Source organism: Pristis pectinata, chromosome 34 (assembly GCF_009764475.1).
Source record: "Pristis pectinata isolate sPriPec2 chromosome 34, sPriPec2.1.pri, whole genome shotgun sequence".
Taxonomy (NCBI): domain Eukaryota; kingdom Metazoa; phylum Chordata; class Chondrichthyes; order Rhinopristiformes; family Pristidae; genus Pristis; species Pristis pectinata.
Window position 1 is genome coordinate 1,114,110 of NC_067438.1, and position 114,874 is coordinate 1,228,983.

General features: G+C 51.2%; 4 protein-coding genes across 5 annotated transcripts in view; 1 reads left to right on the top strand and 3 right to left on the bottom strand.

Annotated features, from left to right (window-relative positions):
* LOC127585922 (complement C2-like) overlaps positions 1–7,380 on the bottom strand; it is a 17,614-nt gene extending 10,234 nt beyond the window's left edge. Inside the window, exons 1-5 of the mRNA XM_052043671.1 lie at positions 7,218–7,380; positions 3,936–4,127; positions 3,247–3,429; positions 2,381–2,554; positions 1,467–1,568 (exon numbers count right to left, since the gene is read on the bottom strand). Of these exons, the coding sequence (XP_051899631.1) occupies positions 1,467–1,568; positions 2,381–2,554; positions 3,247–3,429; positions 3,936–4,127; positions 7,218–7,272 (706 nt within the window). The 5' untranslated portion in view covers positions 7,273–7,380. The remainder of the gene's footprint in view (positions 1–1,466; positions 1,569–2,380; positions 2,555–3,246; positions 3,430–3,935; positions 4,128–7,217) is intronic.
* A 7,898-nt stretch (positions 7,381–15,278) lies between these two features.
* Positions 15,279–28,258, bottom strand: LOC127585929 (zinc finger and BTB domain-containing protein 12-like). Of its 2 annotated transcripts, none has more exons than XM_052043680.1 (3): positions 28,136–28,258; positions 22,778–22,893; positions 15,279–17,328 (listed from the first exon to the last, which is right to left on the bottom strand). In XM_052043680.1, exon 3 carries the CDS (start codon positions 17,312–17,314, stop codon positions 16,025–16,027), a length of 1,290 nt encoding a protein of 429 aa, XP_051899640.1. In that variant the 5' UTR covers positions 17,315–17,328; positions 22,778–22,893; positions 28,136–28,258; the 3' UTR covers positions 15,279–16,024. The 2 variants fall into 2 exon arrangements, with proteins under 2 accessions (XP_051899640.1, XP_051899642.1); XM_052043682.1 differs by lacking the exon at positions 28,136–28,258 and adding an exon at positions 25,884–25,943.
* Positions 28,259–30,290: 2,032 nt separating this feature from the next.
* LOC127585794 (uncharacterized) lies at positions 30,291–45,914 on the bottom strand. The gene is made up of 7 exons (XM_052043493.1): positions 45,868–45,914; positions 44,657–44,813; positions 43,996–44,068; positions 41,795–42,693; positions 36,640–36,703; positions 34,054–34,269; positions 30,291–33,110 (listed from the first exon to the last, which is right to left on the bottom strand). The coding sequence occupies exons 4-7, from the start codon at positions 42,678–42,680 to the stop codon at positions 31,988–31,990; spliced, it is 2,289 nt and encodes a 762-aa protein (XP_051899453.1). The 5' UTR covers positions 42,681–42,693; positions 43,996–44,068; positions 44,657–44,813; positions 45,868–45,914; the 3' UTR covers positions 30,291–31,987.
* LOC127585915 (histone-lysine N-methyltransferase EHMT2-like) lies at positions 45,683–102,364 on the top strand. The gene is made up of 32 exons (XM_052043658.1): positions 45,683–45,714; positions 48,657–48,741; positions 50,506–50,814; positions 53,726–54,105; positions 55,132–55,284; positions 56,615–56,767; positions 57,434–57,568; positions 59,207–59,362; positions 61,813–61,933; positions 62,631–62,794; positions 64,420–64,647; positions 65,419–65,505; positions 67,665–67,782; positions 68,593–68,700; positions 70,355–70,500; positions 71,230–71,373; positions 72,588–72,814; positions 74,280–74,462; positions 75,671–75,753; positions 78,358–78,464; positions 79,743–79,865; positions 81,173–81,274; positions 81,820–81,924; positions 83,604–83,758; positions 86,195–86,362; positions 90,124–90,268; positions 92,884–92,961; positions 94,497–94,612; positions 96,814–96,900; positions 97,885–97,963; positions 98,663–98,838; positions 101,021–102,364. The coding sequence occupies exons 1-32, from the start codon at positions 45,694–45,696 to the stop codon at positions 101,199–101,201; spliced, it is 4,623 nt and encodes a 1,540-aa protein (XP_051899618.1). The 5' UTR covers positions 45,683–45,693; the 3' UTR covers positions 101,202–102,364.
* Positions 102,365–114,874: the final 12,510 nt, after the last annotated feature.

Below are 114,874 nucleotides of genomic sequence, written 5' to 3' on the forward strand. Positions count from 1 at the left end.
TGTATAAATTACTGTCTGCTCCTTTGTAGTGTGGAGACCTCGGATAGCGACTCTCAACGAGTGTTGACGAGACTTCTCCCTGGCGGTATGCTGCTAATAAACGCGTTTTTACTGAATCAATCTGTGGCACTGTGTGACCTTGCAGCAGGCAGGAGTGGGAACTTAAAATGGGAATAAGAGATAGGGAGGGTGTAGGGACTGGAAGGGGTTGGAGAGATGGGGAGTGTGTAGGAACTGGAGGGGTTTACAGAGATGGGGAGGGTAGGGACTGGAGGGGTTACAGAGGGGTAGTGTGTAGGAACTGGAGGGGTTTACAGAGATGGAGAGGGCGGCGGGGCCGGAGGGGTTAACAGAGGAGAAGGGTGTCGAGGCCGGAGGGGGTTACAGAGACGAGGAGGGGTGTCGGGGCCGAGGGGGTTACAGAGATGGGGAGGGGTACACAGGGATTCTACTCCACTCATAGTGGGGATAGAGGCTGGTGGGGTTGGTGAGATTGAGTGTGTGAGACTGTATGAACTCGCGAATTATGATTGGCATTTCACATGCGAGTTCTGAAAATGGGTATCTGGGAGGTCGGAGGGAATTCGGGGCGCAGAAAGAGCAGGACTTTGGGTGTCCACTGGTGAACCTACCACTGAGTGATTTGCTGGGTGAGTTACAAGGTGGAGAGGTCAATGTCATCAGAAGGGAGTTACTTTCACCTGACCCCTTGTGGCCGCACCCTTGTCTCAGATGAAAGTCCCTGACTGGACAAAATTCGGCAGGATGGACCCGCCGGGGTAAGAAACAGAAACAGTCCCCTCATGCCTGCACTACCACCCACTTGCATCACGGCTGATCTTGTTTTTAACCCCAGCGCCAATTTCCGGAACTAACGACATATCCCTTGATTCCCTTGGTAACCCGAACCATGGATCTGTCTCGAATATCCCCCTGGGTCAGGAATTCCAGGGATGAAACGGTCGGTGGATGAGAAAATCCTCATTGTCTGTCCTGATTGGCCGACCTCTTACCTTGAGACTGACACCAGGTTCCAGACTCCCCAAGTCGGGGGTTTAGGGGTGGGGGGAATAACTCGGCCATCACCCTGTCCATTCCTGAACGTGCCAATGAGGTGACCTCTCGTCCTTCCAACCTCGGGAGAACAGCCCCAGTCATCTGCCGTCCCAGCAATTAATCTGGCGATGCGCGCCTTTGCTAACTCACAGGTATCTCCTTCCTGAGGTCGGGAGATCAGACCTTTACACATTATAGGTCGCACCAGCTCCCCGTGTAATGGGAGCAGAATGGCTCAGCTTCTGTTCAAATGCCCCATCAATACAGGCCAGCATATCCTTTCCCGAATACTTACTGTCTGTGTATATTGGCTTTCCGTGATGGGTGCACAGGGAAGCCCCGTCCCTCCAAACACCAACCTCTTTCACCCTCATCGACCTATTTCCTCCCCCCACAGGGATGGCTCCTACCTGGAGTCTTCGAGTCGCCAGCGCGGCTCCTGCCCATGGTGCTGATGAGGGAGGCTGTGAAAGACTCTGCCACGTCTTCAACTATGTCGAAGGAGTTCGGGTCTGTGAAGCGAGGTGAGATCCGGTTCAGTGGGAGCAACATTCCCGTTCTCCGCCGGCTTTGGAAAACTGAGCACTTCACGCCCCCATTGACCCCGAATTATTTTACATGGATTTTCCCGGAACGTGGAACGTTCGTTGTCCATCCTGAACTGCCTTTGGACGGGGCAGGTTGAGAATCAGAGGCAAGACTGGCCAAAGATTTCATTCTCCGATGTTTTTGTCACAATCTGGACTCCGCGTTCTGTGACTGAGTGGATTGGATTTATTCCCTATTTATTGGATGACTGGGATTTAAATTCCAGTGGTGGGATTCGAACATTCAGCTCTTGATCAATGGTCCACAAGACCGGCTGCTGTTGCAAGGACCGAACTACAATGTGACCAAGGCAAGATATCACCTCATCGCCTCCCTCGGCGCCGCCCTTCCCGCAATGTGACGATCCCCCGGCGCCCACCTTCCCGCAACGTGGCGCTCCCTCGGCGCCGTCCCTCCCACAGCGCGACGCTCCCCCAGCGCCACCCTTCCCGCCGTTCAATGGGGACACCAGCCTACAGTTTCGCCCCGAATCCCCGAAGCTGGACTCGGAGCGACGGACCCGGCGAATGAGACGGAGCGGCGACTCGGTCGCTCCAAGTCTATGGAAGGCAAGGCCTGTGCGCCGGTGGAGGTTAGCAGAATTCCCCTTGGCTGAGTTCAGGCTCCAGGCGGCTGCCGCCTGCACCATTGGACGATGGCACCAACATCGGCCTATCAGAGGCCGCCCGCCTTCATGCAGCAAGCAGTGAAGCTCCCAAAGCGGGCGAACACTCACGCTGACAAGTGGGCGCCGCGCCGGTCCACTCCTCCGACTCCAGGCACCGTCTCTTGCTCGATCCCACCAACACTAGCCCGTCGTTGCAATAGTATTGCACGCTGTCTCCAATGTCATAGCTGGTCCCCGCTTTCCTGCCGCCAGCTGGGACCCCGGGGTGAGGACAATCTTGCACTTGAAAGGTACGGATAAGACATCAAAGGCGAGAACACACAGGAAAAGAAGTACACAGGACACTGGGGGGTGGGGGGGGAAGAGCAGGACACTCGGCCCTTCAAGCATTTTCTGCCCACCATTCAACATGATCATGGCTGATCTATGCAGGCTTCAACTCCTCTTCCCAATTCCTGGACGTTTCAGAGATGTATCTATCTGCACTTTATATACCTGATGATCCGGCCTCCACCACCCTCGGGGGCTGAGAACTCCAGAGAGAAGACATCTCCGTGCACCCCAGCTTTAAATGACCCGCCCCTTAATTTGAGGCTACGTCCCCTTGGTGACTCCTCAAGGAACATTGACACTTGTAAGATACTTTATCAAACAATGTGATATCCATGGAAACACCATCCAAAACTGGCCACTGGAAGTTGGACATTCTGATTCTGTACCCTTGGAACTACGCAGCAGAAGTTCATGTTAACTAAATCCTCAAAGAAATTGTTTCCGATTTAAGGAAAAATCGGTTTACGGGAGGATCAGGAACATCACCCAGGGACTGCCTGTAGGTTCTGCTTTCAGCTGAAACTTCTCGCTTCGCCATACTAAACTGCAGCTGCCACCTGACTCCCCGCTCGCTTAGCCCGTCTCTATCCTTTTGAAGACGGCGCTCCTCCAGGGCCGACCTTTGTGGCCGGTAAACTTACAGCCTGAGGTACAGATGGCGTTGCTCCCGTTCCAACGGCCGTTCTTCATGCACGTTCTGCTCTCCGAACCTTTGAGGGCGTATCCGTCGTAGCACTCGAATGAGACGGTCTCTCCGATCGCGTAGGATAAGTTGACTGGGGTGAAGATTCCTTCTTCGAGCACAGGAGCTGGGCATCGGAACTCTGGGGAAGGTGAAGGTCGTGTGAGATCGTGGCGTATTGTGACCAGCCTCAGTGCCCTCACCTGCACGTTGTAGGGAGCAATCCGTTGAAGTCTGATGGTGGGAGAGCGGGAGAAGGGAAGAGGGTGAGACGGGTGGGGGGGGGGGGGGAGCGTCGGAGTGGGATGAGAGAAGGGCTTGAGGGGGAGAGGCAAAAGATTTGGAGTGGGAGGGAGGGAGGAGGGAGCAGGACAGAGAGGGGGTGAGGATGAGGAGGAGGTGAGAGGAGGGTAAAGAGGGGGCAGAAGAGGGGAAAGCAAGATAAGCGAGCGGGAGGAGGGTTGGAGGGAGAGGAAAAAAAAGGGGATTGGTAGGGAATGAGGAAGAGTAATCTCGGGAGAAAGTAGAGAGAATGGGAGAGAGGGAGGGGTGTGGTTGAGGGAGTGAAGTTGAGCGAGGGACTGGGGTGACGGGAGGAGAGTGAGAGGAACAGATGTTCACTGCACCTTTTATAGACGTTAACCGTACCTTTACAGATGGGCTTGATTCTCCTTTGGGTGTGGCTCCACCTGCCGTTCTGACACTTGGATGAGGACACTGGCGAGGGATAGTGCGAATCCGGACACTCAAACTTCGCCACGCTCTTCGGCTCGTTGCCTTTGGACTTGGTGACCCAGCCTCCGACGATTTGAATGTCGGGGTCACATGTTTCCTCTTCTCCTGCAACAACACGTCAGTGCAACTCCCGGAACGTTGAACTGGGGGACTGGGGGTGGGGGAGTCAGAGGGCGAAGAATTGCTACAGCATAGGTGGACGCCACTCAGCCCATCTGATCTGTGCTACCATTCCCCTTCGCTTTCCCCCTGGAGCTTTGCATCTTGCCCATCAGCGTCACTTTGGAACTCCCGTTGCCTGCCTGCACTGGGGTGCAATTTATAGCAGCCAAATGCCCCGTCAGCACATCTTTGGGAAGTGGAAAGAACCCGGAGCACCTGGGGTCACGGTCAAAGCCGGGCTCCTGGGACAGCTCGGCAGCAGTATTACCTGCCGCGCCACCATGCGCTCTCCTGTACACCCCTCAGGACTCTGCCACTTGTCCTTAATGCTTCTTCCTGCTTGTTCCGGGCTTCTCAGTAATGAATCGCACCTGCCACTCGTCTGCTCATATGTTCCAGCAACCCTTCAGTGCCCTCCGTACACTGTGCTGCACTTCTAATCTTTGAGTTGTGTTCAGGTGGTGCAGACCATACCCAAGGCGTTAGGTGGTGGTGCCTCCAGTATGAAAACCTGCTATCTACCACTGCCGTCTGCTATCAGCACAATCTTTGCATCCATCCTGCCACAGACCCCTTTCGTTCCACGAGGCTCGATTTTGTTGACATGGTTTTCACGTGGAACGTCGTTAAACTCCTTATGAACTCAGTAAAGAGCTCCCACTGCATTCCTGTCTTTTAACAACCAAGAGGGTGAGAGAGGGTGCTATGGGAAGGGAGATTTTACCATGGAGAAGATCCCTGATTGGTACCCCGGATCTGTAGATTTCCATTACAACTAAATCCGGGAACTACCTCCACCACCGCACCTTGGGATGTGGGGGGCAAACGTGGGGAGTGAAAGGTTCAAGTCAACTTCTCAATCGGTAGTAAATGCTGGCCACACTCAGATCCCTAACTCCCAACCCTATCTGGGTGCATCACGGCTTGGTATGGCAACTGCTCTGCCCAGGACCGCAAGAAACTACAGAGAGTTGTGGACACAGCCCAGTGCATCGCGGAAACCAGCCTCCCCTCCTTGGACTCTGTCTTTACCTCTGGCTGTCTTGGTGAAGCAGCCAGCATAATCAAAGACCCCACCCACTTGGATCATTCTCTCTGCTCCCCTCTCCCATCGGAAAGAAGATACAGGAGCCTGAGGGCACATACCACAGGGTTCAAGGACAGCTTCTATCCCACTGTGATAAGACTATTGAACGGTTCCCTTATACGATGAGATGGATTCTTGACCTCACAATCTACCTTGTTATGACCTTGCACCTTATTGTATACCTGCACTGCACTTCCCTGTAGCTGTGAGACTGTACTCTGTATTTTGTTGTTGTTTTTACCCTGTACTACCTCAATGCACCGTGTAATGAATTGATCAGTACGAACGGTATGCAGGACAAGTTTTTCACTGTACCTCGGTACAAGTGACAATAACAAACAAATACCAATACCAATCCTAAAAAAACCCCACATCCTAAGTGATAAAACTTGATTAATTCCGCGCTACCTTTCTGCACCCGCCCATACTTCTGGCATCATTGAAGGCCCCAGTGAAGACACCAGCCGTCGTCTTTTCTTGGTCTAGTTCCTGCCCCAGCCCTGCTTCCAATCCAACTCTCCAGGACTGGAAGCTCCCTCGCCGAGACAAACACGTGGGTGCAAAGAAAGATTTACCAGGATGGGACCGGGACTGGAGGGCGGTTATAAGGAGAGGCTGGACAGGCTGGGACTTCCTTCCCTGCAGCGTAGGAGGCTGAGGGATGACATTATAGAGGTGTATTAAACCATGAGGGGCATAGATAAGGTGCACAGCCAATATCTTTTCCCCACTACCGGAGGGGCGGCGTTGAGGGAGGCTGCACTGTCGGACAGGTGGTGGTGAGGGAGTGCTGGATAGTCGGAGGTGCAATACTTCACTCTCCATCGCAATTACAAAAAAAATCAGTTCATCCTGATGTTGCAGTTACTGGGATCTTATTGTGTACTTACTGACTGTCATCAGCTGTTTGTTAAAAGTTTGGAACATTATGAAAGAAACGTGAGGGAGTTGCTTTGTCACCAAAACCAACCCAGCACCGTACCCGGCTCTCCCTCTGCAATTAACCAACAGACCTTTGCATCACTACCCCATCTTCCTCCAACCCATAGGACATCAAGTTTCAATGGGAACCGCACCCCCGCAGATGGATAAAAGTTATTTTAAAAGGGATTGAGATCGTCATAGAGTAATAGAGCTATACAGTACAGAAATAGGCCCTTAGGCCCAACTCGTCCGTCTCCACAAGTTGCCTAACCCAGCTAGTCCCACTTGCCAATATCCCTCAAAACCTTTCCTATCCACGTAACTGTCCAAATGCCTTCTAAATGTCCTAATTGCGCCCGCCCTCACTACTTCCTCTGGCAGCTCGTTCCATGTACTCACCACCCTCTGTGAACAACTGGTCCCTCGGGTTCCTTATACATCTTTCCCCTCTCACTTTGAACCTGCGCCCTCTAGTTTCAGACCCTCTGCCGCCTCTCTACCAGTGCAGCACTCCCACAACAGCTCCCCTCTGATAACGACCTGCTCTGATGGAATCACTTGCTGGGTATCCTCGGCGCACTTGCTGTACACTGAGCCCGGAGAGTGAGACTGAGGACATCCGAACCTCTCTGTCCACTGCCTTCCTCTCGCTTCAGACATGAAACCAAGCCCCCGTCTTCTCGCTCGGATGGACGCGAAAAGTTCTGGGCACCATTACAAGGGGACTTTCTCCTCCACTATCCTGGGGCCAACATGTCCCGGAGCCGACATCTGGGACAGAGCATCAGGCCACCTACTTCATGCTCTCTCTGTAAGTTTGATGTGTGCAGATTAGAACGGGCGAGTCCCGCAACACCGCACTCAATAATTGTACGTGTTTTCAAGAGACGGGCAGGGTTGATTATTTAAATTCTAATCAGAACCAACAAGAAGGAATTCTCCCTCCACCATCCCGGCACAGTCCGGGCGCAGAAAGACACCGCCCCCTCCCCACGCTGAGCTACAGCGCCTCCCTTATTTACCTTTAGATGTCAGAAAGAAAGCGAGACCCAGGCCGAGAACGTACAGCGGATTCATCCCGAGTTCCTGCACACGACTAATGCGGTCACCCTGAAGTCGGGGTTTCTTGGACTGAGGTGCAAGGTCGGACGAAAAGCAGAGGGAAGAGCAAGGGGCTGTGTACCTTTCGGTAGTTCATTAACTCCACTGTAAACAAAGGATCGCAAACAGAACTTCTCCTTTCGCGTAGTAGTTCAGGGAGTCTGGTGTGTGTGTGTGGGGTGGGGGGTGGGCGGTGGGAGTGGGGGGGGCGGTGATTGGCAGCGACTACGTCAGAGCCCCGGTTGGACGAGTGAGGTTGGGAAAGAGCCGGAGGTTTGGGGGGGGGGGGGTAGTGCTAAGGGGAGGAACATGGAACTCTCTCCACAAATGGCGATGGATGCCACAGCCAATTGTTAATTGTAAAACAGACTGATATATTCTGGTCAATGTGCTGAAAGGATACAGTGATGTACAGGTCAGCTGTGATCCCACTGAAGGGGCCCCTCTTTGTTTCTCTGCAAGAAACTAAACAAGTGGAGTGTGTGGAGATACAGATAATGATAAAACAAGTGAGACGTGTAGGGATAGTTCCTGGAAGGGCGGGGCCCTCTACGTGGGCCTAACGCAGGAAATTGGGACTAGCTGGGTGGCATGGACTGGTTGGGCCGAAGGGCCTGCATCCATGTTGTATTGTAGGACTCTATGAGTTGACATAATAGCGTGTCAATGCGGGAACGCAACACCAGGGAACGCGGTTAAAATAAAAAGTTGATTTTTACCCGAATGCTTGACCTGAGTTCTACAGATGCTGTCTGGCCTGTTGGATGTTTTTAGCATTTTCTGTTTCTGTTTCGGATCTGCAGGTTTGTTTAAAATCACAAACAAAGCTGCTGGAGGGAGAATGTCTTTTGAAGGATGGGTTTCAGAGTCAGGGTGGGGATAATAGTTTATCCTTTATGGGTCTGGCCAACGCATTCCATTCCTGAGCAACAAACAAGTCCCGTAACTTCACTCAACAGGAGTTAACTGTCAATTCTGCACGTTCAACGCTTCAGGAGTCAAAAGGCTGCCAGTTCACATAGGTCACGACTCCGTGATAAATCACTTGACTTACAGGAACCATTTTGTAACTTCCCGACTGTTGATTGCTCCAGAGCTGTGGTCGGTGCCAATCCTCGTTTAATATTAAACCCCAGGGAAAACATTTCAGATTCCCATCGCGCTACGAACTGGGCTGTTGGTCCGCAGAGTTTGGACATTTTCTAAAGTAGTTCAGCGATTGGCTGGTTGGCTGGTTGAGGACTCTGGGACGGGGAGGAGAGACTGCATGTCAGTGCCTGGGTTTCAGGAGTGAAGGTGGGAAACGCTTCAGAGAGATTAAGAACTCTTCACAAATGGCTATCGATTACAAATCAATTGTTAACTTTAATTTGAGATTGATAGATTATTGTAAATCAGAAGTACTGGGGATTTGTGAAAATAGAACACAGCTCACTGTGATCTCATAGAACGGACTTCCTGCCTGTTCCTCTTCAGGGAAGATTATGGAGATCTGGATAATGATAACGTATATGAGGCATTGAATAGCAAAGACTCTGGGCCCCGACAAATTTCTGGCAATAGCACTGAAGACTTGTGCTCCAGAACTTGCCGCGCCCTTGGCCAAGTTGTTCCAGTGCGGCTGCAACACTGGCATTTACCCGACAATGGGGAAAATTGCCCAGGTATGTCCTGTCCACAAGAAGCAGGGCAAATCCAACCCGGCCAATTGCCACCCATGAGTCCACTCTCGATCATCAGCAGAGTGATGGAAGGGACAATCGACAGTGCTATCGAGCGGCACCTGCCCAGCAACAACCTGCTCACAGAAGCTCAGTCTGGGTTCCGCCAAAGTCACTCAACTCCTGACCTTATTACAGCCTTGGTCCAAATGTGGACAAAGGAGCTGAACTCCAGAGGTGAAGTGAGAGTGACTGGCCTTGACACCAAGGCAGCACCTGATCGAGTGTGGCATCAAGGATCCCTGCTGCTGGAGTTACTGGGACGCAGGGGGAAACCCTCTGTTGGTTGGATTCATACCTCGCACAATGGTTGTGGTGGTCGGAGGTCAATAACCTCAGCCACAGGACACCTCTGCAGGAGTTCCTCAGGGTACTGTCCCAGGTCCTTCTGCTGCTTCATCAATGACCTTCCTTCACTTGTGAGGTCAGAAGTAGGGATGTCGGCTGATGGTCGCACAATGTTCAGCACCATTCACGGCACCTCAGGTAATGAAGCAGTCCACGTCCAAATGCAGCAAGTCCTGGTCAATATGCAGGCCTGGGCTGCTAGGGGGCACGTAACATTTGTGCCAAACACCTGCCAGGCAATGACCATATCCAACATGAAAAACCCCGCTATCACCCGACACTAATTGGCATGACCATCACTAAGTCTCTCACCATCAATATCCTGGGGGGGGGGGGGGGGGGGGGGGGTCGCCATGAACCAAAAACTGAACTGCAGTAGTCGAAGTGGCTACAAAACCAGGTCAGAGGCTAGGAACCCTGCGGTGAGTACCTCACCACCCAACTCCCCAACGCCTGTCCACAAATCTACAGGACTCTGGCCAGGAGTGTGATGGAACACTCTCCACTTGCCTGGATGACAACAGCTTCAACAACACTCAAGAAGCTCGACACTACTCCAACCACAACCATTCACTCACTCCACCGCCAATGCACGGCATCAGCAGTGTGTACCATTCACAGCATGCACTGCAACAACTCACCAAGGCCCCTGAGACAGCACCTACCGAACTCACCACCTTTACCAGCTAGAAGAACAAGGGCAGCAAGAGCAGGGGAACATCATCTGGAAGTTGCCCTCCAACCACACACCATCTTGACTTGGAAATATATCGTCACTGGGTCAAAGTCCTGGAACTCCCTCCCTGACAACATTCTGGGTACACCCCAGGACCTACAGCAGTTCAAGAAGGCAGCTCACCACCACCTTCTCAAGGGCAATTAAGGACAGGCAATTAAATTGGAAAATTAGTCAACTGGTAAATTCGTTTATGATTGTCATATGTACCAAGGTACAATGAAAAACCTTTTTTGCATACCGTCCATACAGATCAATTCATTACATCAATGCATTGAGGTAGTACAAGGGAAAACGATAACAGTATGCAGAATAAAGTGTTACAGTTACAGAGAATGTGCAGTGCAGGTAGACAATTAGGTGCAAGGCCATAATGAGGGAGATTATGAGGTCAAGGGTCTATCTTATTGAACTACCGAACGTTCAATAGTCATATAACAGCAGGATAGAAGCTGCCTTTGAGTCTGGTGGTACGTGCTTTCGGGGTTTTGCATCTTCCACCCGATAGGAGGGGGGAGAAGAGAGAATGTCCGGGGTGGGTGGGGTCTTTGATTATGTTGGCTGCTTTACCAAGGCAGTGAGACGTGTAGACAGAGTCCATGGAGGGGAGGCTGGTTTCTGTGATGTGCTGGGCTGTGTCCACAGCTCTCTGAAGTTTCTTGCGGTCCCGGGCAGAGCAGTTGCCGTACCAAGCCATGGTGCATGCGGATAGGATGCTTTCTATGGCGCATCGATGGAAGTTGGTGACGATCAAAGGGGACGTACTGAATTTCTTTAGTCTCCCGAGGATAGAGGTGCTGGTGAGCTTTCTTGGCCGTGGCAAAATGCTACTTCAGCCTGCGAAACACACAGCCACTAAATGAATAAAACAGAACTATAAGCAAGAGGGAATTGACAGGTAATAAATAGTGTGTCACTGAAGCATTTCAACATCCTGGAAAAGTGGTAAAAAAATTAACATCAAGGGAGTTTTATGCAAACGCACGAAGCATTCGTAACAACGCAGGTGAACCATTGGAACAAGTTATTATAAATGGGTTTGGTTTACAAAGATCAGCAAATTGACGGATGCATGTGCAGGGATGTTTCAGGCTGCAGTGTGGGAAGGAAGGGTAACCCGGGTAATGAGGCAGAGAGGCGGTAGTGAAGATTGACTTTGGTCCCAGAGAGCAGGAAGCAGAGTCAGTGAGGGGGGAGTTCAGAACCAGCGACAGGAGGGGATAATTGGGGGTAGTTTATGGGTCTCCTAACACAAAGAACAGAGTTTGACGGAAAGTTTATTTTTAAAACTGCAGATATATTACAAAAATCACCAGAGACTTTAACCTTCATGTAGACTGGGTATATTACATCACAAGCGTACTTTGGGAAATTGATCGGGGAAATTTCCAGCAGCAGTTCCTGAAATAAACCAACATCGGGATATTTCAGAACCTGTCTTGTGTAATGATTCAGGAATATTTAGCAACCTCTTGGCAAGGAGAATTCAAATAATGATCATAGAATCATATATTTATTTTGTGGTGAATATGATTCAGACAGAAACTAGAGTCATAGAGCAATACAGCACAGATACAACCCCTTTAGCCCAACGTCCATGCCGATGGTGCCCACCCAGCTAGTCCCAATTTCCTGTGTTCCCCCATATCCCTCCAAGCCCCACCCCTCCATGTACCTATCCAAGTGCTTCTTAAATGAAGCTATTGTACCTTCTCACCCACTTCCTCTGGCAGCTCGTTCCATACACTCACCACCCTCTGCGTGAGAAATTTGCCCCTCAGGTCCCTTTTAAATCTTTCCCCTCTCACCTTAAATCTATGCCCCCTAGTTTTGGACTCCCCTGCCCTGGGGGAAAGACTGTTACCGTCCACCTTATCTGTGCCTCTCATAATTTTAAACATTTCTTTTAGATCACCCCTCATTCTCCTATGTTCCAAGGAATAAAGACCGAGCCTGGCCAAGCTCTTCCTGTAACTCAGGCCCTCGAGTCCTGGCAACATCCTCGTAAATCTTCTCTGCGCTCTTTCCAGTTTAACCTCGTCTTTCCTAAAACAGGGTGACCCAGACTGCACACAGTGCTCCAAGTGCGGCCTCACCAACTGCAGAGAGTTGAACTTAATGAGATGCAGTTATATAAGCATGAGACACAAACTGATGGAGGTATTACGAAATTATATTACAACAGTGTAGATACATTAACAGAGTGTGTTGGAGGAATGTTCCTTCATTTACAACGAATGTGCCTCACATCATGGAAAACTCCATGGAAAAAGATTATCCGCCTGGTCGTAAGTAAGGACATGGTTTGCATTGAATTAATAGAAAATGCTTCCAGGAGCAATGCGCCCAAGAATCCACGGAGGACAGGCCCCAGAGTAAATTCACATTACACATACAGGTAGTTCTGCTATAGTGAAAAAACACGATGACGCTGGAGGAGCTCAGCAGGCCAGGCAGCATCCGCGGAGAAAAGCAGGCGGTCAACATTTCGGGTCGGGACCCTTCTTCGGGACTGAAGATAAGAAAAGGGGGAAGCCCAATATATCGGAGGGAAAAGCGCAGTGATAGGTGGGCAAAAGAGGGGAGGCGGGGTGAGCACAGGGTGGTGATAAGGAGATGCCGGTCAGAGGTAGTGATAGGCAGGCGTGGGGGACGAGGGGAGAGCAGATCCACCGGGGGATGGGGCAAAGGTGAGGAGGGAGAGGAAACAAAAAGAGAAGGGAAAAGAAGCCAGGAATGGGAAGAAGAGAAGCATGGTGTTGGGGGGTTGTGGGGAAGGGGGTGGGGATTACCTAAACTGGGAGAATTCGATGTTCATGCCGTTGGGTTGCAAGGTTCCAAGACGGGAACCTATAAGAACCGATTGATGAATTAGGGAACACTGTATCACGCAGAGCGAATTAGTTATAAAGCGATCTCGATCGGGAACTGGAGAACCACTTAAGAATTAATTTGGAAATTGACTGGTTGAAATAAAAAGGTGTCTTCGGGAAAAAAAAACTTGTTTCTATGTAACCTCCCCGCAGTGATCAGACACCACTGTCTCTTGGGGACACGGGCTGCCAGTTTCACCGTGAGAGGCCACTGAAGATTAACAAGCAATCGCTTCTATTGGCACATGCACCGATACTTTATTACACAACATAACATACAGCCTTTAATACTTCTTAGCTTGCAGTGACAGAATGAACTTATGGTTATTAAAAACAACTTTGTCCTGCGGGAAAATAACTTTGTAATTAAGAGTTTGAGACTCTGGAACTCCTCATCCGCTTTTTCCCATTGACACATTTGCTTGAAAACGCGATTTTTTTATAACGCGTGGGTTCTCAGGAACGCAACTGTTGCGTTATAGCATAACTCCTAGAGTCATAGAGCACTACAGCACGGAACAGGCCTATCGGCCCATCTAGTCCATGCCGGCCTGGTTTTCTGCCTGGTCCCATCTAACTGCACCCAGACCATAGCCCTCCACACCTCTCCCAAACTCCTCTTAAGTTCATAAGAAAAAAATGTAATGGTCCCTGAGAAGGTAAGCAGGGAATTGTTATTGGATATTAGACATGTGCCAGTAAACAGGTATTATGACATTGTCTTTACTTCAAAGGAAAACCTGAAGCCTTGCAGAAATAATGTGGATTTTGACAATTTGGATTCTGACAATATGTGGATCCTTGCAGTAATGTCAGATCTTGTGTATACTTAACCTATCAGAACCAGCGAAGGGAAAGGACTGGGGGAATTAGGAGTGTAAATTCAGACAATATCCCCCCGCCCCTCCCGGACCTGACGGTCTGCATCCCGGGTACCAAACTGCGGATCAGCAGCACAGTAGCGCTACGTTGCAGAGAACCGAAGGGGGGCGATAACACAGCAGCAAAACAAAGGAATGTGGGAACGAACAGCTCGGTTTCCAGTTGAAAGAGTCCTGCCAGTGGACTGTCGAAGGTGACGCACCCACATTCGTACCATATTTCTTGAACAGCCAGCACATCACGGACACCAGTCTCCCCTCCTTAGACTCTGTCTTTACCTCTCGTTGTCCTGGTGAAACAGCCAGCATATTCAAAGACCCCACCCACCCGGGACATTCTCTCTCCTCTCCTCTTCCATCGGGTAGAAGATACAGGAGCCTGAGGGCACGTCCCAGCAGACTTAAGGACAGCTTCTACCCCACTGTGATAAGACTATTGAACGGTTCCCTTATACGATGAGATGGACTCTGACCTCACGATCTACCTTGTTGTGACCTTGTACCTTATTCAACTGCACTTTCTCTGTAGCTGTGACACTTTACTCTGTACTGTTATTGTTTTTACCTGTACTACATCAATGCACCCTGTACTAACTCAATGTAACTGCACTGTGTAATGAATTGACCTGTACGATCGGTTTGCAAGACAAGTTTTTCACTGTACCTCGGTACAAGTGACAATAATAAACCAATACCAGTACCAAATTTTTGGAGACTTCCTGCGCTGGAAGGCGGGCAGTTGTAATCAGAGCCTGAATTCTTTTATGATCCAGAATTGTTAAGAGATCGTGGAAGGAGAGAACACAGAGTTAGGTCACATATCAGCCATGATCTCACTGAGGAACTTCACGATCTCAAGAGGCAGAAATGGCTGCTCCGGTTCCGAGGTTCCAGCAGTCAGGAATTTGATCAATGATGCACGGCCCCTCCCGGTCGGACAGGCTGGAGGAAGCCAAGTCCGTGCTCTCTGGCTTCATTCGCGTAGGGTAGACAGAACAAATCAGAGTGATAACACGGCAGCAAAACAAGTCGGTTCTATTTTCTCGCCCTGTGGCAGAAAAGGGGGACGCGCGGTTGAATGTGTCCACCGTCGCTTGGTGAATGCACGTAGCTGGTGCGTATATATCGAGACTTCATGTATGTGTTTCTCTGGTGATGCAAGTGTGTGTGGGTGGGTTGTACATGTATGCGGGAGTTTACCCAGAGTCCATGTGCATGTTGGTTTGTGTGTGCCTCTGTGGGGAGATGGGGGCGGGGGGGGGGGGCGAGAGATTGAACGTCTTAAAGGGGGCGGGGGAGTGCTGCAGAAAGAGCCCCTGAAACACCCTCTCCGAAATAAAACACTAGCTTGCAAAGAATTATTTAAATAATGACCGGCGGATCCTTTTCTTTTAAAATCACAAATTATTATTTCTTTTCTGGAAGAATAAAAATATAGATTACACAAAGATGCAAATCCTGTCAACGGACAGACCCAAATAAAACCCGGGGCCCACACCCCCAATGAAGCCGAGCCGCGAGAAGGACCGACAGACAGGAGTCCTTGCCTGGAAACCAGGCGGCAAACTGCTCGATTGGTGTCGGGGGAGGGGAGGTGGGGGAGGGAGGGAGGGAGAGAGGGCGAGCGTGGGAAGGAAGGAATGGAGGAGTAGGGGAGGGAGAGGGGCTGAGAGTGGAGATTAAGGACAAGGAGGCAGTAGAGGGAGGAGGGGGAGGTGGGAGTGGATGGAGGAGGCTGGGATGAGGGGAGCAGCAGAGTCGGGGAGGGGTTTAGGGGGGCATGAGGAAATGGATCTCGGCTGGCTTGTTCTCCAGATTGCGGGTGGTGGTCTTGCCGTGCCCTGTGGGAGGGGTGAGCACCAGGGGAACGGCGAGCGGGGTGGGGGGTAGGGTTGCAGGGAGGTGGAGTGAGCAGATGAAGTGGACCAAGAGGGGAAAGGAGATGGTGGGAGCAGCATGAGAAAGGGGTGGGAGGGAAGAGGGCAGCAGGGGTTGGTTGGAGGGAAGGAATAAGGGAAGAGAAGGAGGGGTGAACGGGAGGGAAGGGGAGCAGAGGAGAGAGTGACCGAAGAGGAATTAGGTGGGAGGGATGAGGGGGATTTAGGTGGGGAGGGATGAGGGGGATTTAGGTGGGGAGGGGTTAGGTGGGGAGGGGCGCGCAGTTGGTCACTAAGGCACCACCATGCTGATCTCGGCCGGCTTGTTCTCCAGGTTGCGGGTGGTGGTCTTGCCGTGCTGGTCCCGCAGGTGGACGCGCAGGGTGCTGTAGTGGGTGAAGCGCATGTCGCAGTAGTTGCAGCAGTGGGGCGAGTCGCCGTTGTGCACGTTCATGTGGTCCTTGAGCGAGCGCTTCTGGGTGAAGGTGCGGCCGCACACGGCGCAGCAGTAGGGCTTGAAGCCGGTGTGGACGTTGATGTGCTGCGCCAGCCGCGCGTTCTTCTTGAAGACCTTGCCGCAGAGCAGGCACATGTAGAGCCGGTGGGTCACCATGTGCGCCGCCAGGTGCTCCCGCTGCTCGAAGGCGGCCGCGCACTCGGAGCAGCGGGCGGGCTCGGCCTCGGGGCCGGGTCCGGGGGGCGGCGCCGGCTCCTCGGGGCCCCGGTAGAAGCCGCTGCGGCAGTCCTCGCTGGCCGAGCTCTCGTAGTCCTCCTCGGGGAAGTCGTCCGAGATGAGGACCTCGGACATGTCGTAGGTTGCGCCGCCGGCCTCGGGGTAGTCGTGGCCCCCGCCGCCGCCGCCGCCCCCTCCTCCGCCCACGGTCGAGTGGATGCGCGGGTCGGGCTCCGGGCATTCGCCGGGACCGGGTGCCATGCAGTCGGCCAGAGACTCCACCTTGCGGATGCGGAGGTCGTCTGCCGGGCCGAAGGCGGCGGGAGGCCGGGGCCGGGGCCGGGGTCTGGGAGGCTGGGTCTGCGGCTCTTCCTCCAGCTTCACCGCCTCGCCCGGCTCGCCCCATGGCCCGTCGCGCTCGGAGGAGCTGGCGATCTGCGGCGTGCACGGCCGCTCCCTCTCCCGCTCCCTCTCTGCCTCGTCCCCGGGCAGCCCCGGTCCCGCTCCTGGAGGCGGCGGCAGGCGGGGCCCGATCCGCGGCGACAGTGACTGCCGGCATTTCTCCACCACATGCTCCATCTGCAGGCAGCTGGCGGCCGTCAGGTAGTCGAGGATGTCCCGGAACGGGAACTCCAGCGTGCCGGTGTAGCAGGAGAGCAGCAGCCGCTGCACCGTCTGCGCCCCGGTCATGGGGAACACCTGAACCTCCCGCGACGGGTTCATGTGGAACTGGTCCCGCAGGAAGGGCGAGCAGGCGGCCAGCACCACCCGGTGCCCCGGGAACCGCAGCCGCTCCGCCACGATGGTCACGTCGCAGAAGCGCTCCTCCAGCCGCAGCTGGTTCATCCGCTGCAGGATCGACACCTCGTGGTTCGGGAAGTGGAACCGCACCACGTCGTCGGAGGCCATGGCCGGGGCGGCAGCTGCCGGGGACACAAGGGGAGAACGGGCATCAGGACGCGCCCCGCACATTTGCACCCACACACGCACACACACCGACATGCCCGCACTTAGCACATGCACGCCTTCCTTCCCGCACAAGCCAGCCTGTGCCCAGATACGAATGCAGACACGCAAGCACATGCATGCATTCTTGCACCAGCAGACATGCCCCCATATGCATTGATCCGTATGTACATGCACAAGCAGACGCACAGTTGTGCCCCCACATACTGCCCGCACTCATGTGGTCACACATCTACTGACACACATTCCCAATGCTACATCCATACCTACACTCACGTGGCACAAATATTCCTTTGCATTCACCACAGACACATACATGTGGACAAATGCACACGCATGGGTGAACACAGATGTACAGGAACACGCATATATTTGAACACAGACTTCCACACGTGAATTTGACAGAGAAACATGTCTGCATGTGTCTGTAAACACACAGGTAAATGCATGCCTTTGAAGAGACATATGCAGGTGACTGCACATCCACAATCATGCACATCGGTGGACAGAACCAGCTGCATGATTTGCATGTAGATATGCAAGCACGTACGTGCACAAGTACAAGCTCCACTCACAGATGTGGATGCCCCAAAGCATACAATCAGCTTTGAGATGGTCTTCAAAACTGTTCTAAATAACTGCCCAGTCCCCAGCTGTCCATTTGTTCATTGTCCATTTCTGACCCCCACCCTTCAAGCAAGAGATTTCTTGGAATGTTTCCGGTGTGAGGGCAGAGACTGTGGCCGGAGAAGATGAGGGGGAGGTTTCACAGATTACAGTCCAAACTGTGAATGGTTTGACTGACCAAAAGTATTTCCAGTGGTGACCGTTAGTGACCAAAGGACTTGGATTAAAGGCGATCTGCTCAGGAGCCAGATGGGGAATGTTATTGTACAGTGAGATGTTGTCCGAGAATCCAAAAAAAATGCTGGAAATACGGAACAAAAACAAGAAAAGCTGGAAAAACCCAGCAAGTTGGGCAGCATCTGTGGAAAGCGGAACAGTCAGTGTTTAAGGTTCCTCAGTTCTGACAAAGGGTCACAGACCTGAACCACTGACTGTTCCTCTTCCGCAGATGCAGCCTGACCTGTTGGGTGTTTCCAGCATTTTCTGTTTTTGTTGAGATTCGAGACCCACTTCCTTGGGGGACAGATTCAACAGGAACTTTGGAAGAGGGATCAGATGACGATTGGGTTAAGGAATAGCGGGTTGTGGAGAGAGAGGGCAGTGCAGTGAGCTGGGCTCTCCCTACCAGGAGCTCCCAGACACTTGGATGAAGCAGGCTGGCGTGAAGCAGCGGCAAGAGGCTGAGCTTCCTCTGTATCTGCACCGTGTCCCCACCCGTCACACTCCAGAAATCCAAGGCTGCACTGGGGAAACTCGGGCCCAGAACCTTTCACTCATTCGGGTCACTTTGACAGAGCAAACGTCCTCAATGATCCAAAAGCAGCTTGAATTTATATTATACAGCCATCAAAATAAATGCACAGCGAGGCTATTCAGCCCATTGTATCTGTGCTGCCCCACCTCCTGCACCTTTGTTCTGCTTGTTACTGTTCAAGCAGAGTAAGGAAGTCATGTTGCCGCTGTGTAAAACTTTAGTCAGAACGCACTTGGAGCACTGTGTGCAGTTCTGGTTGCCCCATTACAGGAAGGATGTGGAGAACGTGGAGATGGTGCAAGAGAGGTTTATCAGGACGCTGCCTGGATTAGAGAGTATGAGCTAGAAGAGGTTGGACAAACCTGGGTTTGGTTGTTTTCTCTGGAGGGTCAGAGGCTGAGGGGAGACCTGATGGAGGCTTTTAAGATTATGTGAGGCACAGATGGGCAGACAGTCAAAATATTTTTCCCCAGGGCAGAAATGTCAAACACCAGAGGACATGCTTTTAAAGTTAGAGGGGGGAAGTTTTTGTTTACACACAGAGAATGGCAGGTGCCTGGAACGGGTTACCAGGGGTAGTGGAAGTGGGCAGTGTGGTGGTGTTTAAGAGGCTTTTAGACAGACACATGAATATGAAGGGAACGGAGGGATGTGGATGATACACAGGAGGAGGACATTTAGTATAAATTTGCATCGAGATCGGCACAACATGGTGGGCCGAATGTTCTACGTTGTGTAAGAAGAATTCCTTCCCCCTCATCCCCACACAGCAGTCTTCCTCCCAACTCCCTTGTAATCCTTCTACCAATGAAGAGAAACCAATGCTCTGCCTCAGTGACTGCCTGTCTTCCGGCAGACATGCTGCTCTCCATGCAGGCCTCAGAATTCTGCACACCTTGATGAAATCTCTGCCCCAGCTCAGGCATGTACATGTCATTCCCACATCTATAACTCTGCAGTTCTGGCAATGTCCCTGCAAACTCCTTCTGCTCCCTGTCCTCCCTGTCACTCCCCCATTGCAGTGCTTTACACAGTCATACAGTAACAAAGCACAGAAACAAGCCCTTCGGCCCAACTCGTCCATGCCGACCATGGTAAAAAAATAGGCGATCTGGCCCAAACAACTGCTCCGGGCCCTGATCCGTCACATCTGAGGCTCCCTCGACACTCTCCGACTGTCAGACGTGGCTGCCCAGTCCCTCATTGCCACTTAAAAACATGGTCCCTAACAGTCCTAACGAAACTGTCCTGCCCTTGAATTTTGTGTAAGTGCCTTGTGCTCCCCACCTGTGCAGCAATGTTCAGGGATCTGCAGACACATCCTCCGAGATCCCCGTCTCCATCCACACATCAGTCTCTCACCATTGACTGTGAGCTCCCTTGCCTTCTCTCTCTCTCTCTCTCTCTCTCTCTCTCTCTCTCTCTCTCAGTATATCACCTCGTGCTCCTGGGACTGAACTCCATTTGCCACATTTTTGCCCCCTCAGACAGTCTGTCTGTAGCCCAGAACTGCCATCAACTAGACATTGTACTTTGGCGTAAGTCATAGCCATATGGCACGGAAACAGGCCCTGTGGCCCATCACTGTTGGACTTATCTAATCTAATTCCACCCTACCTGCATCAGGGTCAAAGTCTTCTATAACTTGGCAAATTCAAGTGCTTGTCTAGATGCTTCCATAAGACATAGGAGCAGAATTAGGCCATTCGGCCCATCGAATCTGCTCCGCTATTCAATCATGGCTGATTTATTTTTCCCGCTTAACCCCATTCTCCTGCCTCCCTGTAACCTTTGACACCCTCACTAATCAAGAACCTATCAACCTCTACTTTAAATACACCCAATGACTTGGCTTCCACAGCCGCCTGTGGCAATGAATTCCACAGATTCACCGCCCTCTGGCTGAAGAAATTCCTCCTCATCTCAGTTCTAAAGGGACATACTTCTATTCTGAGGCTGTGCCCTCGGGTCCTGGACTCTCCCACTACTGGAAACATCCCCTCCACATCCACTCTATCCAGACCTTTCAATATTTGGTAGGTTTCAATGAGATCCCCCCCTCACCCTTCTAAACTCCAGTGAGTACAGGCCCAGAGACAACAAATGCTCCTCATACGTTAACCTTTCATCGCAGGGATCATTCTCGTAAATGTCCTCTGGACACTCTCCAACACCAGCACGTCCTTCCATGGTTATGGGGCCCCAAATTGCTCACAATACTCCAAATGAGGTCTGACCAACGCCTTATAAAGCCTCAGCATTACATCCTTGCTTTCATATTCTAGTCCTTTTGAAATGAATGCTAGCATTGCATTTGCCTTCCTTACTACCGACTCAACCTGCAAGTTAACCTTTAGGGAATCCTGCGCTACGACTCCCAAGTCCCTCTGCACCTCCGATTTCTGAATTTGCTCCCCATTAGAAAATAGTCTACGCCTTTATTCCTTCTACTAAAGTGCATGACCGTACACTTCCCTACGCTGTGTTCCAGCTGCCACTTCGTTGCTCATTCCCCCAACCTTTCCAAGTCCTTCTGCAGACTCCCTGCTACCTCAACACTACCTGCCCCTCCACCTATCTTTGTATCATCTGCAGACTTGACCACAAAGCCTCAATTCTGTCATCCAGATCATTAACACATAACTTGAAAAGTAGGGGACCCAACACCAACCCCTGTGGAACACCACTAGTCACTGGCAGCCAACCAGAAATGGCCCCTTTATCCCCACTCTTTGCCTTCTGTCAGTCAGCCAATCTTCTGTCCATGCTGGTACCTTTCCTGTAATACCATGGGCTCCTATCTTGTTCAGCAGCCTCATGTGTGGCACCTTGTCAAAGACCTTCTGAAAATCCAAGTAAACAACATCAACTGACTCTCTTTTGTCTGGCCTGCCTGTTACTTCCTCAAAGAATTCCAACAGATTTGTCAGGCAAGATCTCCCCTTAAGGAAACCATGCTGACTTCGGCCTACTTTATCATGGGCTTCCAAGTGCCCTGAAACCTCATCCTTAATAATGGACTCTGACATCTTCCCAACCGCTGAAGACTGGCCTATAATTTCCTGTCTTTTGCCTCCCTCCCTTCTTAAACAGTGGAGTGACATTTACAATTTTCCAGCCCTCCAGAACCATCCTGACTCCAGTGATTCCTGAACGATCACTGCTATTGCCTCCACAATCTCGTCAGTTGCCTCTTTCAGACCCTGGGGTGTAGTCCATCTGGTCCAGACCTTTCAATTTCTCAAGCACTACTAATACTTCTTCAATGTGAGATTCTCTACCTCCCCTCAGGTAGTGTGCTCCAAATTCCAATCACTCTCCATGTGAACAAATTCCCCATCAGATCCCTCTAAACCACCGAACACCTTATACCCTCCTGTTGGAAACACATCCATCACACGGAAGAAATTATTGTGATCCACCCCATCATAATTTGGTATTCCACTGTCAGGTCACTCAGCCTCCTCTGCTCCAGAGAACATAAAGCTAGTCTCTCCTTACAACTCAAATCTTTCAATCCAGGGGGCATCGGGGAATTTCTTCTGCATGCTCTCCAGTGCAATCACATCCTTTCTATAGTGTGGTGACCAGAACTGCACACAATACTCCACACGTGGCCTAACCAATGTTTTATAAAGTTGTAAGAAGATGTCCCTGCTCTTATGTTCTGTGGCACAGCCAAGGAAGGCAAACATCCCATATGCCTTCTTCACCACTGTCAGGGAACTGTAGACTTTAACCCCAAGGTCATCAACACTCTCTCGGGCCCTACCATTCACTGTGCATGTCCTACCCTATTTGACCTTCCAAAACTCAGCACTTTGCGGTTGTCAGGATTAATTTCCATCAACAATTGCTCTGCCCAACCTTTCAGTTGAGCTTTTCCCTTCTGTAGCCTCAGACAACCCCCTTCACTATTTGCAACAACACAGACTTCAACATTATCAGTAAACACCATCATTGTGGCCACTACATTCATGTCCAAATTATTAATATAAACCACCAAATAATTTTAGCCTCCTTACCTGAACAAATGTACTTGCTTGCTTTATAGAGGGGGCGCAGTGCAGATTCACCAGACTGGTCCCTGGGATGGAGGATCTGTCACATCAGGAGGGATTGAGTAGATAAGGCCTCTTCTCTAGAATTTGAAAGGAGAGGTGATCTCACTGAAACATACCAAATGCTTCAAATGTCTGACAAACTTGAGCTTATTGAGGAGGTGATTTCAACGATTGCTGAACGTAGGGCAGTGGATGTTGTATACCTGACTTTAGTAAAGGATTCAACAAGATCCCTCATGGTAGGTTGATCCAGAAGATTAAGGCATATGGAATCCATGGAGATTTGGTAGACTGGGTTCAAAATTGGCTTGGCCTTAGAAGACAGAGGGAGTGGTGGAGGGGAGTTATTCTGACTGGAGGTCTGCGACCAGTGGTGTTCCAGAGGGATCAGCGCTGGGACCTCTGTTGTTTGTGATTTATACAATTTAGACTAAGATGTAGGTGGGCTGATTAGTAAGTTTGCAGACAACACAACAATTGGGGGAGTCGTGGGTTGTCAAAGTATTCAGTGGGATAGTGACCAGATGGAAATGTGGGCAGAGAAATGGCCGATGGACTTTAATCTGGACAAGTGTGGGGTGTTGCACTTTGGGAGGTCAAATGTAAGAGAAGAGTACAGTAAATGGCAGGTCTCTGAGGAGCGTTGACCTTGGGGGGCAAGTCCATAGCTCCTTGAAAGTGGCAACACAAGTAGGTAGGGTGGAAAAGAAAGCGTACACCATGCTGCCTTCAATGTTCGGGACATTGGGTATAAAAGTTGGGACGTCACGTTGCAGCTGGATAAAACTTTGGTTAGGCCACATTTTCAGTATTGTGTGCAGTTCTGGTTGCCGCATTATAGGAAGGGTGTAGAGACTTTAGAGAGAGCGCAGAAGAGAACGTTGCCTGGATTAGAGAGTATTAGCTATAAACAGAGATTGGACAAACTTGGGTTGTTTTCTCTGGTGCATCGGAGGCTGAGGGGAGACCTGATAGAAATAATATAAAATTACAAGAGGCATAGATAGAATCTTTTTCCCAGGGTGGAAATGTCAAATACTAGAGGGCAGGGGAGTGGCGGAAAGTTAAAGGGGATTTACGTGGCAAGTTTTAGAGTGGGGGGTGCCTCGAACGGGCTGCTGGGGAAGTGGTGAAAGCAGATACGATAGCAGTGTTTTAAGAGGCATTTAGACAGACAGGGAACGGAGAGATATGGATCATGTGCAGGCAGATGGGATTTGTCTGGATCAGCTTCACGGTCGGTGCAGACAGGATGGGCCAAAGGGCCTGTTCCTGCTCTGTGTAACACTTTCACAGGGCTCAGCACACTGGACATTTCCCTGGCTGAGTCCAGAACCAGGGGTCACAGTCTCAAAATATGGGATTGGCCAGTTGTTACTGGTATTGGTTTATTATTGTCACTTGTACCGAGGTCCAGTGAAAAGCTTGTCTTACAAACTGATCATACAGGTCAATTCATTACACAGTGCAGTTACAGTTGGGAGAAAGGTCTGCATTCAGAGGACGCCGGTCCTTGGGAATTCTCTATCCTGCAGGGCCGTAGAGGTCTAATGAACATACAGAGTTGGCCCTTGAGCCTGCCCCACTGTCGAGTAAGATCATGGCTGATCTGAATGGAGTATCAGCTGTGCTCCAGTCTACACCCAGTAATCTTCCTGCCTTCTGTGCTAGAAATAGTCACAGACTCTGCTCCTACCAGCCGTTCAGAAAGAGCTCCAAAGACTCACGACCATCTGAGAGTAAACAAAATCACCTGGTCTGTCTCGAATGAGTGACCCCTTATTTTAGAACAATGACCCCTTTGTTCTAGATTTCCCTCAAGAAGAATCCGCCTCTATTTAACGACCACGTAAATATCACCGAGGATGTTTCCATCAAGTTCCCTCTTACTTATCCAAACTGCAGTGGATGTAAGCCAAGCCTGACCAACCTTTCCTCACAAGGCAACCCACCCACCACAGTTTATGTTAACTTATGTTTGTCCTCTTCCTGTAATGTACCATGCAGCTGCTGCAAAATGCTAATTTTCATGGTATTTACACCCTCTGTAAGTATGACAACAATAAACTTGACTGGACTTGACTTGACAGGTATTAGACGAGCAAACCTTCCCCAGACAACGCAACATGTTTCTTTAAATCTAGAGACCAGTATTGTACGCAGCACTCCAGATATGGTCTCATCAATGACCTGTTTAAATGAGGCACAACCTCCCAACTTTTGCATTCATTTACCCTAACAATAAATGATAACATTCTGTAAGCTTTCACAGTTGCTTGCAGTACCTGGATACCAGCCCAGTCACTATAATTCTGGATATCAAGGGAATCAAGGGATATAAGGATGATGCAGGAAAAGGGAGCTGAAGTAGATTAACCATGATCCCAAAGAACAGCACAGCAGCTCTGAGGGGCCGAGTGGCCTACTCTGGTTCCTATTCGTTATGAAGATCAAGAGGCCCAGTGTCGAGCCACGTGGAACTCCACTGCACACTGACTGGAACTGGTGTGGACCATCAGACGCTATAGAGTCACACAGGACGGAAACAGGCCCTTCGTCCCAACTGGTCCAGGCTGACCAAGACACCCATCTAAGTTAGTCCCATTTGCTCACCTTTGGCCCATAACCTTCTAAACCTTTCCTATCCAAGTACTTATCCAAGTGACGGAGGATGACAGGTGACCTGATAGAGGTGTATAAGATGACGAGAGGCATTGATCGTGCGGATAATCAGAGGCTTTTCCCCAGGGCTGAAATGGTGGCCACAAGAGGACACAGGTTTAAGGTGCTGGGGAGGAGGTACAGAGGAGATGTCAGGGGTAAGTTTTTCACTCAGAGAGTGGTGAGTGCATGGGATGGGCTGCCGGAAACAGTGGTGGGGGCGGATACGATAGGGTCTTCTAAGAGACTTTTGGATAGGTACATGGAGCTGAGAAAAATAGAGGGCTATGGGTAAGCCTAGTAATTCTAAGGTAGGGACATGTTCGGCACAGCTTTATGGGCCAAAGGGCCTGAATTATGCTGTAGGTTTTCAATGTTTCTATGTTTCTAAATGTTGTTAATGTACCTGCCTCAACCACTTCCTCTGGCAGCTTGTTCCATGTACGGACCACCCTCTGGGTGAAAGTGCTGCCCCTGAAGTTCCTATTCAATCTCTCCCCTCTCACCCAGAACCCATGCTGTCGAGCCCTTCATTCCCCAATCCTGGGAAAAAGACAGAGTGCATTCACCCTGCCTATGCCCTTCATGATTTTATGCACCCTGTATTAAGGGGTAACCTAAAAGGGAGGGAAGGATCAGGGAGGAGATTCCAGAGCTTGACCCAACTTTGGAATTGAGGGACACATAACAGAGGGTCGTGAGAGGTGACGGAGTGAGAGAGGGATTTAAAAACAAGGGCGCAAATGGAGATGGTGTGTAACTGCGCCAGGGAGTGCTTGGGTGGGTGGGAACTTGAGAGAGGTGCTTAGATTAGTGGCAGCAGTTGCTCCCATCCTCCCCAACCCTCAACACCGCCAAGAATAGGGTCAGGCCATGATGCTGGGTTGGGTGTAGGAAGGGTCCTTGGGGACCTGGTCCTTTTAAGAGGGTCTGGACCCACCTGGGAACCAGTTAAGGGCTGATTGTTGGGTAAGTGAGAGAGAGGAACACCCCTGGGTGAGGGAGAGAAGCAGCCCCAGGTAGAGTGGGGCACCCACTGCTTGTCCGTAGATAGGGTATAGGGTGAGGAGAGGAGACGCAGGCACCGCTGGGTGTTGGAGGGTCACCTGCTGCTCTCCAATGGCTGGGTGCAGGTGGGGAAGGGGGAATCTCACTGCCCATTAGTAGGCAAGGGTAGGGTTGATGAGAGGGGGAAGACCCCTGGGTGGGGAAGGGGCACCCACTGCTCATTGTTGATTGGGTGAGGGGTATCGGGCACCCACTGCTCATTGGTTGTTGGGTGGGGGGATGGTGCCGGGCATCCTCTGCTCATTGTTGATTGGGTGGGGGTTTGGGCACGCACTGATCTTTGGCGATTGGGTGGGGGTCAGGCACCCACTGATCTTTGGTGATTGGGTGGGGGCCGGGCACCCACTGATCTTTGGCGATTGGGTGGGGGTCGGGCACCCACTGATCTTTGGCGATTGGGTGGGGGTCGGGCACCCACTGATCTTTGGCGATTGGGTGGGGGCCGGGCACCCACTGATCTTTGGCGATTGGGTGGGGGCCGGGCACCCACTGATCTTTGGCGATTGGGTGGGGGCCGGGCACCCACTGATCTTTGGCGATTGGGTGGGGGCCGGGCACCCACTGATCTTTGGCGATTGGGGGGCCAGGCACCCACTGATCTTTGGCGATTGGGTGGGGGGTTGGTCACTCACTGATCTTTGGCGATTGGGTGGGGGTCGGGCACCCACTGATCTTTGGCGATTGGGTGGGGGTCGGTCACTCACTGATCTTTGGCGATTGGGTGGGGGTCGGGCACCCACTGATGTTTGGCGATTGGGTGAGGGCCGGGCACCCACTGATCTTTGGCGATTGGGTGGGGGTCGGGCACCCACTGATGTTTGGCGATTGGGTGGGGGCCGGGCACCCACTGATCTTTGGCGATTGGGTGGGGGTCGGGCACCCACTGATCTTTGGCGATTGGGTGGGGGCCGGACACCCACTGATGTTTGGCGATTGGGTGGGGGCCGGGCACCCACTGATCTTTGGCGATTGGGTGGGGGTCGGGCACCCACTGATGTTTGGTGATTGGGTGAGGGCCGGGCACCCACTGATCTTTGGCGATTGGGTGGGGGTCGGGCACCCACTGATCTTTGGCGATTGGGTGGGGGCCGGGCACCCACTGATCTTTGGCGATTGGGTGGGGGTCGGGCACCCACTGATCTTTGGCGATTGGGTGGGGGTCGGGCACCCACTGATCTTTGGCGATTGGGTGGGGGCCGGGCACCCACTGATCTTTGGCGATTGGGTGGGGGCCGGGCACCCACTGATCTTTGGCGATTGGGTGGGGGCCGGGCACCCACTGATCTTTGGCGATTGGGTGGGGGTCGGGCACCCACTGATGTTTGGTGATTGGGTGGGGGCCGGGCACCCACAGCTCTGGTGGTTGGGTGAGGGGGGGGGGGGTCTGTGGCACCTCTGGGTGGGGGAGGGGCGCCCACTGCTCTGACGGTGGGGGATGGGCGCCCAGCAGAGATCGGCACCCATGGGTGGGGCGGAGCCGGAGGCCTCACGGCTGCCGGGGCAGGGGAGCGGGGCCGCGGCCCGGCGGGGCGGGGCGGGGGCGGGTGACCGGCGGGACCGCGTCCCCTCCCCGGGCCCTCGGACACTCACCGGGCAGCGGATCGGCGGCTCCGAGCGGCGGCGGCGGCGGGTGGCCGAGCGAAAGCCGAGGCAGCAACTCCGGGCTGCCGACAAGAGAGAGGGCGGGCTGACCATCGCATTCCCGGAGTTCCTGAACACATCCAGGCAGCCCTGCAGACTGCTGCTGAACTGGATCACTGCACACTGGGGAACTCTGGAGCTGGATCTCCCTGCTGATGGATCAGTGCACTGGCAACTCTGGAGATGGATCTCTCTGCTGGTGGATCATAATCAAAGACCGCACGCACCCTGGACATTCTCTCTTCTCTCCTCTTCCGTCAGGTAGAAGATACAGGAGCCTGAGGGCACGTCCCACCAGACTTAAGGACAGCTTCTACCCCACTGTGATAAGACTATTGAACGGTTCCCTTATACAATGAGATGGACTCTGACCTCACGATCTACCTTGTTGTGACCTTGCACCTTATTGCACTGTAGCCGCGACACTTTACTCTGTACTGTTATTGTTTTCAACCTGTACTACATCAATGCACTCTGTACTAACCCAATGTAACTGAACTGTGTAATGAATTGACCTGTACGATCGGTGTGCAAGACAAGTTTTTCACTGTACCTCGGTACAAGTGACAATAATAAACCAATACCAATACTACACTGGCAACTCTGGAGCTGGAGCTCTCTGCTGATGGATCAGTGCACTGGATCTTCCTGCAGCTGAATCACGCGGCACTGGCCATCTTGTGGCTGGATCACTCTGCACCAGGACAATCTGCAGTTGGATCCGCCATCACTGGATTCTGCAGCCAGGTCCGTCTGAAGTGGATCACTGCAGCTGAGTCACTCGGTGCCTGGTCACTCTATAACTGGGGCGGTCAGCTCAGCATCAATTCTGCCACTCCATCAGTGCGGTGTTCACTGTGCCCTTAACGCTAGGCAACGGGATTGCTCAGCTACCGAATACCACATCTGGATCACAAACAGGAGCTCTCTGGATCAGGAACCCCTGGCTCTGGGTCACACTGGACCTGGATCCCTCAACAAAGGAAAAGTCGAGGGTTGGATTCCCCGGCTGGAACTGCAATCTCCAGCATCATTTCACAGCAACCTGATGACCACGGGACCCTGTGTCACCCCAGCCCTAGATCACTCTGTTCAGAGTCATACAGCATGGAAACAGGCCCTTCGGCCCAACTCGTTCATGCCGACTGTTGCCCAGCGAGCTGGTCTCATCTGCCCGCCTTTGCCCCATAGCCCCCTAAACCTCTCCTATCCATGGACTTATCCAGACAGCTTTTAATTGTTGCTAATGTGCCCGCCTCAACCACTGTTTCTGGCAGCTCATTCCAAGTACGCACCACCCTTTGTGTGAAGAAGCTACCCCGATGTCCCTTTTAAACCTCTCATCTCTGATCTTATATCCATGCCGTCTTGTTTTTAGCTCCCCCTCCCTGGGAAAAAGACTGTGTGCTCTCACCCTGTCTATGCCCCTCATGATCTTATACACCTCTATCAAGTCACCCCTCAATCCAGGGAATAAAGTCCTAGCCTACACAACCTCTCCTTGTAACTCAGGCCCCCAAGTCCGGGCAACATCCTGGTAAATCTTTCTGCACTCTTTCGAGTTTAATGACATCTTGGTAGTGGAACACCTCGGCAGTAGTTGCGACAGGATCCTCGACTCCAGCTGGATTCTAGTACTTGATCGCTCTGCCAAAGCCGCCTCCAGCAGGGAACACTGCAACTTGGTCACTCAGCAGTGGTTTCTCCGGCCTCATCACTGGAATTGGATCATCCCAGTGCAGGATCGCTCCGGAGAGGCACGCTTGACACCGGAGCACCCCGCACCTTTCACGAGAACTGGACCCGTGACATTGAAACCAGATTCCCTTCACAGTGGACACTGGGTTCCTGTGGAACCGCATCACTCTCTGGCTCCCTTCTCCCCCTGCATGCTACTCTCACGTTACCCCTGTGCTGACGAAGAGTCAGCGACCTGAAACGTTGATTCCGCCTCCCCTCCCACAGCTGCCAGCTGACCGCTCAGAACCACCAATATTGTCCCCATTTCTGGCATCTGCGGTGCTGTGCTGTGGATTCCAAGCCTGAGATCGGCGAGTTCGAGCCCCTCAGACTAAGCAGACGAGTTTTTTCAAACGTCATTTTATTTCGATAGGTTCTAACCTCAAATCGCCCTCGGCTGAGGGTGTTGCGGGGGAGGGGAAGCAGTCGAAATTCAACGCCTTACAAATCTTTTTTAAAACATCAACATTATGTTGAAAGGCTTGGTGGAAAACGCTAGTTACATGTGATGTAGATGGGGCAGGGGCGGGACCAGGTACAGCTCCACCCCGGCAGCTCGGCACCGGAACGGATTGGCGCAGGCATCGTTAGTGTAACATTCCTCCCGGCCGGAGGGAAACCAATTGTGTATCCGGAGAGAACGATCAGGAACTCCACGGTCTGATTCATAGAGACGCGCAGAACTGGAGCAGCTGCGCTGAAGAGTTGTGGGCTATTCTCTCCGGGAAACTGGTGCAGCAAAGTCCCGGGCGTGAGGCTGGGGAGAGTGGGTTTGCTCTTCTGAAAGCACATTTGAGAGGACGGTGGATGGAGATCCCTGAGAGAGCTGCTCCAGGGAGAGGCGAGAATCCGGGATTGCTCCCCTCGGAGAGAGCAGGATGGGAGGAGATGGGGGTCGGGTGAACGGTATCAGGGCGGGGTGAGACGGGGTGAACAGAGGGAAGGTGTTCCCACTGGCGGACGGTTCACGGACCAGGGGCACAGATTTAAGGTGGAGGATAGGGAGGGGGAACCTTCTCTCTTACAGGGGTAACGTTAGAGTAGGATGCAGGGGGAGGGTGGTAACAGAAACATCAGGGTCTTCCAACGGGAATTTGATCGACGGGAAAGGAGTGATGGGGGTTGAAGGGATTGTTCTATCGGGAATCGGCGAGGATTGACTGGGGCAAAATAACTCCATGGTAAACTGGTCCGGGTGATCAGACACGGTGCGATGAGGGCAGAGTGTTGGAAATGGTCACTCGTGGTCTGACAGGGGAGGTGGAAGCGGATTTGATTGGAACACGCTGGAGTGAAGCCGATAATTGCTGGAAGAGGGGCTCTGGGGAGTGGGACTGACTCAGTACCCCCACAAAGATGGGCTGAGCGGCCTCATCCTGTGTTATAATCCAGAATCCTGTGATGTAGTGTGTCTCGATATGGGCGGAGAAACCGAGTTGTCGTCTTGGAGGGCGGGGGGTGGGGTCTAGGAACGGAGATGAGGAGGATTCGGGGGGGGGGGACGGCTAAGGAGGAGGACTTCGGGGGAGAGGGCTCGGTGGGAGAGGAGAAGGAGGAGGGCCTGAAGAGGGGGAGCAACGGGATCAAGGGGGGAGGTGGAGGGAGGCAGGTAGAGGGAGGAGGAGGAGGGGAGGGCGGATCGAGGTGCCGGGGGAGGGGAGGGGAGGGGGCAGAAGAGAAGGGGCGGGGGGGGGAATTGGAGAAGACAAAAGGAGGGGCCGTGGGAGAGAGGAGGGGCGGCCTGGAGTGCGCGGAGACAGGGGAGAAGGGGATCGGGGGAGGGGAGGAGGAGGGGGATCGGGGGGAGGAGGAATGGGAGGGATCGATGGGGAGGGGACGGTTGAGGGGGCGGGGACGATCGAAGGGGGAGGAGTCGGAGAAGGTTGGGGGGGTGGGGGTGGGAGGAGCCGGGGGAACCCGCTGGGGGATGCAAAAGATGCACCATTCCGTCACTGCTGTGTCTCACTCGGTAGGGTTGCGGCTACAGTCCGGGGCGCTCCCCGGGCGGGCGAGCGAGGCTGACCCCCCCCCTCCCCTTCAGCCCCGCTCGCCCACCCTGCCCTAGGGCACCACCACCTTGATCTCGGCCAGGCGGCTGTCAGTAGAGTTGCTGGTGGTGGTCTTGCCGTGCTGGTCCCGCAGGTGGACGCGCAGCGTGTTGTAGTGGGTGAAGCGCATGTCGCAGTAGTTGCAGCAGTGGGGCGAGTCGCCGTTGTGCACGTTCATGTGGTCCTTGAGCGAGCGCTTCTGGGTGAAGGTGCGGCCGCACACGGCGCAGCAGTAGGGCTTGAAGCCGGTGTGGACGTTGATGTGCTGCGCCAGCCGCGCGTTCTTCTTGAAGACCTTGCCGCAGAGCAGGCACATGTAGAGCCGGTGGGTCACCATGTGCGCCGCCAGGTGCTCCCGCTGCTCGAAGGCGGCCGCGCACTCGGAGCAGCGGGCGGGCTCGGCCTCGGGGCCGGGTCCGGGGGGCGGCGCCGGCTCCTCGGGGCCCCGCTGCAGCCCCTCGCTGATCGAGCTCTCGTAGTCCTCGTCCGGGAGGTCGTCGGTGGCCCCGGCGGAGGCCTCGTCCTCGGGTCTTGCCCCTCCCCCGGCCCCGACCGGCCCCACCGTGGAGTGGATGCGCGGGTCGGGCTCGGAGGGAGTGGCCGGCGGCGGGGTTTGGAGACCCCCCGGCCGGACCTCCTCCTCCTGCTTCACCGCGCCCTCGGGCCCCGGCCACGCCTCGGGCGCCCGGCCCGACGAGGAGGCGATCTGCGGGGTGGCGGGGCGCCCGTCGCCCTCCTCGGTGAGCAGCGAGGCCACGCAGGGTGACAGTGACTGCCGGCATTTCTCCACCACATGCTCCATCTGCAGGCAGCTGGCGGCCGCCAGGTAGTCCACGATGTCCCGGAACGGGAACTCCAGCGCGCCGGTGTAGCAGGAGAGCAGCAGCCGCAGCACCACCTCGGCGCCGGCCATCGGGCACACCTGAACCTCCCGCGACGGGTCCATGTGGAAGCGGTCCCGCAGGAAGGGCGAGCAGGCGGCCAGCACCACCCGGTGCCCCGGGAACCGCAGGCCGCCCACCACGATGGTCACGTCGCAGAACCACTCCTCCATCCGCAGCTGGTTCATCCGCCGCAGGGTCGAGCCTTCGTGCTCGGGGAACTGGAAACGCAGCAGCTTCGCGCTGGCCATCGCCCTGGGCAGGGAGACGGACGGGGTTAAAGGCGCAGGCTTCCTCCTCGCCGGGCACCCGGAGAGGGGCGCTGTCCCTTTAAGATACCGCCATTAAAGGTGCAGCCCTCCCCCCCCCCCGTACCCACAGATGCACGCTGTCCCTTTAAGACTCCGTGTCTTAAAGGCGCAGCCCTCCCCACCTAACTCTCACAGTCGCGCGCCATCCCTTTAAGACTCCAGCTCTTAAAGGTGCAGCCCACCCCAACCATCAGGTAGCCATAAATACACGCTGTCCCTTTAAGACTCCGTGTCTTAAAGGCGCAGCCCTCCCCACCGAATTCTCAGTAGGGCGCCATCCCTTTAAGGCACCAGCTCTTAAAGGTGCAGCCGTCCTCCTTACCCACCGAGTACCCATAAATACACGCTGTCCCTTTAAGACTCCGGGTCTTAAAGGCGCAGAACCCAGCGAGGGGAGCTATTAGATTCCCGCTGTTAGAAGCGCAGCCCTCCTCACCCACCGAACACGCGCAGCGGAGCACCATCCCTTTAAGACAGGTCTTAAAGGGACAGCGTGTATTTATGGCTACCTGATGGTTGGGTTGGGCTGCACCTTTAAAGGTGCAGGCTTAGTCCCCTTTACCAGCACCCTCACAGGGATGCTGTGCCTTTAATATTCCTGCTCTTAAAGGCGCAGTTCTCCTTCCCTCCCCTAACACTGAAGAGGGGCACCATCCCTTTAAGACTCCAGCTGTAAAACGGCCAGACGCCCAATTCCCCCCCCCCCAATCCGCGGTGAGGTCGCTGCCCCTTTAAGGGGAGCGTTTAAAGAGACAGGCCGCGAATCCCGGCGGGTCGGCGGGGCCAGAGGCGGTCGCCCCGCGTCCGGGGGACGGGGGAAGGAGTCCTGGTGCCCGGCTCCGGTTTCCGGAGCTCTCCGCTCACCCCGTGCCGCCGCCGACACTCACCGGGCGGCGGATCCGCGGCTCCGAGTTGCGGCGGCGGCGGAACGCTGAGGCAGCGAGCGGCGGGTGGCCGAGCGAAACCCTGATCGCGCAACTCCCGGAGGCGGCGGATAGGAGGGCCGAGCAGCTATGATTCCGGAGTTCCCAGAAACAAGGCGTTCACACCGCCCGATCCATCTCACCATAGATACCTTCGCTTTGTTCCCGTACCAACGAACCCTTCATCCCACGATACTACGTACATTAGTTTATTATTATCACATGTACCGAGATACAGCGCAAAACTTGTCTTGCGTACCGTTAATGCAGATCAATTCATTATACAATATATTGAGATAGTACAAGGGAAAACAATACAAAATGCGGAGTAAAGTGTAATAGTTATAGAGAAAGTTCAGTGCAGGCAGACGATAAAGTGCAAGGTCATAACGAGGTAGATTATGAAGTCAACAGTCCATCTCATCGTACTAAGGGACCATTCAGTAGTTTTATAACGTAGAAGCTGTCCTTGAGTCTGGTGGTACGTGCTTTCAGGCTTTTGTATCTTCTGCCCGATGGGAGGGGGGAGGGAAGAAGAGAGAATATCCAGGGTGGGTGGGGTCTTTGATTATGTTGGCTGCTTTACTGAAGCAGCGGGAAGTGTAGACAGAGTCCACGGAGTGAAGGCTGGTTTCCGTGATGTGCTGAGCAGTTACTTGCAGTCATGGGCAGTGCAGTTGCTGCACCAAGCCGTGATGCATCTGGATATGATGGTTTCCATGGTGCATCAATGAAAATTGGTTTGGGTTTAAAGGCGTTATGCTGAATTTCTTCAGCCTCCTGAGGAAGTAGAGGCACTGGTGAACTTTCTTGGCCATGGCATCGACGTGGTTGGACCAGGACAGGCTATTGGTGACGTTCACTCCTACCTGATGCTTTGGAATTCAGGGTATTTCAGAGGCGAGATTGTTGGTTGTACTTTTCTAACAAAAAAATGAGCCAGGTATATTTTTGAAAGTTTGGGAGATTGAGGGCTGGTACAGAAGAGCAGGTCTGTATGGCTGAGTGTAGTCACTATTACTAAGGACAAGGTGCTTGGGAAACTGATAGGTCTGAAGGTGGATAAGTCACCTGGACTGGATGGACTTCACCCCAGTGTTCTGAAAGAGGTAGCTGAAGAGGTTGTGGAGGCATTTGTAGTGATCTTTCAACAATCACTGGAGTCAGGAATGGTTCCAGAGGACTGGAAAATCACAAGTGTCACTCCACTCTTTAAGAAGGGAGGGAGGCAAAAGACGGGAACTTATGGACCAGTTAGCCTGACTTCAGTGGTTGGTAACATGTTACCAACCATTATTAAGGATGAGGTTTTGGGGTACTTGGAAGCTGATAAAATAGGCTGAAGGAGAGATCTTGCCTGACAAATCTGTTGGAATTCTTTGAGGAAGTAACAGGCAGGACAGACAAAAGAGAGTCCATGGATGTAGTTTACTTGGATTTTCAGAAGATAGGAGCCCATGGTATTACAGGAAAGGTACCAGCGTGGACAGAAGATTGGCTGACTGGCAGAAGGCAAAGAGTGGGGATAAAGGGGGCCTTTTCTGGTTGGCTGCCGGTAACTAGTGGTGTTCCGCAGGCGTCGGTCTTGGGTCTGCTACTTTTCACGTTATATGTTAATGATCTGGATAACATAATTCAGGGCTTTGTGGCCAAGTTTGCAAATGATACAAAGATAGGTGGAGGGCCAGGTAGTGTTGAGGAAGCAGGGAGTCTGCAGAAGGACTTGGACAGGTTGGGGGAATGGGCAAAGAAGTGGCAGATGGATACAGCGTAGGGAAGTGTACGGTCATGCACTTTGGTAGAAGGAGTAAAGGTGTGGACTGGTGGGCAGACTTAGGGGAACAGGTAGCCTACTCCTGCTCCCATCTCCTTTTGTGTGTCCAATGTTGGCACCGAGTCCTGGAGCAGAGACACGCCGGAGCATTAACTGCTTGGGTCGTGGCCACTGGGATCCCTGGTGTCAATGCTGTCATGCTAAGGCTTTTTCTAAAATTACTTCCTGGGATCTGGGTGATGTTGCTGTGGCCTGCGTTTATTTTTCAAGCCTAATTGCCCGTTTTCAAAGGTAGGTTGAGTTCACTTGTGCTGTGCTGTTGGAGTGACAGGGGCGAGAAACTGAGCTGCATCTTGTCGGCGGTACACACTGCAGCCACTGTGCCGCAGGTGTGTCGGGAGGGAGTATTTGGGGTGGTAGATGGAGTGCTGGTGAAGTGGGCTGCCTTGTCCTGGATGGTGTCGAGCTGCTTGAGAGTTGTTGGAGCGGCCCTCACCCAGGCAAGTGGGGAGTGTTCCCTCACACCCCTGACTTGTGCCTTGTGAATGGTGGAACGGCCGTGGGGTGTCAGCGGGTGAGTCACTCACCACAAGTACGATCCCCACCCTCTGACCCGCTCTTGTAGCCACGGTATCTGTGCGGCTGGTCCAGTTGAGTTTCCAATTGAGTTGTGGATGGTGTGGGGGACACAACAACGATGTACCATGGCTAGGTGTTGGACTCTCATGTGGGCGGTCATTGCTGGGCACTTCTGTAACTCAAATGTCACTTGTTACTTATCAGCCACTGCCTGAATGTTGTCTCGATCTTGCTGCCTGAGGGCATGGACTGCCTCGCTCGCTGAGGAGGATGGAATTGAACACTGTGTAATCATCAGTGAAGACACTGCTTCTGATCTTGTGATGGAAGGATGAAGATTGTTAGGCCCAGGACCATGCCCTGAGGAACTCCTGCAGCAAGAGGTGACCAGAGACCAGTGCACCAGCTCAAGCCTAGCCCCACCTCTGGACACCCGTGGATGTCACCATTGCAGCATTCTGGTTTGTTCTTTCTCTTCTGGTTTTGTCAGTCCCAAGTTACACTTCCAGACACGCCTCGTGCAGCCAGCACCACCACGGGTCATTCAGTCATTCCGGTCCCCTCTCACAGAGCTTCCCTTTCATTGTCTCAGCCCGTTCCCGCCCTCCTCCCCCCCCCCCCCCCCCCCCCAACAACTCGCTTCATCTTTAGTTCAAAGTTCCAGTTCTGACTGAGCTGGAACATTAACCGTTTCTGTCTTTGCTGGTGCCGCCCGAGCTGCTGAACATTTCCCCATTCTTATGTTTCTATGTTTAACTGGCCCCTTCTAACTGTGTACTGTAGCAACAATTACAGGACGACACCAAACTAACACTGACCTCGAGGCAGGTGGAAAGAGTCGGGACCAGTGACTGAGAGTTCAGTCATAGAGGCAGCTATTAAGGAACGACTTGGGGGGGGGCGGTGGAGGGGGGTGGAGAGGTGGGGGTGGTTGAGGCGGGTTGGTGAAGAGGTGGGGGGTGGTGGAGAGGTAGGGGCTGGTGGGGGAGTGATGGAGGTGGTGGGGAGGTGGAGAGATAGGTGGGGGTGTGGTGGAGGTGGGCAAGTGGTGGGGGAGTGATGGGGGTGGTGGGGGGTGGAGAGGTAGGTGGGGGAGTGGTGGGGGGGTGGTGAAGTTGAGTGAGGGGATTTCAGAACTGCAGCCTTTCCGTCAACCATGCGTGAAGCCCACACCATTGTGCCGCACTCATCCGTACACAGAGCCTGCTTTAGGCAAGTATCCTCCATTCGTTCATTACATTGAATCCAAGAAGGTGTTTGACACATTCCTTCTGGGGAAGGAACTCCCCAGCCTAACCCCCACACACGCCCCCCCCCCCCCCCACCGCAACACTCTCTCTCGAGCCCTGGCTCTTCAAGGACTGATTAAATATACAGTCACAGAGCAATACAGCAGGGATACAGGCCCTTCGGCCCAACCAGTCCATGCTGACCATGGTACCCACCCAGCTAGTCCCAATTTCCTGCATTCGGCCCATATCCCTCAAGCCCCGCCCCTCTATGTACCTATCCAAGTGCCTCTTAAATGATACTATTGTACCTGCCTCACCCACTTCCTCTGGCAGCTCGTTCCATATACTCACCACCCTGTGTGTGGAAAAACTTACCCCTCAGGTCCCTTTTAAATCTTTCCCCTCCCACCCTAAACCTGTGTCCCCTAGTTTTGGACTAGGGGACTACCCTGGGGAAAAGACTTGCCATCAAATACGATGGAGGTTTCTGTCTATCTCATCCTCTTGTGCATTGAGTTTCAGAACCTTCAAACAGTTTATGTCCCCTTTGATCCTTCTAAATCTACACTTTACTGTAAATCTCTCGCCCCTGGCCTTTGCTTTCTCTGCTGATGGAACATGGGCCCTTCTCTCATCCTTGTGCACACCTCAGTTTCTCCAATCTGTCCTCCTGGCTGGAATCATCCAGCCCTGGCAACGTCCATGAATTTCCTCGGCTCCTGCATCAGTGCAATCACCTTCTGTACTCTGGTGACCATGCACATTAATGCAAGCAAATTTTGTTCAGTTGTATTTTAAGAAAAATATTAAGCACCTTGACTTAAGGCTACAGGCATATCACCTTATTGTCTGCCTGCATTTTCTCTGTATTTGTAACACTAATATTGCTTTTCCCTTGTACTACCTTGATGTACTGATGTGGGGAAATGATCTGTACAGAAGGCATGCAAAACAAAGTTTTTCACTGTACCTCAGCACACGTTACAATAATAAATCAATTTACCAAAAAGTGTCTGCAGTGCTGCAGCTGTGGTCTGACGTGCTAGGTACAGCTCCAGCATAACCTCCCAGCTGTTAGATTCACCGCCTTGCTATTAAAGGAACGCTTTTGTCTCACCCGTACTGATTTTGATGGAAACGGAATGTGGAGTATTGGTCGTGAGTTCTATCTGCTGTAGCAGCATTGGGAGTATCTCTGCCCCTCTCCGCAGTCCCACCTGGTACATGGACCATGGATTGTGAATGGTGTTGCTGTGTAGAATTCAAGGGTGTAGGAACCAGAGAAGGCACAGCTATTTCAAACAGCTCGGGGGTTATTCCCATGAGGGGAGATAAAACACAGAACAGGACAGCACAGAACAGGCCCTTCAGCTCACAATGTTGTGCCAACATAGCTAATCCCTCCTCCCTACAGAATGCCCATAGCCCTCCATTTTCCTCTCATTCATGTGCCCATCCAAGTCCCCTTAAAAGCCCCCAATGAATTTGCCTGCACCATCCTATCAGGCAACACATTCCAGGCATCCACCACTCTGAGTAAAAAAACTTACCCCTCACATCTCTTCTGAACCTACCCTCTCTCACCTCAAATGCATGTCCTCTGGTATTGGATCGCTCAGTGATGGGGAAAAAATATTGCTTGTCCACCTTATTTCTGCCCCTCAATTTTATACACTTCCAACAGATCACCCCTCAGCCTCTGCTGCTCCAGAGAAAAGAGCCCAAGTTTGTCCAGCCTCTCCTGATAGCACATGCCCTCTAATCCAGGCTGTATCCTAGTAAACCTCCTCTGCACCCTCTCTAAAGCCTCAACATCCTTCCTGTAGAGAGGTGACCAGAATTGTACACAATGCTCTAAATGCAGCCTAACCAGAGTTCTATAGAGATGCATCATAACTTCCTGACTCTTGTACTCAATACCTCAATTAATGAGAGCAAGCATTCCATAAGCCTTCTTAGCCACCTTGTCCACCTGCATAGCCGCTCTCAGTGATGGTTGTGACTCCTTCCTCTGGAACAAAACACCATAGCCTGAGAGAAAGCTTTAATACGTGTCTATATTATTTTTTCTTTCTGAACACGCAGGAAGCCATTCGGCCCATTGAGTTCATGTCGGCTCCCAGAGCGATCCTGCCAGTCCCATTTCCCCACTTATTTCTTTACAACCTATTCAACCACCGTTTCCTTTGCCATCTACCCATCCTGCGGGTACCCTGCGGCGGCCAATTAACCCGTCTTTGGGATGTGGGGAGTGGGGAACTGGAGCACCTGCGGTCAGAGAGACAAACCCCACACAGGCGGCGCCGGAGGTCAGGATCGAGCCCGGGTCGCTGGAGGTGTGAGGCAGCAGAACTACCTGCAGAGAAAACCCTCCCAATTGTAGGCGAGGTCAGAATTAGAGGCCGCTGATATGGGGCACTAATTCATCGCCTGGGGACTGCGGGAGACGCCCTCTCCCTCGGGGGAGCGGGGAATAGTGGGTGGACGCCAGGAATTTCCACATGGGATAGAGGGGCCGAATGCTTCATTTCCATAGTGTGGACGTCCGGGCTCCCAGTCCATGGCAGAGCCCCCGCCAGTCGGCGGGGCCCCGTCCAAGGTGACGAACATTAGCGACACTCACGACACCTTACAAAATGTAAATATTGTTCAGGAAAAATAACTGTTGGTTAAACACTGTAATACTAAAAAAAAAGCAATTAAAAACATTGAACCTGATAAAAAAAATAACAGTAGGTACGCTCCTCCCAGCTGCCGAGGCCCCATTCAGCGGTGAGGAGACATTCAGCGCGCTTGGAGCTGATTTACCCGGACACCGCACCCCTGTCCCGGGCTGGGATGTCGGGGAAGCTTCCGCCACTAGCAGCGCTGCGGCTGGGGCGTCCGTGGGGACGCTCGGCCTCAGTGAATCCGCCCAGACATCAGGATGGAAGGGTCTGCACCTGGAGTTGGCAACACTCGCTCCAGGAACACGATGGGCCGATTGGTTTACGTGCTAGCCGGGGGAGGCTGGAGGTGCCAGCGGGGTGGTCTCAGAGGGAGTTACCCACAGATGAGGCAGGAGTCACACCAGAAAGGAGTTACAAGGTACGAGGATGTTGCCAGGACTCGAGGGAGAAGTTGGGCAGGTAAGGACTTTATTCCCTGGAAGGGCAGGACCTACAAGGGGTGACCTTATAGAGTTATATAAAACCACGAGGGGCATCGACAGGGTGAATGCACACAGTTTTCCCCCAAGGTGGGGGAATCAAGAACCAGAAGGCACAGGTTTAAGGTAAGAGATTTAATAGGAAGCTGAGGGGCAACTTTTTCCACACAGAGGGTGGTGAGTACATGGAACGAGCCGCCAGAGGAAGTGGGTGAGACAGGTACATCAACAACATTTCAACGACATTTGGACAGGTGCATGGATAGGAAGGGCTTAGGGGTAATGGGACTCTTTCAGATGGGCATCTGAGTCGGCACGGACCAGTTGGGCCGAAGGGCCTGTTTCCGTGCTGAATGGCTCCACGTGCAAGGGGGACGGACACCTGACTGACCAACAGGTTCTGTCCCCACCACCGTTAGACGGGCCTCTCTCCCAACCATCTCCAGAGAAGATCATCGCCTCCAGCTTTGGGCGGGATCGGAACTCAGGGCCAGTAACGCCAGAGCTGCGCCAACCCCGGGGTTCCGGAGGAGGCAACTCACAGAGGGACAGGTGAGAAAAATTACACCGAAATTCAACCACAGATAAACCAGCGGCGACATTCCCTGAAACGCTCAACAACCGACGATCACACCCAGATGTCTCAGCGACACAAGAGACTGCAGATGCGGGAACCTGGAGTCCTGGGGAACTCAGCGGGAACTGGACAGTCGGCGCTTCGGGTCGACACCCTTCACCTAGCGGTTTGTTGCACCAGACGCCCTCCTGCTTTTGCACGGATTTCACACAGTTGACGGGTGCACAGATCCACACATCGACCCGTGCACACTTGGTGTCTCTCCCAATGCGAACAGTGCCCCGTTGGCGCGCACACACTCCAAAAAGTTCCAGGCAAGTCAGCCTGTCCTCTGGCTAGCACAGAGGCGATGGGGCGAACAGCCGGGCGTTGGAGGGAGGGAGGAGCTGCCTAGCATGGGCCAGGCGGCTGGAGGCGGGCGAGCTGGGTGTTGTCGGCCGAGGTCTTGCTGTGCTGCTCCTTCAGGTGCCGGCGCAGCGCCGGCTTGTGCGCGAAGCTGGCGCGGCAGTACAGGCAGCGGTGCGGCCGCTCGCCGCTGTGAAGGTTCATGTGGTCCTTAAGCGAGCGGTTCTGCGTGAAGGTCTTGCCGCAGGTCGGGCACCGGTAGGGTTTGACGCCGGTGTGGACGTGGCCGTGCCGCGCCAGGTTCACCCGCTGGCTGAAGGTCTTGGCGCAGCGCGGGCACCCGAACAGCTTGTGCCCCCTCAGCTGCTCGGGCCGGGCCTCCAGCACCCCCTCGCTGGCCGAGCTCTCCCCCTCCTGCTCCCCCTCCCCCGACGGCTCTGAGTCTGGCTCGATTACCACGTACAGCCCGCTGCCCTCCGGCGCCTCGGGCTTGGCCGCCCAGGCGCGGGGTTCCCCCGGTCCGGGGCCGCCGCCCTCCACGATCTCGATGCGGGGGTCGACGTAGCGGGACAGGGCCCGGCGGCACTCCTGCACGACGTGCTCCATCTGCAGGTGGCTGGCGGCCGTTAGGTAGTTGATCACGTCGGTGAAGGGAAAGTGGAGCGCGCCGGTGTAGCAGCAGAGCAGGAGGCGGGACACCGGTTCCGGCCGCTCGCCCAGCGCCACCCGCACCTCCCGCGACGGGTTGAGCAGGAACTGGTCCCGCAGGAAGGGCGAGCAGGCGGCCAGCACCACCCGGTGCCCCGGGAACCGCAGCCGCTCCGCCACGATGGTCACGTCGCAGAAGCGCTCCTCCAGCCGCAGCTGGTTCATCCGCCGCAGGGCCCGGGAGTCGTGCTGGGCGAACTGGAAGTGCAGCACCTCGGCGGAGCCCATCCCCTTCCTCCGGCTGCCGGGGGGGCGGGGGGGGGGGGGGCGGGTGGAGAAAACACAGCGTCACATCACGGGGAGCCACCGGACCTCACGGTGTGTGAAACCGACACAGAGAACAGCACCGGACGGGCCATTCGGCCCACGATGTTCTGCCGAGCTTGATGCCATTTTATACTCAATATTCCTCCCCCCCCCCGTGTCCCATCCATATCCCTCCATCCCCTCCATATTCATGTGTCTAAAAGCCTCTTAAACTCCACCAAGCTGCCTGCCTCCACTACTACCCCGGTAACCCGTTCCAGGCACCCACCACTCTCTGCGTAAAAAACTTGCCCCTCACGTCGCCTTTAAACTTTCCCCCCTCTAACCTTAAAAGCATGTCCTCTGGTGTTTGACATTCCTACCCTGGGGAACAGATTCTGACTGTCTGCCCTATCGGTGCCTCTCATCCTCTATCAGGTCTCCCCTCAGCCTCCGACGCTCCAGGGAGAACAACCCAAGTTTGTCCAACCTCTCCCTTTTAGCACCCTGGTGAACCTCCTCTGCACCCTCTCCACATCCTTCCTGTACCGGGGCGACCAGAACTGCACACAGCACTCCAAGCGTGGTCTGCCTGAAATTTTATACAGCGACAGCATGACTTCCCCGCTCTTAAACTCAACACCCCGACCAATGAAGTCGAGCATGCCATACGCCTTGCGGAGGATAGAGGATTCCCACAATCCGGCAAAATCGGGTGTGGTGCCGGTCTAGAGGATTTTCCCGTAAATTCACATATTTTTAATAGACGTTACACAGAGTTATAATAAAATTCCCAATGAACCCGGTGAGGTTAAAGGGACTGCGGGAAACCACCCGGTGAGCTAGATGCCGAACCATTGGGATTTTTTCACATGCTCATGGCGGATTATCGGAGCTTTACTGAACTCAGCGGGTACGGAGGGAGAGTCTGGAAATCTCTTCCCACTTTTGATGAAGGGACATCGAATTGAAGCCAATTAGGTTTCTGTCTCCACAAGCGCTGCCCGACTCGCTGTGTGTTTTCAGAGGATTAGAGATGGATCAGGCAGTTAGACAGGTGTGTGTGTGTGTGATGGTGGTGCGAGAGAGGGAGTGTGTGTGTAAAACCGTGTGGGTGGTTGTCAGTGTTGTGTCTGTGACGGTATGTGTGAGTGACTGTGTGTGTGGGAGACAGAGAGGGTGCGTACCTGTGTGACAATGTGGGTGTGCGTGTGCGCCTGTGAGAGAGGGCGTGTTTGGTGCGGTTGGGGCTGGGCCAGAGGTGCCGTGTGTGTCTGTGTGAATGAGAGATACCCACCCGTCACTGGTTTCCACGGAGCTGGCACCGCTGGAGAGCTCAGTCCGATCTCCGGCCACCCGGAGGAGTTGTTCTGCAAACAAGAAACACCTGCATTTACATAGTGCCTTCCCCAGGACCGTCCACTGCCACCGAGGCAGGTGCTCACTGCTGCTCTAACGTCCTTTCTTGCGACAGTGCGGCGCTCCTTCAGTACCGTCCCTCCCCATGCGGCGCTCCTTCAGTGCCGACCTCCCCCCGTGCGGCTCCCTCAGTGTGACAATCCTTCAGTAGTGCTCCTCCAAAAGTTGCTCACTCGGCCATGCCCCTCCCTGCGCGGTGCTCCCTCAGCATTGCTCCTGCGCTGGCGATCCCTCAGCATCATCTGTCCGTTAAAGTGGCGCTCCCTCGGTACTCCCCCTCCCAAAGCGTGGCGATCCCTCAGCCTCCGCATATTGTGGCAATCCTGCCTCTCCGATAGTGCACACCCTTATCGCAGGGCACCGATCCCTCACTACTGCCCCCAAGAATGTGGCGATCCCTCTGCGGCGCTCCCTCTGCACCGCGCCTCCCTCAGCTCGACCTCCCACATCTGTCCCTCCCATAGTCCGGCGCTCCCTCAGCCAGAATTTTTCTGTTTCTGGACCGGGTCTACACCCTTCTATCCCAGAGGAACACCCACCAGCGGCTCAGTGAGTCAGGCTGAAGACACGGAGCTTCCACTCAATTGCTCTCAGCTTTCGTATCTGGGACATGCAGGGACGTGGCTCGAACTGTCCGGAATACAAGTGCAGCACGGCCGCGGGATTCCACCTGATGTATTCACATGGCTCGGAAAACTGTGAGGAATAAACGTTGGAAATACAGTACATGAATGAAGGGATTCTTCCAAGGAGATAGAGGGGGTACACCAGGGTGAGGCATGTTTCACCTGTACAAACCCTGATCAGGTTACAGCTGCGTACAATTCTAGTCACTGCACTTCAGGACGGAGGTGAGGGCCCAGAAGTAAGGGGGAGGGGGAGGGGGTGGGGAAAGAGATTTGCTGGAACGGTTCCAGCTACGAGAGACCTCAGCCCCCGGGGGAGCGGAGAGACTGGGGAAACCGAGGCTGTTTGCCCGTGGAGAGAGAAAGTAGGGTGGAGGAGGAGAGGATTATGACAGGTTTAGACGGGGTGAAGAGGGGGCTCCTCTTCCCATTAGCGGACAGATTTAAATTTTGGGGTAAAAGTTCCAAGGGATTGCGAGGAAACGCTTTTATTCTCGTGCAGAGTTGCCGGAAATTGATTCAACCACGGTCTTTCACATTGGATCGGCGCTGGAGAGAAAGTGTTTTACAAGTCTACGGGGAAACAGCTCTTGAAGGAGCTAGGACACAGTTGACGGGCAGAGTGGTCTCCGATGTTAAATAACCCTATAAAATATGGTTAAAAAAACTTGGTTTAAATCATAACAGCAAAGGAAGAGGTGTTGTGAAGTGCCGGCACGCAGTGATAGCGCGCCCGTGAGGTACGAGGGGTTAAAATCGCGACCCGGGGCAGGAGGGAGAGGTCCGGGGCAGGAGGGAGAGGTCGGTAGGAGGGAGGGTGGGTGGGAAGGATACAAAATGCTTTGGGGACGCTGCCCCTTTAAGAGGCTCACCGCCCCTTTGGGCCCCGCCCCCTCCGTTCGCCTGGCCCCGCCTACGCTCCTACGCGCTGACGTCACGGGCTGGGAGCCATGGCTTCCCTGGATGCTGAGGTGAGAGAGCGGCTGAGGGGATGCCTTCCACCTTGGCCGTCACAGAAACCCCGCCCGTTCCCGCTCCCTGCCGCTCTTTCGGGCCGCCCCGCTCCCCATCGCGCCGCCCGATGCCCCTTGGCCGGGAGTCGCGGCCCCGTTTTCCCCCCCCACCTTCGGCCCCGAGTCGGCTCCGAGCGAACGGCGGCCATGGGTCTGGCGCTTTGTGAAGCTAAAGGGGGCGGAGCCGAGTGATTGACGGGTGGCACCCCAAACCCTGGGTAGTTCATTTGTCCCCTCCCTCGCACCCCCTCCCCTCCCCTCCCTTCCCTTCCCCCGTTGGAGCCATGTCGTATCCAGGGTTAGGATTGTGCCAGCGGTTACAAGGGTAACCCTTGCAGCGCGTCAGCTTACCTTCCCGTTTTCCTTCAGGAACATACAACGTGCAGGGTTAGGAGGGAGGGCTCGCTGTGCAGGGCTCCCAACTGCCGGAACCCCGGAGAAGGAGTAGCGCATTAGTTATATTCTGTTTTCCATTGTAGGGTGTATGCTATTCGGGGTTAGGGGTGGGTTGATTGTCCGGGAAGACTGACTGTGGTACCCTGGGTAGAGCATGAGTGTACTCCTGTTTCTCAGTTTAAAACATGCATTATGCAGGATTGGGCATGAACTGACTGGCATTGGAACCCCGACTCCGGCGAATCACCTTACTAGTTCCCGTTGGGTGGCATGAAATATACAGAGTACCGGGTGAGGGATGGTCCTGGAATGAACGTGGAACCCTGTATCGTGTGTAGTGCACAAGTTTCCTCTGAATTCACTTTGAACACATGTTATACATGGTTAGGGGTGCGAGGCCGCCCCTTTATTGTGACTGGAACCTTTTTTTGATGTTTGACAACAACTTGTAGCTTTATAACATGGTAATTTAAAAATCCTGGAATTACATTAAATTACTATGATGGCTCAGCTTTATGTGGTGCACAAAAGATGTGTATTAATCATTTTAAAACCATTCGCAGAAATTTAAAAAATACAGAAATAACGAATCCTGTTAATTATCAAACATAAGAACATGCATACATGCGAATGAGGAGCAAGCATAGGCCCCTTAGACCTGCTCCTCCATTCAATAAAATCATGACTGATCTGACTGTAACCTCAACTCTACAGTCTCATTGTTGTTGACTTTTGTCCCCCTTGATTATTAAGAATATATCTACTTCTGCCTTAAAAATATTGTAAAACTCTGTTTTGAGGAACAGAGTTCCAAAGACTGACAACCCTTGAGAATAGAAATTGGTTTCACTTCTGTCTTAAATGGGTGGATCTGAATTTTTATAAAGTGTCCCCCAGTTCCAGATTCTCCTACAAGAGGAAACATCCTCTCCATATTTCTTGTTGAGACATTTCAGGGTCTGATATCTTTCAATTGATGCCTATCATTCTTATAATCTCCAGCAAATAAAAGCCTAGTCTGTCCCAACTTTCCCTTATAAGACAACTTGTATTAGTGTAGTAAATTTATCTGAACTACTTCTACAGCATTAAGTAGGGTGGCCAATACTGTACACAGTACTCCAGATGTGACCACCCTAATTTTCTATTAAATTCACCTAACAAGAAATGATAACTTTTATTTTTCTGAGTAAGATTGGCACTTTCATATTTTCCCATGTTATACTCCATTTGCCAGATCTCTGCCTCCTTACTTGTCTTGTCTCTATCCCTTTGTCACCTCCTTGTGATTTCTTCACAATTGTGTCCCTCTGATGAAAAGAGAGGAAGGATCCTGCAGTAGATACTTGGCTGCAAGCAGCTGCTGCACCGTAGCTGGGTGTCCTGAACCTGTGGCAGCAGGGCACTCTCCTTGGGGTCACAGTGCATTGGAGGGCAAAGCCCCTTGACACCACCGCTGCTCAACTCCCTGCTCTGGGTATAACTGCTGTTTGCACTATTAACATTAAGGAGGTAGAATGATTGTAGAGCAGGTTCACATTGAGGCTGGTGAAACACGTCGTCCAATACTGATCATTTCATTACACAGTGCATTGAGGTAGTACAAGGGAAAACAATAACAAAGTGCAGAATAAAGTGTTACTGTTACAGAGAAAGTGCAGTGTAGACAGACAATAAGTTGCAGGGCCATAATGAGGTAGATTTTGATGTCGAGAGTCTATCTTATCGTACTAGGGGACCATTCAATAGTCTTATAATAGTGGGATAGAAGCTGTTCTTGAGCCTGGTGGTATGTGCTTTCAGGCCTTTGTATTTTCTCTCTGATGAGAGGGGATGTGGGGGAGGGTGGTCTTTGATTAAGTTTTCTGCTTTACCAAGGCAGTGAGAAGTATAGACCCGATACTTTAAACAGTTTAAAGAGTATTCCTATAATTAAACAGGAGACAGGGCAGAACTTTAAGCCAGAGAAATGAGGAGCCCAGTGGGCTGGAAGAGGAAGGCAGACAGGGCTGTCTGACCCAAGCCAGAGCGGGTAGACAGAGCTGCAGTTTCTCACCTAATTCAAAGGATATCATTTCCCTCCTTACACTCATTGGCTCTCGTCTTGGGGAATGTAGAACATTGGATGATGAGGTTCCTTGACACCACTGCTTGTCAACTTGGTACTCTCGCTCAGCTCCATCTGTACAGCACTGATTTGACCCTCCCTGCACATCCTCCAATCCCCACTGCCACTAATGTACCTCTTACCAAAAACATTAAAACAGCAGTGGAGTATAAATGCTGGCTTGGACTGGTGGGGCTGAATGGCCTATTCCTGTGCTATATGTCCAATACAGTTATGTAGATGGGGCTTTGAGATACTGGAAGGGCGAAAGTTTTTTTATGATCTCTTACTGTTGGTTGGACTGTTGGTGAGGGGTGGGTGGGATGCTGAGAATCCTCGGACAGCTACTTTCCCGTCAGAAGCTGTGAGTTACTCCTTTCATCCCTCTCCTTCCCAGTGTGAGCCCAGCACCACAGCCCAGCCTGCAGCAGAACCAGAGATTGTCGTGCTGGAATCAAGTCCCGGCAACAAAGGAAATCTAGGTGAGGCTGCATTCTCTTCCTAACTGGGGCCTTGTCGGTTATTCCGTGCACAGCAAGATCCCGCAGGTAAGGGGAACGGCCACGGTAATATGATTGTCTTGTTGGCTGGGGGAGCGCTGTAACCCAAGGGTGTTAGCTGCTTCACCATACAAGGAAGGCATCTGCCTGACAGGCAAGTGGTCGATGAGACAAGAGGTTGTCGAGGACCCCAAACTGCGTTCTGCAAATCTTTCCACAGAAAGTGACCGATTGTTCCCCGGGGAGTGTGCAGCTGTGGCTGTGACATGACGCTCTCTCCTTCCTCTTCTGCCACGTCTTGGCTTCTACATCAAGACGTTTCTCTGTAAAGCACCCTAGTGCGTGCATTCTGCTAGTGTGCTGTTCAAGCGTACGAAGCTGGTTTGTAGACAAAAAGTTGCCACATGGCCACGGTGACTGAGGGATATGTGTTGCCCTGAGGACTGGGTATAATTGCTGTTTGGATAATATTTATTTCCGTGAAAAGGTCGAAGTTGAGGTTAAAGTTGAGTTTATTGTCATATGCTGAGATAAATTGGTTTATTATTGTCACGTACCAAGATACCGTGAAAAACTTGTATACCGTCCATACGGATCACTTCGTTACAAAGGTGCATTGAGGTAGTTCAAGGTAAAGACAATACGGAAAGCAGAGTAATGTGTTACAGTTACAGAGAAAGTGCGGTGTAGGTAGACAATAAGATGCAAGGTCATAATGAGGTAGATTGTGGGGTCAAGTATCCATCTTATCATACTAGAGGACAGTTCAATCATCTTATAACAGCTGATAGAAGCTGTCCTTGAGCCTGAGGGTACGTGCTTTCAGGCTTTTGAAAAACTTACTCGCAGCAACATCACAGACACGTGTGTCAGATAAGCAGCATTCACAAGAAAAATATAAATTATACGTAATTTTTACAAGAAAGAATACAATTAGAGCAACAAAAGACAAAGTCCATTGCAGTTCAAAGTGGTCACAGTATTGAGGTAGTGATGAGGGTTGTGCCTATTGGTTCAAGATGGAAGGATTATGGAGCAGGTTCATGTGGGGCTGGTGAAACAAAAGATACTTCGGAGTGCAGTGAAGAGCAGGGATGACAGGGCTTTAAGCTGGGGAAGTGTGGAGCTCGTAGTGGGCTGGAGGAGGAAGGCGAGCTGGGAAACCATTGTTGTGTGGCTGCTGTATCTCCCGAATGCAGACAGAACTGCAGTTCTCCCCTTCGTCAAAGGATGCCGTTTTCCACAAAGGAGCGCTCTGCATGTGGCACCGGGTATAATAGTGCAGTTAATACTCTGCAGAGACTGTCCCTATTGTCCTGTTGTTGTTTCTCACCTCTGCCTCCCTCCCTCCCTGGTGTTGTATGACATGGGCAGAGCCAGGGGAGGATGCAACGTATTGAAGACATCTACAAGAGGCAGTGCCTCAAGGAGGTGGCATCCATCATCAAGGACCCTCATCCTCCGGGACATGCTCTCTTCTCGTCACTACCATCAGTGGGGAGGTACAGGAGCCTGAAGACCCACACTCAACGATTCAGGAGCAGCTTCTTCCCCTCCGCCATCAGATTTCTGAATGGTCCATGAACACTATTGTTCCTTTTTATTTGCACGATTTACTTATTTAGTAATTTATAGCTTTTTTTATGTCTTTGCTCTGTACTGCTGCTACAAAACAACAAAGTTCATGTCATATAAGTCAGAGATAGTAAACCTGATTCTGATCCTGGTGGGATTTTACCTTTGCAGGGATCAGTGAAGCCACTGAACCGACCTCCAGGAGACTGGGGCAGGGGGCAAATTCTGCAGCGATTGCCAGCGGCCCGATGGGAAACGTCGGCTCACAGAACAGCAAGGAGGCGTCTCACTCTGGGACCGGCCAGGAGGCTGTCGCAGAGACCCCTGAGGCAGAAGCTGCTGTGGGCACAGCCATCCGAGAAGAGGAGTCGGGCAGCAGAGAGGCACCGTGCAAACCCGCCGAGAGCTGTCTGGGCTTGGAGCCCCAGTCCTCGGACCCAGTGACCGTCAGTCGGTCCACAGCTCAGCCTCTTCCCAAAGGTATGTGGAGAGCGATTGTTGGCTCTTGGCCTGTACTCATTGGAGTACAGAAGAATGAGGGGGGACCTCAGAAACATTTCGAATGTTGAAAGGACTGGACAGAGTAGATGTGGCCAAGTTGTTTCCCTTGGTGGGTGAGTCCAGGACTAGAGGGCACAGTCTTAGAATTAGAGGGTACCCATTTAGAACAGAAATGAGGAGAAATTTCTCTAGCCAGAGGGTTGTGGATTTATGGAATTCTTTGCCACCTACAGCTGTGGAGGCCTGATCACTGGGGGTGTTTAAGGAAGAGATTGATAGGTATCTACTTAGTCAGGGTATCAAGGGATATGGGGAAAAGGCTGGGAATTGGGGCTAGATGGAAGAATAGTTTAGCTCATGGTGGGGTGGCAGAGCAGATTTGATGGGCCGATTGACCTACTTATGCTTCTTTGTCTTGTGATCTTGTCGTGCATTCCCACCTGGGCCTCTCTGGCATTGCTCTCCAGCCCCCCACCCCCCCATCACCCCTCTCCTCCCCCCTCATGCTCACCTTGGCCACAGGATTCTCCTTCAAACCATGTTGTTTTGTAGCCACTAAAGTGTTGACCATCCTCCGACCCAGATACAATATGACACCCTGCCTGGAGAACAGGTACTCCCCAGGTTACATACAAACGCCCGACTTGTGGACACCCGGGACATATGAAACTCTTAAACTTTATTTAAAACTTTGTTTATACAGCACGGTAACAGGCCCTTCTGGCCCAACGAGCCCGCGCCGCCCATATTTTAAACCCATGTATGTCTTTAGAATGTGGGAGGAAACCAGAGCACCTGGAGGAAACCCACGCAGACATGGGAAGAACATACAAACTCCATACAGGCAGCGACGGGAATCGAACCCCGATCGCTGGCGGTGTAATCGCGTCATGCTAATTCCTACGCTACAGTGCTGCCCCGTACCATGAGTGAGCATTTGGGAGACCAGCGGGATGGATTTGCCTGTTCCACCGAGTGGGAGCGGGGCATTTCTGCATGCCTTGTCTCCCCATCCCAACCTCCCCCAAACCGCAACACCTAAGCAGACTTACTGAGTCAGTGAGGCCAGCTGGTGGCCACTCTTCCTGTTGCTGCTTGCTGTCCTGTAACTGCAGTTACTGTGATCCTCTCCCAAGCACTGCGTTTGTACATTTCCGACTTACGAACGGTCCAGGTTACGAACAGTTTTCAGGAACATGACCTTGTTGTAACCTGGGAAGGATCACACACTCTTGATCTCTTTATTTGAGGGGGACAAACGCCTGAGAGAGCAGTTCAGAGATTCATTCCTTGGATGATGGGATTGTTTTATGAGGCAGGTCGGACCTAGAGTCATCGAGCAATACAGCATGGATACAGGCCTTTTGGCCCAACTAGTCCATGCCGACCACGGTGCCCACCCAGCTCGTCCCAATTTCCTGCGTTTGGCCCACATCCCTCCAAGCCCCACCCCTCCGTGTACCTATCCAAGTACTTCTTAAATGATACTGTTGTACCTGCCTCACCCACTTCCTCTGGCAGCTCGTTCCATATACTCGCCACCCTCTGTGTGGAAAAAGTTGCCCCTCAGGTCCCTTTTAAATCTTTCCCCTCTCACCCTGAACCTATGCCTCCTAGTTTTGGACTCTCTTACCTGGGAAAAAGACTGTTACCGTCCATTTTATCTATGCCTCCCATAACTTTAAACATTTCTGTAAGGTCACCCCTCATTCTCCTACATTCCAAGGAATAAAGACCTAGCCTGGCCAACCACTCCATATAACTCAGGCCCTCTAGTCCTGGCTACATCCTCAAATCTTTTCTGCAAGTCTCTGGAGTTTAGACAAATGAGAGGTAATGCCATTGAAATTATAAAATTCTTAAGCTGCTTAATGTTAGATACTGAGAGGAACCTAGAACCGGGGGCATTTTTTCATAGAAAGGAGTCACTCGTTTAAAACAGAGATGAAAAGGAATTTCTTGTCTTGGGGAATATTCAGTCTTTGGTATTCTCCTCTCCAAGGGAGCTGCAGAGACGAAGTCACAGGATATACTGAAGACCAAGATAGTCTGTGAGGGGAGTTTAGATTTGCAGAAAACAGGCAGGAACATGGAGGCTGAGATCTGATCAGCCTTGAACTGATTGACAGAGCTGCCTGGGTTCCCAGTTCTGACATTCTCCCTAATCCTCTACCCCTCATCCTGCTTAAAATCCACCTCTTTGACCAAGCTTTGGGTCATTTGTTCAGATAGCTGCTTTGGTAGCTCAGTGTAAAGTTTTAACTCTCCTGAAGCAGTTTAGAATCTTTTATTGTGTGGAAGGCATTGTGTAAAAACTGCTGTGGGTAATTTTAAAAGGCGCTAAAGATTGGGAGTGGCGGGGGGTGGGGAATGGGAGAACAATAGCCCTTTAATCAGTCTATTTGTGGAATAGAATTAAGCAAGGCAGAATAAAAGATTTCAAACTGATGTCTACATTTTCGTGTCTTTTGACATTTTACTCAACTTTACTTGAAGCAGTGTAATTTTAAAATATAGCACTACATTAATGAAATAAATAGAATTTTAGAACTTAGATTTCATTATCACTGTGGATTATTATCACTTTATTATTACTGATCAGAAACTTAAGTTAAATATATTTTAAATTCAATTCAAAAAGTTTTTCTTCCCACAAAAGGAGGAAGTGCCCTTAGTGTGGGGGAGTGGTAGGTGGGGCGGGTGGGGAAGCAACTTCCACAGCAGTCCAACTTATCCACTGATTTCTTACTGTAAATACACGTTTGTGACTGTTGAGTGGGTGAAGGCTAAGTAGGAACTTTTGAAAGAGGACTGCGTAAACGTTTGAAAGGGGACTAATCAGGAGCCTCTTCCTGTGCTATTCTGATCCTCTGATTCCTTTCTCCCATAGGTCATGCTGCCAAAACCTTCCCTGCCTCCCCCACCAAGGTTCTGGGGACCAACCGTGCCAAGATGACGCTAACCGGGGTCAGCAAGTCTCCCAACTCCATCCAGAGCCTGGCCATGAAGCTGCTGAGCGTGCCGAGTAGCCGGGTGGGGAACGAGGCGGTCTCAGCTCCGGCTCCGGCTCCGGCTCCAGCTCCAGCTCCAACTCAGGCTCCAGCCCCAGCCCCAGCCCCAGCCCAGGCTCCAGCCCCAGCCCCAGCCCCAACGACGGCCTCGGCTCCGGTTCCGGTTCCAGCCCCAGCCTCCTCCCCAGTCCCAGCCCCGGAAGAGAAGCCCAAAGTCCACAAGGCACGGAAGTCGATATCCAGATCCAACGCCGCTCAGGTATCGTATGTGTGTGAAGCCCGTGGGCAGTGTTCGTTAAATGGGCAGGCACAATGTCACCTATCCCTGTTGGTCAGAACAGGAGGGGCTGACGTCACTCCTCGAGCTTGGAGGTGGGGGAGAGGGTGAGCCACAGGCTGGCAGAGGGGTCGGAGGGGAGCTCAGTGGGTCTGGGGTCTGGAAATGACTGCCTGAGGTATGTTGGAGCCACTTACAAAGTTGTGATGGTGTTAATCAATCTGTCAACTAACCTAAAATACTGTCCCATTTGACAAAGACCTCTCTGCCAAAGGAAAGGGGTCCTTATAATTCCCCCTTAGGGGCTCTCAGAATTTTACAAACTTGAATTGAGTTTTCTCTAAGCACCCTTTCTTCCAAGAAAACTACTCTCAGCTCTCATCGTAATTCACCAGCTCTGCAAGACCAAGGGTTTCAGAAAGCTGAAAATTCCACTCCAGCCGTCCCAGTGCTGAGGGGGTGCTGCACTGCCCGAGGTTCTGTGTCCCGGTTGAAAGTCTGTCCTCTCGGCAACATCAAAGATCAAAACTCTCCTTGTAGTCATGTCCCAAATGTCATTGCTGAAACAGATTATTTGTTCATTATCACCGTGCTGTCTGTGGGAGCTTGCTGTGCGTGAACCTGCAGTGTCTGCATCACAACAGACATTGGGCTTCAAGAAGCAAGAATCTGGGAGAGTCCAGTAGTCTCCCCATGTACAGATTTACTCACAGAGTCAGCTCATCAGCTGCACAGATTCATTTGGTTCAGTCTGGTTTTCCCATTCCACACAAACCTCCTCAGCTCACCTTGCTAACATTTCTCACTGCTTTTTCTCCATCCGCCCCACAAGCAGACTCCAGGACAACCCTGGGGCTTTGGCAAGCCTTTGTTGTGGGCGCAGAAGGGAGGTATGGACGCGGGAAACCTGCACCGAGGTTTCACTTTGTTAAGATTGGGTTCTCGGTCCTCGATGCTGCTCTGCCTCCTCATGTCCTGCCACTCATGACTTGATCCATTTCTGTGCAGAGGGTGCCAGCAGAGATGGGGAGCCTACCCTCCGAGTGGGTGAGCCAGGCGCCTGTGGGCATGGCCGAGGTGGAGTATGTGGCCCAGCCTCAGGAGGAGAACCCAGAGGGCCACAGAGCGAGGAAGTCGATACTGAAAGGCAGTTTCAGTCAGGTATGGAATGCAGTGCGACTGCACGCTGTCTGCTGAAACAGGGGCTGGACCATGCTCCCTCCGGAGCGCGCTGGGAATTTTATGAGTACAGAAATAGGAGGGTAGTGCAGATAAATGTGTGGCTGGGGGAATGGTGCAGGAGGGCAGGCTTTGAATTTCTGGGTCATTTGGAACAAGGGAGCCTAGGAGGTGGGATCGGTACTGGTTGGATGGATTGCATGCCAACGGTGGCCAGCATCCTCAAGGGAAGGTTAGCCAATGTGGAGGGATAAACTAATTTGGGAAGGGTTTGGATGTGGGAAGGAAGCATCAAAAAGGAGAAAAAAGGTACAAAAGGGGTTGGGAGACAAATAGCATCAGAAATAAGTAATGGGAAGTTTTTGGAAAGGATTGAACAAAGAGATTGTACAAAAAGGTCTAAGATGGGTTTACACACGGAAACCAGAGAAACACTACCTGGTCTTGTGCGTCACAGCAGTATTAGGGTCCTGGCTTACAGAAAGCCTGGAGTGGGTTCTAAATAAATAAAAAGAGTGTTCAGGAAAGACAGGGAGAGGATGAAAGGAGGGGAGTGGGAGTATAGATTAAACAGAATATTGCAGTGCTAGAGAGGGATAAAATGTTCTGGAACAACCAAAGACAGAATCAGGTGCAATCACGTTACTTGGACTATTTTACAGGCTGCCAATAGTGGGAAGGATATTGTGGAGCAAATTTCATGAAAGTTCAAGGGAGGTGCAAAAGGAGAAGTGATAATGGGATTTCATCTATACAAGCATAGAGTGAACACCAGGGCAAAGACAGGGAGTAGTTTCTGAAGTATGTTCAGGACTAATATTTACCCTTCAACCAACACCTCTGAATTAGATCACGTGCTCCTTGTCACCTGCCAACCCTGGCAAGCTTGGTGTGTGTAAATTGGTTGCTGCCATTTCCTACAACAATGGAGATAATTTACAACTACTTCATTAGTTGAGAAGCACTTGGGAGATCTCGACATTGTGTGATGTACAGTTTAACAGCTGCTTGTTCACTAACCTAAATACTTGCCTAACTCCTGCTAAGTGTTGCATAAGCTGGAAACTTAAGTGTGGTACTTCTAATAAAAGCCAGAATTAATTTTGTTCAGGAAAAGGTGACAAATGTAAGCTACTGTTTATGGGCTAGGAAGATGCTGAGAAGTTTTATGGTGTAGTAGGGGAGAGTACAGTTTGCTCATACACGCACACATTCATGAATATGCACATGCATGCATGCACACTCCCAGCCACACACGTGTAGGTGGTTTACGTGAGCTTATGACTGAGTAAATCCCCGGTTTCCCCCACAGAGCTTGGCAGAGAAGTTGGGAAGCTTGCCCATCGAGCGGGTGAGCCAGCTGTCTGGGGGACCAGTAGAAGTGGAGCACATGGCCCAGCCTCAGGACGAGAACCAGGAGACCCACAGAGCGAGGAAGTCGATACTGAAAGGCGGCTTCAGTCAGGTACAGTCCCAGAGTGACCGGCTGTGAGGTGGGAGTGACAGAGGGAGCTCTGTTCTTGTTGTGGAGTTCCCTGTGCACCACCGTCACCAAAGTCCGGGAGGAGAGAGTTACCAATCATCATCGCTCCCTGTTAACTTACCCCCCTCCCCCCCAAGTCAGTCCTCTGTCCCCAGACATTCCCCCGGCCTTGCCTTCCTTCTACCATTCACTCCCCATTCACTCCTCCCCTTCTCCCCATCACTCTCCATCTACTGCCCATCACTACCGTTACCCACCCTGCCCCTTGTGTCATCTTCCCAACCCAGTCTTCCCTCCTCTCACCTTCCTCCCTTCCTCCCCTCCATCCGCTGCTTACCCTCCCCCACCTACCCCTTCTCACCTCCTTCCCTTTCCTGCATCCTCTTCTCCCTGGTCCTCATACCATCCCCCACCTCCTCTCCCTGCTTCCTTCCCTTCCTCTACCTCCTTCCCTGTGCCAGTTGTTTTTCTGCCACTTTCCCTCTTCGTTCTCTCCCTCGCTGTCGTTCCCTCCCTCACATTCTCTTCCCTGCTTCCTCCAGCCCCCCACCCTCTCACTTAATTCTTTACCTCATGTCTTGTGTCCCCCCCCCCCCCACCCACCACCAATTCCCCTCCACATGACTCTTTGATCTGACTGACCCACAGGCGTTGGCCATGAAGATGGCCAGCCAACCACTCAGCAATGTTTCTGAGGAGATGGAGACCAGCGTTCCGGGTCCTGGGGAGTATCTGGAAGTTCACAGGGCCAGAAAGTCGCATCTCGGAGGAAGCATCAGCCAGGTACAGGGGGTTGGGTGTGTGTGTGGGTACCTGACTATCTTCTATTGCCCATTGATGTTTGCTACACATGGATTCTGTTGGCCATGTGCTGCAGGATTATTGCAGAAGCCTGTGTCAATCAGCCTCTGGGTATTTTTTGAAGGGGTTAAACAGGGAATTTAATGTATCGATATGACTTCCACACTGTGTTTGTCTAATAAAATTAAATGGGGCAGAATTTGAGGTTGTTTATCAAAACTTCTTACTAAAGTCTGTTTTGCTATTTTGCTGAATTGTGCAACTGTAAAATGTAGCAAAAATCAGAATGCATTATTCATGGAATTAATAAGGTTTCAAAACTTGAAGTCAACACACAAAGTAGCTGGGGGAACTCAGCGGGTCATGCGGCATCTATGGAGGGAAATGGGCAGTCGATGTTTCAGGGCAAGACCCTTAACCAGTCCTGATGAAGGGTCCCAACCTGAAACGCCGACTGTCCATTTCCCTCCATAGGTGCTGCCTGACCCGCTGAGTTCCTTCAGCTACTTTGTGTGTTGATCCAGATTGTGTCTTCAAAACTTGAAGTGATTTTCTTTTCCTTCATTGACTTACTGGGGGGTGATCTAAACCTTAGGAAGGTGTTTTCCTAAAATTTAAGCTCCCACAAGTAGAACAGCTTGAGTGTAAATTATACACCTGAGTTTTAGCATATCTGCTTATGCTTCACTTCAGGATGTTAAACTAAGGTGGTTTCAGAAGGTATTTGTCCTTTATTTGGGTACATGCCATAAAATATCTGTTTACCTCACCCCATCGTGAGGTTGCTTACCCGGAGAGCAATGCTAATGGAGTTCATTGAGGGCATACCAGTTCGCAAATCCTTATTACTTTCTCTCTCTCTCTCTCTCTCTCTCTCTCTCTCTCTCTCTCTCTCTCTCTCTCTCTCTCTCTCGCTCTCTCTCTCTCTCTCTCTCTCTCTCTCTCTCTCGCTCTCGCTCTCTCGCTCTCTCTCTCTCGCTCTCTCTCTCTCCCACTCCCCCTGTGATCTGGGATCCTGAGCTTCAGAAACAGAGATGGTACAAAAGTCAGTAGGTTATATTGAACCAGTACCAAATACTGGTTGCACCATAGCTGGAAGATTGCATCCAGTTCAGGTCTGAGGAAGCTATGACGGTCCCAGAGGTTTCCCAAAATGGTTCTAGGGTGGAGGGATTTCAGCCCTGGGGTGGTTGGGGGAGCTGGGGCCATTCCCTTTGGAGGGAGAAGGTTGGGAGGAGATCAGATGGAGGTGGATAGGATCAGGGTGGGTTTAGATAGGGTGAACAGAGGAAAGCTGCTTTTATTAATGGATGATTAAAGGACCATGGGCCACATATTTAAAATCTTGGGCTTAGGGCCAAGGGGCAGGGAGGTGCCTGAGGAAAACCTTGCAGAGAGTGGAGGTGGTCTGCAACTCGCTGTCTGTAGTTGGGGTGGAAACTGTCAGTCAGGGCCTCAGAATCAGTAGTAGAGAGAGAACAGTTTGCAGAGCTATGGGGAATGAGCTGCGAATGGGACTGATAAGATGTCTGCACCAAATGCTATCATAGACTCCTTGGGCCAAATGGTACCCTCCCCTGCCATAACAACCCTGTGAGCTGGTGATCTGCATCGTTTCAGAGTCTGGCCAGGAGCCTGCCGAGTGAGACCATCAGCCAGGGCAGCGGCGAGGTTTCCACGGTGATGGTGGAGAGGCAGAACGCTCCCCAGGCGCTGGCGGAGAAACCGAAACTTCACCGGGCCCGGAAGTCCATGTTCAAGTCCAGCCCTGCCCAGGTATGTCACAGGGAATGTCGGGAAGAGCTTGGCCTGTCCCATAGCGGAAAGGCAGGAATGCTGGGTTAGGAGCTGCAAAGCACGCGTTTACATTGTCAAAACGAGCTGGGACACGGCCCTACATGAGGCTTATATTGGTCATTCCCATGTGTAGCTGGTGCCAATTGACAAGGCCCTGTCCTCTGTGGCGTTTAGTTTGTAGCACAGATAACAAGCAGGGGAGTTGATGACTCAGCCCCTTGAGAGTCAGTTCCTCCATACAAAATGATTGTGCGTCTGAGCTCCACCTTCCTGCCTGATCCCTCCATCCAAAACTTTCAATATAATCTGTTCTCTGTGGTAGAGAGTTCTAAACCATGAGGGATGCGAGCTGGTTAAAGTTAAGAGCTGAATATTTCCCAACTCCGGTCTGGTTGACAAATCCCATGACCGTGGGGGAACAAAACCATCTGGATTGATTCAGAGATAAGGATGTCTCATGAGGAACTACTGAGTAGGTTTGGCCTGCTCAATATCAATCCATTTTTCAGAAGGATGAGAGGTGATCTTATTGGAACATTTAAGATTCTGAGGGGACGTGATAGGGTAGACTTGAGGAGGATATTTCCCCTGGTATCTGGAACCAGAGAGAAGAAATTCCCCTCAACTCTGTCTTAAATACGCAACCCTTTATTCTGTAACTGTTCTCCCTAATTTTAGATTCTCCTACCTGGGGTAACATTCTCTCAGCATTCATCCTGTGGAACCATCTCTGAACCTTAAATGCCTGAAAAACACTACCTCTTGTTCTTCTCAACTCCAATGTGGGTTGACCCAATTCCCAATAAGGCAACCTCCTCATCTCTGAGCTGCTGTTCCCTCCCTTTTCTGTAGGATTGGGAAACCCAACATGGGGGTCAGGGAGCATTGGGGCACTAACTAATCAGCTGACATTACTCACAGTCTTCTGCTTCAGGTTCCGCCCACTGATAAGTGAACTAATGAAGGATATCGGTTTAAGGTGAATGGAAGAAAGTTCAGGGGAGATGTCAGAGGTAGCTTCTTTACATGAGAGTGGTGGGTGCCTGGAACGCACTGCCGGGGGTGGTGATAGAATAGGGACATTTAAGAAACTCTTAGGCACATGGATGTAAGAAAAATGGAGGGATATGGGCTGTGTAGGTGGGAAGGGTTAGATTGATTGTGGAGTAGGTTTATATAGGTCGGCACAACATTGTAGGCCGAAGGGTCCATACTGTGCTATACTGTTCTATGCTCTAATCCCCTCACTCCTTCCTGGACCAACACTCGGGGTAGTTCTTTGTCATTTTTCTCCAATATCCCCTTCCTGTGGAGAGTTTGGTGAGAAGTAGGGAGACAGGACTGGGGGATTAAACCCCACAGGCTGCTGATTTCAGAGTTACTGTGTCATTTCAGTAGATGCAAATACTAACATGATGAAATAAATCCTTTACCCCAGGGGTTATCTCTGAACTGCTCCAGTATAAGTACACCCAGTGCCGTGAACAGGGAAGTCTTCTCAGGAGCAGTAAGGGCTGGGCAGTGAATGCTGGCCGACAGCCTGTATCACAGTGTGTAATACTGTTGCTATTGAACCATGGAGCTATTGGTTCAAGTTTTGCTTCAGAGACTTAGGCAGAAAACTCCCAGCTGATGCTGCAGTACAGAGGAAGTGGAACTGGTTGGAGAGAGATGTAGTGAACAGGGATAAGGTAAATTTGCAGAAGAGAGAGAGGAAGGGAGGAAGCTAGTTAGGCTGAAGGAATGTGAAAGTCCATTGATGATTGGGTGGTGAGTCTGTTTTTCCCTTCTCTCACTTTAGATCACGCCAGTTCAGTGAAAGGCCCACATTTACTGAGGTTTAGGAATCTAGACTGATCTGAATGGCAAGTCTGGCAGGAGGGGAGAGTCTGTCCCACGTTCTCTTGGCACATTGGACTGAATGTAACTTGTCGATGCTCACCACCTCCTATGATCTCCATCTGACTTTGAACCTGAGGTGTTAGTTGCTGGGCAGTGCTGTGTGACAACTTGTTTGCAAACTACTGGAAGTTAACAAGGGCAATAAACCATCTGCTGGAGGAACTTAGCGGGTCGAGCAGCATCTGTGGGGGGGGGGGGGGGGGGGGGGGGGGTGAAGGAATCCATGGAACCGTACAACCGTACAGCACAAAACAGGCCCTTCCTGATGCAGGGTTTTGACCCAAAATGTTGACAGTTCCTCCCCCTTACAGATGCTGCTCAACCCACTGAGTTCCTCCAGCAGATTGTTTGTTGCTCCAGATTCCAGCATCTGCAGTCTCTTGTGTTTCCAAAACTAACAAGGGTATCTGCAACTGTATTGTGCTGGGAGGGTGGTTATATGTTGTCTATGCTCTGTACCTCTCACCCTTGCTTCTCCTTGCTACGGTGTGTGCAAATGTGTTGCTTTAATTTTTTTGAATCTGCAGATAAAACTTGTGGAAATGAAAGACTCGGATCACACCGGTCCTGTTCGGCAGAGCACCCAGCTGCAGTTTGAGCTGCTGCCTAGCAGAGGGGCAGTCGAAGGCACCGCAGGTGTGCAGACAGGTAAAGCAAGAGGACCTTTGAAAATCAGCAGCAACCCTGCTTTTTCCATATTTCTCAACCACCTCGAAGGAGGGCGTTCACCCATCGGGTCTATGCCAGCCCACAGAGGAATCGTGTTCTCTCACTGTTCTTCCCTGTAGCTTATTCTCCCCACAGTTCATGAACACAATTACATTAGGGACAATTCGCAGCAGTCAATTACCCCACCAAACCGTGCGTCTTCGGGACATGGGAGGAAACCAGAGTACCCGGGAGAATGTCCCAGGTCCACACAGACAGCACTGGAGGTCAGGATCGAATCCAGGGTTTCTGGAGCTGTGGTGAGGCAGTGTTCACTCCCAGTCCGTTACTGAACGAAGGCCTTATTGTGATGTTAAGCCAGTGCCCTACCGGCCCTCTCAGATGGACGTAAGGATCTGGGGGCCAGTACTTATCCCTCAACCAGTGTCAGTAAAACCAGGTGACCAGGGCACATGATTACTGTTTGTGGGAGCTTGCAGCGTGTAAGCTGCTGCTGCGATTCCCTTAGTACAACAAGAGCCACACTTCAACGTGCTGCTTCGGATGCATGGGCCTCGGGACCCCAAGGCTTTGTATCAACGCAGGAGGTAATGCCACAGAGTGGGAAAGGGGGAAATTGGAAGGTGTGCGCCACCTGCTTCCTTCACTTGGGGTTTTCTCTTTTGCCTACCTGTAGGACTCATCAAGAGGCGGAAGCCGGAGAGCTTGGGGCCGGAGCCCATGAAGGCAAACAGCCTCCTGAAGGAAGAGATGGCCAAGGAGATCAGTCCGCTGGGATCCATCAGGGGAGGTCACGGACCCAGGGCTGACGGCAGTCCAGTGGCCGGCGCTGTGGCTATGGTGGGTAACCGCGAATGCACTCACTGTTGTATGTTTCTCAGGAGTCTGGCTTTTAACCAGTTGGAGATTACAGGATAACCGAGGGGATTCCAAGTTGTGCACCAGTCATTAGCTGCTGACCTGAATGCAGGTTCGGTTGAACCAGCGCCGAGAAGATTTTGATTGCAGGCAAGACCATGAATAACAAGTAGTGAGGAATTCAGGAGAAAGTTAACTGCGAGAGCAGTGAGTATGTGGGACTCATTCCCACATCCAGTGATAGTGGCACATGGCAGTGATGGGGTAAAGTGCAGCCGCACAAAGGAAGGAGGAGTGGAACGATATGGGGTCAGAGCAGATCAGAGGGGTGTTGTATAATTCTGTGGAAACAGGAATTAGATTCTACTTAAACCTCAGCTTGACCAGAAGCTGCAGCATCTTCTTCCAATAGTAGCAGGGTAACCTTTCTTCAGAAAAGTGCAGTGAGTGCATGATAGCTACAAATAAACCGGCAACAAAATTGGTTTAAGTTGGATTATTACTATTGTCACATGTACCAAGGTACAGTGAAAACCTTTTGCATGCCAATAATACAGATCATCACATCAGTGCATCAAGGTAGTACAAAGAAAAAGAATAACAAAATGCAGAATAAAGTGTTGCAGTTACAGAGAAAGTTCAGTGCAGGCAGACAGTAAGATGCAAGATCATAACAAGGTAGATTGTGAGATCAAGAGTCCATCTTGTCGTACTAGAGGACCATTCGATAGTCTTATATCAGCAGGGTAGAAGCTGTCCTTGAGCCTGGTGGTAAGTGCTTTCATGCTTTTGTATCTTCTGCCCGATGGGAGGAGGGAGAAGAGAGAATGTCTGGGGTGGGTGGGATTTTTGATTATGTTGGCTGCTTTATCGAGGCAGTGAGAAGTCTAGACAGAGTCCATGGAGGGGAGGCCGGTTTCCGTGATGTGCTAAATTGTGCCCACAACTCTCTGCAGTTTCTTGTGGTCTCAGGCAGAGCAACTGCCATACCAAATTGTGATGCATTTGGATAGGATGCTTTCTATGGTACCTCAATAAAAATTGGTGAGGGTCAAAGGGGACATGCCAAATTTCTTTAACCTCCTGAGGAAGTAGAGGTGCTGGTAAGCTTTCTTGGCAGTGGCTTCTACATGGTTGGACCAGGACCAGGACAGGCTATTGGTGAGAAACAAAGGACCGCAGTTGCTGGAATCCAGATGAAAAGCACTGTGATGCTGGAGGAACTCAGCAGGCCAGGCGGCATCCGTGGAGAAAAACAGGCGATAAACATTTCGGGTCAGGACCCTTCTCCAGGTCCTGAAGAAGGATCCTGACCCGAAACGTTGACCGCCTGCTTTTCTCCAAGAATGCTGCCTGGCCTGCTGAGTTCCTCCAGCATCATGTGTTTTTTATTCAGGCTATTGGTGATGTTCACTCTTTGGAACTTAAAGCTCTCAACCCTCTTGACAAGCATTCCCAGCAGGAGGGTCACCAGAGTTGACTGGCAGGGAGATTACCTGATTGTTTCTGCTCCAGGAGGCAGTGATAATGAGCAGCCATCAGTGTTTCCATTGAGGAGAGTGCTCAAGGGAAAATGGAACACAAATTGTCTGTGCAATTCTTCCCAGGGTTTGGGCGATGCGATGAGCAGGGTCCGATCCCAGGAGGTGAAGGCAGTCACCAGTGGGGCTAGCTCCATTCCAGTACTGGACCTTTCCAAGGAGGCGGAGGCTGATGACAAGGAGGAGCCAATGGAACCAATGGATGACTGGGATGCAGAGGTCGGCGATGACTTCAGTCTCTTCTATGACAGCTACTCGGTGGATGGGAGAGCTGACTCGGACAAGTCCAGCAAGGTGAGCCTAGCTACCCCTCCCTCCCAATCTCTCCCCCCTCCCTCCCTCTTACTCCTCTCTCTCTCTCTCTCTCCTCCTCCCTCTCCTATCACTCCCTCTCCCTCTCCCTCCCTCTATGTATCCCTCCCCTCTGTCTCCCTCTTTCCCTCTCTGTCTCCCTCTCCGTCTTCCTCTCTTTCCCTGTCTCCCTCTCTCTGCTCCCTCTCTGTGTCTCCCTCTCTCCCTCTCTCTCCCTCTCTCTCTCCCTCTCGCCCTTTCTCTCTCCCTCTCTCCGTCTCTGTCTCCCTTTCTGTCTCTCTCTCTCTCTCTTTCCCTCTCTCTGCTCCCTGCTATCTCTTTTACTCTATCCATCTCCTCTCTGTCCTCTATTCTCACCTCTATCTATTCCTCTCCTCTCTCTCTCTTTCTCATTCCTCTACCCAGTCTCTCTTTCTGTCTCGTCCCTGACTTGCTCTGTTCCCTTGTTTTCTCTATCCCTCGCTGTCTCTCCCACTTTCTCCGTATTACCTGTCCCCCTCTCTCACTCCGTCTCTCCCCCTCTCCTGCTCCCTGTTTGTTCCTCACTCTCTTCTTCCCTCTCTTGCACCCCTCCCCCCCTCTGCAGGAGGAAGCGGGGACTGACAGGATGCTCACTGAGCAGGCTCAGTGTAAGTACCACCTCCCACCTGGGTCAGTGGGCTGGCAGGCTCACTGCCTGAGGTGTGTGAGCTATTCTCCCCCTCACCTCTCTGTTGTCAGCAGCACACCACCTGAGAATGTTTCCTCTTCCAGACCGAGGGCGAGGTGGGAGAGGACCGACTGAGTGACGTGGAGGATGACGAGGAGGAATTGGAAGGTTCTGGAAATCTCTCCGACAGGGTACGTTCTTGGCATATTATATGTCCTGGTGGGGTGCTTACAGCGTCTGTAGACTCAAGGCTGCAATCTCCTGCATGGGGTCAGATACCTGTGTCTAGGAGGAGTTCCAGAACGAGTCTGCAGTAATATTAAATCATTACCTCTGCCCTGAAGCAACTTGGTAATCTGCATTTTCCCTGCACTGAACGTGAAGTTGTAGGAGCAGGTTTATTAAGAACCCAGGCCAAATTCCCGGTGCACGACCCTTGTAATTTTTTAATGATCATTGCAGCGTTTGGTTACAGTGAAAATGCAAGAGTGTTGGTGGACAGACAGGCAGGTAGAGAGCTGCACTCACACCCACTGGGGTGAGAGATCTCGGGCTTTTAAATAGATAACCAGGGTGTTTGTTATTGGTGAGGTGGTCTTGATTTGGGAAACAAATGCTGGAAGTCTGAAATAAGAGGATGTTGGAGATGATTGGCAGGTAGGGAGAGAAACAGAGTTAACATTTCCGGCTGATGACCCTTCAGACCTGAGACCTGTTCCTCCCTTCACAGATGCTGCCTGACCTACTGGACATCTCCAGCAATCTTTTATCCTTTTGTGGTCTTTTACAAACAGAGATGTCTGCATTTGTGGGCCAAATAGCCTGTCCAGTCCTGTACTGTTCTATGTCCTGCCTGCCAACAGAGAGAGACAAGAAAATTGGAGCAAGAGTAGGCCACTTGGCCCTTCTAGCCTGCCCTGACATTCACTGTGACTATGGCTGATCTATGCTGGCCTCAACCCCTGTTCTCGGCCAGTTTCCCACAATCCTAAATTCCTCGATCTCCAAATATTCATCTATCTCCACCTTAAATATATCTGATGTTCCAGTCTCCATCACCCTCAGGGGAAGAGAATTCCACAGACTCACCACCCGCTGGATGAGGAAATTTCTCCTTGGTCCTTCATGGCCGACCCTTTGAAATGAGTCTGTATTCTCTTCAATAGGTATTGAATTATCTGTATGTTGGAGCTTGTGAAGCAGTGTTCAGAGGACCTCGCCTCAGGGCTCTCTCGGTTCGACGTATTTTGCCCTCTGTCTGATTGTGCTTTTCAATGTCCCTGATCACTCTCACTGCTGTTAGGGGGAGCTTGCCGTCAGTAAATTCACAATCCTGTTTCCTACAGTATGAGACATACTTAGTGAAAGAGAGGTGGTGAATAATGCTTGTGTTTGGAGGATGACCTCCAATTGTCCATTGCTCTGTGACTACCCTACTGGGGATGCAGGAAAATAGGGATAGCCCTTCATTTTCTCTTGCTGTGTGGGCCCAGCTCACTGCCTACCCATGGGACCTTTGATTATTCCTGATCTCCACTGTCCGCTGCTCCCATAACATTCAGCTTGTTCAGTCTCTCTGCTAGCATCCATTCAATGCTCAACCTGTTGACCTGACAATGTTTCAGATTGAAACCTTCCTGTTTCCACCCCCCCGCACTCTTGCCCCTCACTACTTCTGTAACCTCCGCCATGCTCCGAGATGTCTGTGCACCTACTTCTGTAACCTCTGCCATGCTCCGAGATGTCTGTGCACCTACTTCTGTACCCTCCACCATGCTCCGAGATGTCTGCACCTCCAGCTCTGACCAGATTATCTCCAGATTTCTAACATTCTGTCATTGATGGCCATGCTTTCAGCTGCCTGAGCCCTGAGCTCTGGAACCCCTTCCCCAAATCCTTCCAGCTCTCTCCCCTTTAGGACACTCCTTACAACTTCCCATTTGAGCCAACCTCACATGATTTGATAACATGAAGTGCCTTGGACATTTTAAGTTAAGGATGCAAGTTATTATTGATGATTGACTCCACCCCACACAGGAGAAGAGGAATGGGTGGGGGGGGGGGGGGGGGTGGTGGGTGATGTTCCTTCTGCTGTGTACCATTGATGCCCAGACTGGCTGCTTTGAACACATTGTCCAGACTGACCTCACTGCCCGTGATGACTGATTATCCACACTGCCCATACTGACCACACTAAGCATTCTGCACACAGTATGATCTGACCAGACTGACCGCACTGACCACAGTGCCCACACTGATCAAAGTACCCACACTGTCCACTTTGGCTAAACTGTCTATAGTCCATACAGTCTGTCTTCACCACACTGACCACTGCCTTGTGTCCCTTCAGAGCTCCAACTCCAGCTTGAAGAGGAAAGGCAAGAAGAAGTGGAAGAGTGAGAGCCCATGGGTGAAACCAAGCCGGAAACGCAGGCGGAAGGACCGTGTGAAGCCGGGGAAAGGAGGAGGTAGGCGTGTGTTCAACAAGGAGACCCACCAGGTACTGTGCCCACTGCTTAGGCCTCTCCCTTGTGCCCTTGACCTCTACATACTCCTGCCATTAGCTGTCTTCCTGTTCTTGCTCGTCTTCCCCAGCAGATCAGAAATGAGCAGGCTCTCAAGCAAACAGTTGACTGGCAGTCAAGAATTGATCACGAAGATTCCCCATCTCAGATATTTCTAACAAGCAGCAATAAGGTTTCATCCACTCACTTTTTACTGGCCCTATGGTTTGTTCCCCACCCACTGGGTAGGTGCAGCCGGGCCCAGGAGAGTAATACCTGGCAGACAATTGAGATGTGTAAAATTAAGAGGACCTGGACAGGGTACATAGGAAGGAGTCAAAAAGCAGGGGACATTCGGGAGAAGGATGAGAAGGGAGATGAGGAGAGATTGCAGGGGTTTGGAACTCGCTGCCTGGAAGAGAGGGAGGGCAGAAGCTCTCGTCACATATCACTGGTTCTCGGATTGTCCTTGATGAGCCGTGACTTGACAGACCATGGACCCATAGCTGGATGGGTGTTGGGATTAAGCAGGAGAGCTCTTTTTCGACTGTACAGCTTGGTATCTTTCCATTGTGAATTCCCTATGATTTTCTGGTTGGGATAATAGGTGGGTAATGATGTTGGCAGTGGGTGGGGGAGTCACAACACCTATGTTTATGGGTTGGAGTTTGGGCTTAAGCAGCACATCCTAGCAAGCTTCTCACGGCCAAGGAGGGCATGAGGCCAGGGTATCTGCTGACCACCTTCAGCTGAAGATCCTGTCTTTGTCATCAGCAATGAATTCAACGGGAGGAGGCAACCAGGCACAGAGCGAGTACACAGAGGTCCCTTTGGGCTCCTTGGATCTTCCCAATGACAGCAGCCTTTCTCCACAACCCACAGGTAAGGACTGTATTAAAAACCCCTCTCTCTCTAATCCCTTGATGGATGGTGTGGAAGGGGTGGATTGACCCAAAATGTCGGCATTCGGGGTCGGTCCAGGGAAAGTGCAGGTTGCCCCAGGAGACTCGGGTATCTGAAGCCAGGTCTCGGAACACTTTTGATCACAATTCTCCCTCACAATCTGCAAACCCACGCCAACGTCAAGGCAAGAAACCACCCAAACTCTTACAGATGGAACAAAAAAAGAACATCTCCCCCTGTTTCCTGCGGTCCTAACCTCTCCACTATCCCTGCATCCGTTCTTTCATCTCCCTCAGTTTCCCATCCTTTCCTTCACCGTCTCTCCTCCCTCCTCTTTCACTCCTCCCATCCCTTCCCTCCCTCCATCCTTTCTGCCCACTACCCCCACCTACACCTTCCTCCACTCCCTCCCCTATCTCTCCTCCCTTTTCACAGCCCTTCCTTGTATTTTTTGCTTACAACAACAATGAAGTAATTGGGCTGATTGGTCTACAGCGGCACACATGAGAGCAATTGTCCTCCTCCACACACCGCCCCCCCACCCCCATAGCCTGTCCACTCTCCTCTCTCTATTTCTTCCCCATTAATCTTCCATCCCCTTCTCTCCTCTCCCCACCCACTTACACCTTTCTTTCTCTATCCTCCCTCTGAAGGGCCTGATTCTGTGCTGTATATGACTCTTTGACTTTGCTTCCCTGCTCTTTCCTGCCTCCTGTCTCCACCCTCCTGTCAGCCCCCTCCCTCTCTTCCCTCGCCCCTCCACTCCTCCCCTCCACGTGTGTCCCATCACATAAGACCATAATATATAGGAGCAGAATTAGGACATTCGGCCCATCGAGTCTGCATGGTTGATTTTCTTTTCTCCTCCCCATTCTCCCGCCTTCTCCCTGTAACCCTTAACCTCCTTACCAATCAAGAGCCTATCAGTCTCTGCCTTAAATACACCCAATGACTTGGCCTCCACTGCCCTCTGGCAACGAATTCCACAGATTCACCACCCTCTGGCTGAAGAAATTCCTCCTCATTCCCTCACTCCATATTGCTTATGTTCCCTTTCCCACTAATCCTTGCCCTCTCCTCTCCTCTCCTCTCCTCTCCTCTCCTCTCCTCTCCTCTCCTCTCCTCTCCTCTCCTCTCCCCTCCCCTCCCCTCCCCTCCCCTCCCCTCCCCTCCCCCTCCCCTCCCCTCCCCTCCCCTCCCCTGACTCCATTTCTCCCTCACGTTGAGCTCAGAATGAGACAGTGCAGATTGTGACCTTTCACTCCTCCGCACCATCCCACTGCCTTGCTCTATCCCTGTAACCCTGCCATTATTTCCCTTAATCTTTTACTCCTTCCCTTTTGAAAAATTCTCGTAGAATCTGCTTCCACAGATTTGGAACGCAGTGAAAATAAGTCCTCCCTTTCCCTCTGAGTCATCTGCTGATCCCTTCAGTCAGTGTTCTCTGGTTACCAGCCATTCTACCTGTAGAAACACTTTCTCCTTGTTCCAAACACCTTGATTAAATCTTCCCTGAACCTTGTCTTCACCCCAGGTTCTCAGTCTGACTCCTTCCTCCCCCACCATGGTAATGATTTAGTGCGATGGTGGCCTTCCTTGAGACCTAACTCTCCCTTTTGTCTCCACCCCTCAGGAGTATCCAATGATGCCAGCTCCATGGAGACAGATAAGTTTGAGGAGCTTCCGCTGTGCAGCTGCCGGATGGAGGCTCCGAAGATCGACCGTATTACCGAGCTCTCCAACAACACCTGCATGGCCACGGAAAGCACCGATGGACAGGTGAATAGGCCAGGTCTGCCTGAGGAGTGGGCTTCGGGAAGAGAGAGCTGCAGATACATGGGAATGGGCTTTGGGAGTGTCAGGCTCTGAGGGGAGGGGCCGGGGTAAATGGGAACGGGCTTCACAGAGGGTCAGGTCTATGGAAATGGGCTTCAGGGAGGGACAGGGGTCCATTGGAATAGGTTTTATTTAAGGTCAGGAGTCCATGGGAATGGGCTTTGGGGAGGGTCAGGGGTCCATGGTGACATTCCAATGGAGCTGTGTTGAAATTCCAGGAGGGTATGTAAGTGTGGGGGAGGAAGTCCCGCTCGGGAGGGCGGGTTGGGAGACTGCAGAAATTCACTAATGGAGTGCTACAGGACTGGACGGAAGGCTTTGACAAGATGTTTAGGGTTCACGAGGGTTGGGCTTGGTGGGTTGGAAGAGTAGAGGAATTCACCTTAAGGTAACCGGAGAGCTTTGATAGGAGGGTGGGAGCTGGAGGGAGGGATTTGGGAGGGTCAGGTTTGGATGGAGGGTCTTTGGGAGGGTGGGGGCTGGAGGGAGGGGCTTTGATGGGATGGGGCAGGAGGGAGGGGCTTTGATGAGAGAATGGGGCAGGACGGAGGGGCTGTGATGGGAGTGTTGGTGCTGGAGGGAGAGGCTTGTTACGGTGTTGCTGTGGAGCCTGGTCCTGCCTGATGTTCGGTCACCAGTAACCGTGACCTGTTGCCTGCTGTTGGTTCTCAGCTGAGTGGCTGCAGTAACAGCATCACCAAATGTGAGACCATGCGACCGTCCAGCCGGGTGTCCCTGATGGTGCTGTGTGAAGTGCACCGAGCTCGGATGGTGAAGCACCACTGCTGCCCAGGCTGTGGCTACTTCTGTACTGCGGTAAGTTCCTCCTCTGCTCTGCTCAGCCAAGAACCTTCACATCTCCAACTGTGATAATGTGACTTAGGTGGGTCTGAATTAAAGTACTGAGGCTATTCTGCAGTAGGTCCTCTCTTCCCAATGTAATTGGTTTATTATTGTCTCGTGAACCGAGACACAGTGAAAAGTTTTTGTTTGCGTGCCATCCAGACAGATCACTCCATATATAAGAACGGTGAGTAGTACAAAAGGAGGAAAAATGCAGAATCTAGTGTTATGGTTACAGAGAAAGTGCAGTGCAGGCAGACAATAGGGTGCGAGGGCCACAATGAGATAGACTGAGAAATCAAGAGTTCATCTTTATCGTGTAAGAAGTCCTTTAAAGAGTTTTGCAACAGTGGGTTAGAGGTTGTCCTTGACTCTGGCAGTGCGTGTTCTCAAACTTTTGTATCTTCTGTCCATTGAGAGGGGGGAGAAGAGAGAGTGACCAGGGTGGGAGGGGTCCTTGAATATGTTGGCAGCTTTCCCAAGGCAGCAGGAAGTGTAGATGGAGCCAGTGGAGGGGAGGCTGGTTTTCATGATAGACTGAGCTGTATCCACAATTTCTTGCGGTCTTGGGCAGAGCAGTTGCCATGCCAAGTTGTGATGCATCCAGATAGGCAACTGTTCAATGTTAATCAAGGAGCAGTTTCCTCACGAGGGGTGAGGTCCATAGAGAATCCCAGTCGATGAACAGCCCTGTGTTAGCCGGGATAAGGATTCTGAGATGGGCCAGGCGAGATGTACAGCCTGATAGAAGAAGGATCACAGGAAGTTGTGGCACAGAATGAGGCCATTTGGCTCATCAGCAGTCCCAGAGAGACAGAGAATTGCAGGCAGTGATGGAAGATATTTGACCAGCAATGGACTTCAACTGGTGTGGTGAAGCCCCACAGAGAGGAGGGACCGTAATGTTCTTTTCATAGACTGGTGCTGTCAGCTCCAGTTGACGAGGTCTTGGATGGGGAGCCGGTGTCCCCGGGTGTGGGGCGGAGCCTGTCTCCCTGGGCGTGGGTTTGGAGCCCGTCTCCCCAGGCGTGATGGGGGGGGAGGGGTTGTGGATCTGCTCTCCCTAGGTGCCGGGTGGGAGCCAGTCTCCCCAGGTGCAGGGGGGAGCCGGTCTCCCCATGCGTGGGGGGGTGTGGAGCCAGTCTCCCCGTGCACAGGCGTGTGATTAATTCCTGTCTGGTTTGCAGGGATCCTTCCTGGAGTGCCATCCCGACTTCCGGATCACTCACCGCTTCCACAAGAGCTGCGTATCCCAGCTCAATGGGATGATCTTCTGCCCTCACTGCGGGGAGGACGCCTCGGAGGCCCAGGAGATCACTGTGGCCAAGGCCGACACGTCCACCATGGTGCCCGTACCCGCTCCCCGCAGCCAGGACCACCTGATGAACGGGAGAGCGGACACCACACACGCCAGGTGGGCAGTGGGAGGGGGTCTGAGGAGGACCAGACTGTAGATGGGACCCATGCACATTGAGGTAGTGAGCCCCTGTATTGGAGCATCAAGCCCCCCAAAATTGGAAGCAGTGAGCTTTCCTCACAGGGGTAGTTGTTCACACTGGACACTGAGCCCCCTGTTCTGGGCAAGGATCTCCCCCAGTCGTACTGAGACACCAAGCCCCACCCACCACACCATTTGGAGCCTGAGCTTCCCACACTGGGCACCAAGCCTCCCCCCCCACCAGCACCTTGTGCACCAGCAAGCATCCTTCTTCGGGGTACAAAGCCCTCCCCTCCCCCCCCATCACTAAGGATATGTGGCCAGTACAACCGACCCAAGGGCTGCACTAGCGACCGTGTCCCCTTGCTGGGTCTAAGTACACATACCCTATTACTGGGTCCTGAGTCCCATTCACCCTCCACCCATTGTGCTCACTGACCCACACCAGCCTCGAGTTTATAATGCTGACCCTTCTAGGTCCCTCCACAGTCTCGAACCTTCCCTGCCTCCATAAAATCCTCCAACATAACATAGAACAGCACAGCACTGGACAGGCCATTCAGCCCACGATGTTGTACCAATCTGGGTGCCAACTTATACTAAATGTCCCCCTCCAGTGTATCATTCATATACCCATATTCGTGTCTAAGAGCCTTTTAAATTCCACCAAGCTGCCTCCCTCCACTACTACCCCAGTAACCCATTCCAGGCACCTGCCACTCTCTGCGTTTAAAAAAATACTTGCCCCTCATGTCGCCTTTAAACTTCCCCCCCAACCTTAAAAGCATGTCCCCTGGTGTTTGACATTTCTACGCTGGGGAACAGATTCTGACTGCCCTATCTATGCCTTTCATAGTCTTAAAAACCTCTATCAGGTCTCCCCTCAGCCTTCAATGCTCTGGGGAGAATAACCCAAGTCTGTCTAACCTCTCCTTATAGCTCACCCTCTAATCCAGGCAGCATCCTGGTAAATCTCTTCTGCACTTTTTCTACAGTCTCCACATCCTTCCTGTAATGGGGCGACCAGAACTGCACTCAATACTCCCAGTGTGGTCCGACCAAAGTTTTATACAGCTGCAGCATGACTTCTTTACTCTTATACTCAACACCCCTACCAACGAAGGCAAGCGTGCCGTACACCTTGTTTACCATTTCTACAGATGTACAATCTCTGTCCCGGTTGCCTGGCTGCAAGGTCTGGACTTCCCTCCCTGAGGGTCTCCACCTGGCTCCTCCTTTAAGACGGAGTCAGTATTTGATCATCTGCCCCAACATCTCAGTAGGGGGAGGGATGGCAGGAGGGGTCTGATTGGCTTTGGGGTGCTTGGGCCACAGTTGATGCTGTCGGTGTGTGTGGGAGGCTTTGTGAGCTGGCGGCGAGGGACCCAGCTGTTTTCTCTGGACGCACCCGTCAGCCTTTTGTTTCCTTTCGCTCCCAAAGCGCCAGAATGAGTGGGAACGGGGAGGCGAAGAGGTCGAGCCTGGAACCCCCAGCAGACAGCATCGACAGCTCAGGCCCGTCCATCACTCTGTCCACAGGCAAGGTGCTGTCAGCTGTCGGACTCCCTCCCGGACCCGGCCGGGAAGCCCTGGAGAAAGGACTGGCCCTGCAACAGTCGGAACGGTGAGTGGGGGAATCTGGCCTCGGGTGGCGGGTGTGGGGTCCCGGGAAGGGGACAGACGCTGGAGTGAGGCTGTGAGGGGTGCCTGAGAGGGGATTCAGGTGTCAAGTCAGGTTTATCGTCATCTGCACAAGTCCATGTGTGCACAGGTGCAATGAAAAACTTACTTGCAGCAGCATCACAGGCACATAGGTTGTGAAGGCCCCTGAGAGGAGTTTCAGATTTCAGGGTGGGATTTGCGAGGGGTCCCGAGAGGGATCCTGGCTCCTCTCCCCCATACGATGTCTGGCCTGACGCACAGCTGTTCAAAGCAAGCCATCTCCTTCCCATCTACCCTAACTCCCCTGATGTTGTCTTCCATTTGGTCCAACCACGTACTACCGGTTCAGATGACAAAGACTCCGTAGACAAAGTACTATTCCTATTCTGCTAGAATGGTAATTAGTTTATTATTGTCACAGTGAAAAACTTTGTTTTGCATGTCATCCATATAGATCATTCCAAACATAAGAATGTCAAGCTAGTACAGATGGGAAGGCAGTAACAGAATGCAGCATATAGTGTTACAGTTACAGAGAAAGTGCAGTGCAGGTAGACCAATAAAGGGCTAGACGAGGTAGGTTGAGAGATCGAATTTATCTTTATTGTATAAAAAGTCTGTTCCAGAGTCTTATAACAGCAGGATAGAACCTGTCCTTGAACCTGGTGTGACGTGTTCTCAGGCTTGATTATGCTGGCTGCTTTCCCGTGGCAATGGGAAGTGTAAGCAGAGAGGAAGCTGGTAGAGACAACAAACTCTAACCTCCTCTCCCAGGAGTTAGTGCTGATGATTTCCCCACTTTTCTGTGACTGTTATTTGTGCATTTCCGTTTTAGTGTTTAACCTCCTGGGCAGGCACTGTAGTGTAGCAGTTAGTGTAATGCTATTACAGCGCCGGCAACCGGGGTTCAATTCCGGCCACTGTCTGTATGGAATTTGTACGTTCTCCCTGTGTCTGTGTGGGTTCCCTCCGGGTGCTCCGGTTTCCTCCCACATTCCAAAGACGTACGGGTTAGGAAGTTGTGGGCATGCTATGTTGGCGCCGGAAGCGTGGCGACACTTGCGGGCTGCCCGCAGAACACTCTACGCAAAAGGTGTATTTCACTGTGTGTTTCAATATACATGTGACTAATAAAGAAAGCTTATCTTATCCTCCTCCTCCCTCCCCCAGGCGGAAGAAGCTGCGATTTCACCCCCGCCAGTTATACCTGTCGGCCAAGCAGGGCGAGCTGCAGAAGGTGCTGCTGATGCTACGTGAGTGTCTTGGTCCGCTCACCCCACCGTGTTCCTCGCGGATGGGACAGGCCTGGGGGGGGGGGGAGCGTGGAGTGGGGAGCGAGAGCGAGGCCCGGTTTCTGTAGGGTTGGGGCGGGTATAAACTCACCTGGAGCGCACGCTCTGAACAGACAAGGAGCATGATAGTGGCAGCTGAATCATTTAAGGTGGAGGTGGATAAATATTTGATGGATCGAAGAATAGGGGGGTTATGGAGAACTGGCAGAGACGAGGAGTTGAGGCCAGCATAGATCAGTCATGGCCATGTTAAATGGTGGGGCAGACTTGAGGACCTGATGGCCTATTCCTGCTCCTATTTGCCTGTGTTCTTGTGTATGACCCAATTTTCCCATGTGAATAACGCTGCCTGGATTAGAGGGTATGGGCTATAAGGACAAACTTGGGTTGTTCTCCCTGGAGCGTCAGAGGCTGAAGGGAGACCTGATAGAGGATTTTAAAATTACAAGAGGCACAGATAGGGCAGACAGTCAGGATCTTTTCCCCAGGGTAGAAATGTCAAACACCAGAGGACATGCTTTTAAGGTTAGAGTGGGAGAAATTTAAAGGCAATGTGAGGGGCAAGTTTTTTACAGAGAGAGTCATGGGTGCCTGGAATAGTTACCAGGGGTCGTAGTGGAAGCAGGCAGTTTGGTGGCATTTAAGAGGCTATTAGATAGACACATGAATATGGAGGCATATGGATGAGACACAGGAGGAGGACATTTAGTGTGACTTGGCATCAAGATCAGCACAACATCGTGGACCGAATGGCCTGTTCTGTGCTGTACTGTTCTATGTTCTAAAATTTCCTGGCCTTCCAAATACTTACCCAGTTTTCTTTTCGAAAGCTCCGGTTTGAATCTGTTTATGTTTCAGGGGGAACATCCCAGATTACAACTCGTGGTGCATCTGCTCACCTCTGGTCCCTTCCTCTACCTACCTTAAATCCGTGCTACCCTTTGAAGCAACTTCTATCTGCGTTTTCCCTAACCCCCTCATAATATCAAGCTCCTCTATTAACCCTCTCAACCTCCCGTGCTTTGGAAACAGCGAGATATCCCATGTCAGTTGTTTATTCGTTTCAAAATTGCAACTTCAATGTTTTTTTTACATTAGATCCTGTTTCCAGAATTTAAGTTAGAAGTCCATCTGCTTATACTTGTACATTTGCATAACCTACCTATATCCCCATGGACTCTTTGTGTCCTCTTCTCATTCCTATCTGTCTTTGCACCATCAGCAAATCTATCTGCATTACTGTGCTAAATTGGTTTATTATTGTCACATGTACCGAGATACAGTGAAAAACTTGTCTTGCATACAGTGTATACAGATCCTTTCATTACAGCAGTGTACTGTGGTAGAACAAGGGAAAATAAAAGACTTCAGAGTAAAGTGCTACAGTTAAGGAGAAAGTGCAGTGCAGGCAGACATAAGGTGCAAGGCCATAATGAGGTAGATTGTGAGGTCCATTTTATTGTACTACGGGGATAGTTCAATAGTCATGACAGCGGGATAGAAGCTGTCCTTGAGCCTGATGGTACGTGCTTTCAGGCTCTTGTATCTTCTGCCCGATGGGAGGGGGGAGAAGAGAGAATGTCCAGGGTGGGTGTGGTCTTTGATTATGTTGGCTGCTTTACCGAGGCAGCGAAAAGTGTAGACAGACACTTGATCCTTCATGTAAACCCTGAACACAGACTGTGAATAGTTGAGGCCACAGCATTGATCCCTGTGGAACCCACTGGTTACACCTTGCCATTCTGGGAATGGCCCATTTATCTTGATTGTTTTTAGTGTGTTAGCCAATCCTCTATCTGCACTATAATAAATTAATAGCAGAGATTGCTAGCAGTGCACAGCAGGCCAGGCAGAGTTAATGTTCCAACTTAATGACGCTTGTTCAGAACATTCCATTTCTCTCAATACCATCAACCTGTACATTGTTCCGGTAACTGTTTATGTGGCATTTGGAAATCAAAGTCACAATCAAGTTTATTGTCATGTGCACAAGTCCATGTGTGCACAGGTGCAATGAAACACTTACCTGCAGCAGCATCACAGGCACAGAGCATCAGATGAGCAACATTCACAAGAAAAACATAAATCAATCATAAATTATACACAATCTTTACAAGAAAGAACACAATTAGAACAAAAACAATCACATCAGCTAGTTCCCCTTTATCTGTTCTGCTCCTTGCCTCTTTGAAGACCACTAATAAGTTTGTGAAATGCTTCTTCATAAATCCATGTTAACTTTACTTGACTGTATTATGAATTTTTTAAATGCCCTTCATAGCAGATTTCCAGGTCAGGATGGAGTGTGACTCAGAGGGGAACCATGTGGCCGGTGCGCCCCACTGCCGGCTTGGTGGTGGAACTTCTTCTTTGGTGATTGAGGGCGGACATTTGCCTGGTGAAGACCAATATCTTTGGGGGTAGGCAGGGTGGAAGAGAAGGATAACGTCTCTGTACAGGAGAACCTTTGGTGGGTGTCCTTTACCTCAACCACTCCTACATTGCCATGTCTGCTGAGCTAATCCTTGCCTAATTTGCTCTCCCTCATCCCCACACCCCACCCAGTTGACGACCACGATCCGAACTTCCAGAATGACCAGCACAGCCGGCGGATGCCACTGCATGCAGCAGCTCAGAAAGGCTACCTGGAGATCTGCCACATCCTGCTGCAGGTAGGAGCCGGGAGCGGGAGCAAGGGATCAGGCTGGGGTCCTATCCCCGCGGCTTCAACCACAGACACACCTCGACTCCCTCGGCCCTCAAAGGATTCCCTGCTAGTTCCACCTTGTGTATTCCTATTGTATTTATTGACAGGAGGAAGGGAAATTTGACTCAACCCACTGGTTGTCAACTGTTACCTGCCCCTAAAAGATGACCGTATGTTTTAAATAAATAAATACCTAGAGCCTAATACACTCCAGCAGATTCACCTTCCGAACTCCAGTGAGTAGGAGCTGATCTTACTCTGACTTCCCTTCAGTTTCCAGTCTCGGTCAGTGACAACCAGAGTCACAGAGAGGTACAGCACAGAAACAGGCCCTTCGGTCCCACCAAGTCTGCACTGACCACCAACCACCCATTTACACCAATCCTACGTTAATCCTTTTGTTAGTCAGGGAGTCCACTGAGAGCTGAGGGGGTTGAGGTTTACCTGTAGTGGAACCCTCCGTACTTTATTCACAAGCAGGGCTGGGGGCAGGTAGGGCTGTTCCAATCGTTTTCCTCCCACCCCAGCCGCAAGTGTTGTGGAGATCCAATGAAGTCACAGTCGGGCTTGGCTGCAATGGCAAGAGCTGCCACTGGGGGTGAGTTAGCAGGAGCTGGCCTTGAGTCTGAAGCTTCACAGAGAACGAATGGCTCCAAGTTCCCAAAAGGTTTCCCTCTTTGTTCACGTATACTTAGCAAAAGGCCATCTAACAAAAATCCATTGATGTCAGATGGATACTTAGCTCAGTGAGTGTTGCCTGCTCTTTGTAGGAGGGTTCCTCATAGCCAGAATGACTTTCCTCCTTGGCCCCCAACCTTCCCTTTCAAAGTACAAGTGCTTCAACCTCTTGGGGCAGCAGGTGTCAAAACCTTTGGCCATCAGAGAGGCACGAGGAGTGACACGGTAATTTTCCAGGTGGAATGAATACATCTAGAGAGTGCCTTTAAAGAGGTGAAATATTCCAAGGTGCCTTGCAGGTTTCAGTATGTCTGATGCTAACCTACTGATGGAGACGTGGCGAGTGACTGTAAGCCTGGTCCAGGAGGAGAAAGGGTGGAGGATTAGAAGCTCAGGCTCAGGATGATCATTAGGTCCTCCCCATGATGGACCAGATCGCACAGTGGTACAAGGAATTGCCCTGGGCCACCACCTGGGGCCACACAGACAGTAATCCCAGCAAAGCAGGTTGGTTTCTGGCGAGGGTGTTTAACTAACACCAGCCTCCTCACTCTCTCTCGGGAAGGCTGGCGCGATCGTCGACGTGTGTGACAAGCTCCAGAGGACTCCGCTGATGGAAGCCATCATGAACAACCATTACGAAGTGGTGAAGTTACTGGCCAAGCACGGAGCCTGCGTCTTTCACAAGGTGACCAGCATTCTGGGGTGGGGAGCGAGTGGGGGGTAACTGAATGATGTTCCAGGGTGGGATGAACACTCTGGGGGTGGGACTGATGCTCTGGGCGTGGGACCAGTAGATTCCCATCACTTCGTTCCCCACACCGAGCTTCTGGTATTAGAAAAGCAAGAAATGCCGACGGTGGGGGGAGCAGTGCGGGTGGGACCGAGGGAGCGCTGCACTGTGGGAGGGGCAGGGCTGGGTCAGTGATGTACTGTGGGAGGGGCAGGGCTTGGCCAGTGATGTACTCTGGGAGGGGCTGGGTCAGTAGTGTATACTGTGGGAGGGGCAGGGCTGGGTCAGTGGTGTACTGTGGGAGGGGCTGGGTCAGTGGTGTACTGTGGGAGGGGCAGGGCTGGGTCAGTGGTGTACTGTGGGAGGGGCTGGGTCAGTGGTGTACTGTGGGAGGGGCAGGGCTGGGTCAGTGGTGTACTGTGGGAGGGGCTGGGTCAGTGATGTACTGTGGGAGGGGCAGGGCTGGGTCAGTAGTGTACTGTGGGAGGGGCAGGGCTGGGTCAGTGGTGTACTGTGGGAGGGGCAGGGCTGGGTCAGTAGTGTATACTGTGGGAGGGGCAGGGCTGGGTCAGTAGTGTACTGTGGGGGGGGGCTGGGTCAGTAGTGTACTGTGGGAGGGGCAGGGCTGGGTCAGTAGTGTACTGTGGGAGGGGCTGGGTCAGTAGTGTACTGTGGGAGGGGCAGGGCTGGGTCAGTGGTGTACTGTGGGAGGGGCTGGGTCAGTGGTGTACTGTGGGGGGGCAGGGCTGGGTCAGTGGTGTACTGTGGGAGGGGCTGGGTCAGTGGTGTACTGTGGGAGGGGCAGGGCTGGGTCAGTGGTGTACTGTGGGAGGGGCTGGGTCAGTAGTGTACTGTGGGAGGGGCAGGGCTGGGTCAGTGGTGTACTGTGGGAGGGGCTGGGTCAGTAGTGTACTGTGGGAGGGGCAGGGCTGGGTCAGTGGTGTACTGTGGGAGGGGCTGGGTCAGTAGTGTACTGTGGGAGGGGCAGGGCTGGGTCAGTGGTGTACTGTGGGAGGAGCTGGGTCAGTAGTGTACTGTGGGAGGGGCAGGGCTGGGTCAGTGGTGTACTGTGGGAGGGACAGTATTGAATGAGCACTGCACTGTCAGTGCAGCAGTATGATGAGAGCTCCGGACTGATGCCAAACCGGGCCCCCTTACTTGTGGAGGTAAAAGGTTCCACTGTTCCGGGGTGGGGCGCAGATTTCTGGTGTCCGTGTTTAAACGCTGCCCAGAGCTGAGATCTCGTCTCCTTCACTTCCCAGGAATTAGATGCTTCCTCCTGCTTGCACCATGCTGCCAAGAATGGGAGCGTCCAAATGGTGCAGTTCCTGCTGGCCACTGGACAAGTGGACCTGAACACACAGGTAAGGCTATCTGAGTGCACAGGCCAGAGGGATGGGCGTGTGTTGTGTATACGTATGTGTACGCCCAGCAAACTCCACTTCAAAACACCACAGCACACCATTCTCACACACTACTTCACTCCTCCAGAAACAACTGGTTATAGAAGGTCCCCTTCAAACAGCGAGATAATCTGTGTTATCAAAGCAACGTTCCTGCACTCTACGGTTCGTCTAACACCTTGCTATGCTCTGAGATCTCTGCACTGGTCCCTTGCTCATCCCCACCCACTTCCCTGACTTCCTTGCCCCACGATTGGCGACCGGACCTTCAGATATCTGGACACAGAACTCTGGAATTTCTTTCCTGAACTGTGACCCTGGTGCAACACTAACAATGTGAGAAAGTGTCTGCAGTTACATGTGAAAGCCCTGGTGCCCTCACAAAGCCAGTTACACACACAAGGAGTTGATGATTCTGTTCCTCCCCCTGCCGACCCTGTGCCAGGAGCTGGGATTGTGGTGCACTAATGTTCCTTGTCTACTTACCTTTCCTTCTCTCTGTGCAGGACAGTGGAGGCTGGACTCCAGTCATCTGGGCGGCCGAGCACAAACATATCGAGATCATCAAACTGCTGCTGGATCGAGGAGCCAGTGTTGCCCTGAAGGACAATGTATGTGAGATCTGGAGACAGGGCAGACTAGGAGCACCACCAGGGGTCCAGTCTCCGGGTCTCCATATCCCCTGGGAGGGACATCAGTCTCTATGTCTGTTGCTGCTTTGTGATGTGTTCTGTAACAGCGCTCTGTAACCGCGCCACGTAACAGTGCCCTTGACCACCTCCTGTGACTGCGCCGCGTAACAGCCCCCTGTGACAGTGCCACGGAACTGTGGTCTGTTAATATGCTTTGTAACTGCACTGTGTAACTATGCTGTGTAACCATACATGTAGCAGCACTGTATCAGATATGAATATAGAAGCAGTGAAGGACCACTCAGCCCTTTAACTGGCACAGCCACACTGCAGCAATCTCACAGTTCCAGTGACCTGGGTCAATCGTGATATCTGTGTGGAGTTTGCACGTTCCCTCTGACCCATGGGTTTGCCCGGTGGCTCCGGTTTCATCCCACGTCCCAACGACGTGTTGGTTGGTAGATTAATTGGCCGCTGTAATTTACCCCCAGTGTAGGTGGGTGTTTGGAGACTTAGGAATTTGATGGGCAGGGAACCACAGGCCAGTTTGCTTGAAGTCTTTCAGATGGAATATATTAGAAGCTACTTCTAAAGAACTAAAGAAGGGCTTTTTGAAAAATTCGAGGTAATCAGGCAAAGTCAACGGGCTTTTGTGAAAGAAAAATTTATCAGAATCATTTGAAGAATTCCTATAAATCTTCAGGAAGTTGATGGGCATGTTAAAAAGAACAGGTTATAGGGGAAAGGGGTTGTTGGGTGTGTGCTGAGAGCTGGCATGGACTTGAAAGACTGAATAGCCTCCTTCTGTGGCATAAGGAAATATATAAAGAAATAAAGTCTGCCAGGTAATAAGGTCTTATCTCAACCTCTCATTCCTGTAGTGACCGTTCACCCCCTTGTTTATGAAGAATCATAATCATCACCAGAAAAATCACTTATGAATGCAGAAAAGATTTACGAGGATGTTGCCAGGACTAGAGGGCCTGAGTTACAGGGAGAGTTTGGCCAGGCTAGGTCTTTATTCCTTGGAACGAGGAAGAATGAGGGGTGACATCATAGCGGTGTTTAAAATTTATGCCTCTATGAGAGGCATAGATAGAGTGGATAGTAACAGTCTTTTCCCCAGGGTAGGGGAGTCCAAAACTTGGGGGCATAGGTTTAGCGTGAGAGGGGAAAGATTTAAAAGGGACCTGAGGGGCAACTTTTTCATGCAGAGGAAGTGGGTGTGGCAGGAACAATAGTATCATTTAGGAAGCACTTGGATAGGTACATGGAGGGGTGGGGCTTGGAGGGATATGGGCGAACACAGGAAATTGAACTTGCTCGGTTTGACAATGTGGTCGGCATGGACTGGTTGGGCCGAAGGGCCTTTATCTGTGCTGTATTGTTCTATAACTCTAACTCTAATCTAACTCCGCCTTCAAATTACTTTGACTCTGCTTCCAAAGACTGCCGACCTTCCATTTCCATGCTTGGGGAGTGAGACCCAGCACTATAACAATGCTGTGTCACCTTGCTGGATATTGATGTTGTGTAGGCACACTGAAAAATGTGTAATTATGTTCTGTAATTGCACTGTGCAACTCTGCTATACATCTGCCCTGCACACTGGTTGTGTGTAACTCTATAACAGTGCTGTGTTCCCTCCCCTCCTGCAGGAGGAAAACATCTGTTTGCACTGGGCAGCCTTTGCTGGTTCCTCGGATATCGCCGAGGTGCTCCTGAATGCACGGTGTGACCTGCAGGCTGTGAACATGCACGGTGACACACCCCTACACATCGCGGCTCGTGAGAATTTCTACGACTGTGTCATGTATGTATACGTCCTCCTGGAAACAGACACTTGATCTCGGTGTGGTGTCACTGAGAGAGATCGTTCAAAGTCCTTCAGAACTGACCTGTTTCTCCATATATCAGAGACCACCAGCCTTCCACAACCTTGCTGACCTTTACGCATTCACCCTCAGTCTCCACTCTCACCATCACCATTGGCTTCCAGACCAGCAGCCATCAGTTTTAAAATTCTGCGCCTGGTCTTGTTGCTCCGCTGCCTCCCCCCGATCCCCGAAACTCCTTGCACCCTTCCTCAGATACCCCGTTTCAGCCCACATCTCTGTACACCCTCCGGCCCCTGCACCCGTCACTGTCCCAGTAACCCCTCCAGACCCTAACCCCTCCCTATCTCTGTAACCCCATCATCGCGACAACACCTGTAGCCCCCTCTACCTCTGCAGCCTTCCCTATCTCTGTAGCCCTCTCCAGCCCCTAAACCACACCCTCTCTGTAACCCCCCTGACCTCTGTACCCTTCCCTATCTCTGTAAACCTCTCCAGCCCCTAAAAGACATGTTCTCTGTAAGCCCCACCATCCTCTATACCCCTCCCTATCCATGTAATCCCCTCCAGTTTCTATACCCCTCCTTCTTTCCCTGACCTCCAGCCTCTGCACCCCTGTATCTCTGTAACCCTCTCTGGCCCCTACACCTCTCCCCATCTCTGTAACCCCTCCAGCCTCTACACCCCTCCCCTCTGTAACCCCCTCCGGCCCCTACACCCCTCCCCCTTTGTAACCTCCTCCGGCCCCTACACCCCTCCCCATCTCTGTAACCTTCTCCTCCCCTACACCCCTCCCTGTCTCCGTGTCCTCCTACAGCTCTGAGGGATATGTTTGTTCCTTCTGTTCCGGCATCTGATTACAATCCTTATTTACAAGCCGGTCTCATTTAAGGAGAGCCCGGACCCACAAGAGTGCGGTAAACCTGACCCACAGGAGGGAAGGAAGTCTGGTCTCCTCACCTGCTCTGGTGTGAGTGTGATGCCAGACCTGCAGCTATGTGGATGGCTCTCAGCTGCCCTCTGCAGCTCCCCAGGGGTAATTATCAGGGCAGTTGGAGGATGATCAGCTAGTGACCTCTAGTGATCTCCTGAACAGAATCAACCTGGTCTCGGGAACCCCTCCAAATCTCTTTGCCTCTCCTCCCTACTGTAAGAAGCTTCTCAAATCCTACCTTGTTCCTGCTGTATGATTTCCTTATGTGATTTGGTATGAAACTTTGTTTGATTATTGTTCTATGAAATGATCTGGGTTCTTACAAATTACAGCTCTTCGGAAAAACTGTGAAGTTTTCTAAAACTGGGGACTGTTTTACTTATTGGTGTTTAGTTCAGGTGTTGCATAACTTGCTTTTGGCGGATTTATATGAGAAACAAATTACACAGTACCTGCCACTGTCAGGGCAAACCAAGAAGGTAGATGTCGAAAGGCAGTGATGGTTCTTCATGTCCTTTTGACATCTGAGTCCTGATGCAGAGTTTCAACCTGAAACGTCGATAATTCCTTACCCCACCAGCTGCTGCTCGACCCACTGAGTTCCTCCAGCACGTGGTTTGTTGCTCCAGGTTCCAGCATCTGCAGTCCCTTGTATCTCGTGTGGTGGTTCTTCACACTCTGCCATTCTGTGCTGCGCCACAGGAGGTCACTGCAGCTCACCTGCCTCAAAACAAACCATGCACCCACGCGAGTGTTCGCCCACACTACAGATACACAGACATCCGCACACAGAAATCACACGCACATAGACACGCAGACAAATAAACTGTCAAATACACACTCACACAAATATATGCACACATACTGCTCATTTGCACTAGTGTATACACAGGCAGACTCAAATGCAAACACAAACATGGACATGTATGAACATGTAAATACAGGCAGGCATGCCCACATACATATTGGTGCACAGCCACACACATACATGTAGATAAATGCCAGCATAAAGATGCATTAGCATGCACACAGACATGCCTCTACATGCACACGTGCACTCTCACAAGAGCAATTGAACTGAATGGCTGCTGCTGATTAGCAGAGTCGGAGGGGTGGAGAGAGAGTGGCAGTTACCCCTGGAGTACGGGAGTTGGAGAGGTGGTCCGACAAGGGACGCTCAACCTGGAAATTCTGGAAACTCTTCTGAAAATCCATTGAGGCTGTGGGTCAGGTGAAAATCCCAGCCCCGAGTTTGGGAGATTTTTGGAAGGGTTGTGAAACCAAGGCGAGGATGGTGAGTGCCTGCAGTGTGAGAGCTGGAGTTGGGGCACAGGGTGGCTGTGAATTGAACAGGCTTGAGGAATGGCCTCCCCGTGGGAGAGAGGAAGAACAGAGGCTGGATCGGGGGGGGGGGGGGTGTGGGGGGAGGAGGGTGTGTCCTTCAGCGTTGGGTCACTCACGCCAGGCTCTTGTGTTACAGACTCTTCCTGTCACGTGGAGCGGATATCGAGGTGAAGAACCGTGAGGGCGACAGCCCATTGGATTGCTGCGTCATCAACTCACAGGTCTGGTTCGCCCTCCAGCTCAACAAGAGACTCAAGCAAGGCATCATCAATCGGGCGGTGCGCACCGAGAAGATCGTCAGCAGGTGAGCAGGTTTCTGGAGCATGCGTTGGGAGGAGGTGAAGGTCCTGGAAAGGGGGTGGGAGAGATTTACCAGGGGCAAAGGATTTCAGTCCCAGGGGAGACTGGAGAAACCAGAGCTAATCCTCTCAGACAGAATCAAAATCAGGTTTATTATCTCGGACATAGGACATGAAGCTTGTTGTGCAAAGACATAAGATTACTATAAGTTACAAAAATAAATAAATAGTGCAAAAAAAAGAATAACGAGGTAATGGGTTCATGGACCATTCAGAAATCTGATGGCAGAGGGGAAGAGGTGGGTCTTCAGGCTCCTGCACCTCCTCCCCAGTGGTAGTAACGTGAAGAGGGCATGTGCCGGATGGTGAGGGTCCTTAGTGGTGGAGAAGGTTGTGAGGAGTTTTAACAGAGGCGGACAATATTGTGACGGGCTTAGAGGGGTTGAAGCTGAGGGAAGCTGTTCTCATTCACGATAGTTCATGAACTGGGGTGGGGCTGATTTAAAGTGAAGGGTGCAGGGGGATGTGAGGGGAACCCTTGGTAGAGTTGGACAGCACAGAAACAGAGCTGATGCAGGGTCTCGACCCGAAACGTCGACCATCCCTTTGCCTCCACAGATGCTGCTCGACCCGCTGAGTTCTACTAGTCGTTTTGCTCCTGATTCCAGCATCTGCAGTCTCTCCAAGTTGTTGTTGATGTGATTACTCATCATGTACCACAGTAATCAGCAGCAGAGGCACAACTGTTCATGATAATTTAAGGAATAACAGATTTGCTGTCAGAATTTGCAATGGTATCAAAGTGAAATTTGATGTTGTATTGTGGAGCTGGTGTTGTGGAGTAAGGTGACACCAGGACACTAGAAACTTTGACTGCAAGCGCTGGGTCTGGCCGAAACGGGACTCCAGAGCCACTAATGATTAATTCTTTCCTCCCTCTGAACTGAGCTGAAATGTCAGAACTGCCCCGTTAAACCACCGTGCCCATCATCCAGCTGGATTAGCAGTTCGAAAAGGAAGCTTACACCTTCTCAAGGGCTTTGCACGAAGGAAAATATACTGGAGTTTTAACAAAGGTCTGGGATGTATTCCTAGGGTGTAGAATTCAGAGTACAGAAGTTGGATCGAACTTGTGTCAGACTGAGGCCAGGGATATTACACACAGTCCTGCTCCTTTGAGTTCTCCACATTCGGAAAAGACCTACATGGATACCAACAGAACTGAGAGATGACAACAGATGGGTGAGATGGAGCAGGTTGGAGCTGATTTGGATAGGGTCGATGTGGAGAGAATGCTTCAATGAACTCAGGGCCAGAAGTACAGGACGTTGCTGAACCATTCAACTGGGCAATTGGTGTCTTTATTCAGAGTGGTTGGAATGTGGGGGTCACTCCCACAGGAAGGGTCAAGCACCATTAGCGTGGATGCTTTGTAAAGGAAACTAGAGGAGTACATGAGAGAGGAGGGGATAGAGAGATGCAGAAGGGTTGAGTTGAAGAAGTTAGTAGGAGAGTCTAGGATCAGAGGGCACAACCTCAGAATAAAGGAATGTCCCTTGAAATGAGGAGGAATTTCTTCAGCCAGAGGGTGGTGAATCTGTGGAATTCATTGCCACAGAGGGCAGTGGAGGCCAAGTCATTGGGTGTAAGGCAGAGATTGATAGGTTCTTGATTGGTAGTGGGTTAAGGCTTATGCGGAGAAGGCAGGACAGTGGGGTTGAAGAAATCAGTCCAGATTGAATGGCCGAGCAAACTCGACGGGCCGAATGGCCTAACTCTGCTCCTCTATTTTATGGTCTAAGTTATACAAGGGCGCTGGTTGGGCCACACCTGGATCACCAGGAGTGGTTCTGGGAGGAAATGATGGCCTTTGGAGGAGTGCCATATGGATCTACCGAATGACACCGGAGACCCCAGGATTAGACTGGGAGGAGGGCGTACAGAATTCTAGCTCGGATTCTGTCTTCTGAGAGGCTCAGTGGTTATTTGAGGTTTTTACATTTTTGCAAGGGTTTGGGAGGGAGAAACGTTTGCTGGCGGTGTTGAGGTGGGAAACTGTGGGAAAGGGTGTAAACCACTTAGATCAGGCCCTGCAGGAGAGGAATTTGGTAATGCCCCATCACACTGGATGGGGAACCATCTCCCACCCACTGTCTCACTGCGGTAGAGGGGGAGGAGAGCTCTCTGCAGTGTAGGCACCAGCATACTGTTGCCTGTTTCCATGCTGGACACATTGAGGAGAGTAAAAAGTATTCAGGCATTGCTAAACTTTGCTTGTGGTTTGGCCACAGGCAAGAATTTGAATACCTCTTACAATAGCAATGTTATGAGAAGCCCTGTATTGTGTGAGCACAGACTGCAGGCACAGCCCTTTGAAGATTTTCCCATATCTGTTTATCTTAACCCCAGCCTGGCTCACACTCTCCCTTCCCTTCACAGCCAATGCCTATCCACCGCTGCAGTAGAGGAAGCACAGTGGCCATTTTGTGCACAGCAAGCTCCCAGAAGCAGCAATGCGACAGTGGACGTTTTTCTTTCATGACATCGAACGTGAAAAGAATCCAGTGGTGTTCTCGGGAACAGCAGGCGACTCCCCTCATGTTCAATGTCATAAAAGAAAAATTTATGCTGTTGAAATAATTTTGTTTACCTGAGGCCTCCTAGCTCACCATGGGAGGAACCTCCAAAAGTGCAGCTCTCCCTCTGGAAGAAGGGTAGAGTGCCTAGAGTTCTGTGCTCGGCTCTCTCAGATGGGACTCAAACCCACAACCCTCCCCCTGAGAGGTGAGGGCCTGTCCCTGGGGATTAAGGAGGACTTACCTCCCTCCCATTCTGAGGTCCAGTGTGGGACTTCTCTCCCACAGGAAAGGCAGGAGGGACTAGGAGGTGGTGTTCTTGTTTGGCTGTTTGTGAATGGCTTCCACGCGTTCCTGTTGTAGAGAGCCGAGCTGAGGCCGGTGACGTTACCACTGTCAGCTGGTTCCTGGAAAGTCTGTTGGGTGAGGTGGTTAGAAGCTGCCCAAACCTGTTTCCCTGTTGATTAAGCATTCCACTTCCTCAAACGTCAAGCATGCTCAGATCCTAGTAAGAATGCCCTTTACCTCAGGCACAGCCGGTGTATTAAGCTGAGTAGACAGTTGTTTAACCTCATGCAGGAATGTTGCTGGATTATGTGTTGGGGCCCATACATGGTGAAAGGTATTCCAACACAAGTACCTGTCCTACTGAATATTTTCACCTCCCACACACTTCCCCATCCTCTCTCTCCTTCACTTCCTCCTCTGCTCCGCCTCCATCTGCAGCTCCTGCCCATCCCTCCTTCTCCGGCATACTTTTACCCCCTTCTCTCCTTCACCCTCTCCCTGCTCAGTCTCTCAGTTTGCGCAGTTAACTAATCTCAGCTGGCCTTCAGAACAGAAAGAACATTCATTTCAGTGGCTCCTCCTACCACCCCGGGTTTGCGCAGTTAACTAATCTCAGCTGGCCTTCAGAACAGAAAGAACATTCATTTCAGTGGCTCCTCCTACCACCCCGGGATGTCCAAAGGCTCCCAACAGAGGACTCCTGGTGTAGTTACCATGACAGTGTCGGAAACTATTTGAGCACAGCAAGCTCCCACATACAATGACAGGGATCAGTATTTTGATTAAAAAGTTCAAGGGAAGCCCATAAAATGTGCACGTCTCTGTTGATGCCGAGTTGGATCCCGAGCTGACTGTATCTGTGTCTGTGTCTTCTCTCCTTTCCCCTTCCCCTCCTTTCTCAGGGACATTGCAAGAGGGTACGAGAACGTCCCAATACCATGTGTGAATGCAGTGGACGAGGAGACGGCTCCAGAAGATTACAAGTACATCTCTGAGAACTGTGAGACGTCCACGATGAATATCGACAGGAACATCACACACCTCCAGGTACCCAGAACCCGTTAACAGGGGAGGGGGAGTGTAATCTTCAACTGTCCAACAGCGTCTCAAATCCCACCCAGCTCACCCACGGCTCGCTCCAATGTTCACCCCTCACCTCTTGACTTTCTTCTAATTTACTTGCTCACAGGATGTGGACAGACAATCCCACCATTGTGCCCATCCCTAATTGCCCCGAATTAGGCATCTACTATACTGCTCGGACTGAGTAAGGGTGGCAGATTCTCTTCCTGAAGGACATCAGTGAGGCAGATGTTTCATGGTCAGCAGTATTGATTTTTTTAAATTCTGGGTTTATATAATGACCTGAATTTAAATTCCTCAGCTGCCAAGCTGTCTGTGGATCAGTAGCCTGGGGCCCTGGCTGTTAGTTAGTCCAGTAAGTTAACTGGTGCAACCATATGCTGCTCACCTTTCATTCATCGCTGAAGCTGCACAGTGCTTCTGCCTCTCAGCTCCAGCTCGATCTGACCTTGAGCGCTGTCTACACCATTTACACTTTCTCTTTGGGCCACCTTGGGGTGCTCCATTTCTTCCTGAAGCTGGTAGTTAATTGGCCACGGTAAATTAAGCTTCAGTGGATGTTAATGGCAAGAGAATCAAAGGGCAGCTGATGGGCATGTGTGTTTCGGAGGGGTTGAGGAAAATAACGAGAGGAGGAAGGGAACAAACAGAATCGCTCACCAAGGAGCCAGCTTGGACTCGGTGGGTCGAATGGACTCCTGTCATTATCAGATCCCAAATGACTTTCATCCAGTCCTTCCATGCCCTCCCTCCTCCGTACCTCTGTGACTCCAGCCAGGCCCTACCATCCTCCACAACCTCTGTGCTCTTCCAATTCAGGCCTCTCAATCATTCCCAAGTCCCGTCGCTAGCAGTCAGGTGCCTGGGCCCTGGGCTGGACTCCTCCACCTCGCTCTCCTCTCAGCTGTTTCTTGAACCCTTCTTCTTTTAGCTTCTGGTCACTGGCCTAGTGTTCCTCTCCTGAGGTTAGAGCTGATGTACCGTTGCAGCACCAAAGGATCGGTGCACTGCTGGAGAGGCTGCCTGCAGAGAAGACATTAAACCTTCTGCTCAGAAGTGAACACAGGAGATCCCAGGGCCACCCAGTCTAGCAGGAGAGTTCCTCTGAGCCCTGGGACCAATGCACGTTCTACTCAGGCTTACTGACAAGCACTTAGTTGGTCATTAACACATTGCTGTTAGTGAGAGGTTTCTGTGGGACATTGGCTGTTGTGTTACAACTACTTCAGAAAGTAGTGCACTGGTCATGAGATGCTTTGGGTGATTCTGAGGAGACGTGAAAGAATGTCTCGGAATGCAAGCCTTTTCATGTGTCTTTGCCCTCCTACAAGGCAATTATTAAGTGCAAGTTATTGGTATTGATCTTAAAGTGTAATGGGTGAATGGTGTTGATGCGTGCTCCCACCTGCTGCCTCTCTCTCTGTCCCTCTGTATCTCATGTCTTCTGTCTGCATCCTGTGAGAAGAACGTCAGTTATTTCTGAGGTGGATAATCCGGATCTATTTATTAATCAGAAGCTATCACTGCATATTTCTTAACCACAAACCTTGTTGTTGTCATGCCTGTCACTTGTGTTTTGCTCTGTCAATGCTCCCCAGTCAGTTTTATAATGTCAACAGTAACGGTGCAGTTGCAACTTCTGCGAGTGCTGCTGAGCGATTTTCCGAACTCTCCAAGTCCATCACGATTAATGAAACGGCTGAGAGGAGGCCATTCGGCCTGTGATTGCCGTGTCATCTCTCCGGACCCATCACCTCTCCCTTCAGCCCTGCCAATTGGAATATTTACCCATTTCCATTTTAAATCTGCTTTCCTCCGTTTTCAGGAAATCCTTCACTGTGACAAGCTCAGGGAATAACTTCCGTCAGGGCTGTTGTCGCCTTCCAGACTTGGTATTAAATTCAACACTTCGGGAAACAGAACTAGTCAGCTCCACTGCTGATCATCCTTCTGTAATATCCCTCCATTAGAATAGTCTGACCTACCGGACATTTCCTGCAGCTCTGCCTTCACAGTTTTTGCATGACTTCTGTTTGTGTTATCTCCCTGTAACTGCTCTCATAAATCTGTCAACCAGATATGTTTGTCAGCAGCTTATCGCCACAGCAATCCTAGCCTCACCCCATCAGAGGTAATCTGACTGTCCTTTCTATTCCTCCACACCCATGCTTTCCAGGGTCTTTGACCTGAAACATTAACCATTTCTCTTCCCACAGATGCTGCCTGACCTGAGTATTTCCAGTGTTTTCTGTTCTTATTTCAGATTTCCAGCATCTTCAGTGTTTACTCCAGCTTCTCCTGTCAGTCCAGGCAAGAATAGACCAGCGTTTCAGACGTGATATGTGGTTAGGGCTGCTCACCAGTCTGGTCACATACTGACCTGTTTCCAACACCCTCTCACCCACTGTGCTTTTCCAACTTAAATTTCCATTTTCCACCTTCCGCAATTTTGTTTCACCCCCACTCGTTCTTCAGGTCTGTTTCAAGGTTGTTCCTCAGGACGTTTGTGAGATGAGCTCAGTGTTGGCAGAAGTGGTCAGGTGTTGTTGCTCCTCTGATTTGTTCTGCTTCCTCCACAGCACTGCACCTGTTTGGATGACTGCTCCTCCAGTAACTGTCTCTGTGGCCAGCTCAGTATTCGCTGCTGGTATGATAAGGTAAAGTTCCCCGGGCCTGTCATTTCCTTTTGATTCCGTGTGGAATCGTTAGAGGTTTATGGCACAGGAAGGCATCACTCTTCCTGTTAGGACCACGCTCTGCCAAGACTGCTAGAAATTGCAGAGTTGTGAACGCAGCCTAGACTATCACTAAATCCAGTCTCCACTCCACTAACTTGATCTACTCTTCCCACTGCCTTGGGAAAGCAGCCAACATGATCACAGATCCCTCCCACCCCAGTCACTCTCTCTCCTCCCCTCTGCCATCGAGTAAAAGCTTGAAAACATGCACCACCAGACAAGGAGAGCTTCCATCCCACTTGAACAGGCCTCTTGTACGATAAGGATGAACTCTTGATCTCTCAGTCTACCTCGTCATGGCCCTCACACTTTATTTGTCTACCTGAGCTGCACTTTGTCTGTAACTGTAACACTATATTCTGCATTCTGTTATTGCTTTTCTCTTCGTAGTAATTTGATGTAATGTTTGAAATGAGCTGCCTGGATGACAGCAAAGCAAAATTTTTCACTCTTATCTTGGTACTTGTGACAATAATAAACCAATTACCAACCTAAACAAGAGCTATCCTCCTTAATCCCACCTTCCAGCTCTCAGTCTACAGTCCTGCACGTCACAGGACCTTTTAACTGTGATGAGAGTTTTAGTCTCCATCCTTCCAGGCAGTGACCCCAGACCCACACCACCCTCCAGTATAAACCTCACTCATCTCGCTAATCCAGCTTGCAATTTAACAAATCTCAGCTCACTTAGTAATTGACTCCTCTGACAAGGACAGTAGGTCCTTCCAGATCACCCTGAACAGGACTCATAATTTGTACACTTTGAACTCTGTTTCTAAGAAAGCAGCCTCACCCTCCTCATTCTTGCTCGATAACTCTGATTCTCCATATTTTTAAACATCCTCTGCTCCCTCTTGTTCCGGTCACACCCTCCTGGAGTATGGTGACCAGAACTGTACACAGTGCTCTTGTTTATTCAGTTCCAGCAAGACCTCCCTGCTCTTGCATTCTGTGCCTCAGCCAAGAAAGCAGATGCCTTCTCAAACCACCTCATCCACCTGTCTGTCAGCCTTCAGGAATCTGCAGAGATCTCTCGGTTCCTCTCCATTTATCAGTCTCCCACCAGTTACTACAAGTTCCCGCACCTCTGCTGTCCCTGAACACATCTCGCATTCTCTGGACTGAACTCCATTTCCTGTTGTTTTGCCCACTCAACTAATCTGTCGATACCTTCCTGTAGCCCAGAACCGCCTTCCTGACCATCAGCATGCTTCTTAATCACAGCACCCACATCTATGTCTCAGTCATTGACATAAACCACAGAGAGCGAGGGATCCAGTGTCGAGCTGTCAGAACTCACCACCAAACCTCCCATCAGCTGCGATGGTTTTCCTGTCTGACCAGGTGATTCGGGTTGTGTTTCACTGTGACCGGCATTTTTACTTGGATGAGTCAAGTGATAACGCAAGCCCCAGGGAGTTTCACCATTAACCTTTGCTGCTTTGCATTGGCAGGATGGGCGTCTGTTGCAAGAATTTAACAAGATCGAACCTCCCCTGATCTTTGAGTGCAATCAGGCATGCTCCTGTTGGAGGTCGTGCAAGAATCGCGTGGTGCAAAGTGGAATCAAGTAAGTGTGGCTGGGGTTAGGGGGCGTTGGAGTAAGAAGGGGGCCAGTCAGCCCATCGAGCCTGCTCTGCCGTTCAGTAAGCTGATGGCTAATCCAACCGTGTCCTCAACACCGCTTCTCGGTATCACTGTAATTCAAATGTCTGTCTCTCTCCACCCTGAATATATTTAGTAACTCCACCTCTACCATTCTCTGAAAAGAGCACCAAAGATTCACAGTTTCTCCTCACCTCCATCTTCAATTGGTGGACCCTTATTCTGAAACTACACCCTCTGGTTCTGGACACTCCCACTGGGGGAAGCTCTCTCTCAGCATCCACTCTGTCCCTTGATCCCCTCAGAATCTTGTATGTCTCAATAAGGTCACCCCTCTTTATTCTAAACTGCATTGTATAGGCCCTGCCTGCTCAACTGTTCTTCATACATCAACCGCATCACCCAAGGAATCAGGCATGTGAACCTGCTCTGCACTGTCCACTCTGCCTTCAAATCTGGAGACCAGTATCCAGGTGCGAACTCACCAGAGACCTCTAAGGTTGCATCAACACTTCCCTATTTTTATACGCCATACTCCTTGCAATAACGCCAACATTCCATTCACCTTCCTGCATCTGTGTGCCACACATTACGTTTCGTACACCAGGACCTTTACATCACATTGCAGTGTGTCTCAATCCATTTAAATAACAACCTTTTCATTCTTGATTCCAAGGTGGATAACCTCACTTTTTCTCACATTATCCCCACCTCCCAAATTGCAGCCCACTCACGTAACCAACTTATAGCCCCTTTGCAGGACCTCTGTGTCCTTCTCACAACTTGCTGATCCACCCATCTTTGTATCATCAAACCTAGCCACAATATACTCGGCCCCTTCATCCAAATCGTTGTTAGTTGAGGCTCTCGCACTGATCCCAGTGGCACTGTGTGCAATCCAAAGATGATCCATTTACCCAACACTACATCTTCTATTAGCCACACTTCTATTCATGCCAATTGGTGCTGCTGCTCTTAGCCCTTTCACCAAACCCTACCCACCAAGATCACATTCACCCAGATCTAGATCAGCAGCTTATCACTCTTGTATTCCTTCCCTGGATATTTCATTAAACTCTTTAAAGTTCCTTTGGAGTATTCTTCACTTTTATGTGACCATCTGAGGTTTGGTATTTTTTGCCCACCTCTTATGGGCCTTGAGGTGGTCGGGGTGAGCTGCTGGTTCGCATGCTGTGATCCTTCTGGTGAAGGTCTTCACTCAGTGCTGTTTGGGAGGGAGTTTCAGCATTCAGACCCAGTTAGGGTGAAGGACCAGTGATATATTTCCAAGCTGAGATATGCTCATCAGCAGATCGGCCTTGGTGCCCCTGTCTGCACTGGGCTGGGGTGTCCAGGGAGGTCACAGTACAGTTGGCCTGGACTGGATGAGAAAGAACCAGCCCAGTATCTTCCTTCCTGTTTCCTGTTCATCTGGTTTGCACAGTATTCCTCACCCAAGGGTTTGGAAGCTGCATGTTTACAGACGTCACACGTGTATGATGTCACCCCCCAGTCACCCCAGGGAGGGAGGGTGGGGGGGGGAGGGACAGGGAGGGAGGGCTCAGGGAGGGACAGGGTGGGGAGGGAGGGAGGGCTCGGGGAGGGACAGGGCGGGGAGGGAGGGAGGGCTCGGGGAGGGACAGGGCGGAGAGGGAGGGAGTGGGGCAAGGGCAGGGCAAGGAGGGGGGAGCGGGGGGGGAGGAATGACGGGGAAGGACGGAGGGCTCAGGGGGAGGGACAGGGCAGGGAAGGAGGGAGTGGGGCAGGGCAAGGGGTGGGGGGGAGCTGGGGGAGGGACAGGGTGGGGAGGGAGGTGGCAGGAGCTCAGCTGAACCTTCTCCTCTGGAAACACCGAAAGAGCCTCTGGGACAGAGTGGGGAGCACTGCCAAAGGTGGTGATGGAATCAGATACATGCACAATGTTTCAGACATGTAGACAGACATAAATAGGCAAAGCAGAGAAGGGTACAGTTCTACTGGGAGCGTGGGATCATTGTAAATGGGCAAAAGAGTAGGCGTGGACGATTGGCCGAAGGGCCTGTTTCTGTGCTGTACGACCCTGTGACTCCGACTCTGGTGGGGGCAGAGTAAGGCATGTTGGGTGCTGAGATTTGCTCTGATCTAAGCTGCTTCCTGATCCGATTGTTCCCTGTTCTTGCTGGGAAGGGTCCGCCTGCAGCTGTACCGGACGGAGAAGATGGGCTGGGGAGTGAGAGCCTTACAGGATATCCCACAAGGAACCTTCATCTGCGAGTGAGTACTGTTGCTGGGGCGGGGTGCACAGTGTCCCATCCCGAGAGAGGCTCCTCAACCCAGGATCTCGTTTCCCTTCTCCTCTGTGTGACCCATCTACTGATGGCTGGCCCATCCCTCCACGACTCTACCCCCCCGTCCCTCCAACCCCCTCTATCCTGAGTGGGTGAATGAGGTACTCCCCTCTGTGTGCGTGTCTGTGTGCATGTGCACGTGTGTGTGTGTGCGTGTTGATCTGCTGTGTCCCCCGGTCCAGGACTCCCAGACCCGGATGTCAGTGAGCCATGTGGGTCCTGGGGAGTGCTGCCCACCATCTGCTGTGGGCTCCCGTGAAGAGGTGCCCGTCCCCTTCATGGGTGTGACCCACAGTTCCTTCCATCCACTCACTGCCTTGTTGCTGGCCTTCCCCAGGATGGCCAACGTGATTTTCCAGGTCTCTGATTCCCAGGAACTCTGCCAGACCTGCCGGTGTTACCACTGCTTCCTGGTTTTATTCCACTTCCCCAGCCATCACACAGTAGAATGTTTCTCACTCAGTGATGCTGCTTCCTCCTATTGGATCCCTGACCCCCACCCCTCACCCCTCAGCCCTCAGCCAGTGACCCCTGACCCTGACACCTGCCCTTCTCCTGACCTGTTCACAGCACCGTTTACCCTAAAGCTTTGGAGTGGCTGTCAGTGGAACTGTGTGGATCTTTGTGTGGGAAGATGTGTTTCATCAAACACTGGGACATTATGTGTGGGTGTAGACCAGGCATGCACTCCCCCTCTTCCTCCCCTCCTCCATTTCTTTCTCCTTCTATCCCCTTCCTTCTATCCCCCCCTCCTCTCCCCTCTCCCTCCCCACTTTCCCTCTTGATCTCTGCACTCTCTCTGTCTCCTTCCCCCCAACCACCCTCCCTCCATCCTTCCCCTGACCCCCCCACCACTCTGCCTCATGCTCTCTCTCATGATGGAGTCTAACAGCTGCCCTCTGCTGTTTAGGTACGTGGGCGAGATCATCTCGGACGCAGAGGCCGATGTCCGTGAGGATGACTCCTACCTCTTTGACCTGGACAACAAGGTACGCAGCCAGCGAACACTGTCTCATTCCCACCCCTCCCAACTGGGCTCCAGCGGTGCAGCTAGGCAGCACCTCCGTCACCTCGGTTAACACCCCCACCCCTGGGTGCTCAGGGAACGGAAGTTCAACTCACCTGAAACAAAACTGAGCAGGGCCATTGTGTTCATTTTAAATCATTTTTGGTTGAAGCACTTTCGCTGTCATTGAAAACACATCTCAGGTTTCCTGGAAACCTGTTTAACAGGGTTAGGCCGGACGGTGATGGAGGGAGCTACCCACAACAGTGGCAACCTCACAAGGTGCCTGGGTGTGTCATTTAAAGAGCAGGTAGTCTCCTGGCCCTAGTGTATCCTGTGTCCCGGAACTTTCTGGAATTCAGGATGGACCCAACTGGGGGGTTGGGGTGGGGGTGATGTGTGTTAAGTTAGAGAGAAGAAAAACGCTCTGTGTGTCCGGGTTTGTGTATGTGTATTATCCTCTGTATGTGAGACTGCATGTCTGTGCTTGACTCTGTAAACTGTCTGTGGACAACTCTATGTTTGTGTTGTGTGTGTGAGTTTAACATTGTATGTGACACTATATCTATATGTTTGGACGTGTGTGTGTGAATCTGCACGTGTGTGGTGTATCACTGTATGCACACGTGTGTATCACAGTGTGATGCGTGTCTCTGTCTCACTCTGTTGCCATGTGATCCAGGATGGAGAGGTGTATTGCATCGACGCCCGTTACTACGGCAATGTGAGCCGCTTCATTAACCACCTGTGCGATCCGAACATCATCCCTGTCCGCGTTTTCATGCTACACCAGGACCTGCGTTTCCCCCGGATCGCGTTCTTTAGCAGCCGGGACATCCGGACAGACGAGGAACTGGGGTAGGTGACTCGAGGCTCCACTGACACTTAACTCAGATTCCTTCCCTAAACCTTTCCACTGAGACCAGATGATCAGAAGGTTTGGCAGGTTAGAGAGAGATTTGGTCAGGGAAGGTTTCATTAGATTGGAGAATAGCAAATTCCATCATTGAAAGGGGGTAGTCGGAAAACAGGAAACTACAAGCCAGTTGGCCCAACCTCTGTCATAAGATTAGAGACTATTATTAGAGATATTGTAGCAGAAAAATTCAAGGGAATTGGGCAAAGTCCATGAGGTTTTGTGAAAGGGTTTGTAAGGTTTGACCAGCTTATTGAAGTTCTTGGAAGAAGTAACATGTGCTGCAGAACCAGTGGGTGTGCTCCGGTTAGATTTCCTGAAAATATTTGATAAAGAGCCACGTCAAAGGCTATGGCAGACAATTGAAGATCATGCGGTAGGAAATAACATAAATTAATTCCCTATTGGACTGCAAAAAGAGGCCATTTTGTTCTTTTCCTGGTTAGCAAGATGTAACAAGCCACCAGAATCAGTGTGGGGGCCTCACCTTGTTAGAAACAACTTGGATGAAGGTGTAGTTGTTAAATTTGCTGAGACTCACAGATAGGTAGGGAAGTCGGTAGTGAAGAGGGTGTAAGGAGGATACAAAGGGCTATTGATAGGTTAAGTTTAATGGTAACAGTCTTTTCCCCTGGGTGGGGGAGTCCAAAACTCGAGGACGTCGATTTAGGGTGAGAGGGGAAAGATTTAAAAGGGACCTGAGGTGCAACTTTTTCATGCAGAGGGTGGTGAGTGTATGGAACTGCCAGAGGAAGTGGGTGAAGCAGGTACAGTAGTGTCATTTAAGAAGCACTTGGATAGATATATGGAGGGTGGGGCATGGGGGGATATGGGCCGAATGAAGGAAATTGGGACTAGCTGGGTGGGCACTGTGGTCGGCATGGACTGGTTGGGCCGAAGGGCCTGTATCCGTGCTGTATTGCTCTGTGACTCTAAGTGAGAGGACAGAGATCTGGCAAATGGAGTGTAATGTGGGGAAATGTGAAGTCGTCAATGTTGGCAGGAAAAGTTAACAAAAGATGCCTGTTATGTAAATGATGAGAGATTGCAATGTGGAGAGTGGTCTGGGTGTGTTAGTGCATGAATTGCAGGTACAGCAAGAAAGTTAACAGAATGTCATTGTTTATCATGAGAGGAATTGAATACAAAGCTCTCACCAATATGGTACTTTGTGGTCTCACCAGTCAGTTATATTGGTGAGACCACCCCCGGAATACTGTGTACTGACGGTATTGGCCTCCTTATGGATGTTAATTCTTTAGAAGCTGTTCAGAAAATGTTCACTAAACTGAGAAACTCCAGTTACTGGAAAACTGAAATATAAACAGAAGTGCACAGCAGGTCAGGCAGTGTCTGTGATTCAACCAGAACCATTAATCCTGCTTCTCTTTCCAACAATGTCACCTGACTGCTTGAGTGTTTCCAGTATTTTCTCTTCTAATACCTGGAACAGCAGGTTGTCTTAAAGGAAAGGTTGGGCTTGTATCCACTGGAGTTTAGGAGAGGAGACTTCATTCAAGTATAAAAGATTCTGAGGGGTCTTGACCAAGTGGGTGTGAAGAGGGTGTTTCTTCTTGTGGGAAAATCCAAGAACTCGGGGTCACTGTATCAAAAATAAGTGGTCACCCAATTTTCTCTCAGAGGGTCTCAAGGCTTCGGAACTCTCTTCCTCAAAGGATGCTTGAATTGGAATCTTTGGCAGAGAGGTGTAGTTACTGGATAAGTAAGGGGGTGCAGGCTTACCAGGGGCATGTGAAAATGGAGAGCTGAGATTATATTCTGATCATCCAGTGGGGGAGCAGACTTCCCCTTCCCCTCACCTCCCTAAAGCCCACATTGCAGAATGATTTACACAGGGGTTGGTGCGAGAAGGAGGGAGCATTAAAGCAGGGCCTAGGTGACATCAGGAACCCCTTCACACACGGCCTCACTGCCCCAAAGCTGCTGAGGTTGAGGCAGGTGACTGGCGCCATCAGAACTCCTGACTGTTGGGCATTAATGATCAGGGGGCTGAGGCTGGAGTTAACGTACGGATTCTTTGAATGTTGGGATGGGGCGGAGGAGGTTCCATGTACAGACGTTCACTGTTGCAAGATTTCAGCTGTCTTTCCTCCCTCTCCCCAGGTTCGATTACGGCGACCGGTTCTGGGACATCAAGTGTAAATACTTCACTTGCCAGTGCGGCTCTGAGAAGTGTAAGCACTCGGCCGAGGCCATAGCCCTAGAGCAGAATCGGCTGGCCAGACTCGAAGCCTACCAAGATGCCATGCCTGAAAGCAGCCTGACTGTGATTGGGCCCTCTTGAGCCCCTCGTCTTTCTGTCCCTCGCTCTGTCCCCTCCCTCTCTTCAGCCCGAATTCTGCAGCACTGAGAGAACAGTCATCCCCCACCCCCACACCTCATCGTCTCCACCCACCAAACTCTCGTGGAAACTCTGGCCCATTCTGGAGGTGGTTGGAGTGTTTACTTTCCACACAGCTCGAAGGGCAGGGCTTGTTATTAACCATGCAGCTCCAGTGAAAGCTGTCCCTTAGAGATGCCAGGGTAGATTTGCTCAGGATTTAACCTCCACACAGCACCGGTCGAGCTGTTTCCATGCCTGAGGCGAGGACACTAACAGCCCACGTTATACCCATTCAGCACCAGGAGCTACCCCTCTCCCTCCCTGCTGCTGGAGGTGTTGTCCAGTGGCTCTCATTAGTTTTGCCCTGTGTCTTAAACTGTGAATTTTAAATCTTCCATCGTGAACGGCATTGCTGTAGAGACCGGTCTTTGAAGTCAGGCAGTGTTTACAGGAGTGGTCCGTAGTGAGGAGGGGGTGAGCTTCCTCCTGGGTTCAGTTGATCTGAGCGGGTGGGCAAGTGATGAGGGAACCTGCTGGGTGAACTGTCCAGCACAAGAGGGATCTTTTGGGAGAGGGTGGGGGAACATGCTGCAACATTCCCAGCCCTCCGCCTTCTTGGCTCTACCATGGGCACACTTCCCACTCTTGGAATGGGAATCTCCAAGCTGTCTCGCTCTCCACTTGGATCTGACCTGGTGACATCCCTTCTGTATGCTGGATCCACTCAAAACCAGCACAGCAGCCCCCCCCCCCCACACATCTCCACTCCCCCACCCTTGGCAACAGCGAGCTCCTTCCAATCCCACCTCCACAGCATTTACTGAGGGAACAACCCATTATTGGAGGGACCACCAAGGAAGTACTGGTCATGTTGGTGTAGCCATGCTGAGGGAGCGCTGCACTGTGGGAGGGTCACACTGTGGGAGGGGCAGTGCTGAGGGAGTGTCACACTGTGGGAGGAGTTGTGCTGAGAGAGGGTCACACTGTGGGAGGAGCAGTGCTAAGGGAATGGCGCACTGTGGGAGGGATGGTACTGAGGGAGCATCACACTGTGGGAGGGATGGTACTGAGGGAGCGTCACACTGTGGGAGGGGCAGTGCTGAGAGAGTGTCACTGTGGGAGCATTTGTGCTGAGGGAGGGTCACACTGGGAGGGGCAGTGCTAAGGGAGCGGCGCACTGTGGGGGGGCAGTGCTGAGAGAGTGTCACACTGTGGGAGCATTTGTGCTGAGGGAGGGTCACACTGGAAGGGGCAGTGCTAAGGGAGTGGCGCACTGTGGGAGGGGTGGTACTGAGGGAGTGTCACACTGTGGGGGGGGCAGTGCTGAGGGAGCGGCGCACTGTGAGAGGGACTGATATTTGGATGGGATGTTATATTGAGGTGCTCAGGGTTCCCATCATATTCACAGAGGAGCAGGTGCAGTGTCCAACAGCACTAAATAAACATTAACTGCCCGTTACCTCGATGCTGTCTGTGGGAGCACGGACTGACTCCATGTTCCTCCATGGCCAGGATTATATTTCCAAAATGGAATAAAAGGACCTACTGAGGGTGTGAAGTGAAATGCAGGACCCATTTTTTCCTGGCGGGAACCACCCCCCCCCCCCCCCCCCACCCCTTGTCTGCTCGAGGTTATTGAAATCAACACAACCCAAGATCAAATCTGTTGAGGAAGTCTATGGAACAAGCTCCCTGTTAGTGGTTTGATATGCAGTCTATACTGTCCTTTAAGTTATTTTTTTTAATCTTGTGGATAGAATTTGACTTGAAGCCTCATGGACTGTGTGCAGAAATCTCCCTCAGTGCTCTGCAGAGACACGGATGGCCATTTCCTGAGTCCCTCTTCATGTTTTGGCACGACACGTATGTTTAGCAAAGGTCCGAGCGAGACTACTGTCTCGTGTATTGGCAGGGTCATCGGTGTTCAGTGTGCCTGCTGGAGATTGGTGAGCAGCTATTGAAATGTGTTAGGTTTCATGCTAAGGTCCAGAACTCTACCCTTCCCCTCCCCACCCTCCGAAAATTAATTACTTCTTGTTAGTTTTTTATGTGCTCACCTGGTTCCGAAAACCCCTTGGGGGTTTATTCTCTGTTCAATTCTGTTCATTAAAGACCCTTATACTGTTTTTTTTATACAAAAACGGCTTGCTTAGTTTATTGATCATCTGCATGCGGTGACGTAATGGCACACTGGGACCAAGAGTGTGCACGTCTCGAGGACAGACAATAGGACTGAGTGCGAGGAGATTCACGCCAATGCTGTAACTCACAAGGCGGGCACACCAATGCAGCAGGCAGCAAAGTTAACAGGGATGCATCGGGGATGGAGGAGTTTCATCTTCCAGCGTTTTTTTTAGTCAAAGGTTCCACGTGATAGGCTTGTCATCATAGAGTTATACAGCAGGGCAACAGGCCCTTCTGCCCAACTGGTCCATGCTGACCAAGATGCCCCATTCAAGCTAGTCCCATTTGCCAGAGTTTGACCCATAACCTTCTAAACCTTTCCAATCCATGTACCTGCCTCAACCACTTCCTCTAGCAGCTGACTCCACATAGATACCACCCTTTGTGTAAAAAAAAAATTGCCCCTCAAGTTCCTATTAAATCTTTCCCCTCTCACCTTAAACCTATGCCCTCTAGTTTTTGATTCCCTCTCCTGGGAAAAAGACTGAGTGCATTCATTCTATCTATGCCTCATGATTTTATACACTATAAGATCACCTCTCAGTCTCCTATGGAATAAAGTCCTAGCCTGTCCAACCTCTCCCTATAACTCAGTCCAGCAGCATCCTTGTAAATGTTTTTAGATAAGATAAGATATCTTTATTAGTCACATGTACATTGAAACACACAGTGAAATGCATCTTTTGCGTAGAGTGTTCTGGGGCAGACCGCAAGAATCGCCATGCTTCTGGTGCCAACATAGCAAGCCCACAACTTCCTAACCCGTACGTCTTTGGAATGTGGGAGGAAACTGGAACACCCCAGGAAACCCACGCAGACACGGGGAGAACATACAAACTCCTTATAGACAGTGGCCGGAATTGAACCTGGGTTCAATTCCGCTACAATAAACTGCTGTGCCTGCCCTACACTACTGTACCTGCACTCGTTCCAGCTAATAACATCTTTCCTATAGCAGGGTGAACAACTCCGAACACCATACTCCAAGTGCGGGCTCACAGATGTCCTGTACAACCACATCATGACCTCCCAACTTCTACACTCAATGCCGTGACTTACGAAGGCCAGATGCCAAAAGCCTTCTTCACCACCCTGTCTACCTGTGACACCACTTTCAGAGAACTATGTACTTGTACTCCAAGGTCCCTCTGTTCTACAACACTTCCCTGCCCCACCATTCACTGTGAATGTCCTACCTGGACTTGACTTTCCAAAATGCAACACCTCTCACTTATCCAAATTAAACTCCATTTGCCATTCCTCGGCCCACTTACTCAGCTGATCAAGATCCCCTTGTAAGTTTTGATAACCTTCTTCATTGTCCACTGTACCACTGATTTTAGTGTCATCTGTAAACTTATTAACCATGCCTTGTAGTTTCTTATCCAAATCATTGATATCAAATTGGAATCCGTGGGGATTCAATTTTACTCTTGGCTGTAGAGGAAAGCTTTGGGTTGCTGTTGGAAGAGCACTGTTATGGAGCACGGGAGCGATATTGTGTGGGGTATAACACTGGGAGCTCTAGACTGGTTTACATCAACCTTGCTGTTGGAAACCCCGTACCTTATTTATGTGTGATCCCAGATACAGAGATGAGGTGGAGCTGGAAGAAATTACAGATGACTTGGAGAACTAAAGAGACAATCTGAACAATGGTGGACCAAACAATGCACTGAGGCATCAGCCCCACCTGGATTCGGATATGGGCTGGAGAGGTTCCTTCTTCCCAAGGCTATTGATGGTCTGATTGAGAGTTCAGTTCTGGGCAGCGTCTGGGTCCAGTTCACATCAAACACATCCCAAACTGATCTGCCCCTGTCCTGGTCACCTTTGGTCAACCTGAGTTGGCAAAAAATGTGTGTTAGTTTGAATTATTTCACTGCAGGAAAGTCACAAAGATAAAGTGTGTTTGGTAGGTTCATCGCCTTGTACAGAATGGTAATGAGGCACTGGGCAGGGAAGGGTAAGTGTTGCACATGGGGCAACAAACACTCTGCTGGAGGAACGTAGTAAGTCAAGCAGCATCTGTGGGAGGAATTGTCAACGTTTCGGGTGGAAACCCTGCATCATGAGTCCTGTTACAGACCCGAAATCTCAACAATTCCTCCCCCCCCCCCCCCCACAGATCCTGCTTGACCTGCTGAGTTCCTCCAGATTCCATCCGCTATAGTCTCTTGTGTCTCACATTGCACGTGGTTTGCTCAGAGCCCAGTGGGCTTTGTGGGGGGGGGGGGGGGGGGGGAATGCACTTCTGTGTTCTAAAGGTCCTATGGTTTATGAATGGTTTTGTGCATTCAATCAGCATTAGTCAGTGTGGTTCCTCATCTGTGGCGTGTGGGGTCTAAGACAATCTCAGATGGGAGATAAGCAATTTCTCACATTTATCTCAAGCCTTTAATTCAATCTTTGTAGGCAGGGCTGTTCCTGTAAGTAAAACAAACACTGGACTGTAATACAGTTACCACAGTGACCAAGGCCGCGTAATGCATTACCAGGAAACGTTGGATATCCAGTCAACCCAGACTCTAAAACTAAACCTTTGAACAGAAGGCACTTGTTGATTAGCAATTCTTGCACTTTCTTTAGCTCAAAGGTTTACTGCCAGGAATGTAGTCAGTAAACTATTGGCTGGTGACCTTCATGACAAGCAATCTTCCATTTGTTGCACAAGGAAGCAGAGAAGGTTAATCTTTTAACAGCAATAATGTGTTTATTGCACTTCCTTGATGTAGTGGATTGTGTTTAGAAGGGTGTTGCCAAATACATAGGGGAATTAGTGAGGTGATTGGCTAAAGAAGGATGTTTTAAGCGTAGCTTCGGGAAAGGGTTGGGAGAGGTAGGAATGTTCAGGGAGGGAACTGTAGAGCCCACAGCACAGGCAGCTGAAGACAGATTCGGGATGTTCAAGAAGCCAGATTTAGAAATGATTTTGTGAAATGATTTTTGGCAGGTGAAAGGGCTGAAGGAAATCGTAGATGTAGGGAGTTCGATGGAAAATATTAGAGAGCAATTTTGCGGCTTTAATATTTTAAGCAAGGATTGTCTGAAAAAGAAATTCATGTCTACTCGGCAGACCAGCGCTAGCAAGAGGGACAAGGTGGCAGCAGGCACTGTCGCACCCCCCCCCCCCCCCCCCCACCGCCCTGCAGGTTCCTCGTTGAGTCACACACCACCTTGACATTAAAATAGGTGACATACTGGGTCACTTTACAAAAACAAAACTGTTTTGAAATTTTGGAATTTCACCATTCCCACTCTCCCCCCTCCCCCATCTGCTCATCACCCCCCCTTCACCCGGATCCACCTACCACCTTCCAGCTCTTTCTCCTCCCCCCCACCTTCTTATACTGCACTTCCTTGATGTAGTGGATTGTGTTTAGAAGGCTGTTGCCAAATACATAGGGGAATTAGTGAGGTGACTGATCTCCCCCCTTCTTTCCAGTCCTGAAGAAGAGTACCGACCCGAAATGTCAACTATCCATTTCCCTTCACAGATGCTGCCTGACCCACTGAGTTCTTCCAGCTCCTTTGTGTACTGCTTTGAAAATGTGGGTCTGCTAACTCAAGGAGAGCAACACTTGCATTGGAGGGAGTTCAGAAAAGGTTCATTGAGTTGATCTCTGGACTGAAGGGGTTCATGGAGTCACACAGCATAGAAACAGGTTCATCGGTGTGCTGGCTGCACTTCAACCATCAAGTATCCATTCCACTAATTCGCTAGTTATTCACATTGTCACCCCCCCCCAACCCCCAGATTCTACCTCTCTCCTACACACTGGGGATAATTTACATGGCCAATTAACCTACTGATCCTCATGAGTATGGGGGGAAACCGGAGCACCCAGGAGAAACCCACACAGTCATAGGGAGAATGTGCAAACTCCACACAGATATCATCAGAATCAGGTTTGTTATCACTGACTTATATGATGCGAAATGTGTTGTTTTGCGGCAGCAGTACAGTGCAAGACATAAAAGTTACTATAAATTACAAAATAGTGCAAAATGAATCCTGACCAGAGGTTGGGATTGAACACAGGTCACTGGGGCTGTGAAGAATCAGCTCCATGAGCTGTGCCATTGTTGAGGTGGGTCACCTGATCAGGTTGAGCAGGTTCAATCAATACAAGAGTTTAGAACAAGGGAACTTCCTATCAAAGCATTGAGTTCTGAGGGGGATTGGGGGGATGGATGGTGAAAGGATGTTTCCCTGTTAAGAATAAGGGGTCACAGTTTCAGAATTGCTTGTTTAAAATGGAGATGAGGAGGAATTTCTTCACTCAGAAGGAGGTGAATCTGTGGGAGATTCACAGAGAGCTGTGGAGGCAGTCAGTGAATAGGTTCAATGCTGGGAGGTACATTTTGGTCTGCGGGAGTGTCGAGGGATGTGGCTGACAGGTGGACAGTGCTGATGCCAAGATCAGACTAGCCCTGACCTTATAGCGTGATGGAGCAGATTGAAGGAAGCAAGTCGTCAAGTCCTGCTCCCGATTCTTGTGCTCATATCGATCTCACTCTCGCCTTCGGACGATCAGGCTCCACTGCACGATTTGAGCAGGGAGTCTGGGATGGTGCCTCAGTGCAGCCCTGCTGGAGACACCATTCTGTGGACAAGATGTCCGCATGAAGCTGCTCTTTTAACACAGAGAATGGTTGATGGAACTCAGTCCAGAGGAGGTGCTGGATTCAGACATTGAGGCAAGGCATAGAGGGATACGGACCGAATGTGGGCAAATGGGATTGGGGTAGATGGGCAGGAAGGCCATCATGGATGTGGTGGGCCGAAAGGGGCCCAGCATGGGGAAAACTCTTTGATTCTATTTCGGGGCACAATTGATAGAAGTAGATTTTCCCCATGGTCCTCACCAGAGTAGATCTCTCAACAGCACTAAGACTAAGTACCAGGGGTTTGACATCATCGTGGGATCTTGTGTGTAAAGGATTCCACTGTTGAGAAAGACACAATGTAAATTTGAGTCCCTTACATCTGTGGGGCAGCAGGAGGGATTATTTGTTGTCAGGACTTTGTGGGGTGGATTCCTGACTGGAGTTCATTCATGAAGTTGCTAGAAGGTTGTGTTAGCTGTGGCACACTCAAGGAGGTTTGTGGATGTGTGGTGGTCTCCAACGTGATGAGGCAGACTGGGGAGAGAGGGCACTGTATGCAGAGAGAGAACTGCTGGTGATATTTGACGTGGGGATGGAATGGGAAGTTGAGTGATCTGTTACGTTGAGGCTGAGAGAGCAGGAGGTTGATGTCTAAATCAGGAGTCACCCATTTAGGATGGAGACGAGGAGTTTTTTCTCTCAGAGGACAGCATGGTAGTGTAGTGGTTAGTGTAACGCTATTACAACGCCAGCAACCTGGGTTCAATTCTGCTGCTGTCTGTAAGGAGTTTGTACGTTCTCCCCGTGTCTGCGCGGGTTTCCTCCGGGTGCTCCGCTTTCCCCCCACATTCCAAAGACGTACGGGTTAGGAGCTGTTGGCGCTGTAAGCGTGGTGACACTTGCGGGCTGCCCCCAGCACGTTCTCAGTAACGCAATAAGATGCATTTCACTGTGTGTTTCCATGTACATGTGATGAATAAATAAATTTTTATTATTATAATATTTGATTCTTGAGCGGGAGGGAGAGCAGCCAGAAGTTGTGGTCCATATTGGCACCAACGACATAGGTAGGAAGGGGGATGAGGTCCTGAAGAGTGAGTTCAGGGAGCTGGGCAGAAAATTGAGGAACAGGACCGCAAGGGTAGCAATCTCGGGCTTGCTGCCGGTGCCACGTGATAGTGAAGGCAGGAATAGGAGGAGGTGGCAGATAAATGCGTGGCTGAGAAGCTGGTGCAGGAGGGAGGGTTTTAGATTTCTGGATCATTGGGATCTCTTCTCGGGAAGGTGGGGCCTGTCCAGAGAGGACGGGTTACACCCGAACCAGAAGGGGGCCAATATCCTTGCGGCGAGATTTGCTAGGGTGGTACAGGACGGTTTAAACTAGTTTGTGAGGGGGAAGGGAACCGGAGGAGTAAGTCAGAGGAAGAAGGGAATGGGGAAAAGTTAGATCAAACAGATAGAGAGGCTTTGGGGAAGGAGAGGCAGAATACAGGCTATAAAAGTAGTAAGGTAGATGGACTGGTGTGTTTACTTAAATGCAAGAAGTGTCAGGAATAAGGGGGATGAACTGAGGGCTTGGATAAGTATGGGGGACTATGATATCGTGGCTATTACTGAGACGTGGCTGACGTCAGGAGAGGAGTGGATATTGAATATTCCTGGTTTTCGATGTTTTAAGAGGGATAGGGAAGGGGGGAGAAGAGGTGGAGGGGTGGCGATACTGGTCAGGGACACTGTTACGGCTGTGGAAAAGATGGATGTTGTAGAAGGATCATCTCTAGAGTCCGTATGGGTGGAAGTAAGGAACAGGAAAGGAGCAGTTACTCTACTAGGAGTATTCTATAGGCCCCCCGGTAGCAGTAGAGATATAGAGGAGCAGATTGGCAGGTAGTGTTTGGAGAGAAGCAGAAATAACAGGGTTATTATAATGGGATACTTCCAACTTCCCAAATATAGACTGGAACCTGCTTAGTGCCAAAGATTTAGATGGGACAGAATTTGTTAAGTGTGTCCAGGAGGGATTCCTGACGCAGTATGTTGACAGGCCGACTAGAGGGAATGCCATGTTAGATCTAGTTTTAGGAAATGAACCGGGACAGGTGAATGATCTATTGGTGGGTGAGCATTTGGGGGACAGTGACCATTGCTCCATAACCTTTAAAATTGTCATGGACAGGGACAGGTGCAGAGAGGACAAGAGGTTTTTCAATTGGGGAAGGGCTAACTATGAGGCTATAAGGAGAGAACTTGGGAGTGTAAATTGGGATGTCCTTTTTGAAGGAAAATGTACCATGGGGATGTGGTCGATATTCAGGGATCTTATGCAGGATGTTAGGGATAAATATGTCCCGGTGAGGCAGAGAAGGAATGGCAGAGTGAAGGAACCATGGGTGACGAGAGAGGTGGAACAACTTGTTAGGGAGAAGAAGGTAGCATACGTGAGGTATAAGCAGCAAGGTTCAGACAGGGCCCATGAGGAATATAGGGTAGCGAGGAAGGAACTTAAAGAAAGGGCTGAGGAGAGCTAGAAGGGGACATGAAAAGGCTTTGGAAAGTAGGGTTAAGGAAAATCCCAAGGCCTTTTTCAAGTACGTGAAGGGTAGGAGGATGGCTAGGGTGAAGGTAGGTCCGATTAAGGACAAAGGTGGGAGAATTTGCCTGGAGGCAGCGGAAGTGGGAGAAGTTCTGAATGAGTACTTCTCTTCGGTATTCACCGAGGAGAGGGGTCTTGATGATGCGGAAGGGAGTGCTGGTAGGGGTAATGTTCTCGAGGTTGTTGATATCAAGAGAGAGGATGTGTTGAAGTTGTTAAATAATATTAAGACAGATAAATCTCCGGGGCCTGACGGGATTTTCCCCAGGCTGCTTCGAGAGGCTAGGGAGGAGATTGCTGAACCTTTGAGTCCTCGTTGTCTACGGGGGTGGTGCCAGAGGATTGGAGGGTTGCGAATGTGGTCCCCTTGTTCAAAAAAGGTAATAGGGATAGGCCAGGGAATTATAGACCTGTGAGTCTCACGTCTGTGGTGGGTAAGCTGTTAGAAAGGATTCTAAGGGATAGGATTTATGAACACCTTGAGAATCATGGACTGATTAGGGACAGTCAGCATGGCTTTGTGAAGGGAAGATCTTGCCTCACAAGCCTGATAGAGTTCTTTGAGGATGTGACCAGGAAGATTGATGAGGGCAGTGTGGTGGATGTGGTTTACATGGATTTTAGTAAGGCATTTGATAAGGTTCCTCATGGTAGGCTTCTTCAGAAGGTCAGAGGCCAAGGGATCCAAGGAAGCTTGGCTGCGTGGATTAGGAATTGGCTTGCATGTAGAAAGCAGAGGGTTGTGGTGGAAGGAGTGCCCTCGGATTGGAAGGCAGTGACTAGTGGTGTCCCGCAGGGATCGGTTCTGGGACCTCCACTTTTTGTGATATTTATAGATGACTTAGATGAGGGGGTGGAGGGCTGGGTTAGTAAGTTTGCGGACGACACTAAGATAGGCGGTGTTGTGGATAGTGTGGAGGGCTGTCGGAGCTTACAGAGGGATATTGATAGGATGCAGAGCTGGGCTGACAAGTGGCAGATGGAGTTCAATCCGGAGAAGTGTGAGGTGGTACACTTTGGAAGGACAAACTCCAGGGCAGAGTACAGGGTAAACGGCAAGGTACTTGGCAGTGTGGAGGAGCAGAGGGATCTGGGGGTTCATATTCACAGTTCATTGAAAGTTGCCTCACAGGTGGAAAGAGCAGTTAAGAAGGCCAATGGGATGTTGGCTTTCATAAGTCGCGAGATTGAGTTTAAGAGCCGCGAGGTTATGATGCAGCTTTACAAAACTCTAGTTAGACCACATTTAGAGTACTGTGTTCAGTTCTGGTCGCCTCATTATAGGAAGGATGTGGAGGCATTGGAGAGGGTGCAGAGGAGATTTACCAGGATGCTGCCTGGATTGGAGGGTATTGAATATGAGGAGAGGCTTAAGGTGCTAGGGCTTTATTCACTGGAAAGGAGGAGGATGAGAGGAGACATGATAGAGGTATATAAAATATTGAGAGGAATAGACAGTCAGTGCCTCCTTCCCAGAGCACCAATGCTCAAGACGAGAGGTCATGGCTTTAAGGTTATGGGTGGGACGTTCAGGGGAGATGTCAGAGGGAGGTTTTTCACCCAAAGAGTGGTTGGTGCATGGAATGCACTGCCTGGGGTGGTGGTGGAGGCAGATACATTGAACAGGTTCAAGAGCTTGTTGGATAGGCATATGGAGGAACGTGAGATAGAGGGATATGCGGGAGGAAGGGGTTAGGTAGTGTGAGGGTGGTCTGATGGACGGCACAACACGGTGGGCCGAAGGGCCTGTTTTGTGCTGTATGGAATTCCCTTCCTGAGAGCATGGAGGCAGAGTCACTGAATATACCCGACAGTGAGGGAGATCAATGCGTTCCTGAGAAGGAGATGTACTCTTTGGAGGGGGAGTGGTATGTATTCCTGAGAGGGGGAAGCAATCTTTGGAGGGAGTGGGGTTGTGGAGACGGAGCTGGGTATTCCTGAGAAGGATTCGAACATTGGAGGGAGTTGTGCCTTGTGACTGAGTCACTTGGACACTGAAGCTGGTAAATGTCAAAGGTCTTTATTCAACAAACAAGCAGGCATCCTCTGGAAGACCATCCTGGTAGACTGTCTCCGAACTCGAGTACGTCGTTTTTATACTTGCAAGAACAAAGATAGCAACAGGTGATTTAGTCCAACTTCTGTGGAAGATTCTGTGGAGGGAAGGGTTAGATAGATATTAGAGCAGGATAAAATGTCGGCACAACATCGTGGGCCGAAGGGCCTGTACTGTGCTGTAATGTTCTATGTTCAATAAATACAATGACATTGTTCACTTTGACAATATGAGTCTGACAAATGGTTCCATTGATTTACATATTTACAATGGGAGCACACTGGAACTGACAAGTCACCTCTGAATGCTGAAACGCCTTTGCTGGAACAAAGTAATTCACATGGATGGTCTAAAAGCTCCGGAGCACAGAGGACACAGGCACCCAGAATTAGTGTTGTGTGGACTGGCTCTCTGAGTACACAAAGATCCCGACTGTTGATAGGTAGAGCAAATAGTGGAATGGTCACGTCTGATGTGCTGGTTGGAAGCTTCCTTGATCTCTATCACAGTGATGCAAAATAATGAGCTGATGCTTGGTTTGATGGACACCAATCAACATACTCCATTGCTCATGCAAATGAAAACATCTTGTGGTCATGTCAGTTTTCAAACCGTACCCTTGAACTGCGTGGGCTTTGTAGACAGCCCTGATTGTCTACAGAGCTGTCCTATCACTGTTGGAATTTATGTTCAGACTGACGACTGGTTCTTGTTCGAATTAGTGCCTTCTATATTCACCCAGTTCCATAACTCCTGAATCCAACGGGGGGAGAGCGATGGATATTCCAGAGTGGGATCCTGGTGTTCCTGAGGAGATGAAAGCCTTGAGGGGGATGGGAAAAGTTGTGGATATTCCAGAGAGAGATCCCAATTTTCTGGAGAGAGGTGTGGATATGGAAGGCGCTATACCCAGGGGTATTTAACACTCACGAGGGAGTCTCTATTGCCTGCAGTTTTACTAATCTCTGGGATTGGTGGGTGCTGTGGTTTCCGGGAAAGAGGGGAGAGCCAACTAGTCCAGGACAGTGAGGAATCACAACTCACAAGATTCAAGAGAGAGACATAAGAGACTGCAGATGCTGGAACATAACTCTTCATCTGGACTGGGTCTCAGCTCGAAACATCGATTGTCCCTCCTGACCGGCTGAGGTCCTCCTGCTCCTTTGTGGTGCTTCGCAAGGTTCAAGTTGGAGGTTGTGTCTTTGGCCACACAGCTTTCACAGTGAACACAACATTGCGCAGGGAATGTTTGCCGTTCCTGGGGCAAAGAACTCTGAAAACATCAAAGTCCTCCTGAATACTGCAGATGCAGGACATCTGAAATAAAACTAGAGAGTGCAGGACATATTCAGCAGGCCAGGGAGTGTCTGTGGAGGGAATTAACATTTCAGAGTTAATGCCTTGCATTGGAACCAAGCAACCGCCTTTACTACTTTCTTTGGAGGTTAGGGAGTTTTGGCTTGTCACCAAACACTGTAACAAACCTTGGAGACACAGACTGCAGCTGCTGGAATCTGGAGAAACAAACAATCTGCCGGAGGAACTCAGTGGGTCGAGCAGCATCTGTGGGAGGAAAGAAATTCGGGTCGAAGCCCAGCATCACGACTGAGGGCAGGATATTTCTCCTTACTCTAACAAACTTCGACAGATGTACTGTTGAAAGTGTCCTGACTGGTTGCATCACGGTCTGGGATGGCAATTCAAATGTGCAGGAGTTCAAGAAGCTGCAGAGAGCAGTGGACTCAGCCCAATACATCACGGGCACATCCCTCCCCACCATCGGGAGTATCTACAGGAGGCGCTGCCTCAAGAAGGCAACGTCCGTCATCAAAGATCCCCACCATCCGGGCCGGGCCATCTTCTCACAGCTCCCATTGTTCGGTTCTTGAACCAACCAGCACAACTGTATGGTTTACTGCAGATCTACAGAATAACAACACTATGACCACTTTGATCACTTGGTAGTAAAAGGAACTTTGTTTTTTTTATTCTAATTGTGATCTTTCTTGTAAAAATTGTGTTTTATTTATGTTTAATTTACTGTATGGTTTTCCAGTGAATGCTGCTTATCTGATGCTCTGTGCCTGTGATGCTGCTGCAGTAAGGGTTTCGTTAAAACACATATTCTGCAGATGCTGGAAATCTGGAGCAATGAACACAAAACGCTGGAGGGACTCAGCAGGTCAGGCA

Excerpts from the sequence above, each read along its gene's own strand:
- LOC127585929 (XM_052043680.1), bottom strand. The coding sequence starts at position 17,314 with ATGGCCTCCGACGACGTGGTGCGGTTCCACTTCCCGAACCACGAGGTG.
- LOC127585794 (XM_052043493.1), bottom strand. The coding sequence starts at position 42,680 with ATGGGCTCCGCCGAGGTGCTGCACTTCCAGTTCGCCCAGCACGACTCC. Across the intron at positions 34,270-36,639 it reads ATTCAGGCAGTGGCTGATAA|GGTTCGTTGGTACGGGAACA; the intron begins GTAACAAGTGAC and ends CGTGGGATGAAG. Across the intron at positions 33,111-34,053 it reads AGCCGCGGATCCGCCGCCCG|GGCGATGGCCAGCGCGAAGC; the intron begins GTGAGTGTCGGC and ends CTCCCTGCCCAG.
- LOC127585915 (XM_052043658.1), top strand. The coding sequence starts at position 45,694 with ATGGCTTCCCTGGATGCTGAG. Across the intron at positions 59,363-61,812 it reads TCAAGTCCAGCCCTGCCCAG|ATAAAACTTGTGGAAATGAA; the intron begins GTATGTCACAGG and ends TTGAATCTGCAG. Across the intron at positions 98,839-101,020 it reads CGGACAGACGAGGAACTGGG|GTTCGATTACGGCGACCGGT; the intron begins GTAGGTGACTCG and ends CCCTCTCCCCAG.